This window comes from Miniopterus schreibersii, assembly GCF_964146895.1.
Source record: "Miniopterus schreibersii genome assembly, chromosome: Y".
Lineage (NCBI taxonomy): Eukaryota > Metazoa > Chordata > Mammalia > Chiroptera > Miniopteridae > Miniopterus > Miniopterus schreibersii.
This window is the reverse complement of record NC_138120.1, coordinates 7,076,039-7,220,217: the sequence shown is the minus strand read 5'-3', so window position 1 is coordinate 7,220,217 and position 144,179 is coordinate 7,076,039. Positions and strand designations below refer to the sequence as shown.

General features: G+C 39.7%; 1 protein-coding gene across 1 annotated transcript; it reads right to left on the bottom strand.

Annotated features, from left to right (window-relative positions):
- Positions 1-44,761: 44,761 nt before the first annotated feature.
- LOC308552000 (putative helicase senataxin) lies at positions 44,762-96,489 on the bottom strand (the record flags this gene model as incomplete). The annotated part of the gene is made up of 25 exons (XM_081126941.1): positions 44,762-45,505; positions 48,043-48,130; positions 49,053-49,151; positions 50,193-50,357; positions 51,848-51,940; positions 52,537-52,721; positions 54,836-54,943; positions 55,747-55,896; positions 57,586-57,657; positions 58,752-58,867; positions 59,058-59,159; positions 63,951-64,101; positions 64,606-64,773; positions 65,636-65,868; positions 67,733-67,906; positions 74,186-74,285; positions 76,753-80,877; positions 81,346-81,433; positions 81,548-81,719; positions 83,752-83,871; positions 84,886-85,105; positions 86,354-86,463; positions 88,785-88,998; positions 90,775-90,964; positions 96,440-96,489. The coding sequence occupies 25 exons, from the start codon at positions 96,487-96,489 to the stop codon at positions 44,762-44,764; spliced, it is 8,037 nt and encodes a 2,678-aa protein (XP_080983067.1).
- Positions 96,490-144,179: the final 47,690 nt, after the last annotated feature.

The window sequence follows — 144,179 nt, the reverse complement described above, 5'->3', positions numbered from 1 at the left end:
CTTAGGTATTGTCTGTTTATTACTCCCTTATCTACTTACATAAAGGATTTTTATTAAATAATCTGATGATAACATATTTTTCTTTCCTTTGTAAGTGTTTTAGTTGGAAGTCAGAGGATTTTTTTAAATTTCAGTAATTTTACTAAAACATTTCACTATTGAGAATTCTGAGTCTATTTGTGTTGTATTTATTTCTTCAAGTTGTAGTTTCAAGAATTCTTTACTTTAATCTCAGGAGAGTTTTCTTACATCATAACTTTTAGTATCCCTTTCTGCTCTCTAACTTAGGCTTTTCACATAATCACATAACATGTTTTGAATGATTTGATCTATCTGCTACATTTGTTGCCCATTATCATTTTTCACTATGTCCTTTTCATTTTTTTTATTTTTAAATCTTTTACTTGTTTTTTCTTTTCAAATTACCTTTTTCTAATTTTATGCTCTTGCATTTTTCCTAGTTTAGTCTTCATACTAAAATAATTTTTCTAATTCTTTCCTAAATTATTTTCTACAAATCTAATTTTTTTCAATTTTTCAAATTCTTGTTTAGGACTCTCTTTCAAATCATTTACTATTTTTAAAAAGTTTAGTTTATTTTGAAATATTGAATTATAAGCTCCTCTGATTTGCCCATGTATCTAACTTAGCCTATTCTAGATCAATGCTAATAATCTCAAAAAAGCCATTTCTTCAGGAAGCATGTGTTACAGTTTTCAGGATGTGAAACTGAGTATTGGATGAAACTTTCATGTAAGAAACATCCAAACCTGTGAAGAATTGTTTTGAGTTTAGTTTTGACAAAATGTCCACATGTACTGGGAAGAAGAATGTCAACAGATTGAGATAACACTCAAGAAAATGGCAAGTTGGAAACTTGTTTTAAAATGCAATGAAAAGCAGAGATGTAAGTGGGTTACATCTCTTGAAATCCAATGGTGATAGATTATGGAGGTGGGAGAAAGCAAAGGGTAGAAAACTCTGAGACTGGATAAAAAGTAAGATGAGAGACACACAGTTCTTCTACTCAGGTGGATGCCAGATATTTAACAGTCAACACTTAACTCAATTACAATGAAGGGATTTGTGGTTTCCTCAGAGTGGTGTCTGTGATTTGAGGGGTCCAGAAAAAGGAAAATTACTTTGACATTCCAATGATATGTTAGTATAGATACAAAAAAACAACAGGCAGGCTCAGTTAAGGTAAAGATTGACCTTTGTCAAGGAGATGAAGGCTTAAGACATGACTCCCCTCCATATGCTGCTTTTAGTTAGAAATTTCTAATTTCAGACCTTCTTTAGTAGGTACTTTAGATTTCTCAGTTTGCAAGATGATGTGCAGGCCTTCTCTGAGTTAGTCAGGTTAACATGTGACCCCTTTTCATCCACACATCCTCCCTCTTGGTCATAAATTTATCCAAAGGATACATAGATGACCAACTTTTCATTGGATAATGGGGTTACATTGCACTCATTCCCTGGATGTCTCAGTGTCAGCATTTGTCTTGCTGAACAGGGTGGACAATTGTGGAAGGGGCAATACCTAACTGTATATGGCATTCAAGGTTGAATTATTATTATTTAAAATACAAAGGCAGGTGAATGGGAGTCAGTCATGTCCTATATGTAATTTAAAAATATACTGGTTCACTTCTAACTTTTGAACTACCATGATCCTAGACTTTTTGATGCTTGTCTTAAGTTTTCTTTTCTTCTGCATTTAGTATAAAATTTATATACCAGGAACAAAAGCAATAATATTCAACATTATGTCAATTAAGAAGATAAAACATCTAATATTAGACAAGCAAGGGTTTGAGGGAAATAAGTATCCAAGGAAACCAAAAAATTTTACACATATTATCATACTTTTTATTTTCAAATTATGTTTTCCTGCTTTATTCAGTGTTGCTTTTACCATATGATGTTTGTCCTGATGAATTAAGACACTGTACTATTTCATTATCCAGAAGCTCTAATTTTTGTTCTGGACACTTAGTTTTGTCCATTCCTATAGTTAGACAATAATCTTCTAGATTAGATCCATATATAATTCTACCAGAGGAATTATTATGGAGGTGTCCTTGGAGATATTTGTCTAAAATGTGTTCTTTATAATAGATATAGCCAAAAAATTGCACCAAAGCTTATATTGAGAGTGGGAAAAGAGCAGTGTGTGGCCAAGAAAACATTAACTTTATTATCATAACTGATAATCAATATATAATTGTCTAGTAGAACTGAAATATTGGCAGGTACCCAAGTTAAACTTTTCATATATAATAAGGTAGGCAAGACAGATATTTCCTTTAGGAAATCATAATAACAATATAAAAATTATGTTATGTACAATCAATCAATAACAATTGGGTAATAAAAAACAAGGTTTGAGCAGCAGTAATCTATGAGCACACAGACGTTATTGACATTTTGGGATAGCTGTCTGCCTCCATGGTCAGCACTTATCATACTTGAAAAGTCTCTGACATCCTCTGTATATTGAGGAGTGTTAGAGACAGGAACAGATGTCTCTCTGGGGTTAGGTACCTGATAAGGCAAGGTCTCTTTCACACTATTGGAAAGAGTTTTTAATTACTGTCTTTCCCAATGGACAAAATCTCCTGGTTATAAGTTGTGGTCTTTTGAGTCTTCATCTCCTGGGAGTATACTGTGAAATGAATGTTAATGATTTATCAGTCCCTATAATCTTGTTAATGAGTAATTGATAACACAGAATATCTGCTTTTATTTTTTTATATTTTAGAAAACAAAATGATTTTCAAAATCAGCAGTATTTAAAACACAGTCATAAGATTAATAATTATTCTCATTTAATTTAGTCTCATAAACATTTTTTATCCTGATTATTTGACAGCGTTTTCATGAATTCAGTTATTCCTTAGAGTTCTATAAATCTTCATCCAATTAGAAGACATGATCTCCTTAGAAACCTATAATTTAGAGTAAGTCAGAATCCTTTTCATGGGTTATTTCTAAAGCTGTAACATATTTGCAAATGCATCATAGTAAAACAATGACAGTATAAATGACAACACATAAAATAGAATGGTTATTGATTTTATTATAATACAGTTATAAAAACTTTTCTTTTCTATAAGATATAACATTCCAAGACAACAATTTCTTGGTAAATAATAATTATTATAAAATGGCATAGAGAATTTTATAAAGTCCACATATATTTAGACTCAATACACAATTTTAACATATAGAGAGCAAATAATATGTAAGATTCTAAAACATTTTAAGTGGATTTTTGGAAGTATGTATTGAGAATAATTCACAAACCCCCAATGTGTCAACCTCAAATACCCATAGTACCACTGCCAGGTGCCCCCACTGGGAACTATCCCTCTTGGCTTGCCCAGTGTAAGTGGTTGGAGACCTGCTACACTTGAGAGTTTCTGTATGGACTTGGCTCTGAATCTGCAAGTTTCTTTCTAGAGCATACTGCCATTTCTAGAACATCCATTATAGTAAAATATATGTATACAAATATACATAGCCATTATTATTTTTTTATTTGACACAGCTTCGTATGTAATTTCAAGCATATTACATAGCCCTACTTTAAAAAATGTTTCCATTATAAGGAGAGAGAATAAATCCTTGAGGTATTCCAGAGCCCATTAGAATGACTCAAAGTCATCTCTCAGTTTAAAAGCCTCTTAAAATTTAAAATTTGGAAAGGTTGTCAAATACTTTTATCCAAAATATTATATATTATGTACTGTTCACAGAGATAGGTAAAACAAACCTATATTTTATCATAATAACTTAAAATGACATTAATAAAACCTAAAAAGAAAAATATAAAATATTTTGTCCAGACTCCAGAATTCTGCTTAATTTATATAAGTATTTAAACTTTTTCAGGCCAATAAAATATCATATGCTAATAATACCATCCAGAGGCTGAAGATTTACCACCAGTAATATTCAGATGAATACATGTCACATAAAGATCATACACATAAACATGATACACATAATTCAAAGTACTAATTTTTGTAGAGAAAATAAAAGGATTTTTTTAAAACATAAAACTTCCAGGGATTTTTATAATCTTCAAGATCTTGGTAACCTTCATTTTACAAACCTTTCTACAACTTTCACAAACCTTCTTATCCATTCAGAAATAACCTTAGAACAACTTACTTTCTTCCTTTTTCCTCAAAAATAAATTTTCATACCTCTTGTTTTCTATAATCATAACCATATAATTTCTTCTAACTTAAACTGTTCACTTTTAAAAGCATCTGTTTCCAATGATAACCAAAAAGTAAACCAGCATTTCTTAGATTGACAGTTTAAACACACTCTCAATTTCAAAAGAACTGACCTTCAACAAAGCACAGGATATTACAATATTTCCTAATATGTTTTACAGACTTTCTGTAATAAAAAGCCAAAAGTAGGCAAACTTAGTACTTGTCTAGCAATCAATGGTTCAGTATTTTGTTATTTAAAAATATCTAGATATTTAATAATTTTAATTAAAAGTCTCTGACTTAGAAAGGAATAGGTGAAATAAGTTAAAATGATTTGCTTAGGTGGCTAAGACATTTTCCCTCCTTTTTTGCTACATTAAAATGATTTACTTTTTAGGTATTTGTATTTTTTTTTAAATGGCCCAGACAATTGTTCTTTCTTTTCTCATTTCAATGGTCCTGGGACATTGACCTCATAAATCCTATTATCTATTTACCTCTTGAGATGAAGTGGGGATGTTTTGAGAAGATAAAAATGTTTGGTCTCTGAATTTTTTCTGGAGCCACATTTCTATTCCTTTACAGCCCGCATTGTAAAACAAAGACAATACTATCATTCATTCATTCATTCATTCATTCATTCATTCATTCAGTACCTCAACAAGGAACTGTCAAATCCATCCATCCATTTAAAAAAATATTTCTTTCCATCTGGCTATATTTTTCTAGTTTACAGAAAGCACATACCTTAGAGCTATACAGCCTTTTAGATATATGGAACACCTCTCCATTTCCCTTGAAAATGAAAAACAGGTCCTTGCTGCAAGATAGTTTTAAAACTAATGGTGCAATTAGCTAAAAAATACTCTCCATTGCCTATTTTATATTGTGACCAAGGCATGTTACAAAAGAAGATTAGTCTTTTTCTTGAGGGACCCAGGATCAAATTTTTCCAAGTTTGCAAGTATATACCCAAAAAAGAGGACTTGCAAGTCTCTGTGTGCTGGTCCCCCATATACAGAGAGGCATGTGAAGCAAGTGAAGAGTTAGAGGCATCTATGCAATTCCCTGACCTTCACTGGGTCATTCTGAGTAGAATAGGTATCCTGTTAAGTCATTTCTCAGTCTCTTGGAAGTTAATGAAGAAAAGATGGTTAACAGACATTCACATAAGGTCAAGGTAAGTTTTCTCTTGGAAGGTCTCTTTAAAATAATCATTTTCACAGTTGGTTCTGGATCTGGTTCATTAGTTCTAAATACATATTACTCCTCTGGAAAAGGCATATGTGGCATCATGTGTTTCAAGAAAATCTACCCATATCAGGTGAATTGGGCTATTTGGCCTGTACATATATATGTTGCCCCATAACATCCTGGTTGAAAGGTGACAGAACATTATTTTAAAACAGTCATTTATTGTTTAGATACCCCTACCATTTGCACAGGGCTTTGCTGTGAGGCAGAGGGCAACTTGGTTGGGTTGGATTGAGAATAGATAAAGTAGCCCCAGTATTGACTAGGACCTTATTAACTTCCCTTGTATGATAATTTTAATTTCTCCTAAAGTATTAGTAAGGAGTAGGGGAAATACCCTCTCATATTCCTTGGAGTAGCCCTACTCTTGCTTCTGTTTGTTTCTCTTTCTAAATCCCATTTCAGTTGCCCACAATTCTTCTTACGGTAATTGGGCTTTTACAGTAAAAACAGACCCCTTTTTCTCCTTTTCTAAGAGACTTCTGAGTAGAATTGTCTTGGTTGCTTAATTGTTAGATCTGTAAGTTCATAATCTTGGCAGCTTTATTTTCTTCTCCATTCTGGATAGTATTTGATAATTGATCAGCTGGAATAACCCACTCATCAGCATGGGTTTTCTGCCAGTTTAATGTATGCTTTTGATCAAAGTTACAAGCCATTAATCTAGTCCTTCCCAAAATGCAAAATTTAGTAGGGGATCATTTTCATGATCCTTAAAACTTTCTGGAAACAGACCTGTGTATTGTTTGATAGTTTTCATTGTTTTCAAACTGATAAAAGAAATCCAGCACTGGTTAGTCAGGCTTTCTTTTACATTGCTGGATCTTGGTCCAGTCCACCTTCCAAGGGAAAATCTCAGGTATGACTTGATAAAACTGGAGAGCTGAGCCCCTGCATTTTCCCCCCTCTGTCTTTTAAAAAATCCTCTAGAGAAACATACTAGAGAAACTTTTTCAGCCATTCTGTTGCCGTTCTCTTAGAAATAAGTAGGTGTATTAATTGAAATTGGTCAGAATATCCAGGATTAGATGTTCCAGCAGTTAAATTTATTTGTGAAACCATCAGGGTCCCAGATAAAAGGGAGACAATTCTGCTTCCTCTCTAACTGAGGCAAGGTTTTTTTTGTGTGTGTGTGTTTTCAAAAGGAGCTGTTAGAATCCCTATTCTCATTTTCCTTTGAGTGGGAATGGAAAGAGAAGGGGAAGAAATAAGGGAGGGTAAAGGGCAAGTCCAGACAAAGCAGCTCAGAAAGAAAAAGATATAGTGGAGGACCTATAGGGGAAGAGTGGGGTGTAGGCATGTAGTATTTTCAGAATAGTTCATAGTCTGTAAATATCTTTTAATTTCTTTAAAACAACAACAACAAACTTATCTATGCTTATCCTTAGAATTTCTTAATTTCCAAATCGAGTGGTTAGGAGGGGAGAAATTATCTAAAGAATTTATATGCATATATGCATAACCCATGAACACAGGCAATGATGTGGTGAAGGCCTGAGGTGACGGGTGGGTTGGGGTAAAAGAGGTCAATGGAGAAAAACAGGGTACATCTGTAATAATTTCAATAAAAAAGATAAATTAAAAAAAATAGTTCCAGAGACTTTGAAGGGGATGGGGGGAGGGAGTCGATACCCTTTCTGTTCATTCATTTAGTTTAATTATAGAGCTGGTATTTCTAATTTTTTTGCATGCCAAAAATTAATTTAGGTATTGAAAGACAGCTACATTTTGGACATTATAAGTTGGTATTCTGTAGTTAAATATTACAATTTCTGTAAAGCCATTGCAAGTAAAGGCTTCCTATCAGTGGTATTATTGAGAGCTGGGGTCTGGGAGTTTTGGGCCTTGAAGGAACAATTTCTCATGTTACTTTTAGTTTTCTTTGTTGTTGTTGTTTAGTTTTGATTTATATGTATTTGCAGAGTCTTAAAAATTTTTATAGAGATATTATTTAGTGAGTGGAATTGTGCTGCTTATGAGTTGAGCTCCATGAGGATCTCACCCCTCTATTCACATTCAACCCTCTTACATAACTCATTTTCTCTCCTGGCTAAAACAAGAGAAATGGCTTTGGGCACTGGGTAACAAAATCTCTCTGTCACTCCACCAGAAGAATCAGTTAGTTAGTTTATTTTTTTTTATTTATTTATTTATTTATTTATTTATTTATTTATTTATTTATTTATTAAATATATCTTTATTGATTTCAGAGAGAAGAGAGAGAGAAGTATCAATGATGAGAGAGTCATTGATCAGCTGCCTACTGCATGCCCTCTGCTGGGGATTGAACCCACAACCCAGGCATATGCTCTGACCAGGAATTGAACCGAGATCTCCTGGGTCCTAGGTCTATGCTCAACTGCTGAGACATGCCCAGCTGAGCATCAGTTAGTTTAATTACAGGTGAGTTGGAATTCCCTATGGGGTGCCTTCAGGCCATGAGGAATAACCTCTGACAGCTCCACAAATATTCTTAGTCACCTAAGAACACCTGAGATTTAAGCTGGAGGGAAGATGTGCACCCTTTATCTACAGAGCTGAAAGCTCTCATTTATATGACAAAGGTATTTTGCTCAGACTCTCAGAATGCAATTTTAATGGAAAAGCTAGAATAAAAAAAAACAGCCACCCCTTTTTCACCTTTCTCACCTTAGCCTGTGTTCTGTCAACACTTAACTTTAGTTCCATCTTAAGGACTTAAAAATACAGCTCAAATATATTCAGACACTATAACAAAAACAAGGGAAGGTTCCGAGTCTAAGAGAGAACTCACTCAAGTTCAGCAGATGTGTGGGGAACCAGTTGGCTCAATGAACTCTGCTGGATCCTAGCACTAGGTCCATGTTCACAGGGTGGTTCTCAGTGAGTGTGTTGGGAATCCTTCCAACTATGCCAAGTAAAGTTAATGGAAGAAACAGTCAAACCTGTGAAGAATTTTTTGTTTGTTTGAGACAAACTTTTGAAAAATTCCAGGAAGCAGAATGTGAAAAGATTGACAAAATGCTCCACAGCATGGCATTTTTCAACTTTGTTTTATACCTTACAATCTGGAGAGGAGATGTAAGTGGGTTACATAAAATTCATAGTGATAGATTAGGGAGGCAGGAGAAAGTAATGTGGGGAAAACTCTGAGACTGGATAAAAAGTAATATGATAGACATATTTCTTTTACTCAGATGTGTGAAGGATATTTAACAGTTAACAATAAATTCAATAACAAGGAGATTTATGGTATTTTCAGAGTGGAGCCTGTGCTTTCAGATGTTCAGAAAAAAGAAAAATTGTTTTGACATTATCAATGATACATTATCACAGAAGCAAAAAGACAATAGAAAGTCTCAGTTAAGGTAAAGATTGACCTTTGTAAGAAAAGATGCTATCCTAGGACATGACTACTCACCATAAACTGATTTTAGTTTAAAAAGTTTCATTTTGAGCTATGCTTTGTAATTATTTTAGGTCTTTGAGTTTGCAAGGCTGGTGAACAGGCCTCCCCTCAGCTTGTCAAGTTCAGTAAGTGGCCCCTGTTTATCTACACACACACACACACACACACACACACACACACACACAGAATTCTCCCCTTGGGTGAACTGGGGTTGACATCACAATCCATGTTGTTTTAAAAATCAAACCAAAGGAGTGGGCCACCCTAAGAGGAGGCTGTCAGTGTACTTAATGCCAGTAAACTGTGCTATTATAATGGTTCAAATGATAGATTGTAGTTGAAGTCTATGTTTAGCACCCTTTAAAGAAAACAAATCAAAACACCCCCTCTTGGATTGGGTGTAAAGGATTAGTTTCTGCCTCTGTCAAAGAGGGTCATCTGCAGTGTGACAAGCCAGGGACCAGGAAGCAGAAGCTACAGGTGATATTATCTTCCTCTGAGAAAGAATGAGAACCATCCAGTAGTTGTAACTGCTGTAATTTAAAAGGCAAGGCAGGCAGGGAGAGCTATGTCACTTGAAAGCGTACCCTACCTGCATTGCCTTTCACAGCATGTACATAATATGAATTAATTTTTAATTTTTCAGTCAGATTACTTCTTGTGTCATTTACTTATTCTTCTCCTCCTTCTCCCCACTTCTTCCTCCTCCTTAGGAGCTGGGCTGTTAACAATTCTTTAGTCAGTGCCCAGGTACCCAGGTATGTATGTATATATGCAGGTATATATGTATGTATGTATATGTAAACTCTGTCTGTTAACCCAAGAATGTATAGAATCTTGCAGTGGAGTCAAGTGGAGTGGGGTGGTGTAGTGTGTGTGAGGATGAGAGAGTGGAGTGATGTGGGGGAGATGAAGGAAGGGAGGGAAGAAAGCAAGGAAAGGGTGAATGCCAAAGGACCTAGTTATGTGGGCATGGGTATTAATCTGAGTGTTTTATTTGTTTTTGCTGAACACCACACTCACACAAAGTAACCTGTGTGGAGTTAAACAAAGTTCACCCACATGAGGACAATAACTTCAGGTTGACTGCAAGGCTCCCAAGTAGGCCACAGCACTCCTGTCTGTGCACTTGGCAGAGACTCAAATCCAAGGCAAGGGAAGCAGTAGGAAAAAACCTTTAGGGTGGCCAAATGGTATGGTGTGGGAAAGCTTGAAGAAGGCAGACCAAGTAGAAAAGCAGCATTTAATGTGTCCAGTGAGGTGGAGCATATTTGCTTTTCTCCTTTTAGATTCAACTTTGGTTTTGGAGTGGGTTGTTCTCAATTTGGGAAGAAAAAGAAGGCTATCCTTGATTCAGTCCTGATCATGACTTTCTGGGACATGATCTACCTGGTTCGTCTTGGCCAGAAGTGTGGTTTTTGGTTTCCAGCTGGGAACCCATCTGTTATCCCCTTCAGTCCAATAAATACATTTCCTGGCTGGGGCTCAGAATGGCCATTTCATGTATCTCCATTACTATACAACACAGATCTCTCCCTCAGTGCCCTCAGAACCATAGACTCTGCCCCTCAGGGACCCTCAGATGCCAGGTATTTACCCAAGTGCCTCACCTCTGTATATATTTCCTCTGAATAATTCAAAGAGACCAGGGGAAGAAGCAACCTCAAACTGCAACAGTACCATCTTAATGAAAAAAATAAGAAACAAAAAGACTGCCATTGCTGAGTGACATGGTTGGAGCATTGTCTAGTATCCCAAAAAGTTTTGTGTTCATTTCCCAGTCAGGGGCACTTACTGGGTACAACCCCATAAGTGAATGTGCCTCTTTCTTTCTCTCTCCCTTTTTCCCTCTCTCTATAAACATCAATGAACATGTCCTTAGGTGAGGAATAAAAATAAATAGCCTGGACTGTTGTCTCTCAGTAATTAGAGCATTGGACCACTCACAGGTTTGAGTCCTGGCTAATGGTACATACCTCAGTTACAGGCTTGATCTCCAGCCCCAGTCAGGGGCAAACAATCTGTCTCTCACATCAAGGCTTCTCTCTCTGTCTCTATCCTCTACTCTTCCTTAAAAAAAATAATAGAAAAAATATCTTCCAGGAGGATTAATAAATGAGAAAATAATATAAAATGAGGCTACAGTGCAGGCATTCCATGGGATAAGAAGAGAGAACAATGGATGGCCAATAGGGACTGGAGAAGAAGTGTGCCACTGGTTTCCAGGGAATGCCAATGAACATCCCAGGCAAACAGAATCAGAATACAGTCCTCAGTATGGCTTGAGGAAATATCTGGAACAGTATCCAGAAAATGCTGGTGATGTCACATCATGGTGAAACTGAATCACTCTTTGGTAGAGATGTAAAATGGTAGGGCTGCTCTGTGATACTTTCCAAAAACAAAGGCCAAGGAAAAGAACAGAAACTCAAAAGAAACTTGGGACCCAGAAACACAATTCTTCTGAGTGGGCAGGAGGGCCAATATGTGTCTGTGCCAGAGAAATTAAATGGATTGTACCTTAAAGTGTTGATTGAGCACAACTTGGATGTTCAGAACTTGTACAATAGAAACAAAGAGAGGTTCTACCAGCCTGTCTCCTGGAAGGAAAACTCTAAGCCCTTGGGATATCCCCACCCTATAAGAGTGCCTTAGTTTAGCTGGGTCCCTGGGTAGTAAGATGTTATTGGCACCAGAAGAGATGTCATCATACAGCAGAGTCAGAGGACAAGGGCTGTCCCCTCTATGTTTTCTGTCATGCTGGTTAGAAAAAATTCAAACAAGTGGACTAGAACAGCACTGTTTTAGTCAAGCAAGCAAAAATTTATTCAGGAAGCAAAGCATGCAAATTGATTAAGGAGCTCAATGAGGAAATTAAAACAACAACAACAAAACATTTGGTCCTGGCTGGCCTAGTTCAGTGGATAAGCTTTGATTCATTAACCAGGAGATCACGGTTCAATTGTGGTCAGGAAACATGCTCAGATATTAGGCTTTATTTCCCGTAGGGGCATGCAGGAGGCAGATGATCAATGGCTCTCATCATTTTTATTTACATCTCTCTTTCCCTCTACTTTCCTCTCTCTGAAATCAGTAAAAATATTTTTAAAAAATACACTTGACATAAAGCACAAATAGGCACCTCAAATGGTCTGAGCATGCCATCTGGGGCCCGAGGAGTTTTGTACCATTCTGTCTTTATGTTTGAAGGTTTCTCTGATGGATATCTTGGGCACATACTAGATTTCAGTGTCCCCATTTTATGTTGTTTGACTTCCCCAGAATTTATGAGACTGTCTGGAGACTTTCAAGATAGCTAACTTATTTGTTCAGTGAGTTAGGCAAAACTCTCCCTTTTTCTTCCCCTTTCTCCCTTTCTGCCTTAACAGTTATAGTGTAATTTAAGGAATGTATTCTTTGGTTAGGGGGCAGAGATTTTAGCAGCAAGTTGGCTGTCATCTGCTCAAACAGATTGGTCTTGTGTAATTTTATTGTCTTGGTTTCTGTATTCCACTTGCCAGGAATTTTCCTGCTTCTTGTTGTCCTGTTGCACTTGTAGGGAGTGAGGGCATCAAATGAAAGAGAACCCATTGAAAGTTCTGATAATTATTTTTCTCTCATGAATCTCTCTCTTGTAGCTTCAGTCATCAGGCTAGGTGAAAGAACTTAGAAGTCTAGAAAAAAAATGTCTTATTCCTGCTGCTGTGGTTATTAATAAAGGAACAAATAATGACAGGAAGAAACTGGGCAGCAATAATAAGCTGGGACTCCTCCATAAGTCCCAGGGTCCTCCCACAGCTATGGAGGCATTTCAAATTTAACCCATAGGCCACGGAGGAGCACTGGGGATGGTGGAAATGGAGAGGAAACTTCTGGTTGTCTGAAGCCAGAGGTGAGAGCACCCAGAGGAGCAAAGTGGAGCAAGTCACCCACCCAGATCTTCTCATAAAGAAACTAGAACATATCACCCCAAATAGGAGCCATATTGGCACATGGGTCATTTTGAACTCAAATGAATTAAAACACAGTGAGTTTGAGAATGGTGCTCTTAGCCTCTTCCTCTCCATCCCCAGCAACTCCCACCAGGGGGAGATGAAACTTCAGTGTAAAGGTGCCCTCCCCAGATCCAGGAGAAAGAAGAAATTTTTAATCTCTAGAGATAGAGAGGGGGATGAAGGGGTAGTGTGGCAGAGAGGCTGTGAACCATGGAGAATTGGGGGCTGCTGAGCCATTCATCCACCCATCACAAGAAACTTTGTCAAACTAGCCCCCATTTTCCCAGTATATTCTCTTTTTAAAAAAATTAAATATGCTTTTATTGATTTCAGAGATAAGAAGGGAGAGTGAGAGAAAGAATCATCAATGATGGCAGTCATTAATTGTCTGCCCCATGCATGCCCCCTACTGGGGATCAAAACTGCAAACCTCCCATGGGCCCTTATTGGAAATTGAACTGCAACCTCCTGGTTCATAGGTTTATGCTCAGCCCCTGAGCCATGATGGCTGGGCCTACTGGCTTCTTCACCATAGACTACCCTCCCCTAATCCCAACCAACCCCTCTGTCTCCATTCTTCACAAATGTATCAATTCTTTCTCTAAAATGTATACAAGCTTCCTGCTCTGGTCCATTCTTTGGGTATTCACTCTATGGAGAAGGCTCCCATGTACAGGTATACATTAGGGAATATCACAGCCACCTTGGCCAGGGTAGTTTAGTTGCACCAAGAGGTTGCTGGTTTCATCCCCAGTCAGTACACATGCCCAGTGTTGTGAGCTTGATCCCCAGTAGAGGAAGTTCAGGAGGCAGTCAATCAGTGTCTCATCAACATTTATCTACTTCAACCTCTCTCTAAAATCAATAAAAACATATTTAAAAGAAGAGCGGAGGAGAGAAAGAGAAAGTAGAACAAGAACATGAACAAGATGATGATAATTAACAACCTGCACGGTAGCTCAGTTGGTTCGTTTCTTCCTGATATGCCAAGGTTGTGTGTCCCATCTCAGGTTTGGGCACTTGCAAGAAGCAGCCAATTAATTAATAAAAAAGTGAAACAACAAAATCAATGTTTCTCTCCCCCCCTCCAATTAATAAAAATAAAACTTTTAAAGATTGGAATACTCTTGTTTTCCACAATACCAGTTACAACTGTACCATAAAGAATTCAATTTTTTCACATCTGGTTTACAAATATTCCTTTTCTGAAGGTCTTAAAGTTGAGTCTTGCATATTAATCAAGGAAACCACCTTTTCCTACTGCTGTGGAACACTGAAAAATATTTCAGAACATCTATGTCATCCCCATGGACATGGAAACTAGAAACCAGGACACCCATTGGATTTCCACAGTGATTCTCACTCCAGCTTATAATGATGCTGCAGACCAATATTTAAAACTTGCCTTGACTGGATTCTCAATTCAGCACTTGTTTTTTAACTGTTAATGATATATTTTTTCTCTCACACACACTATTCCTCATTAACTGTCAGATGGCTAAAGCCATGCAGCACACTAGCTACTACCTCATTTCAACAGATGGTTCACATGATCCATACTGAACAAAATATAAGTTAACAGGAAATATGATTGAATTATTCATAAACAGAAAAGTATCTAGTATTTTAGAGAAGAGTGGGAGTGAAAACGTTTCTTTGTAAAATTAATAAATATTTGGGCATATCACATTAATAACAATACACAAATTTTATATATGGAATTTTATAATACAATGTACCATACTCCATTATCTGTTCACAACCCAAGCTCTAGTCACTTTGTATTTGATCCCCTTTATACTCCTTATCCTCACTCATGCTTCTCCTCCTTTGGTAACTAACACATTTTCATTTACATATAAGAGAATTTCTTTGTATCTTTGTTTTGTTTGTGGCTTTTACGTTGCACATATGTGAGAAAAGACAGGATGTGCCTACTTGTCTGGTTGATTAATAAAATCTTCCACTTTGTACTTCAACTATGAAAAGCATCATAAGGGACAAATATTTTTGTATATTTGAGTATGAAAACTGTTTAAAACCTCTGCCCAAATTGTTAAGCATTTTACCTGCATGGTTGTTCAAACTCAACCCATTATGTTCATTTCCCTTATCCACTATCCTGGTTGACTATTTAGAGATGTCTACTTTCTAATTTATCATCAATGTGTTGAAAAATTATCTGTATAAAAGGCCAAGTCATTCCCTCATCTATCAACAGGTTATGGAGAGGTCTCCATGAGTCCACATGTCAAGGATGAAAGAGGGATCCAATGTAAAGTAGTAAGTTATAAGAACAATTTGGCCACTACTTATGTAACTGCTTTGATCTTCCAGACCCTCCCAGGTTTGACTATAGATGTACACTATAAATTGAGGTAGTCCTACTATGCGTAGCCTCTTTATGACTCCATGGGTGACATCACAAACAGATCATAATGGTAATCTCTTTATGCATGGTTACTTTGTTGTCTATGGTTAAATATTTCTTCTTGAAAGCAAGACAGTTTTTTGTGACAAATCTTAATCAATTTTTAGGGTGATGATGGGCCCTTTGCCTGAACTTTTGTCATTCCTACCAGGGCCTCTTCAGACTTTTAGAGGGGATGGACTCTGCTATGAATGTCTAAAAGTTCTCAGCCTGAGGAGAAAAAAAAATTGCCTCAACACAGGTCTCTGGGGAACCAGGGTCTCTTTGGAGCTTTGACTATATTGTTAGTTCTTGCAGAGCTCTCTACAACACAGTGAACCAGGATGTTCAGGCTTGCCTGACTTTAAGCATAGTTCCTGCTATTTCTTTGTGACTCATAAAATAAGCACAATGTTGATGTGCTTGCTGCCATGCGTTCTTGTCATCACATGCTTTCTCAGTCAGGACATTAATGTGACAGAAGAGGGAAACACTTAAATTATGGTTTTCTCGGTATAGATAATTTTGCATGTACAATAATGATCCATGTATGTGGCTCCATTTTTATGAAAGAACTTCTTCATCAGTTTTGACTTGGATAAAGGCCAGGTGCTCTCCCTCAAAGAAACAATAGGTGTTCATGGATGATATCAATACCTTGGTTGTATATCCTGAGTGTTTTTACTAGGATTCACCTTTAGTTGAGGGGCTCTCTATCTGTCATGTTAGACCATCCCTTCTGCCAGATTATAGTGCAGCTTGTATATCAGCATGGCCCTGTCACAGCGCTCTAACTTTTTCAAAGTCAAACTTTCAATAAGCAGATGTGCATGCAATAAACTTGCTGGTGACTCATCCTTCACTGAGAAATAGGCTGCCTCTAAATCCCATATGCTTTGTGGATGCTGTTACTTTCTCTTTGTTGCAAGTGTGATTGGATGCCACAAATTATTCTTCAAAACTGTTACCTCCCTGTTCAATATACCAGTGAGCCTCAAAATATTTCACTAAAATCAATTCTGAATTTTAGTGAGATTTATTCCTCAACTTATGAATCTAAAAGGGTACCAAGTTTAGAGTTCTACAATTCCCACTCAGTAGATCCAGTCAGCACAATTTCATCCTTGTGATGGAACAAAGAAAAGGATATTCTGGGGTTGGAAAAGGCACTCAAGAGCTCTGCAATAGGCACAAATACATAGGGCTGTAGAAGTGATGCATAATAGAGGTAAAATAATGCGGGTATATTGTGGACTGGCTGGCTGAGATAAGGTAACTTTGGTAGAATTTTTGATACAGTGAGGTAGGAATATGCCAGAATAGTAGGAGGGTAAAAGGTGATGTGTGCATTGAAGTACATTCCTCAAGCAAAGTAACCACATTTGTACATTAGTAGAAACTGGAATCACTATTATTTAAACTGTGTATTAATTTACTGTAATTTTCAACATTGTTTCTACTCATTTATTCCCTCCATCTTCATTCTCCTCATTACCCTGATGCACCTCCCCCTTTTGTTTTGTTTTTTTGTTTTGTTTGTATTTTGTTCATTTGTTTTTTTACTTCTCTCATGTCTACTCTTCTGCTTTCTCACTGGAATCCCCTTCTCCTACTTCTCATTTTTCTTCTGTCATTTTTCTTCCTCTTTTTCCTCCTTCTCACCACCCTCTTAGACAACTTTTTCCTTATTTTTTCTTTCTTTTCCAAAAGCAAATTCAAAAGTTTCTATGTGTGTGGTCAAATCAGCACTTATGCATCTTTAAAATATTGATTTCTGTACAGATCTCTACTGTTTATCCAGTTATGTGGTAATTTTTTTTTTTTTTAATTCTTACCTAGCTATTTGTGGTTCTATGGTCTTCTGTTTTGACTTTGACACAAAGTAGCACCCACTCTTCAATAATCTGGAGTGGGGATTTATTTCTCTCCTACAGTTATTTTAGTCATGCATACTAGAACCAGGAAAAACAACTGGGTGGATCTGCTGAAGTTTTTACACACTTCAAAATGGACATGAGCTAAAACTCCATTGTTCACTTGACCATCAAAAGCTCCTAGTTTTATTTGAGGGCCACAGAAACACTTTCATTTTGAAACCATTTTAGTTAAGGACCTGCTTTCTGGCCATAGATCACTTGACTGAGTGATTAGAGTATCCGCCCCCTAGACTGAAGAGTCCCAGGTTCTAATCCAACCAATTGTATGTACCTTGGTTGCAGGCTCAACTACTGGCCCAGGTCAACACCCCAGCAGGAGGCAACCAATCAATGTCTCTCTCTCATATCAATGTTTCTTTCTCCCCTTGTTCCCCTTCTAATCTCACTGAAAAAGCAATGGAAAAAATATCCTCTGGTGAGGAATTAAATTCAAACAAACAACCAAAAAAAAAACCCAGTGTTCTGTAAACTCTAACTATCCAATTTTGTGCTCACCCCCAAGTAGACAGTTACTGTGCTATAGAGCATGTTATCAGTCCCTTGGGGAAAAGCATAAAGTAAGATTAACAGTATATTTTTGTTGTTGTTCTACATTGGTGATTTTTTCCTCCAGGCTGCCCTCTTCCCTTCATTTAAGAATTCTGGTATGTAAACGGTCATGTTGGTAAAATTGTTAATGGGATGACTGAGTGTGTTTATGATTCCAGTGACAACTTTGTCCACTTCACTCAGAATGTAGTGGGTTTCCTGTGTTCACTTTTAGGAGCACCATTATTGATTAGCCTACAGTGCAGGTAAAGACCAGTCAAACTAAGTAGATTAAGTTTGAATTTGCTGTGTTTAGTGTGACCAAACATACCTTGAGTTTAGTGTTTGCATAAGGCCCATTTTCCCCTGCTACCCAAGGATCCAATGATTATGATCACATTTATATTTTCTGATTGAGAGGTTTCAGTTTCAAATGTCTGGCTCTAAGATAAGAGTTCTCACCCATCTCCTCACATATACTGTTTTGCTTCTTAAACATATTCCTCACTGTATTGGTGAAAACTACTTCCAGAGTGCAGAGTAGTACATACATAACAAGTGCATTCCAATATTTCCATCTTCCTAAGCATTTGAAGAGCTTCTTCTACATTAAAACAAGAGATAATGGGGATTTTCATGTCACACTAATTCCAACATTAGATGCATTTTTCAGCCAGTTAACCCAATACATTTTTAGATCCGTTAGTAATGCCTAAAGCTTCAGATATAAATGCAGAGTACCTGCCTGGTGGGACCGAGGTAATAATGATCAACTAATACAAGTTTATGTTGCTTTTAACATTGTAACCCACCAGTCATTTTGCACATATTTCATATTTTTCTGCTTGTGTAAGTTACAGAACTCATGTAATTCTCACAAAAATTAGCACACTTCCTCAATGGTTACACCTTGTCCCTCACCTTTGGTGTTGTGCTGGTATTTGAGTCTAATCAATGTGGCAACTGCCACAGTAGAGGTGACTACTGCTCTGAGCTTTGTGTGTTTCCTATTGCACATTCTCTAGTCTCTGAGAAATCCTAAATTATTATAGTTTCCTCCAATATTAGTTACAATTCTAACATGATCCTCTACAATTTTTCTCACTAAGTCTTGGGAAAATTTTATTCATGTCCTGAAGCTCTTCAAGCTAAATCTGGAGTCTTGGATATAAATCAAGGAATGTATCTATGTCTGTGGTTGTGTTCAATCATTCATTTTTTGGAACATCATTGTCTTCAACAAAAAATAGAAACTAGAACCCAAAAAAATCCTTTGGACTTCCACAGCATCCTGCACTCCTCCTTCTAGTGGTATTATAGCCCTGTATATAAAAATTAACTTGATTTGAAATAAGAAATTTACTTGATCAGAAATCAGAAATTTGTTTCTTAACTTTTAATATTTGGTTTTCTTTTACTGACTTAAACACTATTAGGAGCTAACTTTCTGATATGTAACTCAATATAGTACTCTTTATATTGTCCATTCTACACAAATATGTTCATAGAATTAAAAAAACAAAAAAGTACCTTCTACTATAAAAAAAGATGATGATTGACAAAGATTCCTCATAAAATCATTTCATTATTAAATATTAGTGCATGATTTGATTAACAATATTATGTTAATCTCACTTTCACAACTTTATAATACAACTTGGAATACTCCATTATGTGCTCACCACCGAAAGCATAGTCTCCTTTTAATGGATCTCTTTGCCCTCATTATCCTCACTTACACTGCTGTTTCCTCTTGTAACCACCATGATTTCATCGGCATGTAAAATACTTGTTTATTTCACCATTTTCTTTGTAGTGTTTATATTCCACAATTGAGAGGAAATACAGAATGTGCCAATATATATATCCTCTTGATAAAGGAAGTGTTCCAGCTTGAGGTAAACTGTGAGAAACATTATAAGAAAAACAAATATATTTGTAATTTTTCCCCATTCTGTTAAAACGAGTCTCAAACAATTCCAAAATGTTAATGCAAACAATTTCTCAATCATGATTCTTTCATATTCCAGTCTATTGTAAAATATGGCGAGAATCATGAATCAGCATGTGCTTAGATATCTGTTCCTTTCCCTTCATAGTTGGGACTGCCTTGGGCTTTAGGTAGGATTGAAGTCACCTCTAATGGCGCAAAGCTCCTTATCCAGGGTTAGAAACTCTCACCTTGCAATGTCTCTGCAAAATAAGGATACCTAAGGAGCTTAGTCTTTAGGGTTACTTGTTGCCCAGCTCTCTACAACACAGTGATTCACGTCTTCAATTTTTTCCATTTTATTTATTCAGTTTTAGCTGTTTAACTGTGACTCAGGAAGAAGTAACAGTGTTGAACGATGTGATGCCCTGTGTTCTAGACACGAAGGTGACAGAAAATGGGGGACTTAAATGCTTGTTTAAGTCTGTTCAGGATACTAACATGAAAAAAGAGTGTTATACTTAAATGTTTGTTTTATGGGTGGAGATACATTTGCAGTTGAGTGTTGATTCAACCGTGTCTTTCAATTTTTTGAAAAAAATATTTTTGCCAAATTTGACTCAAAAGGTGGCCAAAAGTTTTTTCTCAAAATGGCAAGAGTTATTTTCCTGAAGATATTGCCAGATATTACTGTTTTTAAACAGTGCCATTTATTGCTCAATAAGATTAGACACATGACATTTTCAAAACCCAGTGATTCATTATGATTAGTTTGGCCAGATTAAGAGTTCAGTTCCTGCTGTTTTTCTGGGACTCAGGATTTAGCAACACTGTGATGGAGCTTTGGTGCCCTGTGTTCTTGCCTCCATGCACTTTATCAACCTGGGCACTAAAGTGAAAAAGAGAGGCGCACTTAAATACTTATTTAATGCATCTAGATTATAATGCATGTTGACTGATCGTTCAATCATGTGGCTCCACTTTTATAAAATAACTCTATTTGCTGAAATACACTTTAAAAAGGCCAAGAGTTCTTCCTCAAAAGAACAATAGTAATGTATAAGTGACATCAAGAACCTAGTTGAAATTCCTGAGCACTATACTGTGATTTGTCTCCAGATCCTTGTCAGGTTCCAAACAGAATCTCTATCTAGCAGGGAAAATGTTGGGACCATCACATCTGCTTCAGTATATGGCTCAGATCACAGAGCAGCTTGCACATCAGCCTGGATCTAATAGAGCATCATTTTTGTCTGGGTCCAACTCAAAATGTGCAGATTTTCAGGTCACTCCATAAATTTCTGGGTGTCATAAGATCTGCCAAGTTATATGTTGCCTCTAAACAGAGAGACCCTGGATTGAGAGTCTCCATCTCAGTAGCCAACGGGGCCTGATGCCATAAATTATTGTTTACCTCAAAAGGGTTTTCTATCCTGTTGAATACCGCTAGACCCAAAAATAAATTACTCAGTGAGAAGAATTCTGAATTTTAGTCAAATTTATACCTCTATTTCTCTATCTAAATGTATAACAAGTATAAAGTCATACTTTTGGCACTCACTAGGTAGAGTCAGCATAACCTCACTTTTGTAATGGAACAGCAGGAATGTATCCTGGGATGGAAAAGGCAGGCAAGGCCTCTGCAATCTAAATGGAGATATAGGGGTGTAGAGGTGACACGCCCCAGAGGTAAGATAGCAAATGTATATGCCAGCCTTCCCAGCTGAAAGAAGGCAACTTTGACTGAACTTTGGAAACATATAGAGGAGGGATTTGTCAGAAATTTAGGGGTGTATGTGTATAAGTAATCTACACATTAAGGCTACCTAAACACAATTACATTGTTACAGCAGTAACACCTGGAGTCACATGTTTGTTTTAATTCACTGTATTTCCTAATTAGTTTCTGTTCTCCTTTTCCTTCTGATTCTCCTCATCCTGTTTCCTATTTTCCTTCTTCTATGTATCTCCTCTCATTTGATTCCCCCTCCTGCTTCTGCTCCTTGCCTGCCTCCTTCTTTTTTTCTTTTTCTCCTCCCTCAGTTATTCTTCCTTCGACTACTTTTTTCCTTCCTTCTCTTTTTCCCTCCTTTATCTCCCTATCCTGCTCTTTCTACTCTCTCTCCAGTCACCTTCCTCCTCATCTCCACTATTCACCCAGATATATGGTATGCCTTTGATTTACTACTTACCTAGGTATAAGCAGCTACAATGGCTTCTAAGTAGCCTTTCCCAGTACAGTAGCCTTCATTCCGCAGTAATCCAGTAATCTCATAAACCCAGTGTGGGGATTTAGCCCCCTGCAATGGCCATTTCAATTTTTCATTATAGAGCCAGGGAAACCACAGGAGAGTTCTGAAGACATAAAAACACTCTTAAAGAGTCAAGAGCTTAATTTAATTGGTCACCTCACCTCACAATATCCAAAACTTAGTAGAGGCTACAGTAACATTTATGTTGCTGAGACATATATTAGTTCAGAACCAGGATCCTGTATTTCCTGAATTATCTGGTTTTTGTTGTGTTTTGTTTTCTTCTGAATAGAATTTTACCCTGGTCAAAATGGATAAGGTTCCCTTGGTGAAAGCCAGGAAAAAAAGTTTTCAGTATAAGTGTTTTGCTGTCTTTTGATATTTTTGTCTCAAGAGGCTCTGGTCTTTTCTTCATTTATGAATTCTGGATGTGTAAACCAGCTCAGGTGAGGGAATGGTTAATGAGCTGACTGAATGTTTTTACAATGACAGTGACATCACCTAGGAGATTTCTGCTTCAATAGATGAAGGAAGAATGTAATAGGCTTTCTGGATTCACTTCTAGAAACACCATGGTTATTTAGCCAACACTTAGGTCAGTGCAAATAAGACTCATCATTTTCTGCACAGACTGGCTGCTTTTTTTGGTGCCTAGATCCACTGTGAGTTAAATGATTGGACAAGGTTCATTGGCCCCTGTGAACCAGAGGGGAAATGTATCCCATCACTTTTAGATGTTATGATTGACAGGCCTCCATTCACAATATCTGGGCTTCAGAGAAGACTAATTATGCAGATCTTGAAATATGCTGATTCACCTCTTCAATATACTTCTAAAAGTGTTAGTGGAAGATGCCATATGGGAACTCCCCTGAGTGCTCAAAATATCACCTCCCTAAGCTTTTGAATTGCATAGTCAACATTATAATAGGAGACCATTGGCATATCCATGTCACTTTTTTCAGGCCATCATTGAATATATTTCCCTTCCAACCATCCCAATAAACTTTTAGAGTATTTTCTAATAAACTGCACTGAAGATATAAATGCAGAATTTCTGTTGGTTAGACCCAGAATAATAAATTCTGTCTCATCCAAATTTATGTCCCTCTGAATTTTGACCTCCAAAATTAATTATTTCCACACATACTCTATGTTTTTCTCTTCTTGTCATTTTTCTCATGTCATTAAGGTCTTGAAACTGAATCTGGAATCTTAAATATAAATCAAGTAAACACTTCCTGTATGTTGCTGGGGTTCAGTAATAAACTTTTTAAAACATCTATATCATCACCACAGACACTGAAAGTAGAAACCAGGAAAATCTTTATAGTGCCACACTATTCTTCACTTCTCCATCTTGTGATACCATAGCCCAGTAATAAAAGTTCTCTTGTTGGGCTGTCCTCTGGAATCAGAAATTGATTTTTTAACTCTGTCATGAGCTAAGGTTATCAGTTTAAAACTGTTTTTGCCTGTTGGGAGTAATTTCTCAAAAGGTTCTGGTTTTTCCTTAATTAAAAATTATGTGTGTCAACTTGCTATTGTCAGGGATTGGTTAGTGGGCTGATGGAATATTTATATGATTCCACTGACAATTTTATTCACTTCACCTAGAATGTTTTCCCTACAAAGAACAATAATGAATGTGATGGGCTTTCTGTTTTAAGTTCTAGGAACACAATGATTGCTTACCAGCACTGTAGGTCAGTGCCAGTCAAACTCATGTGGACAGTCAGAGAATGTGAAATGAGTCATATAAACAATCCACATGAACATTCTGACCACCCTAAGTTTGAACTGGGCCTTCTACATGAAAAAAATAGGTTGTGGGAATTTCCATGACACAGTTATTGGCCCATAATGAGATGCAATTTTTCAGCGAACCACCACAATATTTCAATGCTTTTTGAAGTAACCCAAGCTCCAGATATAAATGCACAATATCTGTCTCATGGCCCAATATTGATAAAAATTTCCTCTCACCCAAGTTTTTGTTTATTTGTGCAACCATTATTTGTGCAACCATTATTAATTTCCATACATATCCCATACTGTTCTTACTTTGTAAATTGCAGAACTCACAAAATTCTTAAAAGAGTAGTACACTTCCTTAAGTGTCACACTATGTCCCTCACCTTTAGTGTTTGGCTGGAATATGAGTGAAGTAAAGGTGGCACCCACCACAGGAAATATCACTGCCATCATTAGACTTGTGTACTTCCTTGCACACATTTTTCCAGGCTGTTACAAATCCTAAGTTATTCTGGTTTTATTTGTTATCAGTTTCAACTCCACCATTAACCTTTCCAGTTTTTCTCACATCTGGCTTGGAATATTTTTTATGTATATATTTTATATATCTTAATTGATTTCAGAGAGAGGAAAGGAGAGGGAGACAGAGAGGTAGAAACATCAATGATAAGAGAGTCATTGATTGGCTGCCTAGCCAGAAATGTGGCTTGTGCCCGGACCAGGAATCAAACCCAGATCTCCTGGATCCTAGGTCAATGCTCAACCGCTGAGTCATGCCCAGCTGGGCTGGCTTGGAATATAAAAAAAGAAAAAAGAAAGAAAAAAGAAAAAGCAAAAAAAAAGGTATTGCTTTAGGTTCTGAAGCTCTTCGAGTGAATCTGGAGTCTTTTATGTAAATCAAGAAAATTATCCATGTCTGCTGTTGTTTACCATTTAGAAATTTATCAGAATGTATACATCATCACAAATATATGGAATCTAGAAACCAGGAAACTCAGTGGATTACCTCAGTGGTTTGTAATCTTTCATCCAGTGATACCGTAGTCCAATATTTAAAAGCTGTTGTTAGTGGACTATGGAATGAGAACGTGTCTTCATTTAAACCTAATGACTGCTTTTCCTTTCTATTAATAGACACTATTCCTTCTTATCTGCCTGATTGTTAACACCCTAAAGCTCACTTGCTTCTGCCCAACCTCAACCGATGAGTTTCCATAACCTTGCTGAAAAAATGTAAGTAATCAAAATATGTTCATATTATTTCCTTACGTCCATTGTATAGCGGTAGGAATGGAGGGCAACTGGGCAACTACCTATATAAATGTTTTGTGCCACCAGCATCCTCCTAGGATTTCACATGTATGTACCACTTTAAATTGAAGTTGTAGTATTTTCTTGCTTGGCCAAATTTATCACTTTACAGGTAATATCACACACAGGTTATTATGGAAAACTCAGGTTGCATGGTTATTTAGTGTATCATGGTTTAACATATTTTTGAAACCAAGGAGACAAATCTCAGTCCCTTTTGAGAGGTGATGACCGCCACTTTCCCTGAATATATGTTCCTCCTAAGACCACCTTGGGCTTTAGATGGATGCAGTTTCGCAGGGTTCTGCAGATGGACTTCAGCCCTAGACTGTAAACATTGTCTCACCACAGATCTCTGGGGAACAGGATACCTATGGAGTTTTGCATCTGTGATCACTACTTGCCCAGTGAAACATAATGATCAGGTTTTCCAGCATCTGGGTCCAGTTCCTGCTGTTTCTTGGTAACTGAGGGGTAAGAAACTTTGTGGAAGGGTTTTCTGAACTTTTATTCTGGTTTCCATGCACTTAGAATACTGCAATGAGAAAGGAAGAGAAATGCTCTTATACTAATATTCTTTGTGTAGATGATGTTTTATGATGAGTGATGATCCAAGCACTTGGCTCCATTTTTATCAAAGAACTTTCTTTGTCTAATTCAAAACAAAAGAATTCAGGAGGTGTTCCTCAAAAGAAAATCATTTTTGGTTGATGATATAAAGGCCATGGATTAAAACCACAATCTTCTATACTAGGATTGACCTCCATGTCTTCCTAAGGCTCCAAACAGATTCTCTATCAGCCAGGGAAACTTGTAGGACCATCATATCTGCAGTAATATATAGTCAAGGTTACAGCGCAGCTTGTACACCATCCTGAATATGTTTTGGTGTCTTCTTTTTTTAGGGTCAAACTCAAAAGTATCAACATTACAGGCCATTCCGTAAACTGCTGGAGTCACATGCCATCACTAACCCTGATGTCTCTAAATTCTAGAGACTTAGTGGCTGCTGTGCCTTTAACTTTTTTGATGTCAAGACCAGATGTCACAGATTGTTGTTTACCTTGAAATAGTTATAGCTCCTGCTCAGTACCACTGGACTCAAAATATTTAAATATTTCAGAAGAATTCTTCAATTTAGTCAGATGTATTCTGCAATGTTTGACTCTAAATCTGCATCAAGTCTAGAGTGGTAAGGCTTTCATTCAATTGGCCAAGTCAGTGTAGTGTCATCTTTGTAATGAAACATTGGATAGGATATCCTGGGTGTAGAAAAAGTAGTCAAGACCTCTGCAAACTAGATGGAGACCTACAGCTGTAGCCCTGATACACCCTGGTGGGAAGGTAACAGATTTATATGTGGGCCTTGAGTGGGGAGAGAAGGCAAATTTGATTTAACTTTTAATACATACAGAGCTTGCAATTGGCAGCAAACCATGTGCATATATGTACAATGTGATGTGCACATGAAGCTGTTCAACCTAAGCAATGACATTGGCACAGCAGCAGCAGCTGGAGCAGCCTATAGTTAAAGTTTGCATTAATTTTCTGTCATTCTCTAAGTTATTTGTTCTCCTCCTACATCTTTCTTTTCATCCTTCTTCTCAGTGTCCACATTCTACTCCTCTTCCTTGTTTTTCCCTTGCCCTTACTTCCTCCTCCCCTGTTCTTACTCCTTCTCCTCCTCCTCCTAGTCCTATGCTTTCTCCTACCCCTTTTCTTTCTCCTCTAGCTTCTGTCCTTTCTTTATCCTTCTCTGTGTCATACTTCTCCACCATCTTCTCCTTCACCTCTTCCTCCTCCCACTCCTCTTTTTATCATTCTCCTCTTTTGCCTCAAAATCCTCATTCTCCTCCTCTTGTTCTCCTCTGGCTGCTGCTCAGTCTTTTTTCTGTTTCTTTCTCTTTAATCTTCTCTTTTTTCTCCCCCAGTGTCTCTTTCTACTCCTCCTCCTGTTTCTTCCTGTATTCTTTGTTCTCTTCCTTCTTCTTTTTCTCTTCATTATGCACAAGCCAAATCAAAATATTATGCAGATTTTCCCAAATTAAACAGCCCTCTTGCATGTTGCCAAACCTTGTTGGTGACATGATTTCTTGTATACATTCAGGTATGGAATATGACTTTGATTTAAAACTTCTATAGCTCTAGGCAGTTCTATTGTATTCTGTTTAGACTTTAATACCATAGTTACCCTCTTGCCTCAATAATACAGAGTGGAAATTCATTCTTATTGTGGGTATTTCAGTCTTGCATTCTAGAACCAGAAGAAACCACAAAAGAGGAGCAATGACATTTTTTAAAAAATTTATTTTTGTTGTTGAAAGTATTACTGGTGTCCCATTTCCCCCCCCCCCCAATTCACACCCTCCACTTCACCCACATCCCCTCCCCAGGCCTTTACCCCATTATTGACTGTGTCCATGGGTTATGCATATGTGCATATAACTTCTTTGGTTAATCTCTTTCCACCCTCCATCCCCCTTCCCTCTTCCCTCTGAAATGTGATCATCTGTTAAATGCCTCAATGTCTCTGGCTCTATTTAGTTCATCAGATTCTGTTGTTCATTAGCTGCTTCTTAAAGATGACCCTTCAACATTTCCTGAAGTACTGGTTTGGTGGTGATTAACTCCTTTAGCTCTTTCTTATCTTAAAGCAGTTTATCTGTCCTTCAGTTCTAAATAATAGCTTTGCTAGGTAGGGCAATCTTGGTTGTAGTTCCATATTTTTCATCTCTTTGAATATTTCTTGCCACTCCCTTCTGGCCTGCAAATTTTCTGATGAGAAATCAACTGACAGTCGTATGAGTGCTCCCTTGTAGGTAACTAACCACTTTTATCTTGCTGCTTTTAAGATTCTCTGTTTGTCTTTAACCTTTGGCATTTTAATTATGATATGTCTTGCTGTGGGCCTCTTTGGGTTCCTCTTGTTTGGGACCCTCTGTGCTTCCTGTACTTGTAAGTCTATTTCTTTCTCTAGGTAGGGGAAGTTTTCTGTAATTATTTTTTCAAACAGATTTTCATGTTCTTGCTCTATTTCTCCTTCTGGCACCTCAACAATATGAATGTTGGGCCTTTTGAAGTTGTCCCAGAGGCTCCTTATACTATCTTCATATTTCTGGATTCTTTTTTCTTTTTTCTCTTCTGGTTGGGTGTTTTTTGTTTACTCATGATTCAAATTGTCGATTTAATTCCCAGAGTCCTCTACTCTACCTTTCATTCCCTGTAAATTATTCTTCATTTCAGTTCATGTAGCCTTCATTTCAAATTGGTACTTTATTATGTCATCAATTTTCTCAGATAGTTTCATAATAAGATGCTTGACCATCCTTATAAACAAAATTCTGAACTCTGTATCTGTTAGCTTGCTTGGATCTATTTCATTTAGTTTCTTTTCTAGAGATTTCTTCTGTTCTTTCCTTTTTTATATGTTTCTTTGCCTCTACATTTTGGCTGCTTCCAAGTGTTTGTTTCTATGTATTAGGTAGAGCTGCTATGTCTCCTGGAATTTGTACAGTGGATTTGTGTAGTAGGTGTCCTGCAGGGTCCAGTGGTTCAGCCTCCCCAGTCACCTGAGCTGGGCCTTCTAGATGCTCCCCTGTATGGGCTTTGTGCACTGTCCTGCTGCAGTTGAGCCTTGGTTGCTGTTGGCATCACTGAGAGGAATTGACTCCCAAGCCAATCAGCAGTGAGGACCAGCTCAACTACTGCCAAAAAGCTGCTGTGCTGGAGCAGGAGTTACTTCATTGGAGCTTTGGTGTTCACCACGCGCGCCCTTTGAGTATGTCACTCTTGGTTGTGGTGTGGTTGAGTCTGACCACCAAGTGCACTGTCTTTGGGGCCTCTCAGGAAGTGCAAAACCAGCCTCTGCCATTGCCTTGCCAAGGGCCACCCAGTGTGAGCTACACAGCAAACTGTAGTTGGCTGCTACTTGTTCTGGGTTTGGCATTGTCTAGGAAAGGCCAAGCTATGAACCAGTGCAGGCTGCCACTAGTGCCAGGCCTGGGGCCACTTAAGACATATGGAGCACATTGCTGCTTGTTTGAGAGATTTCAGGATTGTCCTAAGCATAAGGCTTGACGGGCCACTTGCACAGAAAAGCCACAGGAAATGGCTTGATGAGCCTGCAGTAGGGAGGGGCGAGGTCTTTGGGAATTACCAGGGCAAGGTCAAAGGTGCGAGTCAGATGTTGGAGATTCAAATATGGTGCCTGGCTGCTAGCTCTGTCAGGGGAGGGCTTGATAAAGGAGTAATGTCCTCTGCCCGCTCTTCTGTCTGTGAGAAAGCTGCCTCTACACCCCTCGCCCAAATTTCAGGCAGGTTAATTCCTCCCTGAATGTCCCAGGTTCCCTTCAAGCTTCTGCCTGGGTCTGAAGCTCAAAGAGAGTGTATCTGAGTGAATCTGTGTGCAGGGTCCTTTAAGAGGAGTTTTCTGAAACTCCAAAAGCCTCTGTGACCCTCAACAACAGTCCCAGGTGGTTTTCACAGCCCAAAGTTGTGGGGATTTCTTTTCATGGCCCTGGAGCCCTGGGCTGGGCACTGGATGTGGGGCTGGGACTCCTCCAGGAAACCTCCACCACCAAAATATCCCTCCCCAGTTTAAACCACCGCACCGGGTGGGGGCTGGCAGCCATGTCTCTGCAATTCAGCCCTGATTTGCCCCTGTCTCTGCACCTCCTATGGTTCTCATTAGTTCTTCAGTTCCTTGGTTGTAGGCTTCTGTTCAGCTAGATTTTAGGAGTTTCTGAGTGATGGTTGTTCTGTATTTTAGTTGCAATTTTGATGTGGTTATGGAAGGCTGCTGGTGCAGCTGTCACCTCCCCCACCATCTTATTTCCTTGGCCAATGACATTTCAACATGATCACTAAAATATCCTAGTCACATAGAGGGTCATGATACTTTTGGGTTGCCAATACAAATTTCAGGTTATAACCAGTGACCTGATGTCTCTGAATTACATGTTTGTTTGTTTTTTACCTCAAATAGACTATTTCCTTGGTAAAATAGGCTATGGGCCCATGAGGAAAGGCTAGCAGTATAAAATTTTTGTTGCTTCTTGGGGATCATTTCTCAAAAGGCTCTGGTATTTTCTTCATTTCAGAATTCTGGGTGTGTCAGCCAGGTATTTTCAGGTATTAATGTGCTGATGGAAGGTTTCTATGATTTTAGTGAAAATATTGTTCACTTAAATGAACATTTCTGCTACAAAGACTTACAATGAAAGTTATGGGCTTGATGTTTTCACTTCAAGGAAAACAATGATTGTTTAGCCAATGCTGTAGGTCAATGCCAGTCAGACTTATTAAATTCTGATGGATTTGCTGACACTTAGGGTGATCAGATATATCATTCATTTAATGACTGGAAAAGCCCATTGGATTCTTCCATTATGGAATCCAATATCTGGAATCACATAGAAATGTTATTATTGAGAGGCCTCAAGTCACAATGTCTGTCTTTCAGAGAAGTGTCATGACACAGACCTTCAAACATGCTCTTTCCACTCTTAAATATATTTCTTAGTGTATTGGTGAAAGATATGCCAAGTGGACAATCACAGAGTGTGCGTGACTAATACACTGCAACATTTCATGTTCTTTACCTTTGGAAAACCTCTTTCTACATTAAAACAAAAACAGGAAGCATTGCCAAATAACACTTATAAGTGATGAGTGGATGCATTTTTCAGCCTACAAGTCCAATAAACTTTTACAACCTTTTATAATGACCCACAGAACAGATATAAATTCAAAATTTCTGTCTGGTGGGTCCAAGTTAATAAATTCTGTCTCATCCAAATTTATGTTTTTTTAAAATTTCCTTATTATTTTCACACATATTCCACATTTTTCTGCTCACATAAAGTACAGGATGAGTGAAGAACTACATGGGGTAGCACACTTTTTTAGGTCACACTTTATCTAATATCTTAGGATCCTTTTGGACCTGTACACTACTCAAGGTGTCAACAGCCACAGAACAGGTCACTGCCAATATTACCCTTGTATTATGACATTTGCACATTTTTTCAGCCTGTGGCAAATCTGAAGTTATTCTGGTTTCATCCAATATTGATTATATCTCTACAATGAACTTTACAATTTTTATCATCTTGATTGGACCCATTGAGAAAATAAATAGCACATGTTCTCAATAATTTTACAAGCTGAATATGCACTATTATATATAAATTAAATAGGCAATCTCAAGTGATGATTTATTAGATATCCATGTCTAGGGACCAAACAGAAATTTTTATAGACTTCTATGTCACCACCATATACATGGAAACTAGAAACCAAGAAACCCATTGAATGGCCACAGTTGTACTCACCCCTTCATCTAGTGATGCTGCAGTCCACTATTTAGAAATTGTTTTGTTTGGCTGGAGGCTGGAATCAGAAGTTGTTTTTGTAACTCTTAAACATTGATTTATTTTTTCTTTTCATGGACAATATTCTTCACTAAGTGTCCAGCCACTAAGGTCATATGGTACACCATCTACTACTCTGTCTTAACAGATGATTTTTCTAACCTTTGTTGAATAAACTGTACTTAACAAAAACATGGTAATTTTATTCAAAAGTAAAAACAAAATGTCTGTTCTTTTCTTGAACAAAAGTTGGATTAACAAAGTTTCTTTCTAAAATTATTTTAGTATTAAATTTTGTGGGGTAAATTGGTTAATAATATTATATAAATTTTACTTGTAAAGCTTTATAGTACAACATATCATACTCTATTATGTACTAGCCACCAAATTAATAGTATCCTCTGTCTTCTTGTATTTGACCCTGTTTACTCTCCATATCATTCCTCATGTTTTTTCTTTTTTTGTAACCTGCATGATGTTGTTAGTATTTAGACAAATTTGTTTGTTTTGTTTATTCCCTTTGTGGTTTTAACTTTCATAGGTGAGGGAAACTATAGACTGTGCCATGTTGTCCTCTTTATTTATGAATAATTATGCTGTGGGAGCCCTGAATCACACTAGAACATAATGTGCTTCTGTAGATCTAGTACAAATGTTGTATTCTTGCTTTCATTAATTTTTAGAACACCATGATTGATTAGCCAACACTGTAGCACCCTATCAGACTCATTAGAATTTACTTAGATTTCCTGTCTTTTGGGTTGATCAGATCTTCCATGACTTCAGTAAAGTGACAAGGCCTCCTCGCCTCTGCCACCAGGGACTACAATGTCTCCTATCACATTTAGGTATTACTATTGAGAGGCTTAGTTAACAAGGCATGGAATTTAGAATAAAGTGACCATGCGGACCTTCAAATATTCTATTGCCAGGTTCCAATATATTTCTCTATGTATTGGTGGAAGATATGACACATATGCACTCCTAGAGTATGTAATAGAACTCAGATGACCAATCCACTCCTACATTCACACTACCCTAAACGTGAACTGCCTCTTCTAGTTAAAACTAGAGACTTTCAGCATTTCCAAGTCACCCTTGTTGGGCTTTTATTGGGGGTGCCTTTGTCAGCCAACCAGCCCAACTTTTAGAGTGTTTTCTAATGAACTAGCTGCAGATATAAATGCAGAATCTCTGTCTTGTGAGTCAAAATTAATAAATTATCTCTCATCCAAATTTATGTTTATTAATACATTTTCACCCACCATTAATTATTTCCATATATATTCCATATTTTTGCTTGAGTAAATTACAGAAAACAGAGTTTCAGAGGAACTAGTTGGGATCAAAGGCTGGTTTTCATGCTCACCTTGCTGTGTACATTTGGGCAATTCCTTTCCCTTCTCCTGACTTGTTTTTCTGTTTATAAAATCAGGAGGTGCACCAGAACACCTTTTTCTGTGGCTAAAGCCACAAAATTTTCAAATAAGATTTTTCAAATGCTTTATAAGCAGAGTCCAGCTTACAAAGCTGCCATCCACCCACAGTAGGCCCCTGGTCTTTCAAACTCTGCTCCAGAACTGCCTTTAGGACCCTCATCCTGGGCAGAGACAGGCCATCCCACAAGGCCAAAGCCATGGCCCCCAACCAACATCCAGTGGCGTGGAAGGACTGCCCACTACCCCTGCCCCTGTCTGTAGCAGAGGCCAAGTCTTAGCCCTGGTGCCTAACCCCCAGGCCAGCTCTGGATGGGTAGGGGAGGGGCTGGAATTGTCTGAATTACCACAAAGGCCTTCTGTTAATTCCATCAACTCTAAAGTTATCCAAACAGAACTGTGGTCCCTGCAAAGGCATGTCACATGGGCCAGCTGCAGGAACAGAACCAAGCCTCTCGATCTGATTAGAGGCACCCCTGTTCCTCCAGCACTCCCCTCACTCAGTGTCTGTCTGCCTTAACCCCAAGGTCCAGAACTGGGCTTCAAGTATTCCCAGAGTGGGAAAATTTGCCCCCTCCCACAGAGCAGAGGCCCCAGGGAACCAACTGGGAGAGAGCAGGGGGAGACTGGAGGCCTCTGGTGCTCCTCCACATGCCCTGGAAAGGAGCTACACACACACACACACACACACACACACACACACACACACCCATCACAGCTCCCCCACCTGTCCTCCATCCCCCTGACAGAGGCTCTATGGCACACCCATCACAGCTCCCCCACCTGTCCTCCATCCCCCTGACAGAGGCTCTATGGCCTCTAATGAGGCTCATCCCACCTATCAGTCACATCTCTTTGAATCTGGGAGGGATAAGCTGCTGTTCCAGTCATAGATGCAGAGACTGAGGCCCAGAGCAAGGAAGGGTCCCTCCCAAACTACACAGTGCCAGGGCCAGGGAAGGGGGAGGGGCAGGAACGCCAGGGAGATAAGGTGGTCTTCCCTTGAGATTTGGACACCCAGTCAGGTTCCACAGCTATCCAGCCTCAAGCCCCACCACCCTGCTCAGCTGCCTGCTGCTGCTGGGGCTGGCTGCAAGCCTAGGCTTCTGAGTCCCATCAGAGGACTTCTGGACTGCAAGGGCAGATCCCCATGCCATATGCCTGAGCTGCTCCCAGGTGCTACTCAGTAGAGTCCTCCCTCCTTCTCCCAACCTCCTCTGTAGCACCTGCCTCCGCCCTGGCACTGCAGCAGAAGGTGCTGTGGGAGCCTGTCCCCAGTATTCATGCGATATGGGTCTTAGTTTTTAGTTTTTCTATTTCTGGCTGCATGCACCTTTTCTTTCTTTTCTTTTCTTTTTCTTTCTTTTCTTTCTTCTTTCTTTCTTTCTTCTTTCTTTCTTTCTTTCTTTCTTCTTCTTCTTTCTTTCTTTCTTTTCTTTTCTTTCTTTCTTTCTTTCTTTCTTTCTTTCTTTCTTTCTTTCTTTCTTTCTTTCTTTCTTTCTTTCTTTCTTTCTTCTTTCTTTTTCTTTCTTCTTTCTTTCCTTCCTTTCTTTCTTTTTCTTTCTTTCTTTCTTTCTTTCTTTCTTTCTTTCTTTCTTTCTTTCTTTCTTTCTTTCTTTCTTTTCTTTCTTTCTTTCTTTCTTTCTTTCTTTCTTTCTTTCTTTCTTTCTCTTTCTTCTTTTTCTTTCTTCTTTCTTTCTTTCTTTTTCTTTCTTTCTTCTCTCTTTTCTTTCTTTTCTTTCTTTCTTCCTTTTTCTTTCTTCTTTCTTTCTTTCTCTTTTTCTTTTTTCTTTCTTTTTTTGCTGGTGGTGAGACAAGGGGTAGAGAGAAATGCTGCTCACCCAAAACCCCCAGGTATACTCTTGACTGTTGTGGACACCCGTCTCTGTCCCTGGCTTACCATCAGCCAGCTGACCCTGAACTCCAGTTGCCTACTCCAGTTGCTGACTTGATTCTCTTTTATATTTTTCTTGGCTTTCCTTTGCAACCCACCAGACCCCAGAGAGGCCTGGCGACTAAGGAGGAACCCACCTTCTCAGTGAGGGAGGAAGGAGGGTCGAGAAGGCTGAGAACTTTGTTTTGTAGAGAAATATTTTTGTTTGTATTTACCATCCCCTATATGAAGGGACATAAGTAGGCCATTGGTCATCATGAGGTGGTTGAAGGTATATAATTGGAGAGTAAAGAATCTGTGCACTGCTGCTTCCGGGGCCTATTTTCTTTCTGTGTTCATGTGGGATTTAAAGAGGAACCCACAAGATAGCCTTAAAGGAACTATCTTGTTTTCAGACCACATCCCCCAAGCCCTTCTGTGAATGAGAAAGGTAGCCCTATCCTCCACAACTGGTGAGCTCTCTCACCACTTGGCGAAGTATGGCCTGCCTATAACCCACATGTTCCCCAAACTTGGGAAATTGCCTCACTCCTTTCACTAGAAACAAAACAAAAAAACAGTTTATTGCACTTTTCCTCAGCTGTTCTCAAATTTAAAAGCACATGGTGGACCTTGATATTGCTACTGAGAAGTCCAAGGGAAGTGGCTGGCCTAGGCTTCTAATAGAGCCTGGCTCCAATTTAGAAATTGGGATGGTCCTGGGGTCTCAGACCAGCCAATGCTGTCCCCCAGCCTCAGGCTCAGTGTCTGCAGTTGCTGCCTCCTTCCAGAGCCCATTGGCCAAAGTCCCAAGAGAGTCACTGTGGGCACAGGAGGGATGGCCATGGGGACCCAGGGGCAGTTCAGGAGTTGTGAGAAGCAGCTCTGAATGATGGGGCCCATCAACAGAGGCCCTTCTCTAGCACTTGGGGGTTGCACCCAGATTTCTCTCCCCACCTATTTACTTTCTCACTCCTGGAAGTCTCCTAGGGCCAGGGATCCAGGTCTGACTCCTCCTTACTCCTACAGACCCTGCCTGCATCCTCTGGTACCTCCTTCTGCCAGTGCAGCCTGCAGAGACTCTTTCCTGGCTAGGAAGTTAAGACCTGCCACACTCCCTCAAGTCCACAAGGCCCTGCCTGTATCCTCTGGTACCTCCTTCTGCCAGTGCAGCCTGCAGAGACTCTTTCCTGGCTAGGAAGTTAAGACCTGCCACACTCCCTCAAGTCCACAAGGCAATAACTAAGACCAAGTTTAACAAAACCTGGCCTTGAGAATGGTAAGATTACAGCACAGCAAATGAGGGGGAGCTACAATTGATATTAAATATGACTAGCTACATTTCAATGGTGTCCCCCACCCCACCCAAGCTCCCATTTGCAACACCAGGTTGCCAGGTGGCAGGGGTCAGCTCCCAGCACCAAAGGAAGTGCCTTCTGTCAGGTCCCTGTGGCTTCACCTCCTTCCTATTGACTGAACCCACTCAACACATCTGAAATAAAACAGGTCTGGCTGGGGCTCTTTTTGCATAGGAATGGTCAGGGGACATAATTCTGGCCAATGAGATATAGACAAGAATGTTGGGGAGGCATCAAGGAAGTTCCTTAGAAACCTCCTCTCCCCCCATGCCACACCAAGCCTCAATTGGCCCAGTTTTGGGTCCTGACTTTTCTTCCCACCCCCACTGCTCAGGCAGCAGCGCTGTGTGGAAGGCCTACCCAGAAAGGGGAAGTATTTCTCTGAAGACCCAATAGAGCCATGACTAGCCCCGTTCACCGACCTCCACTTCATAGTATGTGAGAAAAATAATCCTTGATGCGACTCAAAACTGGAATTTGAGTTTTCTGTTACCTGCAGAATTCCTAAGTTCTAGGCCCCTCCACCCAGCATCCAGGGACTTGAGTCCACTGAGGCCAGACAGAATAAACTCTCTCTCCCTGGGCCTCAGCCCATGCTGTCCCTGCCATCAACAGAGAAGCCAGGGCCCAGCAGCATAGGGCCAAGGAATTGGGGCCTTGCTGCCTCCAGCCACCTCTTTCCAAAACAGCACCTGCTAGCACCCTCCACCTATAAATGTGCACAGGAGGAGGAGCTAACCCAAACCCACCTCAGACAACCAACACGGGATGTGATTTGTAAACAACACTCTCCTCTTCCCTAATCATCAGGGCACTAAAGCACAAAGGCAGGCCCTGGCCAAAGTTGCAGATTAAATCCTCCATCAGAGCACTTACGGGAATCAACCAGTGAGTGCATAAGTGGAACATCAAGGCAATGTTTCTCTCTCTACCTTCCTCTCTCTAAAATCAATCAGTAAATAAATAACTTTTTAAAATACAAAGGAATCACAATAATTCACACACACCCCCACTGCGCAGTCTTAGGTCCCTTTCCCTCACTAGAAGCAGGATTTAGGGATTGAGCTCGCACATTTGTTGACTTGAGGGGGAATGGCTCCCAAGCTGAGCTCTATAGCATTAATCATAAGTTGAAGCAAGGGAGCAGCCTCCTGTTAGCCAGTCTTTGGCTTCCTGCTGGTGTGGGGACCACAGTCTAAGCACCTGGTAGAGAAGGGATGTGATGTGAGCTGTTCACAGGCCAATGCAGCAGTGGGGAGGAGTCTCCCAGAGAGGAGCTCTGAGCTGAAACCAAGAGCTTCTACTGCGCCCGCGCGTGCATGCACACACACACACACACACATACACCCCTTTGTGTCACCCTGCTTGTGTCCCCAGAAATCTCTAGAGGGGTCTTGGAGGGGAGGGTCCTTGGTGGCTGAACTCTGTCTTCCCTGACCAGCCAGACCAGTGCTAGGCCAACTTCCTTGGGACTAGTCTGTGCAAGCAAGGGCCAGGGAGGTGGAGCATGTCATAAATCAGAACGGCAGCCCCCATCTCTGAAATCAAGGCTCAGCTCTGATGTCAGCGCAGGCTGGAGGGAAAGTTGCCAGTGGCCACTTGGACATCTTCCAGAAGCTGAGAAAAGGACAAAACAAGGTTAGCAGAGCCCAAAGTCATAGCCCAACCTCCACTTAGATGTTGTTCCCTTGTCCCCAGAGCTGTTTTGACTTCTAGTTCTTGAGAAGTAAAGAGAAGGCTCTGATTTCACAGCTTGGATTATACATCTACTGTCCCCAGCACTACACATGCATGGATACAGCTACCCTTCACCTTCACCCTAGGACAGCTTTCTCTCCTCCAATGCCATTGACATCTGGGTGGGGTCGGATAATGCTTGGGGGAGTGGCCTGTCTGCATTGTAGGATGTTTGCAGCATCCCTGGCTTCCAGCCACTAGCTGCCAGCTGTATTCCCAGTATGATAACCAAAAGTGCCCCCAGATTTTGCTAGCCAGGAGGAAGGGTCATACCCTCTTGCTAAGAAACAGGGGCAGGAGTTGACTCAGGACAGCCTGACACCAGAGCCCAGAGTTTAACCCAGACCAGTGCCCCAGGAAGGGGACATCTCCCCAGGGCTGCACCCCAACTTCCTGTCCCCTTTCCTACCCTGCTGCAGTGAGATACCATGGGGGGTCAGGTTTACTCACAGTGCCTTTGCTGCTAGGGGAAATGACTCCCTACCTACCTTCCAAGGCAGCCTAGACTCTGCTCCCTCCTCCCCCTCTAAATAAGTAGACTTCTGTGTGTGCAGTTTCTGCCCCTTCTGCCACTGTCCAGTTGTGACAGTTTACGGGCACCGAGGAACAGCTGATGACATCTCCCAGCAGGCCTGCTAGGCCAGGGTGGAGCAGGAAGGAATGAAGGGGGGCCCACCCCAGACTTCCACCCCTGTCCTGGTCCCAGCACTTTAGGCTGGGCCAATCTCCCTCATGCCATCCCTGCACAAACCCCAGCACATCCCAGCACAACTCAGGCCAGAAGACTTAAGGGAAAAGGCCAAGAACATAAAAGCTTTAATTGCTATTTTTTTCCTTTAGAAAACACAAATCACTGCCCTAGGGAAGTTAGAGATACAGAAAGTCAAGATGATGGTGATTTCTAAATTAAAATTACCCATAATCCTCCATTCAGAGCTAATTAACTGTTTTTTTTCTGATATATGTCTCTAGTACTTTCCCACAGAACATCCGTTACCAGGAAACCCCAGTGGTGCTCAGGGCTGATTGTTGCTGTATTCATACAAGGTGTTTATTGAGAAGGCTGGCCAACCAAGAAGACAGGGAGAATACAAGCATCCAAAAGCCTGTCTTCAGGAGTGCCCTGAGGGATTGGGTTATATGGGGCAAACTGAGGCTGGGAATGTAATGCAGCTACGTGCAGTCCTGGAAGTCATTCTTTTGATCTTGGTCACCTGGTGATGTCTTGATAAGGTGACATCTTAACCCACTGTTCACAGCTCTGCCACCTCCTTAATTGCTTCAGTCCGGGATGAATAGGAGTGTAGCTTGTAAAGAGAAAGAAGACTTAAGGGGAAAAAAACACACAACTTAAATCCCTGCTTACTAAGTATATGTGTTCTATAATTTTAAAAGTAATATATTTCAGATTAATTCAGGTGCTCAATCTTTGGAAATTTTAAGTGCCCCAATCACATCCAAACACAGTCACCCAGCACTTGCTGAGCCCCCTGCAAAGCTTTGTGCTGAGGGCTGACATCTCTGTTTCAAGAATGTGAGCTGAGAGCTGACAGCAGGCTCCAATTGAGCCATTGTCTGGCTCTGAACCCTGGGGCTCCCCAAGTGAACTGGTCATAGAGCTGAGGCAGCACACTGAAAGGCAACTCTGCATAACTTAGCTAGAAAGATTACCTGTAGGACCTCAGGACACCCAAATACATGCTGGGAAAGCTAGAGGCATGGGGAAGGCCCTAGGAAGTCACAGCATCACCCAGCATCCTGACCAGAGTTCCCTAAGAGCCCCCTGCTGTCCCTGTGGCCTAGATGCTGCTTCAGCACTGCCCTCCTCACCAGGCATGCCTCCAGCTGACAACCCTGCCTGCCCCCCAACCCCCTGTACCAGTGTGACCACCCTTCACGTCTAGCATTCCCTATTCTATCAAGGGAGGTGGGTTGTGTTTCCCCAACCAGAGGAAGGGCACAAAGAAATGACAACCCAGCAGAGAGGGTAGGGAAACTGCCCAAGGTCGCACAGCCCCAAAGAGGCAGAGTCCAGATGCAAATCCAGTCATAGCACAGAAGCCCAAGCTTGTAACACCGAGCTGCACAGCTGCCCCCTTTTCCCTCTATTTTATGTATCTATGTATTTTTTAAAGAATAGTTTATTGATTTTTATCAAAAGTGGGAGAGGGAGAAACATCAATGTGAGAGTGTATCATTGACTGGCTGCCTTCTGCATGCCCCTTACCAGGGATAGAGCCCACCACCTGGGCATGTGCCCCTACCCAACCAGGAATAGAACTTCCTGGTGCACAAGATGATGCCCAACCGAGTCACAGCAGCTAGGGCTTATTTTTTAATAATAATATACACCTTTGTCTTAAATACACCTTTCTTCAACCTACTTTACAACATTAAGCAATGTATCCTGCAAATTAAAGGAGATCTTTTAAAATAAGAGAGGCAGTACTCTGTCCTTGGGTTTTCTGCCTACTTCTAGTGCCCTCTCCCCCACTCTGCTGGGCACGGGAAATCTGGTTCCTGGCAGAGATTTCACACTGCCTGGCCCATGCACCCCTCGGGCATTATGGGGTCTGGCCAGGCTCTCTGGAGTCTCAGTGGCTGTGTTCCTGGTGGTACAGTTCACAGTTGACCCAGGGCTCACATTTTTCCCTGAAAGGGAAGGTGGAAACAAAAGCAGAGAAATGGTGGTGAAGGGATATATTCTGGTTCTGACCTCCTGGCTAACTACGGGCAAGTGACTCAGACTCTCTGTGCCTCAGTGGGGATGTTAAAACCACCACCTATATCCTAGGATGATGATAAGGAATAAACAAATTGTGTGTGGTGCTCATAACACTGCTGCTGCATACTGTCAATTGTTGTTCCTTTCCCCTCTCAAGTGGGTGCAGGAGCCTCGTGGTCTCTACAGGATTCAGAATGGTAGTTACAAGCAGCTGGAGGGGGCTTGTGGAGAGGCCCTTTCCTATTAATAATGTCCTATTCCTATGCTGGAAAGGAAGTTCAATGATGTTTACTCTATGATTGGCCTCTCACCTTCCATCAGTCTTACACACACTCTAAGATTTCTTTCACAAAAAGTGGTTAAAAGAGCTGCTGAGTTTGTGCGCTGATCAGTGAGCTGAGAATGACCAAACCACCATGGACATACAGTCCCCAGGTTCAAAGATTTAACCCCAGCTTGCTAACCTTAATTCACTGGGCCCCAGACTCCCTAAATCAGAAATTGTAGGCTACGTAGGGCCCAGGAGCTGGGGGGTTTCCAAAAGCTTCCTGGTGACTGCAAAGTGCACCCAAGGGTCGAAAACTCCATCTAATGATTGTTTCCAACCATGCTGCTTGGAAACACAGAGGTCTGGCTGTGAGGAACAGCTGCACACAGGGCCACCACCACAGCTCCCAGCAGCCCAGCCTCCACAGGCAGTCTTGTTTATGCCTTTGATTTGATGAGTGCCTTCTGCACAGAAATGGTGACAATACCTCAGGTCCTTCAGAGTGATGAAGTCCCAGGTGCACAGAAACTGCCTTCATGGTGCCATATAGTACTGTAAGTTCTATTTAAGCTGGAGCTAAATTTCAGTTTTCTCCCTGATTTATTCATTTTTCAGTGACTGGGGAACCCAGGAGGTGGCTGTGACTGTGCCTGAACTAGACAAGAATGACTTTAAAAATCACTGCTATAGCTGTAATGAATTCCTTAAACGTTATGGTCCTTGCAGGATGTGCACTCTCATCAGGCCATTTAGTGAATTTAGTATGCCTGTAACTCCCAAATATGTTCCTTTGCCCTCCTGAGAATTTGTGCACGAGGCAGGAATGAGCAAACAGCCAGAAAAGGTATCTGATCACTCACCCTGGGGACAGTGACACTGAGGCTAAGGGCACCTACCTTCCAACAGGCACTACCTAAAAAGGTTTGACTCCACTTCCTGAAGTTACTAAGCTTTTACAAAACATGTTCCACTTCTGTGTCCATCAGCAAGCAGCCCTCACAGATACATCTATACCTGCCCCTCCATTGGTAGTGCCCCTGGAAGCTCCTTTCATGGGTCACTGTTCATAAGTCCCTCCCTCCCAATCTCAGCCTAGGGGAGCACACATTTCTGCTGGACCAAACTTCATTCTGGCACACCACCAAGCTGCCCACACTGCACCTCATTACCTTATGGTCAAGATTCCAAAAAGGGCTGGGAAGCCAGAGAGTGGGGTGAGGGCTGGTAGTAAGCTTGAATAAACAAATACCCACCAGGCAATTTCAGCACAAAACAGATCAAATGGCAGCCCCAGTGGATCATCAGGGAAGTATGTTGTACCTTTTTCAGTAACAGAGAACTCAACCCATGTCAGTTGTGTTTCCACTTTTTAATTCTGCTATTTTCTCAACATGTAGGTTTTAACAAAGACAACGGACCTAATGTTTTCCAAATACAGTTAGGAATTTAGAGCATAGGCTAATTCAAAGCTTCAGCAAAATATTGTAATGTGCACAGCTAACTTTAGAAAATAGTTTAGGTACATTGTAGTTATAAAACTCAACAGATTATTCGCATGTACTTATCAAAATTCTCCTGATAATACATGAAAACATACAACTCAATAAACTGTGCACAATAAAACCCAAGGCAAATTACATAGGAAAAGCAAAGTTGGTAGAATATATTCGTGTTGTAACTGATACTGAAAGACAGGGCACTTTTGTATAATGCCTTGGCCAGGACAAAGCAAACAGCCCTTTTCACCTTGCAGTCAGATTAACTGCCCATTAACAACACTGCTGTGACAGCTACATCAAGAAAGGCCACAGAATGCATATGGAATGTTTCACGCAAATGCTTTTACCAAGTGAACAACAAATGGTTTCAAAGGCAAGGTTAGGTATACTGTGTTCTGCTGGGAGAGGCTGTCAGGACACAGGCTTGCTCCTTGGAAAGTATCATGCAGGTCTCCAACGAAATCAGGTTAGGCGAGCCAACAAATGAACACAATAGAATAAGAACTGGCATGGAACTTAACTGGAAAGAATGATGTTCGGGCACTGCAACAAAGCATGCTTCCTGGGGAACAACTGTTTCTTAATTCACCTACTATAGAAGCAGACCTGCTACAGAAGCAACCATACCCTAACAGTTTTGCCATGCCTCCTTTACAAAGCATACAGAATTGTTAGACACTAAATTATCACCACTCCAAGTATCTGCTAAATTTAGCACTTTACCAGGACAGTAGGAAAATAAACTTAAAGTAATGATGAGATTTCTTGCTTATGGAGCCCCTGTCCCTATCCCTGCACTTTCTTCTGTGCTACAGCCAAGGAAGGACTCTCCCCACACAAAGGGAAAACCTGCTTCAAAGAGACAAGGGTGCTATCCAGACACCAGTGAGAGGACACAGGCAATGAAAAACTAGAATGTTTAAATTTTGGCAATCAAACATTGCTATTTTAAGAACTCTTAGTAATGTACGTCAGTAGAATTTCTGACAAACACAAAGCCCTTTTCGCTTAAAAAACAGATGACAAAGAAAAGTTGACATGGTGCAAGCTTGTCTTCAGGGTTGTTTTCCTATCCCAGTTAGCTAGTGGAACTGCAGCACAGTCCTCCGAACCTGGTTCCAACAACTGTCAGCTGCCATGAATGTACATTCTCGTGTCTGTGACACCCCTAGTTCATTCTTGAAAAGTGGGCTTTGAGATCTCTACCCCTCCCTTCTCCAAGTCTCCTAAGCCTCCGCTCACTATGGCCACTTTCCCACCACAAAATTAGTCCACTCCTGCCAGCTGCTCTATAGCCCTAGTGTATTTTCATATATTAAGATGGTTTCCAAACATCACAGGAAACATAAACTCTCTTCCTGGTTCTTACACACCTCTTCTAGCCTTCTCTTTGAAAAGGGTGTTTCAATCCTGCATAAAATATAAGGTGTCCTCCAAAATTATATATACACTTTGAGTAATTGTTAATTCCAGTGGGTTAAATCTGAAAACAAAGAAACATCAATTGAGCTATCAGCTATTAAAGGGTGTATACGTTTGGGGGGACACTCTATAGTATACCTGGCCTGTTCTTATGATTCCAAGCTACCTGGTGACCAGAATACCCTCAGGGAAGATCTTTAACATGGAGTTTCCAGACTTTACCAAAAACGGACTCAGGTTTCCCTGGCAACCTGCAAGCTATCACAGCAAGCTGAGGTGGTCTACAGAGCCATCAGCACTAACCCAACCCTGGGTCACCTCTGGAGTAGGACCCACCTGTTACAGAAAGCTCAATATACTGGGGAATCTGAATGCTAACTCAAGAGTTATTTCATTTCTGTCTATTTCAGGAAGGATAAGAATTTTAACTGGAGGGCTACGTGCTTACTAAAATAGATAGCTAAACTCATACAGAAAAGTCATGTCCATGCCAAGGGGCCTCATTTGAAAATGTACAGCAGCAGAACTTGACCTTACAGAACTTAGCTTCCCAAGCTTCCTCCAGGAGGTTTCCAGTGCCTCTGTAAATATAACTAGAGACACTGACCAGCAGCAGTACCAGTGTCCCAGACTCTAAAGCCTGCCAGAAAGGTTGCTTTCCTTTCTTTTCTTAACATGAAGTTTGTTCTGGTGAAATTATTAACATTTTAAGCAGGAGGAAGAAAAGCTATCTACTGGATGAAATTTTAAAAGGATTTTGCTATTTGCTATACAAATATACATTTCAACTTCCACAATACTCACTCCAGTCTAACCTAACATTTTCTAGAAGAACAAGAGATCAACATTTCAAGCCCATCTTCAAGGGCATTATTACTAATACACAAAAACCCTCTGAGAGTTTCTGCAACTGAAAAAAAAGTAGTGAAGATAAGCAACAGATTAGGGTTCAGACACATTTTCCTTGTTCTCCAACAGCACACAAACTCCTTTAAGAAACAAAACATTTATCTAGATAGTCCTATTAGCTGGCCACCTAAGTTTGCCATAACACTGTGGCCAGCAGCACGTCACCTGGCTTTAGTATCGCTTTCTTCTCTTTGCACTGCTGTCTTCCTCCTCTGGTCTCCTGTTGTCCCAGCCATAGGTCCTCTTGGTGTGAAGGCTCACACAGCTAAGCATCTCCTGGTTCCTGTCACTGAACACCCTGGTTTTTCTCTGGTGGCTGTGCTCCCCTTCCTGGTCACAGGTCCTTTTATTTGTGGAGTCAGAACTGGCAGCAGGAGGTTCACAGGACACACGAGGTCTGTGGCTGCTCCCTGCGGCCCTGGACAGCTCCATAGTGCCACTTAGAGCCTGAGGATTTACAGGGAAGCTGCGCTCTCTTGAGGGAGGGGTTGCTCCAGGATGACAGGGTCTCCAGAGCTCTGGATCCCTTAGGCAGTTCCCTTTGGCTTCATGGCTCATGCCCATCCTCCTGAGCAGTCGTGGGTCCCGAAGTTGGTCCTTAACAGGAAGCTGGTCCTTTGTACCAGCAGCTTCCTTAGAATCTGAGGGTCTGTGATAAAGGGAAGCAGCAAGCAACATCCTGACCAGTTCACTGTCCAGCCTGCTGCTGGGCAAGCCACCCTGGGGGCTAGAGCCCTCTGAAGCAGCAGCAGCAGCAGCAGCAGCAGCAGCAGGAGGGTGGGTCAGGCTTCGCTGCAGTATGGGCTTGAGCTTCAGGATCTTCCTGGCTTCGTGTTTATAGTTATTGTCGCAGGTTTTAATGATGGCACCACGCCTCTGTGCATCCTGAATCAGGTGGTTCCAATGCTGATTGTCCTTGAAACCAAGAGAAGAGAGAAGCAGTTACACCCTGACAAACATAAGCCTAGGAAACAGGAGGACCCCACTTCATTTCTGAACAAATAAAGAAGTAGACTTTCACAAACTGATTCTCCAGAACCCGTTACTTCTTAGAGAAGACTGAGGAAAAGAAGTCCGCGTACAGACCAACAGCCCATTAGAAGTCATCAGTGTGAGCAAGAATGCCAGCCATTCACCCCGGTGGCTTCTACTGCATGGAGAGCAAGGTATGCTGGACAAGAGACGGAAGGAGCTATTTACATTTTGGATAATTAAAAAAAAATAGAGTGAAAACTTCAGGTTGTACCAGCCATGTTTTGATTTGTTTTTAAAAATGTATCTTGATTTCAGAGAGAGGAAGGGAAAGGAGGAGAGAAAAACATCAATGATGAGAGCTGTCATTGATCGGCTACCTCCTGTATGTCCCCGACTGAGGATTGGGCCCACAACCTGGGCATGTACCCTGACTGGGAATCAAACTGCTGAGCCACACTTGGCTGGGCTGTACTCAGCAGCTGCACATGACCAGCACTCAGTGAACTGGACAGTGTAGACAGAGCCTTTCTATCATCCCAGGAAGTGCCCTGACTGCTGATCTGGTCCTGCCTGCCTCTTGCAAGGCTAATGACACTTGCAGCAGGAAGGCTTGGCTTCAGATAGCCCTACCTAACTTCTGAGTGCTTGTGACTGTTCTAGAAAAAGCACCATAGCTTTCATCAAATTCCCAAAGGCCTCCAAAACTCCAAAGGGCTACACCATCTTAATCCAAGGATGGAAGTCATGCCACTTTCTGTCACTTTACCAGAGGAGACAAGGTTAGAAAAGCACATCTAATGCATGAAAGCCCACATAACTTCAAGTCTCTTTCCTCTCCTCCCTTTGGTATTTTCCTCAGCAGTAAACTGCTCCTGCATAACCTTCAGAACTTGGGCTCCTTACGAAGAAGAAAAAGTAGCATGAGGAGAAAAACAGACAAAGGCTGACGGAAGAGGAGGCATGGCTGCCCTGGGACCATGTGGACGTCAAGAATCCATGGCCAATGTGACTCAGAGTATAGTCTCATGTAGCAAAAGGTCACAGGTTTGATTGTCTGTCAGGGCACATACCCAGGTTTCAGGTTAGATCCCCAGTTGGGGAGCATATGGGAGGAAACAATTAGATATTTCTCTCTCACATCATTTTTTTCTATTTCTCCCTTTCTCTGTCTCTTTCCCTTCCTCTCTAAAATCAATAAAAACATAACGTCATGTGAGGATTTTAAAAAAGTGCCTTTTATTCTTAGGAAACATTAGATTCATAGGAATTTGCAAAATACAGCAGAGCAGTTCCACGTGCCCTTCAGTTTACCCAAATAGTTGTTGAAGACAAATCTTTAAATGTCCAATATATCTAAATTTATGTGGCAGAGAAGCAAAACAGTGAAATTAACAGAAAGGTTTCTAATTATAAGAACATATTACCCCACTCAATTTTATCCCAATGAACAGAAGTTCATTTTTTAAAAAAAATATATCTTTATTGATTGCAGAGAGAGGAAAGGAGAGGGAGAGAGAGAGACAGAAACATCAATGATGAGAGAGTCATTGATTGAGCCCACAACCTGGGCATGTGCCCTGACCAGGAATCGAACCCTGATCGCCTGGATCCTAGGTTGATGTTCAACTGCTGAGCCAGGCCCAGCCGGGCACAGAAGTTCAATTTTAAAGAGCAGAAGGAGTAACAGTGACCTCTATTCCACTGCATGCACTAAATGTCAATGTTTTATAATACATTACAAAGCCTTTAGCAGTACTTGAGGTACACAACTACAAAAATCCAAGAGGACACAAAACAGATGCTGAAGATACAGCTGGTAAGAGTACAATGAGAAAGACTATGTTTGAGTGCTCTCTGGTGGCACTAACCAAAATGGGGAAATCTCTCCTAAGATAACGCCATGACTTTGTTAAAGAAATGAGGAGAACTGAAAGTTGTCGCCCCTACAGCAAATAAGCTTTAGCTGGCTGTGCTAACACCAAGTGAAGACAGACATTTGTCTCCCAAATGAACCTGCTTGCTGGCCCTTTTGGAGCAGCACCTGCACTCCTGTCCTGCAACCCCACTGGTCTGATCTCAGAGCTTAGACAGAGGACAGCTGAGCACACTCTCTCACAAGCTCTCACTGTGGTGTTCAACTGGCCAACAACCACATTTAGTAGTTCCAATACTTCACAAGTACAATTCACACATCATCTAACAACCCTAGGATATAGATATAATTTTTTAAAGGTCATCTTGAGAGGACACTGGATACCTGGGCCTCGGGCTGAGGCAGAGAGTAGTCTCCGTGTATGACAGCAACAGGAAGAAGCTGCTGGGGGACACAGAACTTGGGCAAAAGCCTCATTCTCTCATGTCTCCATGTATCCTCCAAACCGTTTCCATGTTGATGGAAAATAAAAACTAATTCTCAACCCTCTATCAGTAATGAAGGGTAAACTTCTGAGTTCTCTAGTCACCAAGAATGTACCTACCACTAGGGTCCTCAGATGTCCAAGGATGAAGAGGCTGTATTTGGCTCGTGTAATGGTGATGTTCAAACTCTGCAAACTCGCCAGAGATCTAGGCAAAAAAAAAAAAAAAAAAATTTACTTTTCTCCAGAGGGACCTAGGTATCAGTGTGGATGAGATACAGGCCATATTTTAGATGATTTTTTGTGGGCTCTTACTTTTGAAAGCCACAGGGCACTTGGCAAAGAAGCAATTCACCTTGAAAACAGCAAAAAAAAATCCAGTGCTTTCTTTCAAAGGGATACATCTGTTAACAACTGTCTATTTTGACTTGAATGAGGTACTGGAAATTTCAACAGTTATGATTTCTAAAGACATTCTAAAACTATGACACTAGACAGATTATTCTTAAATCTGAGATTACTAAAATACTGTAGAACTAGTGCATAAATACACATACATCAGGTCAGAAAGAGCTCAGAAATAATGGAACTGCTACAAAGTAAAGCTGAAATTTCAGATAAGCTGCAAAAGAATAAGCTTTTTACAAAATGGTCCGGAGAGAACTGTCCTCCATTTGCATATGCAGACTATCTTTAGGCAGGGGCAGAGAGAACTTAAATTACTATTTTCTTTAAGAACAATTAAAACATTTTCGATTTGTAAATTTCATCTGCTACTCACGAGAAGAAAAAAATCTCAAGCCCTGAAACTCGGGGGTTTTCTGTCACCCACTCTATATACCCACTATAGTGCCCAGAACATCTCTGGTAAGTAAACTGACTGTAGTTATGGTTAATAAACTTGGCAAAAGCAGAAAACAGAGAGATGAGGAAAAACCAAGTATGACACTTCTGTGGGAGAGCAGCAGGCCCCTGCAAAATACACTTGACCCAATGACTTATTTCATACTTATTAAGTAAAAGAACAGATTCACACTGTGTCATGGATTAACATACAAGGTATCAAAAGAAGCAGACCCAACAGTGGGTCAATTTCACAATTTAAAAACTCAATATTGACAGTTACTCACCCGACTGAGCCTTTCATGGCATTTGCTCTGACACATGTGACAATAATAGTGTCTTTCTGACGACCCTGAAATGCATCCACAGTATCCACTTCTGCTGGCCTATTTTACAAAACAGAAGAGTTTACTGGAAAAAGATAACTATTAAACATACATATTCGTAGAGTAGTATTTTTCAGAAACTTCCATGGTGTCTGTACTTACAAAAATATAACTTTCATAACTTAAAAGTCTCCATTGTAAAGTATACCATTCAGTGGTTTTTAAGTACATTCACTATGTTGTGCAGCCATCGCCACTAATTTCACAGCATTTCCATCACCCAAGAGAGGAACTCTGTCACAATTTTCCCTCCTCCACAGACCCTGGCCACCATACATACATTTCCCATCTCTTCAGATTCTTCTACACTGCACATTCCACAGCAATGGAATCAGAACATACAACTTTTGCGTCTGGCTTCTCTCACTCAGTGTGTTTTCAAGGCTCATCTACACTACAGTGTGGGCCAGTGCTTGCTTTCTTTTATGACTACATATTTGATTGTACACATGGACGAAAATTTATCCATTTACAAAATCTGGTCCTGAGTTCTTTGTTGTAAAGTGTTTGATTACTAACTCCATCTTTTTACTTTTAATAGGTCTGTTAAAATTTTCTGTTTTCTAGAGTCGATTTTGGTAGTTTGTGTGTTTCTAGGTTAAGACACTTTTGAGTCACTGAATTTCCAATATTTAATCTTTAATTTTACTGTTAAGGGAAAAAAGAGACAAAAACACTATCCTTTCCCTATACATAAAGACACTAAAAGGGTTAAACCATTTATTCAGTGACAATGTGACTTCCTGTTTTCTCCCCAGAATTAGAATTCAGACTGACAGTCATGGAACCAAAGGGAAAGGCATGGGGGAGCTGCTCCATCAGCTTCACTGTAGGTCTCCCATGGTGATCAGCATCCAACAGCAGGAGGCTCTAACCACAGGGCTGCAAGCACGCCCACCCTGACCCAGAGAGTCCTCTGCAAGACTGACCATCATGGTCCAAAACCACTCACTACAAAGTTTCCTTTCCTCCTTTCTGTCTAGCCCCCTTCTTAATTCAACAGAGAAACTGGAAATATCTGTAAAAATACAGATGCCTCACCTTTTTCCTCCAAATTCTTTGTCCAATGCCTTCTGAATCATCATCTTCTGAGCCTTGTAATAGGTTATTATGCCAGTGTTTCGGAAAGTAATGTCTCTTCTTATGTCCTTAAGAAGTTTAATCAATTCTATGGCCACTTTTACTTCTTGAACATTTACATATGAGCTAAAAAAGATGGAAAAAAACACATCAAAACTAACAGCAGTCTGACTGCTGACTTAAGTTCCACTTTTTTTCCACTACAACAAAGGGAGATAGGTAAGTCTCATCACTGCTCAGTCAGCAGTGACTGAGAGGTTGTTCCACTGACCCTTAATATCGTACATGTGAATAAATCCAAAAATAACTGCCTAGTGAAACCAAGTTGTAAGACAGAAAAAGAGTTCAAAGTCAATTGAGGTTTAGGCACTAATTTCTTAAACATCTATTGAAACAGGAATAGTAAAAGAACAAAAGTATAATAAAGGAGATAACAAAGAGCCAATGTTAAAGATTTGCTATCTTACAGACACTGAGAAAATGCTTCAGGTATATTATCTAATTCCCCACCACTGGCCATGCCAATTAATCACAGAAACATAATCAAAGGGAGGGCATCACATGGATTTGTGGTGATGAGGCCCCTGAAGATGAACGACATGGGGTCCTACAGTGGCCCAGTCCTCAAGTGTCTTCCTCGCTGGACTCACCTTACACTCCCAACTCATCCCACAAACAGCACACACTCCCTCCATCCTACAACAGATGCAGTATTACAGTGGCACTAGGGGACACTGCATAAAACATCTATCCTTGAGGCTGCCTTTCTCTCTCACTTCAAGAACTTATAGACAACCCAGTTAGCTATCTCTTCCATCCTTGAAACCTTTATTCTGCTTGGTTACCTCAAACATTCCTCTTCTCTGCTTGTGACCTTCCATCACCATAATGCATATGGGGCTCAACCTTCAGTCCTCTGTTCCATTCCACAATCCCTCCAGCATTGCAAGCTCCAGCTGACTGCTTCTCTGTATCCCTAACTTCTCTGCTTATGACTAATACCCAGACCTGACCAAGGACACTGTCGCAAGACACAGGTGGGTGTGTATTTCCCCTAACTTCATGTACAGGTGGTGTCTGCATCTGTGCTAACAAAGGCAGCCCTCAGACTATGACTCCTCTACTCTCTCACAAGAAGCCATGGCCCCTCCAGGCATATTCTTATTAGTGACCACCACTGTTGTCACAGACTACCTGAATAATCTAATACACATAATGTACTGCCACCCTCTGTCTCACACCCATAAGTCAGCTGAATCTATAATGATCCTTCACAACACTTAACTGGCATAATTAATGACATCTGGTTGATGTCTGTCTTCCTTATTAGGCCACAATAACCTTGCTCAGACTGTGACCTTGGCATGGATCCACTCAAGTGCCTACCATGCTAAGTAATACAATCCCTGTTATACACTTAAGAATTAAAAGTCTGAAATATATAAAGATATTAGTAACTTATTTTTAAAAAGGAAAAGCTATCAACAACCTGGCTAAATAAAAATGATCATGCAGTGACATTAGAGAGATGTGTATGGACAGTGTTTTGAATATAAATATGAAGAAAACTACTCTAAAAATTCTGGGACCCCCTCTGGGGAGTAGAGAGAACGTACTCATTATCCCGTCTTTCTGAGCCGTCCCTGACATCAAACACGAGGTAGGGCTGAAATGGCCAGTCTGATGAACACCGAGTGGTCTCAGTCCCTCTACAAGAAAGCAGCCACCATTCAGGACACAAGTCAAGTTATATGAAGAACTTTAAATTAGTATTACCATTTTCCTTGTAGGGTAGGAAGCTGGGGCAAATAAGGGAACAAGAAGGACCTTCTTTTATTGAAATGTGCTTTAGTGAAAGGTACAAGACAAATTTTATTTCTATTCTAGTGCTAGGGGAATGAACTATGTAATTAAAGCATAACAATTGCAACTGGAAAATTACTCATAATGAAGTAAAAAAAAAAAAAAAGCAAACCATTTCATACTATTTACAGTATGACTTTTTAGTTTAAAAAAAATTTTTAAAAGATATGCATAGTACAAGGACCAAAAGAAGATGTATCAAAATACATCTTCTATACAGTAACTATTTCTGGGTGGTATAAATATTGGTGGTTCTCCTAGCTTTTTTTTCCTTATCCTCATTTGCTGCAATCAACATGACTTTTATAATTAGAGAAAGTTATTAAACCTTTGATTTATGCTTTCTATGACAAGATTGAAGAACACAGTAAACTAGCTCTTCATCATAAGCAGCTAACCCTACAAAAAAAAAAACAGCCACCAAGTTATGAGTGAAGCTCACCTGTTGTTCTTCAGGCTCTTGTTGTAAATGTAATTGGAAGGGAAGAGACAGATGTCGGGGTGCATCCTATACTGGACAGTCAGCTGCAACACAGGCAGCCTGCTGCTCACGTTCTGCTCCACATTCTCCTCCAGCAGTTTGCAGAAGCGGGCCATCATCGACTGCTCATAGCCATACTCCTGTGCCTTCAGGAAGGGGGAAAATAAAGCAGTAATCTTTGAAGAACCACCTGTACCTTCCCCACTGTTATAAAAAACCACTGCACCCTAATATGTACATGACAGGGTTTAGGGTCATTACCAACAAGCAGAGTCAGAAAAATATGTTTCTGAGCCTGGCCCTTGAAAATCCATGGAACTTAGGAATACAAGCTCAGGTCTCTGCTCCTCATTAACAAAATCCACATTCTGCTATGAAAGGATATGATCTTGTGCATGAGCACACTGAAGCTATTCTGATGCTAACAGAGGTCACCTGACTCAGTGATGAAAGAAAATAACACATTTTAACAATTATTTCTGGGTTATGCTCTCAGTAAACAGATATATCCAATGTCACTGTAAACAAGCCCTTTTAAAATCTAATTGTTTCACACATCCTTCCAATATGTACTTAGCAGTCTCAGTAGTCTCCGAGTTGAGGAGGAAACAGATAACTGACTTAACTAAAGTGATTTCATATACCCAACTAATGGATTACAACCTGCAGTCTGAAAAGCAGTCACCTAACTGACAAATGAAAATTACTGTTGAATATTTTATCATGGTTGTACCTTGGAAGATACTGTTCAATATTAGCATCATACCAATATTTGATAAGCATTTTATCGAATAGCCTAGAAGCAAAATATGCTTTGAAAAATGTATTAAGATGGGGAACTCTTCATGAGTAGTGGTGAGGATATGCGGCACTGAAGCTGTATGTGCAGTTTGAATATACCTGTTTCACAGACTGTGAGAGTGGAGAAAAAAGGCATTACTTCTAAATAACAGATTATTTGTATGTGTGAATTTAAATACGTTTGTGTAACTAAATATTAGTAGACATCTGACAATTTCATTTACATATAACCCTAAAGTTTATTCATTCAAATTAGATGAAACCTCATTTGGAATCTTCTCTCTCTGGGGAAAAAGAAAAAGGACTTATATAAGGTAACACACTTACTTACAGAAAAAAGCCACGTCCATCCTACAAAATGACAAAGATTTGTATACTCTGACAGAGAAGGATATTTCTCAACTATTTACTGACTGGAAAGAAACCAACTTGGCACAAAATGCTTCTGCCACCTTTAAGAGGCCAACCCTATGTACACATGTACACAAACCTGACAACCACCTGACACCCCTACTTCAGTAATTTTTGTGTCTGTCCCCACTCGGATGAGGGCAGGGCTTTTAATCTGTTTCCTTCACCGTCATAACCTACCACCTAAAACAGTGCCTGAATTAGTCTGACACTAGACTGAAAAAGTGTATCAATGAACATACAAATGACCAGAGATCTGTTAAAATACTGAACTGTGCTACAAAGAGGTTGAGGAACCAAATTGATTTTTCTCATTTTTGCTATTTTTAATCAATCACCAAACTGGGCAGTCAAGTTGAGGCCCATCAACACCCCCTTTCATTTCATACCGCAGCCCTCCAACAAATTCAACCAATACAACATTAAAACATTTAATTTACATTTCAAAACCATGGTCTAGAGCCATTCAGATGACCCCAAACATCTAATTGGGCCAGGCTTACACTTTCAGGAGCTAGCTTTAATGAGAAAAGAAGCAAAGCAGGGTCAATCAGAGCACAGGTGCCTATCTCCCACCAGCAGAGCTCACAGTCCCCTTCTGTCACCATCACCTTCCCTTCCTGTATGTGTGAGGGCCATAGGATACAGAATTTTAAAACTGGAAATGTCCTCTAACTAAATCAGTAGGTTGGGATTCTCTTTGTTTTTAAAGTTTTTCTTTTATTACTGTTCTAGTGTATCTACATTACTAAAATAAATCATATCTGGCACTTAAAACAGCTGAACACTGCCTATCCTAAAGAAAAAAACCCACTGCACATGGAGTAGGGTCTTTCTAGTCTCCGGTCTCTGATAGGGCTCCTGTCAAACACACAAGCACAATAACAAACAAAGGGACATTTTCAGATGCTTTGATAAAGACTCAAATGGTGATACTCTTTTCCCAGCCTTTCCAAATAAGAGATGATGATCCAACAAAGACCCCCACCCACCCCTGCCAAAATTCCAAAAAGCCCCTTCCATTTTAAATTGATGGGAGGAAACTCACCAAGGAGATGGTTGTGGGAGGGAGCTGCTTCGGGTCCCCTACAAGGATGAGCTTGTTGCAGCGGTGGATAAGGGGAGTCAGGGTGTCAACCTCACAAGCCTGCCCAGCCTGAGTAACAAAGTAAAGAGTGGAGAAATCAGCTTAATTATCTTTGGTTTTTATGTATCCATGTGCCCTTTACCTACCTCAGAAAAGCTCTAACCCTAACCATTCAGAAATGAGCCACACTTTCTCCTTCTGCACCAAATATCAAAAACAAGGATTTTCTTTAGAGAAACAAACAACAAAACAGTCACACAAAAAGTCACGTTTTGTAGTCAGTCACCACTCAGGTGTCACTGACACTTGGGAGCCAGCCATGCCTGTGTTCTTTGTTCCTGCCGGAACTACATGTTTGTGCGTCCCTGCCTCATCTCACTTTCTTCCATGTTCCTTAGCTGACCTTTCAGCTGTAAGACCTGGAAGCTTCTTCCACTGGATGCACTTCATCACACCCACCTCTGCATGTTCTCACTGGGGACTATGGACCTTGGACTTCCTACAATGATTCTCTGTATCTCATTTTCAACCCTTTTGTCTTCTAGCTCTACATCTGGCAAACAGTAGGTTTGCTCAATAAATCCGAATAAATGTATGCTCAATAAAATGAACTAAGAAAATGGTGTGGCTCAGAGCTGTCCCAAGTTATATTAAAAATGCTGCAAAAGGTAAATGGAGCTATTCCAAGCAGCTCAGACGGTCCTTGGGAGGGACTCTGTAACAACCAGGCATCCTTACAAGTAAAACCCCAGTGCTGGAAGAACAGTTTTGACTGTGAGGAGTCATTAGCAGTACATTTCAACATGAAAAAAGACACATGTAATGTCAGGTAAAATCAGATGAGAGGACTACAGGGCTGACTGCTCACTGACCTCGTCAATAATGACACAACTGAAGGGGACACCTCCTTGCCCCCGGAAAGCAGACTCCAGCAGCAAACCGCCACTGGTGCTCAGGGTGCAGCAGATTATGTGGGACTCCAAGATGATGATGCTCTGGGTCTTCTGTGGGCGTCCTTGAACCTGGGACAACAAACAAAGGTCCATTACCATTCAGATGTATATAAATCCTAGGCTATGGTAGGCCTAATTCTACTATAAAACACACACCTTTATTATGTGATAGAATAATATTTAGTAAATATAAGGGGAGAACCTCAATCTAGAACAACATCAGAAACATTCAAGATAATTAGAAACAACCAGGAAGAACACTGCTTTGCAGTACAGTCTAAGCTTAGAATCAGATTCAAGTATACAAAGAAAAAATTATCCAGGGTTTGATTTGGGGAAAGTAGATTGCAAGTCTTATATAGCCAGATGTAGGTGGGCAGGTCAGAATATGCAGAGATTAAATGATTCTACCAAGTTGTGAAGCAATTATCTGAGTAAAACGGAGGTCAGAACTAGGCTTGAATGTATGTTTTCCTGTTTGTTTTTAAGTACATAACACTATTCTTCCTTTTATAAAGGTTAGTACCAACAAAAACACCTGCTGCCAAAACTAACAAGCATTCTACTTTCAGTTAGAACACAATCATAGTCTCCCTCCGTAATGTAACATAAGCTCATTCTTGAACAATGCAGGGGTTCAGGGCACTGACCACTGCACAGCTGAAAATCCTAGTGTGACTTAAGTCTGCCCTCCACATACATGAATCCATAACCTCAGATCAAAGATGTAACTGTCCTGTGGTGGAACCAAGCAGTTTGAATGACACCTCTCACTGCACACCATGTAGGGTTTGAAGTCATAAACTAATATCTCATCAGTGTCAGTCAGCCTGGGCCTACTCTTAAAAAGAAGGGTGATTCATCCCTGAGCAATGGTGATTCATCCCTGAGTAGGACATATAGTCAACCTGGGCTCTGAGGCTCGAACATGAGCTTAGAACAAAAGGTGGCAAAAGTGGCTCTCCAGGGCTCACACGCTGACGCGCCATCGCCCATCTTCACTCAGGCAAGTGCAGCAGCTACAAAGCAATGTGACCAGTAGCCAAAACCATACTACTGGCAAACATGAACTTCATCCTTCAATTTCAGAAGACTGAGTTTGGCTCAGTTTAAAACTTTAATGAAAAGTTTCCACCTAATTTTTAATTTAAATAAATAAATTGCTAATGAAACATGCATTAAATTAAACTGTATTTATGTAGCCACGAAGGGAAGGCTAACAATACATTCAAGAGAAAGATCTCGTCAAAAATAGTGATAACACTATGGCTTGATATTTTTCCCCTCTCCTTGACCCCAAAAGAAATGCCGTGTTGTTTGAGGAAATGCAATACGGGGTTACTACTGTTATGTACTTGAATCCAGACATGTTATTTACTTCTTTTAATAGCAAAACACCCACAAACTTATTTTTATTAACATTTCATCTGGTTATAAATATCCCAGTTGATTTTGCAGTTAAAGGGAGGCAGAGTAGAGCACCTAACAAGAGGGTTTTTTTAATACCCACACCTAGAAAAGGAAAGATACGCTATAATCACTTATTTTTAGAAAACTCAGGTGGTGATTTCATTATCAGGCTAAAGGAACAAAAGTAAATATACATGTAATTACACCATCTCCATTTTTGTATTTGTTTGAAATTTCTCAAAAACATTTTTAAATGCAACTGATAAAAGCCCAGAGGTTGTCTGAACTATGTCATAATTAAAAAAAGAAAAAGAAAAACCAGGGAAATGATGTAAGTAAACTACTCACCTCTTTAATTATAGAAGCAAGTTCCTGCCTTTCTTTTGAAACTTGGGCAATTTTCTTATCTAATTCTTGCCTCTGGAAAAATTAGAATGCCATCATGAAAATTAAATAAGCATTTTAAAATGCTTTCCAATAGACTGCTTCACTTCAGAACTGAGCGCCTACACCTTATGACAACACTCAATCATCCCGTTTGTTTTCTATTTGACAGTGAAGTCCTGACACTCTACATCACTGCACTTCTGGAGTTTAGCTCAGCTACTCCAGGGTATTGCCGCCTCCTACCCATTCTGTTTGGCCAAGCAGACTGCATACCTTAAACTGACACTAGCCCCTTCACACAAGCACATACCCTAGGTAGTAGCCCAGTAACAGCAAATGTAAGATCCTGATAGGATTTTTCCAACAGCCACTGAGATCAAGTTTCCCCTGCCCTCCAGCACATTCCCATGAACTCCTTAAATCAGGTATTTTGGCTTGAACTGACCAACCCCGCCTTAGCCCAGGAACCCCAAAGCTCTCCACCCACAGGTCCTAATAAAGGCATGAGTCCCAGGTCCTGCATCTGTCTGCACTCTGTCCTGACATCCATATGGCCCCTCAGGGTGTGCCACGGTACTTCTTCTGGGACCTGTAATAAATTTCTCTATTGCAATTTCTCTGTCTACTGAGCTCACCACCTACAATCCTGCACTTCAAGTAGCAGCAACTGTTAATCTGATATAAATTCTTAACCCTATGTAATATTCTACTGGGTCTAGTACATGGCACTAATGCTACTTCTGAGCATCCCAACCCTTGGGTCACCATTCCTTCACTCATTTCCAGGTGGTTCAAATGAGGTGATCAGTCACACCTTCATCACTTCTAGTCAGTGAAGGGCATGTAATGCAGGCTAGTCAATTCTGGCACCACTCCCTTAAAAACAGGGACTAGACCTGCCTCCACACCCAGGAACTAATCTGAGTTCTTCCTTGGAACTGATGCACAGATAATGGCAGGGAGGCCTTTTCTACCTGTGGGTTTTCTAAGCTGGGGTGGAATACCACTTTTATATACATTCTTATCAACAAATTATGCTATTCCACAGTGAAAAATGGCATCAAATACTCATAACCTATTTTGTGCACCTATGATTTACTAAAAACAATCAAGAAATGTTCAGATACCTGTATTTCCCTCCCACCTCGGCATAAAGCACGCTGGCGGGAAAGTTCATCTAGTTGATGGTCTAGATATTCCTTTCTTCTATGCATCTCCTGAACATAAGAAGGTAAGTCTTTTTCTAAAAAAAATAAAAATAAGGAATTTTATGCCAATTCTCACACACACATATGCATAATGAGAAAAAAAAAAGCACTAGTTTCTCAAACCATACTATCTCTTGGGTCTCCCATTACCTTAAATGCTGAAGCCATTGTCTACTGTACAAAAAGAACCAGCTAACATTAGTATAAACCATATTCAGTACTTACTCATTCTGTGGTTAACTTGGTTATCCAAACTGAATTTTAGGACCTCATTATTAATAGACTTTTCTGGACCCAGACGTACTAAATTGATATCTCCACAGTTTCCTGTTGATAAAAACCACACTTAAGAGATTAAGGAGCTTTGTCCATTATATGTATTTCTAAGCAAATGCATTAACCGCCAGAGGACAGAGCTAATATGAACTATCAGTTAACTAGATAAATGGAACTCCACTAGAGCTTCATACACATTGTTTCACAGATTTTCCATAACACCCTATAAAACAGGCACTTAACCATTTCTACCCAATAAAAGCTAGTGAGGTTGTATATAAATACTACATTACAGAGCTGAGAATCTATTACATTAATATGTCAAATTATTTTTTTTTTAGAACATTTGATGATAAAACATATTTGGGAAATGATAAATTGAGATAAAACCAATTCTTAACCACACGGTGTTTCAAAAATATACAAGGATACATAGAGTTCAGTAATATACATTACTACATATGTGAATTTCTAAACAGAATCTTATTTTACCATCAACCCTTTTCTGTAGAACACTCAGAACAAAGCTTTGAAACTACTACACATCACATTCTACTCCACCAGAAACACCTAGAAGTGCCCCAAATATTATCGCACACATCCTTTAAACTCCAGGTGGGTTCATAAGAAGGTCAGGCAAGTTCTAGGGTCAAAAACAAAGAGAAAGCTGAAAACCAGAGTTAAAAGCTCCACACTGCTTTGACTCCTGAAGGGGAAGGCTGCTCACTGTCTCAGTGCTTAGGTGTTTTTAAATTTACATTTAATAAAATGCAAAGATTAAAAATCTTTAGTTCTACAGTTTGATAAGCGTCTACACTGGCAAAACTTACCATTCCAACCAAGATGCAGAAGTCTTACAATGCAGGCTTGGCTTTAAAGCCTGCTAAAATGCAAACAGGCCTGAAAGAGGTGGTGGTATGAAGTGAAAGTGCCCTGGTCCTGGCTCAGCTGGGAAAAATTATCTTCTGGGACTTGCCAGCCAGGCCCATGCCACATGTGAATTTGAGACTAAATGTACAATACAGGGAATGAAAACGGTGACCCTCAGAAATACAGTTGAGATTTTTTAAATTAGAATTTTGAAAGAAACATCTTTATACCAATATATTTGAAAAACTAAAATGAAGTAAAAATTTTTCTTGAAAACGTGAATTAGCAATACTCAAATCTAGAAAATTTGAATAGATCTGTAACAATTAAAGACATTTAGATTGTAGATAAAAACTTATCCCTCACTCAAAAATAGAAAAAAACAACACACACACACACACACAAAATCTACAAGGAAGAGATATTCCGTCTTAGGCAAAACATTCCAAACAATAAAAAAATCCTCTGACTTCAATACCAAAACCAGGAAAAAATATGACTAAGAAAAACTGCAGGCTGGCCTCGCTTATAGGTAGTAATTTAAAAAATCCTAAATAAAACATTACCAATCCAGGCATGTGTTAAAAAATAGTAATACATATTTGCCAAGGATGAATCTGATAAGGGGCTAATTTCCAAAGTGTACAAAGAACTCACAGCACTCAGCAAGAGGAAGACAACCCAATTAAGAAATGGGCAAAGGACTTAAATAGACACTTCTCCAAAGAGGACATACAGATGGCCAAGAGACACATGAGAAAATGCTCAACGTCGCTAATCATCAGAGATACAAATTAAAACCACAATGAGGTATCACATCACACCTGTCAGAATGGCTGCCATCAACAAATCAACAAACAGCATGTGCTGGCGAGGGTGTGGAGAAAGGGGAGCCCTAGTACACTGCAGGTGGGAATGCAGACTGGTGCAGCCACTATGGAGGTTCCTCAAAAAATTAAAAACGGAGCTGCCGTTCGACCCAGTGATTCCACTCCTAGGAATGTATCCTAAGAATTCTGAAACATTCATCAGAAAGGACATATGTACCCCGATGTTCATTGCAGCACAGTTTACCAATGGCTAAGATCTGGAAACAGCCCAAGTGCCCATCAGTAGATGAGTGGATAAAAAAGCTGTGGGACATTTACACCATGGAATACTACTCAGCTGTAAAGAAGAAGAATCTCGTACCCTTTGGGACAATATGGATGGACCCGGAGAATATTATGCTAAGTGAAATAAGCCAGGCAGGGAAAGACAAATATCACATGATCTCACTTATACGTGGAATCTAAAGAACTTAATAAACTGATGAACAGAATAGATTCAATGACATGGAAGCATAGATGAGACTGATGAATGTCAGAGGGATGGAGGAGGGCGGGTGGGTGGAGGGGGAGAGAGTAACCAAAGAATTTATGTGCATATATACACAACCCAAGGACATGGACAATGTTGGGGAGAGGGACTGGGGAGGGGGAAGGAACGGGGTGGAACGGGTCATTGGGGAGAAAAAGGGACATCTGTAATATTTTAAACAATAATAAAACTTAAAAAAAAATAGTCATACACAACCAAGTTGGCTTTATTCTAGGAATCAAAGCTAATTTATATTAGAAAAACATTGTTATTTACCACAGAAATAGATTAAAGCAGAAAAACTTCACTACCATTTCAATGAATGCCAAAAAACATTCCAAAAATGCACACAATCAAATTCAACACCCATTCATGACAAAAACGCTAATGAGAAGGAAAATTCATTAACCTGATAAAGGGTATATAAACCAAAACACAGCAATAAACTCATACTTAAGGGCATGGCATCATTTCCTTAAAGGATACCCGGGACCATGGGAAGTAGTGAAAAGAAGTGAGAATGAAATACTGAAAAAGCTATTTTCTAAGAAAAAATAGTATTGCATGGTCAGCACACACTAGGACAATGCTCACCTACCTGGCTGGAAAAAGCCAGCTAGAACTGTACCCAGCATGTTGCCTGGGTACAGCTCTGGGCCAGGTATACTGTTACAACCACTTTCAAGGAGAATCTGGCACTGTCTAGAAAACTGAAGATACACAAATCCTGCAACCAAGGATTTCTTCTTCTAGGTACACATGCAGTGGAAGAATGACCTTGAATATCTGACCTGTCAGCAATGAAAGAAGTTTACAAGATTATTTACCCCCCAACCTGTCCTCTGATCTTTTCTGTTTTTTTTTACCTGGATTAACAACACTGGTTCTGGTCTCCCTTAACTGTTTTCACAACCCACTCATGGTCACAAGTCACAGATGAAAAGCACTGCCATAGAAAGCTGTACCGGAGACACAAGTAAACACCCAGAGCTGTTTTTCAGTTCAGGGAATTCCCTCTAGCTGTATCTTCACTGGCTGTAAACATTCCTATACTGTAAGAAAGCATACAGGAATGTCCACTGCAATAAAGTTTGAAATAACAAAAAAAATGGAAGAAAACCTAAATGTCTATCAACCAATAATGAATGCCCTGTGCACCCTACAATAAAATAACTTGTAGCAGTTGATATGAGTGACTGTGCTGATAAATGGTAATATATATAAAATCATAAACCTCACAAACACATGGTGGCAGGGACAGTGGCAAATGAACAATGTAAGTTCTACAAGCCAATGAATTCTATTTGCAGGTAACACATATGTGGTAAAAGAAAAATGTGTGTGTTCCCTCAGGACAAAGATGGCACGCCCCAGCTTCTCTGATATCTGGATATAGCCATATGAGTAGGTTCTGGCCCAAAGGAAGTGAGCAGAGGTGCTCCTGGCAGTGTTTAGGAACTTTCATGAAAACAATGGTAGTGTGTTGCTTTTGTCCCTCCTTCATCTTTACCCCAGGGCACTTGATGCTGGAAGTGATTGCTGGAGTTGGAACAGCCATCTATGACCACGAGGCACACAAAGGAATGCAGCCATACAAAGCAGAGAAGGACAGAGGGAACCTGGTCTCTGAGACTCATACCAGTGCCAGTCCTGAGGTGCCAATCTCTGGCCTTCTGAATAAGAAAGGAAGAAACTTTTATCATACTTAAACTACTGTATTTGTAGTTGCTCTTATCTGTGGCCATATCTAATCCTACCTGATAAAAGGTACTGTCAGTTAACTCAAGAAAAACAAAACTTGGTCAGGAAAGACAAGACTATGAGTTTGAGAAAACAGCTGAACCATAACCACTCAAGGTGTACGAAAATGAGGGCCAAGCAGACAGGAGTTACCTGACATCTGCACTCAGGCATCCTTGATCATATGTGCTGAGTTCTTCACCAACATCAACTGTGCTGAACATTACCCTGGGGCACTCTACATACCTGCTCCTCAATTTCTCCTCCTTCAGCATGGAGACAGGTTTTAATACTCCACTCATCTGAGCGTGCACCAGGCATTGGGATGCCACAGGGATGGAATCACTCATCCTAGCCTTCTGGAAGTGTACTGTGTACCAGCCATCGTAACTCCATTCCAGCTGTCCTGAACGAACTGGCCTCTGGAATCTCTGGCTTCTGGCATCCCCTCCCCTCATACCTAACCTGGCTAACTTCTACAGGCTTCTCTGGTTTCATCTTAAACACTACTTCTAGAAGTCTTCCCCAGCCCTCACATGACTGAGCCAAAGGTCACTCAAAGGTGCCTAAGTACCACATTTAACTCCTCCTCCAGAGCTCACAGCTTGTCCTCTAACTGCCCATGCTTCCACCCACTTCTTCCTGAGACTGTCTTCTGGGGGTTTCACAGCTGAAACCTCACCACTCAGCACAGGGCCCAGCACAGAGAACATGCCGGTAATATTTGCTGAAACAGTCACTAAGGAAGCAGGGGCCACATCCCCATGGACAAGTCATCACCAAAATTGGCCTGCTCTTTGTCATTTGGAGTTGCCCACACTAAACACTGAAAACAAAACAAAAACAAATGAACAGTCCACATAAGTAACATACCCAAAGGATTCTTCTTGTCTTTACACTTTTCTTTAAATTCAATGATGATTTTTTTCATCAGCTCATCCACAGCTGAGTTGGAAGGTGCACACACAAGCACGCGGTTCTGCTTGATCTTGGCATTGGCGTTTTCATTGAAGAGCCCCCTCCTCTGGTTGCACAATTCACCAGATGTACCAGACAAACAAGCAAAAAATATTGATGAGCTCTATTATATTGTTTTATCCTTTTCTCTACTTCCATGAATGTTTGAAAGTTCCCCCAGAAAGTTAACAGTACATAAAAGCATCTGTATCTTACACTATTAGTAAAATTATTCTAGCATAGAATCTTATCCAAACCTCTTTATGCCTTCCATTAATATTCACTTATTTCACTCAGTATTCACTCCAGCCAAGATGTTGCCCAGGAAGACACTCAAGACAGTGCCCTGGCATATGTGACCTATAATAAAGCCAGAAGACGACCTCTGGGCTTTAGGATTAGTTTTATCCAAGACAGCACTTTCTGCCCTTTTGACTTCTTAGAACCTTTCTCCCTCCACTCTCCTGTCTCTCATAAAGCTTTACACAGTATCAAGAAAACACACAGAAGTGAAGAGGCGAACACTGGTTAACTCATGGTGAGAAGGCACCATGCCCTCAGCCATCTCTACCTCAGTCAGCAGGCGGTACAGGAGGCCAACAATGGTTTTTGATTTCCCTGTTCCAGGTGGCCCATGAATCAGACAGATCTTGGCAACTGCTGGGGAGTGTTTCACCATGGCATACGCAGTTTCTATCGCTTTCTTCTGGTCTTCATTGAAATCTCTTAAGTAGGAAGTCTACACAAAATGACAGGAGTGAGAATGATAGGACAAGATCCTAAAGCGACTCACCCTTAACCTAAAACCACTTTCACTACTGGAAAGAAAGATACTTAGTGTCTGCAGGCTTCAGCCCACTGACAAACACAAGTGTATTTTTATTTGTGATTCTGATATAAAGATGATGATAAACTGTTATGTACTTCATGGCTATTTCTTCTTTGGTTCTTCCCACTAATTTAGTCAATTCTCTCCTCAGACAGTAAAAACAAATGATACAGTGGAAAGAACATGAATTTGGGGCCATATCTGTGTCTAAACCTCATTTCACTCACAAACTAGGTCTCTTCAAACTCCTAACCTCTCTTGGCTCCAGCCTTTGTCATCAATTATGTCTGGGATTCCTTAAAGGTGAGAACTGAGATGACACACATGAAAGCCCTGGCACACATCAGGGGTTCAAAAATAGTACCTCCCTTTAGCCTTTCTCCGTGTTAATTTCCTGGAACTTATATGAAGCTCTTCCAGTGAGGTAAGTATTCACAAGAAATGACATCTTCATACTTGCAATACCACCACTCAACTCTCCTAAGCTTGAATCTTAATCACCTGACATTAGGTAGGATGCTCCCCCAGCACCTCAATGCTGCTCTTTAAGCACAATTCCCACTCTTTACAGCACTAAAACCTACTTCTGAGGCCAGCAACCACCCATATACTGTGAAACATTAACAACAACTATGCCCTGAATGGCACCCCTGTACACAGTGCACACACTACTGTCAACAAGCAGGAATGTGAAGATATATGTAACACGATGCTCTCACATCCTGATGCAAAACTTTCTGACTTTTGCTGTTACCATATAATCATCACTCACAATTTTCTCAGATGTTGTAGTCAGAAGATCTTTTGTACAGAAGTCCATGGGGTTTGGATTCAGAATAGCTCTGGCCAGCTGGTTTCGACTACTCAATAAAGACATGGCTTTCAAAGTCCTTTGTGTAGTTACTAGAGAACTGATTACAACACATTTCACCATTTCATTTAAGTTGACTGGCAAATTTCCTTGAGTCTGAATGGAAAGGGAACACTCATATTTCCCATTACGCACTAGTATCAAGAAAGAGAAAAAGCAATTTCAGTTAGCAGTGAAGAACAGTATCCAGTTTAAAAGGTTATTCAGAATTAGGTAATTTATAAGATATGTTTTTGTATGACATGTTATATAAATAATTCACTGAATAATATTTCTTGAATGCCTCCTAAGAAGCAGGCAATGTTTCTATCTTCAAGAGGCTTCTTTTTTAGCAGAGACAGGTAGACAACCAAACAAACGTGTCAGATGGTGATAAGTGCTCTGAAAAAAGGGAAAAGGGAATGAAAATGTGCCAACAAGTGAGAGGCAGGAATCACTGTAGACAGGAGTCAGGGAAGGTCTTCCTGAATAGGTAGTAACTGAGAAGGGGCTTTCCAAAAGGCCACTCAGGATGCCACTGCAGTCATGCAGGTAAAAGTTAATGCAGGATGGAGTAGCAGAGATGGGGCCTAGGTTTGGGATACACTGCAAAGGAAGAGTCAAAAGCATTTGCTGATAGACTAGATGAGGGTGGAAGAGAAAGAGATCAAGGATGACTCTGCCCTGCTTACTGAGATGAAAAAAATTAAAGGAAGAGCAGATGTCAGGAAGAAAATCAAGTGTTTCTTTTTGGATGAGGTTTGAAATGTGATGTCTGGGGGCAGGATACATGAATTTGGAGAGTGAGACCTACCTTAGAAATATAAACTTGTTGAATGTAATCATTTGCATGACTCAGAAGCACATATATGCCCCTGCTATTGCTCTTCTACATGCATTCTACACAAATACTTGAGCTCTGCTCACATTGACAGTAAGCACGGCACACCAGTCATACTGTAGCCTGATTGTGAAATTTAAGGAGACTAGTTGCCATTTTCAAAATATGATGCAAAAAGGCACAGGAATAATGAAATTATGTTCTCACATTACCAAGAAACATCAATGCCAAAATGCAGCTTGGCCTAGAATAAAGAACGGGCACTTTGTGGCTGAACAAAAGGAGGCTGCAATTCTGGACTTACATTTACTGCTGAGGATGACTTTAGCTGTGGTACCTAACATTGCCGAGCCCCGGCTTCCTGACAGGAAGGGATAAAAAATTCTTACTACTTTGCAGGGCTTTGGGGAGGATAATAAATGTGACAGGAAGGATAAGACACACAGTAGGTGCTCATTAAATTCAGCTAACATTATGTCTGTTATACTACCTTAGGGAGTGAGGTCCCTACGGCCCAATGGACAGGGTGATGGAAACAGGAAATCCCTCAAGTTGCCTCACAATTAGTTATATGTTTAGCCACAAAGCCAAGGCTGAAATGCAATTCAAAATATAACAAACAGATGGCATACATGTTGTTTATTTCATAACACACAAGGACGAATATACAACAAGGAGAGGATATTACAAAAGGAAGTTTTAAATTTTAAGTCTAGAGTAATAAATACTAGACCTTTTCCAGGTGAGTCTAGAAAAAACTAAGAGGCCTCTGAATGTGAAGTAATCAACCTAGAGGTCCAATAAATGTATAGGTGACCCTTAAACAACAAAGGGGTTAGGGGTAGCCAAACCCCTCCTCACAGTCAAAAATTCACATATAACTTTTGACTCCCCCAAAACTTTACTGTTGACCAGAAGCCTCACCAATAACACAGTACATTAGTACATATTTTTAGTGTTACATGAATTTATACTAGAGAAAAAATAACATTATGAAAATAATAAGGAAGAGTATTTTTGAACAAAATATGCATATAAGTGGACCAGCACAGTTCAAACCCATGTTGTTCAAGGATCAACTGTAGAGAAAACACACAGCTGGTAAAAGACAACTTAGAGGGAGACTAAGATGAGCTCACACCTGGTGAATGCTCTTCAATGTCTCATCAGGTACTTACTGACTGAGGTGCGGCAAAACTTATGGACATAAGCACAGTGATATTCATGGGGAGCTTGGATAGCATTCCCTTCTATATCTCTCTTCTCTCCATTCATTTTCTCAGGAACCAAAAACACCAAATCATTCTCCTTTGGATGAAGCTGTTTAGGTAGTTCACATTCCTCAAGAAAAACTACAGAATAAGAAGCAAGCATTTATCTTAACAGAATTATTTTATTTTTCAAATTATAAGAGAAAGTTTATTTTAAAAGTTATAAAGCAAGTAGAAGCTAGCCAGCTGGGCTGCAAAGGCACAAGAAACAAGTTACAGAAACAAAAGGACCCCTGCAGCTTAGGGGAGAAAAGCTGCCTGGGGGAGAAGGGGAGACCACAAACATGCAGGCATGCTCCCCAAAGGGAAACCGCACAGAATTCTTTTGAATAAGGTTAAGCTACAGGACCCTAAACTCTGTGCAGTCTCAGCACATGGAGAGCACCAGTGATTCACAGACGCTTTAAAAGGGTAGTCTATAAATGTTGATTACACAATATCGTCAAATGTTTCTTAAAAACTGCAAAAAAGTCAAGGCAGATGAAAACATATATTCAGAAGTTGCTGATACATTACTTTCCTTAAAGTTTATTTTAGTTTTCAATCAAGAAATTTTCTCTTTTGTCCCCCACTTTCAAAATCCCAGGGGAAAACTCAGAAACAGATCCACGTACATATATGAATTTTGAGCCTATTGGAGATGTTCAAACAAGGGTCAAAGGACAGTTGTATACTAAATGGGGCTGGGAAATCAGCAAGCACCAGAATAGAAATGTTTGTTCCCAACTGCCAAATCCGGCAACAAGACACTGAATTCAAGCACAACATGCTGCTATATGAATAGAATGAACCACTAACCCAAAAAGATTTTAAAATGTGGCACACAAATATCTATTTGAATGCATCAGAGAGCAAGTAGAACAGTGAAGAATTACTCTGTTGAGAGCCAGAAAGTCAGCCCAGTATTTCCCTTAAAACTTTGAACTATTCAGGGAGTGGCAACCAAGAGGTCAAGCAGTACCTGGGATGACCTTGTTGGACTAAAATGACAACAGCTAGCCCAGCTCTCTCTGGAGCACACTCACGCCTTTCTTCTCCAGGTGTGAATCTTTACCTTTTCTCCCAAAGTTCTAAGAGTCCCCATGAGACTGCAATCCTGGGGAGCAGTGGGCAACAGAAGCTTGTCCTGAGCTAACCCATGTCTCCAAGGCCTCTTTTTTCTCTGACTTTCCAGTGAGCTCACAGCAGCCCCACCGTGGCTCACTTCTTCCCTACAAAGTTTCTAGGGAGTCAAAGCAGCTCCACACAGGCTCTCCTGTAGCTTCTTCTACCCTAAGTCCTTCCTTTGTTTCACTGTCCCCAAATTTAATAAATTGACTTTTAAAAATAAAAATTTAAATTAAAAAAAAGAACAGCTGGATCCCAGGGACTTGCCTGCATAGAGTGGGGTGCTGGTAGCCCTCCTGCTTCAGGTTGGGACCATGAAGGGTTACACCCAAGGGTGAAGCAGAAGTAAACCAGCCTTTTCCTGGGCAGCTTCAAGTCACCTGGGTACTTCAGAAAGACTCCATCCCTTAGACATATTATGGTAGTGTCCCCAAGAGCCTAGAAGAGGCCAGGGACAATCCCCTCTTTAAGAAGACAGTACCACACTAGTCCTCAAATGATTTTTATAAACAACTTTCCAAAGACAAGACCAACATATATCTGAGATAAGCAAGTCTGAAGAGAGAAGAAACACACAAACTGAGAGAATTAGTTAAAAAAAAAAAAAAGACTGTACAAGGGGCAAAATATGTTGCAACAGCATACGACATGGGATGGGGACCAACAGGTGTAGTCTTTTAGAGATTTTGCCTTATCTATGGAGACATTTAAAATATCTATCAAAACCACAGACTTTGATAAATCAAGGGTTAACACTGTAAGTTTTAACTACCAAAATATTAAAAGAGGAATAATTTCTAAAATAGATAAAATGAAAACTTGTTTAAAAATAGAAAAAAATTATAAAGATGTATTCAAAATAAAAGAGGGTAGTAAGTAAGCTTAATATTATAATTAGGTTCATTTGTTTATACAATGTTTTACATTTTACAGTTGGCTTTTTTATTCGCCTCTGCTGATTTAATGACTCAAAAGTCTCATATGCAGAAAGAAAGCTCTCAAAAACTAGCAGGGTTCTGTCTAAGTAGCGCGAAAACTAACATGAAGGAGCTAATCAATGATACTGGATTGGAACACAGTGTGTTCAGTCAGGGTATTTATAAGAAAATGACCTCTGAAAAGCTCGTTAGTCAACACCAGTGCTTGCAGGAAATTAACTCATTATTTTGAAAACTGGTCAAGAGTCAAGTACTCATTCTACTTTTCTTTATAAAGTATAACACTGAGTAAACAAATAACATGCAGAAATTTCTTTATAGAACCAGTCTAGCTAATAAATAAATGATCCAATAAAAATATCACCATTTTAAAAAAATATATCTTTATTCATTTCAGAGAGAGGAAAGGAGAGGGAAAGAGAGAGACAGAAACATCAATGATGAGAGTCACTGATTGAGCCTGCAACCCGGGCATGTGCCCTGACTGGGAATCGAACCCTGCTAGCCTGGATCCTAGGTCGATACTCAACTGCTGAGCCACACCCGGCCAGGCAAAAATATCACCATTTTGTATCCCTGAATAAATCAATGCCTTAAGCATAACAGCTATAAATATGACAAAAAGAGCAGAAACTAGGCAGCAGGCATCTCCTGATAAAGGAAAATACCACTGATGAAAGTTTTGCAAAAAATAGTAAGTCAAACCCCTATGTCCAACCATCAATTTACAGGAAATGCAGAGGGTAGAAAAACATACTGAACGCTATCTGGGGGTTGCAATCAGCAAAATACAGACATGAGTAACTTTATAGGATCAATGACCCAATTTATTCAACAAGTGAATTACAGAGGGAATGAGATGATTACTGTTAAAAAAAAGAAAAAAGAAAATGTATCAAACCAATGTCAATGACTGAACATAATTTGGATTTTAATTCAAACTGGTTGAAAAAATTAATTATGAGGAAACTGGAAACATGAACAGTGATCAGCTATCTGATATTACGAAACTATTAATATTTCAGCAACAAAATATTATTTTATTATGATTTTTAAGGTCCATATCTCTTAGAGATATTTACTGAAATAGTTACAAATGACAGGAAAAAAAATCTAAGCAAAGATAATCTGCTAAATTTCTCCATAAGGAACTATAAAACATACTGAAAATAAGCCTACAGAACTGATGATATATGCCTTATGCATTAGAAAATAAGTATTAGAAAGTATTGTCAATTCTTAATAATTTTTCACACTTTTTTCTGTAAAATTCACATGGGAATGCAAAGGGACACTAATAGCGAACACATTCTGAAGGCAAAACAGACAGGACTTACTAAATGGACATTAAAACTTATTATAGCCCAGCTAGTATGGCTCAGTGGGTTGAGCATTTTCCCATGCACCAAGGTCACTGGTTCAATTCCACGTCAGGACACATGGCCAGGTGGCAGGCTCAGTCCCCAGTAGGGGGCATGCAGGAGGCAGTGGATAGGTATTTCTCTCTCATTGAAGTTTCTATCTGTCCCTTCCCCCTCCTCTCTCTCTGAAGTCAATAAAAACATATTTTAAAAAAACATATTTTAAAAAAACATGAATTATAAGGTAGGCTAAGGAATTAGACAATGTGATATGGGACCAAATGATCCAATAAAGAAGAAATGAGTGCATAAAAAGACCCATGCATTCAGTGGACATGAGATTTATGACAAACACAGCTTTGCAGAGCACAGAGAAAGGATGGTCTTTTCAATAAACAGTACCAGGATAACTCCATATCCACCAGGAAAAAAATGAAACATGACCCCACATTTCACTCACACACTAAAATCAATTCCAAGTTGGTGAGACAACAAATCCTCTTTACTTTTTCTGTAAAGAGCCAAACCTTTTCTTTGCAGGCCACAGTAGCATTGTTCATAATACACTGTGTGGGGAAGTTAACACCGCAAGCGTGAGGCTGTGACTGAGGAAGGCCTTCTTACATGGTTGGCCCTTGTCATCTGGTAACTTGTATTCAGGACAGTTCTCATCATTCACTGATGAGCACAACTCACTAGACCTAAAATGACTGCAGAAAGAACAGGGTTTTGCCAAGCATTCTCTTTCCTTCTGGAAGTCAGGAATTCAGATCAGGCAGAGGGGGTTGCAGACGCTGAGTCCTACCCTAACAAGCTTCCCAGGTAGGTGACATTTCACCTGTGTTGCTAGGACTCATGACTGGGAAAATTGTGTCGTGTGTGACTCCACTGGGAAAGGACTTGGGAAGATTTCTGGTTCCCTCCAGGCTTCACCCCATGTTGTTTTTTTTTTTTCCCCCTTTGCTGATTTTGCTTTGTATGCTTTTGCCATAATTAAGTCACAACCAGAAATATATGTTGAGTCCTCTCAGGGAATCACTGAACCTGGGGATGGTTTTGGAAAGCCCTGACACACAGGCCAAAACTGATGGGGACAAAGTCTACCAACAGTAAAACTGTGATCTGAGCTTACAATGACATACTAGCACAGCGACAAAGAAAAACAAACCCAATATGAATACAAAATTGATGAACTATACAGACATGTTAAATAAAAGAAGACAGACCCAAGAAAATGCTATGTGAGACTATATGGTCAACATAAATGCGATTGTAGGTAAGTGGTTGGAGCCTCAGGGTCATGGGTTTGATTCCCAATCAAGGGCGCAACCTGGGGTTGCAGGTTCGATCCCCAGCCCTGGTTGGGGTGAGGGAGGCAACCAATCAATGTCTCTCTCTCACATCCATGTCTCTCTCTGCCCCCTTCCACCTCTCTAAAAATCAATGGAAAAAAATCCTTGAGTGAAAATTAACAATAACAAAAAAAACACACCACACACAGAAAAAGACAAATGCCAGATAATTAGCAATATAAATATTTACAACAAAGCATCCAAATTAAAACGAAAACCTAATAGAAGAAAGGACAAAGGGCACTGACAGACAATTATCCCTATCCCCTCACCCCCAATAATACAAATGACCAGTGAATATCTGGGGACAAAAACCACAATCTCAAATGAGATATATTTTCATGTATAAAGTTAAAAAGTTTAAACCAGCAAATGATCCTGCATTAGATGTGAAAATGATACTCCTTTTGGTAAGCAGAGGAAACATGAATCAAAATCTCAGAATGTGCTGCGTCCTATATTACCAGCATGGAGATTCATTCAGTGTTTCTAATAGTGAAAAACCATAACCAATGTCCACGTCTAGCGATGATCAGTTATATGGAACTAAGGAATATGCTTACAGTGGCATAACTACAAATATTAAATGTACTGTCATTATTGAATAACTCTGAAAAGACATTTAAACAAAAATTAGTCAAAGCTCATGAAAGCAGGAATTTTATGTTTTCTTAACAGCTAAATACCCAGGATCTAGAATCATATATGACCAGATAGTATACACAAGGTGGGGCAAAGGTAGGTTTTCAGTTGATTGTATGAAAAATAACACAATAATTAACAAACAGTATTACACAAATAAACTTGTTTTGTGTATTCACAGTTGCAAACCTACTTTTTCTCCACTCTGTAGAAAGCAAGTAAATATCTGTTGAATAACTGGTCACAAAATAGGTAGAATGACCCAGCCGCCCCCCCCCCAAATAGGTAGAATGACTCATCCCCCTCCACACACACACACAATTTGCACAGGTGAGTAGAAAGTCTGGCAGAAAGACAAACACTGGTGTGTTCACAGAATTTCCTATGAATGATAAAAGTAGTGGGTGATGTCTATTTTATTGTTGGCTAACATTATCTGAATGTTCTATAATAAACATATAGTACCCGTTCCAAAACAGACACATTCATTTTTTTCTTAAGTGAATCTGCAGAAGAGGATGGATTATTTGATGGAGTGGGTAGGATGTACCCTTATTTTCAAGAGTTCTGAATATGTGACTTATTTATAACTAATACATAAATGTGACTATGTGTTTCACACTGATTATAAAATGAAAATACAGCAAGATAATTTACGAGGAATCTACACTTACTATAACCCACCCCTCATCCCATAACACACCCTTCGCTTACCCTCTCTCCCATGCACAGCTTCCCTTGGACACTTTGGCCTGTGGTATTTATTTATGGAATGATTAAAACCATAAGTTTTAGATGCACAACTGTCCCAGTAATTATGCTCATTAAGACTTTAAGCATATCCTTTGTAAGAGGTTATAAAATCAGTTTAAGAACCTGTGTCCCAGAAAACTCAATATTTCCTCAAATAGAAATGTCCAATTATTATATAAGTGCCAAGTTACATAAGAAATAACTTACCCACAAACTCCCAGTATTTTTTATATTCTGCAGGGAATTTTCGTAACTGCAATGCATAGAATTTTCCTTTATTTGGAGAGTTGATCCATTCCTGTGCTACCTATACAAAGCAAAAAAGCAAATTAAGCAAGCAAAAACATTCTGGAAAGCCAATGCTAAGCAGCAAAATTTCCCAAAGGAAGCCATAGTAAAATGTAGAACCCTCCAGAGCTTAGAATCCCAGTTGACAGAAAGACAAAGTTAATTGAGGATTTCCAGTTTCCTGTTCAGCATGTAAGGATCTTAGAATTCACCACTTCAATCTAACAAGTAAAAAGCTGAACAAGGTGAAAAATCAACAACTCTTCCTATATTCCACAAAGAAGTGAGGCTGCTGCCCCAAAAACTGGAGAGACAGGGAGGTGGATACAGAAAACCACAACATAGAGGTTAAGTAGAAACCAGTGTCAGGTAGGAAAACCTGAACTTTGACAAACTACTAGAGGTTCAGTATGAACAACTCTAATGTTAAAAACTCTAGGGGGCCCACACTTATGACTTTTACCTCTGAGAGCTTTACCAGGTCCTCCACAGTGAATACTGGAGAAAAATTCCTTTGCTTCCAGCAGGGGGAGGGGAAGAGGAATGATTTTGAAATATACCAGAGCACAAAAGACTTCTTAACAAGGCCTGCTCTGTGGGGAACTATTTTACCAGAGCCTAACCTGCTGGGGTTTTATCAAAACCTCATATACTTAGCGGAAGAAAAGTAAGCAAGTCCAAGTCCAGCCCATTCTAGCCTTTGTGTCCCACCTAAGGAAGTGAGGGACTGACAAACATTGAGTAAAGCTCACAGTCCAGAGGTACAGGGTATCACAGGACTGCAGGACATTTCCACCTCCCCGACAACACCCCACATTACTGAAGGCCTATTTACTGCTGTTTCTTTCACCCAGTATACCATGTTTACCTTTCCACAAAAATTACAAGACATCCTCAAAGACAAAAAACACAACTGATGCTGGCCAGTGTGGCTCAGTTGGTTGGGTATAGTCAGTTTGATTCTGGTCAGGGCACATGCCTGGGTGTTGGGCTCAATCCCTGGCAGGGAGCATGCAGGAAGCAGATGACCAATGTTACATTCACACATAGATGCTTCTCCCTTCCTCTCCGAAAAAAATCAATTAAAATATTTAAAACATACACACACACACAGCCCTAGCTAATCTTGCTCAGTGGTTAGTGTCAGTGAACCCATGGACTGAAGGGTCCTGGGTTCAATTCCAGCCAAAGGCATGTACCTTGGTTGCAGGCTCAATACCCAGCTCTGGGAGTCCTGGGGGAGGCAACCAAACCGTGCCTCTCTTGCATTGATGTATCTCTCTGTCCTTTGTACTCTCTCCTTTGGTGAAGATTAAACACACACACAATTTGGAAAACAAGTATCTGAACCAGAGTCAGATGAGGCAGGGTGTTGGAACTATCAAACCAGGGATTTAAAGAACTGTAGTTAATATGCTGAGGTACTGGAAAAAGAAGACCATGTAAGAATAGGTGAGTAATGTAAGCAGATATATATATGATAACAAGGAATCAAAAAGAAATGCTAGTGATCAAAAGCAGTGGAACAAAAATGAACAAGGCCTTTGATGGGCTCATTAGCTTGGATAAGGAAAGACTCTCTGACCTTGAGACTACAGCCACAGAAACTACCAAAGCTGAAAAGCAAAGAGGAAAAACTAGGAAAAAAAGAACAGGATATCCAAAAACTGTCAGACAAATGCAAAAGGTGCAATGGACATTTAATGGGACACCAGAGGTAAGGGGAAAGAACAGAGCAACATTTAAAGCTCTAAGGACTAAGAGTTCCCCCAAATTAATGTCAGACAACGAATCACAGATCCAGGAAGCTCACAGAACACCAAGCAGAATAAATGTCAAAACAACAAAAAACACACACCCAGGACTTACAACACTGCTGGGTGCTAACACTAGAGAATTATCAGCTGCTTTCCTGAGATTCAAACCTAACTGGGAATGGGGTATTTCATTTGGCAGTCCTCAGGCCGAGTGAGGCTGAGAAGAATCAGAACAGGCTGTGCTGGGGGATTAGAAGGGAGTTAGCTGACGGGAGAGCAGCTGCTATGGTGAGTAAGAAACTGGGAAGACAGAAAACAGAAATTTAGGATTTACTGTTTTTTGTTTCTCCATGTAATTTATCCTTAGCTATCTCTTCAAGGAAACTTGAGTGAAGGCCTACATTACTTTTCAAAAAAACAACAAAAAAAAGCAGATGGGAGACTATCTCCTCTGAGCAGCCTTCCCTTCGCACTGACACACATGTCCTACTGGGCTAGCTGAGGACATGGTGCATCAGCACTGAATTGTGCCTATAGCTCAAGGGCAGAGGTGAAGGAAATGTCCACCAGCATCTTGAGCAGCATATGGCAGATGTCAGCTCCACGTGAAGTCTAGAAGCTGCAGTACCACAAGCCCAGTTGTCTTAACTGCCATCCATCACTCAGCAGGGTCAAGAAAAGAAGCAACTTCAAAACCTGAATTATGGTATAATTAAAATCCATACTTACTGTTTCAAAAGTCCTCAGCATCACCAAAGGGAAAAATACATTGAAGTACTCTCCACAGTCTTGAAATCTGACAGGCATGGGTCTTGAGATGTTCTGATAAAGACTTGGTGGGGGCCCACACTGGTCAAACTTCACAAACATCTCATACTTCCATTTCAAGACCTCTTTGACGAAGGTTTCGAAGATGAACTGTGATGACAAAAGAATGTTGACGGGAGAAGATGAAAAAGCTTTACTTTCAGCAAATGGGAGTCTCAACCCTTGCCTGCTGGAGTTACCCGGAGTTGGAGAATGAAGAACACTATACAAACTCTCCACTTCTCCCATTGGTTTTGGAGACACCAAAGAGGCTGGCTGTGGTACTTTCGAAACAGACTTATTTTTTAGGCTTGGAAGTGCTGAGGCACTTTCCAAAGACTTAAAAAGATGAGCAATTCGTGAAGTACTGCTCGAGCTAAAAATCTTCGTAGTAGAAGGTCTCAAATGTTTAGATGCAGAAAGAGGCAAGGCAGGTTTACGGAAGACATCTTCATCAGCTGCTTTAGCTTCAGAGTGTTTTGAGCAGTAGTGGCCATCGTTTTTCACAGCCTCAATACAATCTTTGTACTTGCACCTTGCACTCCTTAAAGATTCCAATTGAGGCCAATACACAGAATCTTCTTCTGCCTGAACTCTGTCTTTCCAATGGACTACTTCAATGAGTCTATCATCATCTTTATGTTTCTCTGAAACCAAGCCCCTATCTTCTGGATCATGTTGTGTTAAAAATATATCATCTCCCTCCATATCACTGTCAGAGTCAGGCTGTCCCTTTTTCAAAGCTGCCACCTCTAAATGTTGTTCAGTCAGGCTGCCTCCACTGAGAAGGTCCTCTGAAGTAGAGACCATTAACACTGGGGAATTACTCAGGTTCAGAAGACCACTATTGCCAGCCAACGGAGAAGCGTATTTTGCTATCTCAAGTTCTCGTTCAGGAGACACACACTTTGCTGACTGATTTCTACTGCTGTGAGCCTTTGCCTCAGCTCCTTCGTTGTCACTGTCATCTGACCTATCTAACTCTGCTGTAACTATGTCAGAATTCCAGGCTGCACGTGGTTCTGTTCTTGTAGTGTCCACACTTTCATCAAGTCCCTGTCTGTTCTGCCAAGATTTGGGTTTCATCTGCCTTTGAAACTGAAGATCTTCACTAAGAAGCAGTTTATCTTTCACAGGACGAGTCTGAGGAGAAATTAGTTTAGTCTTTATTTGGGTATCAATTACTCCAACAGTTCTTCCATGGTCACGTAACTGGCCTATAATATCTAAAGATTGCTGAGACAACTCAAATGCCCTACGAGGAGCCTTTTTCAGGCCAAGTTTCTCAGCCATTGAAGCTGGTTCAGGACACTGGTGAAATTTTTTTGGTGGCACTATAGCAGGAGCTGTCCTACAACTTATATAATTTGAACTTTTATTCTGCCCTTTTTTAGTATTTGAATGTGTTTTCTTAGGCAATTCAGATACTGAGACACTCCTAATAGGTTTGGAATAAGTATGCTTTGGAGACGACTTCTTCAGGGAAACTGAAGGGGCTCTCTCAACACTTGAATCAGGAGATGTCCTTATGTCTATAATTTTTAAATCATTTTCAGTTAGGTATCTCTCATTAAGAGTATCAAATTGGTCCTCATTTCTAATAGAAGATGAAGACATTGAAGATTCTTCAGCCATCAGTTTATTAACTTGTTTTCTATTGGGCTTTTTTACTTGAATTTCACACAATTCCTCAACAGTACTACTTTCTACAAACTCAGTACCCTCTGATCCTTCACTGGTAACTTCTTCCAACATAAGATAGTCTGTATCATAACCCCAATCATTTGTGGTATCAACTATATCAGTCAAACAGGAATTTTCTTCATCCCCTTGAACTGAATTCCTGTTGTCTGGTTTCTGATTTTGCCAAACTGAAAAAGCTTTCGGTTGGCTTTCAAACACAAAAACCTGAGAATCAGAGTCCTCAAACTGCATGCGGGAATCTGTCTTTTCTTTCTTTGATAGCTTCTTGTCCATATTCTTATTAGTTACTGAAGTACAGTGCCCTGGAAATTCTTTCTCAATGCACATTTTATTTTGTTTCATGTGGTTCTCAAAATCCAAAATCTGTTCATCACCATCATCATCTGAATCTGAAATAATTTGTCCATGGCAGGTTTCCCTGACATTTTGGTTGGCTCTGCAACTTCTTTTATCTTTTAATTTTCTCTGTAGCTGGGATGAGCTTTTATGAGATGAATCTGAAGGAAACTTAATGACATTGGCTTGAACTATTAAAGATAATTTGTGGAGGTCTCTATCTACCTGAGAATCTGTTAAGGTGTCACACTGAAGACTGATGCTAGGGTCCTGTTCTCTAAGGTCAGAAAAAACCTGATCTGTGCTCTTGCTAATTCCCTTATCTCTTGAACCAAGTAAAGTCACAGGATCTTTAAAAGGAGTTGTTCTATGCATGAAAGTATTGATAATGTCTGTATATGATACCAAATCTTTATCAACCTGACACTCCTGTATTTGACAATCACTGCTACTGGAAGAAAGAACAGTTAACTCTTTGTTCTTCAATTGTTTCTTTTTCAGCAATAAATTGTTACGAGATTTTTGTCCTCCACTTTTATTATCCAGACTATCATCAGCATCTAAAGAGGGGATGTGTATGAAGCTATCCCTTTTCTGACCTGTGGTTTCTGTCCTTAAACAGAAATTTTCAGTGTTGGAGACAGTCAGGTCTCCTTCTAAGTCCATAGTATTATTGACCAAGGTACTTTTCCTTTGTTGCTTCTTTCTCACACAGGATAACTCAGCGCAGATTTCACTTTTCTGTGCCTTAGTATTTGCTTTTGAGGTCTTGCCAAGAACATCATACTTTAGAGAGAAGTCCTCTTTTGATGTGGACACTGTGTCCAGAGAATCAGTGTTACAATCAGTCAACAAATGTGTTGACATAATTACTCCTCTGTCAGATCCACTTTCTGCATCATTTCTTGAAGTACATTTCTGTGGTATACATGATGAATTATCTTTTACAGACTTCTGCTTCCTTGTGTGTATTTTAACTCGATCTTGGGCTCTTTCAGTGGTAAGGTTGTTACGACTATGCATTAGGTATGACCCAGCTGAGAGATGGTCACCTAGTTTCAAATCTTTTATATAATTTTGCTCATTACCTTCTTCTACAGTATTACTTGCTTTCCTTAACATACTGCTCTCTTGCACTTGATACACATTAGCTTTCACTGGCTCTTTAGAAAATGCTGGGCTGCATCTTTCCAGACAGTGCACATCTTTTTCACATGCCTTCCCTTTGTGTGCACTGACCTCTTTACTGTAAGAGGAAGGAGGGATTTTACACGGAGGGGCTGGCTCCGCCAAAGCAGTACATTGAGGCACTTTGACTCTTATGTTTCTAATAATTTGCTTTAAACAAATTTGTAACTCGTGGGTTTCCTGACTAGTCAACTGCCAACCTAGAGATAAATTTCCTCGCAGGAATAAATTGAGCTTATCCCAGAACTGCTTACAAAGAGTCTGCTGCCCAACCTGATAACCTTCTTTAAGGAGACTTCTAATCAGCTGCACACAAGCAAGTTGTACAGAGTTAGATGGCATTGAATGCAGTGACAGAGACGTTACCATTGCTGCTCCTCTGCAGCCACTGCCAGATGACATCTCAGAACTCCGTGCAAATGCAGTGGTAGGAAGCTTGGCACATTTCACAATGGCTTCTACCCACTGCTGGGAGCTAACCCACAACAAATGCAAACATTTTTTACTTCTATGCAGTTCAACAACTGACACCAAAATGAGGAAAAAAAACTCAGTGACTTTGTCACACACCACAGCTGTTTGGCTAAGAACATCTTTGACTTGGGAGTACAGATGGTGAATGACCTCTACTATATAAGCCACACCCAAATCCTTAAGATCCATGAGGGACTGAACAAAAGGGATAAACCACAGAAATGTGCTGTTGTGAACACGCATGTCTTGACCAATATCTGACTGAAGAACACTGGCTAGTGTTTCCATTTCTTCATACATGTTAGGACAATAATCTGGGCAAATGGCGGATCTCCACCCTGAATCCTAAAATGAAAGAAATACTGACATTCAGACAAGCAAGCATCATTCATGATAGGATTAGCACACAAGTTGTAAATAAGAAAATATATGACTCAACTTTCCTATTTTGGTTTACACATACTCCCAATAAATTGAAAATATAGTTCAATTTTGATGGGCAAGTTTCAAGTAATGATAAACTTACAACACCTCCATGTACTCTGCCTTGTTTCCATTAGCTGATTTTGATTTCTAGTCATGTCACTTACTTCCCCATCCCATAAACTTCCACCCTTCCTACCTGCACTTAAAATTTAGTTTCCCATTAGTCCCATGTGCACAATACATCTGGTTCAACCATAAAGCCTTTATGTAGCAGTCAATACAGAATAGCAACATATCATAAAATATGCAATCAACTTACCATGTAAAACATGTTCTTACAATATAAAAGCAATACAGTGTCACCTAAATGCTCAAACTGTTTCATACCTTTTTGTTCTTTTCAGGGTTATAACTGTACACAATCTGGCTGCAAGTCCCCATATTATGCAGACAAGACTCCAGTTCTGGCCTGGCCCTTAAATATTACAATAAATAGAGATTACAGAAATGAAGAAGAAAATTTCCCCATTGTTAAGATACAACAGAGTTCCTTACAGATAACTGAGATCCTGGCACATTACAAACTAACCTCACAGAGCTGTTCCGTATATTCTGGATCTCTCTATTATAGCTCACATTGTTGATAATGGTCTGAAAGGCCTCAATAGGATCAATAAGTTGGCCCCAGACCTTAGATCCCAGGCAATCCAGAACGACCATGAAACAGTGCAGTGCTGGCCAGAAAGGATCTTCACTATCATCTGAAATACAACGGAGTTATTGCCAAATTACAAAACAATCAAAAAAGACACTAAAATGTATTGAGAATTGAGCATTCTTTATCTGGGTAGCAATAAAACAAAGCAGCAAGTAATTGAAAGTAAAGCACTGCCAATCACAGGTTTTAAAAAGCTGGCAAAGTTTTAAATTGCTTTTGCATTTTTTCAAGCAATATTCTATGCCTATGTAAGAAATTTTTAAGTAAGAAACTAATTGAGGTAGTCCAGGTAAACACAACTTTCCACTGTTTGCCACACCTGAAAAGGTCTTTCCTACTTATAACTCAATTTCTCCCACAACTCCCTTCCTTCAATAAATCACAGAAGTAGAAAAAGGAAAGGGGGGGAAACCTTGGTATTTGTAGATTTAAACAAACCCCATGGTTTAGGGAAGCTAATGGGCAAGTGGAGGTGACCAGCCTTCATCTACCTATACTTTAGTGTGGCTTTGTCAGAATTCACTTTCCCCCAATGGTAGGAATTGCCATGACTGACAAGATCTAGCCCGCAATCCTTTCTTTCCCTCTTCTCCATCAGACGTGCAGTTGCAAGATACTGCCCCACTCAAAGAACTCCTAATGTTCCTTAATGTCTTCTAAGAAAATTCAAAGTCCTCAATCAAGCACTTACAAGGTCTTCCTCAACTGTTTCTCTGGGTTTTGTCACACTCCCTTAATCACTAGCATATCTGTAGCACAGACAGCTGCCTTTTCCCCAAACAAAAACCAGAATGCCTTCACTATCCACCACCTCTTAAAACCGTGCAGCCAAATCCAGCTCTGAAGCTTCTTCCCAAGTCACACATTCCCCAGCAGATGCTCTAACTCTCTGTGACTGGCATGTTATGAAGTCACCCTAGAATTGCACTGCCCTCAGGGCTCTTAGTCTCCACTTTTTTATCGGATAGTCATGCAGAGCTTGTCTGTACTTTCTTATTCTCTACTGCAGCTGATACACTGAAGTCTTATGCGTCATAAGCTGTCAAATTAAGAAAGAATATCACTTAGCTGAAAACAATAAAGGTTTCAAAGAGGAGTGACTTTCTGAAGGTTAGGGGAGTTAGATTAGAGAGAACAAAATTCTATGTGCAAGGCATACAGAAAGAAATGAACAATTGACATAATAAACACTGGTAAACAAATTAGTAATAGCCTTAATCAGGAATAATCTAACAAAAAAATGTGACTAAAAAAAAAAACATTCACATTATCTCAGAATCTCCCACAAATGAGTTTATATCCACATTGAAATTGCCTAAGGAGAGGTTAAAGTGGGAAAATTATATTCATTATGTTTTAATAGGATCCAGCATGATCTTTATTGTTTCATTCATTCATAAAGAATACGAGACTAGAAACACTTATTTAAACACAAATCCTCCCCAATCAATTTCATACAACCATGAGCAAATGAAAAATTGGATCTAATAACAAACATGACTACAAGTTTTAGATCTTGTTTTCTAGACTCTCTAAGCAGCACTGTCCCAGAGAGCTTTCTATGATTATGGAAATGTTTTACATCAGTACTGTTCGATACAGTAGGCACCAGGCATATTTGGCTACTGAGCACCTGAAATATAACTGGTAGACTTGTAACATCAAAATTTAAAGAGCCACAGTTGGCTAGCAGTTACCAGGCTGGTCAGTGAAACAACAAAGTACACCAAAATGAAACAAAAAACGGTGGGAAAAGAGAGACTTTCTCCACAATTTAAACTATGTTGTTATTAGAAATTTATCTCCTACAGATTCTAGTCTTAATTCTGCCACTAAATGGGTGTTTCAACACGAAAAATTAAGTTCACTCTGGGGAGCTCCATCTCTTCTACGATGAAAGTAAGTTACTGAATTAAACTCTAACAGTCCCTCTGATATAGAATTCTGAATGTGACCTAAACCATAAAAGTTTCCTTTTCTCCACACATACACCCATTCTTGCAGTGAAACCAGTATTTTAAAAGTACATCATCATTACAGCATTAAAAAGCATTTAGTAAATACAGTGCCATTACCCTCTGACTGTCTCTCCATGGTGTGAAGTATTGACTGCATGAAATCATACTGTCTGTCTGAGCCCAACAACAGTGACTCCATGGCTTGCTCTTCAACAACGGTCAGAAGCATGCAGATACCTGTAAAATCATTTATGGTTTCCTTGGATTGATTAAGTAACAAGACTCTAATGCTTCCTCTGGATTAGTTGGTAAAAGAATAACAAGGCAGGCCCTGGCTGGTGTTTCTCAGTGGTTAGAGCACTGGCTCACACACTGAACAGGTTTGATTCCCAGTCAAGAGCATGCATCAGGGTTGCAGGTTCCATCCCCAGCTCCAGTTGGGGCAACCAGTGCGTCTCTCTCACATCGATGTTTCTCTCTTTCTCTCTCTCCTTCCCTTCCTCCCACGCTCTCTAAAAACCAATGGAAAAACTATCCCTGAGTGAGGGTTAATGATGACAAAAAGTTATTAACAAGGCAGAAAGATGAAGGCAAAACAGAATCCTGTTCCTCAAATATTTAATTCTGACATTTTCTTATACAACCCCTTCTAAGTAACAGGACTTCAGACTGACTTAAGAATAAAAAGGGGACATGGTATGAACTTGGTTAGAAAACAACTTCTAAGATGACTATGGCACAAACTGAATTTCATCAAATCTAAGATGGACTCAATTTTAAGATCAGCATATTTCAAGTAACAACTACTGCCAAATACTACCCATGACTGTAAAACTTCAAATCAATGAAGTAGGGTGGAATTATTCTGAGTCAGTGCAGAACTTGTTGAAAACCAAAGCTACTATCTCTTTCTATGGGAAAAATATTTTACAGATGGGACAAGACGCATATAGCCTCCTTTTAAAATAGATCAAACCCTATTCAAGTCTGCTCTATCAATATTTATTTATACCTAGTATTACTTCAAGTAACAGACTTATTTGCTATACTTGAAAATGTACCTCTTACACGGATGGTTTGTTTAAAAACAAGATGTGTAATGGTTACACCAATGTAATGACAAAAGAATTGAAAACTATGAAATCCTGTATTTAGCAATTTTGATAAGATTACCAAGAGATCACTTCCTTTGCAGTATATCCGTAAGAACTACAGAAAAAATACTAATATTTGAGTAGTGACAATACTTACCTAACCAATAGTTTTTGTAGTTGGAAGTGTCATACATATGTGAGGGTAGGATGATCAGTTTACCCTTCTCAATGACAGAAGAAGTATAAATGTCTGGATTTTCTAAAAGCCCCAACTCAATGACTTTAAAAAGGCAAGTCAAAACCTCCTGTAAATCATAATAATCATCTCTTTCCACTTTTCCCAAGTTTTTTGCAGTCAGTATAGCCCAACGCCGAACCTAAAAGCATAACACATTCGTTACTTCATTCAACAAACAATTGTCTGCACACAGCAAAAACCTGGTTAAATAGGATTCCCTATAGATTTTAAAAGACACAAGACTGGTTAGAATGTTGTCTTGAAACATGAGATTTCGGTTCAATCCCTGCTCAGGACACATACAAGAATCAACCAATGAAACTTTTTTTCCTCTCTCCATTCCTTTCTATAAAATCAATTTTAAAAAACAAAATAACAAAAACAAAAAAGTTTTAAAAGACGAGATACTAATCAATGCAACGAGCAAATCTTATCTGATCCTGATTTGAATAAACTAACCCTAATAAAGCATTTATGAGATCATCATTTCCATTCATTTAAATGCTGGAAATGACATTTAAAAATTATGTTAGGTGTGAGTATTGTGCTGTTTTTCCCCAAAGTCCTTATGGACTTCTGGTCAAGATGTCAAAGTAGGTAAATGATGTGCTGCTTGCCTCCTCCCACAATCACATCTAAACTAAATTATAGAACTGCCACCCTTGAAAACCACCTGGAGACTAGCTAGCTGAACAGAACCCCTATGACTAAGGATGTAAGATGAACCATATTGAGAGTGCAAAAATAAATAGTCCTCACCTTTTAGAGAATTTCTGAAGTGTTTTATGGATTAAATGCTCTGGTGTCTTAAGGTTTGCTCTAACGAATCCCAAAGTGGAGTATACTATTGACCACATATAATTGATGCTCATTCATGAATGTAAAGGGCTTCACTAAAAACTTCTACTTTTGTATGTTTATAATTTTCCATGATAGAGGACATTTTTAAAAGGGAAGAAAAAATGAACAGAGGAACCTCAAAAAGAAAACCTATGCAGTAGGTTCGACAGGAGGGTTCCATACTCTTGTGTTGCTCCCTGTTGCTGTTCTTGCCTCAGTACTGTTCTCTCATATTCCTTTTCATTTCCAGTGCCCAGGAATTCCTTCCCTTCCCCCTCTACCCCACAAGCACTTTAAAAATCTCATCCATTAGCAAAACAATTTTTTCACACATTGTTAACAATGTGAAAAAATTTCCTTGTGTTGAAGCGGGTAGGCAGACGACAAAAGTGAGAACAGTCCACTGGTTCAGGTCAGCACACTGGGAAGAGCTCAAAGTGTTCCCTTCTCTGTCTTCTGAGCTGAATGCAACTGAAACCTCTAATACAGCTATCTACATGTGCAAAAAATAACATATGTCCTTCAGTGACCTAATACTCATACTCACCATTTCATTGGGATGGACCAAAAACAAATAGATCCCTGGCTGTTTCTCAAAAACCGGAAAGGAGCAATTCGCTTGTTCCATCCGACAGAGTGCTTCAACACATAACTCATCTAAATAGAAAAAATAAGGCAGTAAACATAAGACATACATTTTATCAACTTATCCAGTCTCTAAATCTGATGCCCTCAGTTGTTCTCTAAGTAAATGAAAACGTGTTCCTTGTAAATGCAGGAAAACTATGTACCTATTTGAAGTACGAACTAATCCCAATGTGGTTCCTATGAATCATTCTGACTTTACTAGCGTACACACCTTTTTATAAGTCCAATTTCATTAGCATTTTACATTTTGATACATGTGGACTTTATTTGGCACTGGAATGATAAAGTCACTCTTCCCCCCATCCCCAATAGCTATTTTATCCTGCTCTCATTTATTTAAGAATCCATTTTTCCTACTGGTTTGAAATGCTACCATCATTAAACAGTAAATTCCCCAAATATCCCTGCTTTATGTCTGGACACTACTCCGCTCCAATATGTGAGCCCTGTTCTAGCTCCTGTTCTTTATGGAAATTTTTTCATTACTCTTTCATTTCTGTTTTTTTTTTTCTTAATTTATATTTACTGTTTTAAGTATTATAGATATCTCCTTTGACCCCTTCTGCCCCACAACCACCCCTCCTCCCAGGCCTTCACCATACTATTGTCTGTGTCCAGGGGTTATGCATATATTCATCTAAATTCTTTGGTTAATATCTCCCTACCCCCCCACCCCTACCTTCCATCTGAGATTCCTCTATCTGTTCCATGCTTCTGTGTCACTAGATTTAATTACTCTTTCAAGTACCCTCACTTGTCCTTAATCCCTCAGCCATTCACTCTATCAGATGAATCAAGTCAAGTTTGTTAAGTTTCAAAGACTATTGTTGATGACAGTGGCTGGCATTGGGGAGGAGGAAATACTGACCTGGAAAGCATAAGGGGAGTTTTTTTTTTTTTATCCTCACCTGAGGATATTTTTTCCATTGCTTCTTCATAAAGAGTAGGGGGGAGAGGGAAAGGGGAGAGGGAAGGGAAGGGGGAGACGGGGGGAGGGGAGGGGGGAGAGAGACAGACAGAAAGATGGAGAGGAAGAAACATCAACCGGTTGCCTCCCACACTCTCCCAGCCAGGGCGAGGGACAGAGCCTGCAACCAAGGTATGTGCCCTTGGCTGGAATCAAACCCAGGACCCTTCAGTCTGAGGACCAACACTCTAACCACTGAGCAAAACCAGCTAGGGCTAGGGGGTTTATTTATCTGAGTGGTGGCCACGAAAGTTGTGTTTAGTTGTGAAAAAACATCAAGTTTATATGCTTTTCTAGACACAGTGTTAATAAATATTAAAAAAATGGCTTGTCAGAATTTTAAAATCCATTTTTAACATATTTGATCAAATCTTTAGATCAACTTTCCAGTTTACTGAAAATACAGAGGATAGGGACATAAATAGCATCCCCCAAAAGCAATGAGAAAAATCCAGAATGTGCATTATTCTATAGGGCAACTATATGGTTCAAGTCATCAATAAAAGAACAAAAAAAACCCCAAAAGACTACCAGAAGAACAAAAGGTCTGTGTAGAGGCATGAATGAATACACACTTTTAGACTAAAAGAGATAAGGGGAAACAAATGTAACAATGTATAATCCCTGACTGGACTCTAATTTAAACAAACCAGCCAAAAAAATTTAGTTACTGGGAAAATGTAAATATCAAATAGATATTAAATGCCTTAAAGGTGTCATTTTGTTAAGATCTGACAGATCAGGAAAATGTCTTTACTTCTGAGAGACTCATACTAAGAAATGAAGCATAAAAGGCCAAATCTAGGCAGCCATAACACAGTAATTAATGAAAACCACTGAAGCCCGGTGGTGTCCAGACAGAGACAAGTCTGCCTTTCCCAAGCTCTGCCCCCAATTTCCAAGGGGCAACTGCTACTTTCTGGAGACATTTTTTATTTTCACAACTGGGGTTGGGGGAGAGCAGGGTACTATAACGTCTAGTGGATAGAGGCCAAGGACACTGGTACACATCCTTACAGGGCACAGGACAGTCCCCACAACAAAGACTAATCCAGTCTAAAATGTCTATAGTGCCACGATTAAGAAAACACAAGAATGAAAATGAACTGGAAAGGTGAATAAAATATATAATAAAGCAAAAACTGTAAGATATTAGCAATTGTGGAATCTATGTGGTGTTTATGTGGCGTTCACTACATAATGTACTTTATGTTTGGAAACTTTGATGACAAAATACTGGGAAAAATATTAAGTATCATAATTACATGTTTAACAAACAGATTTTCATATAAACAAACCTAAATTCTTACAGTTTTTGAAATAATAAAACTGATGTAACTTGTAGAACACCCAAGATACTCACTAACACGCTCATGTAAAAGCAGATAAGGATATTTCAGGATTTCAAGAATAGGAACACGAAGTTTATTTTCAAAGTCCTGGCCAGTGAAGTCAAAATGTCGTGCCTCTCCACTGTTGTCTACTATATACAATTCATCATCATCATCTTCAATTTCTGCCCTCATGGATCTTTCAAAGTGATTTATGAGACGGAAGGTTTCTAATTCCCATAAAACCTACAGGAAAAGAAAAATGGGTAGTATGCTTTATACATTATAAACAAAATATACTGGATGTGATGATCTGCCTAAAATCCTTTTCCTAAGCATAAAGATTCAGAAATTTTAAGTACCAGACATCCCATATTAGATTTATTTGAAGAAAACAGTAATTAACTATGGCTACATTTATGATACGTACATGAATATGAGCCCTTGATTTTTCAGACCTTGACTTAACAGACATCAGATTTAACAGTTAAAATTTCCAGTCATGGCTAGTATTAGTCATTGGTTAGAACACTGGCCCTCAGACTGAGGGATTTCAGATTCTATTCCCAGTCAAGTGTATGTACCTCAGTTGAAGGATTGATCCCTGGCCCCAGTTGGGGAGCACATGGGAGGCAACCAATCAATGTGTCTCTCTCACATCGATGTTTCTATGTCATAGGTAAAAAATTAAATTTTAAAATGCTTTAACCAAGGTTTGCTTACAATTAAATTAGCAGGTTATTTTTCGTTATTAATTCACTTGTTTTTGATAAATGCTAGCGAACAGGCTGTATGTTGGAAAAAATACTGTAGTAATTTTGCATTACATATCTACAATTATAGTCTACCTACATATTTAAATCCAAGAGTCACAGCTCATAAACAATGTTCAATAGATAATTAGCACATGATCACACCACATGAGGTAATTGGTTCTGTTGTCCCTCAGCATGACTTTCTGCAGAGGTTTTAACTCATGCAGGTGACCTAAGCCATACCCCAACCTTGTGCATTTGTTTATTTGCTATGACTGGCGAATGCACACATTTACTAGACCTATATAGTATCAATTTAAAATTACAGTAATACATATAGAAAACTTTCCTGTAACATTAAACTTTTCATATACACTTTAGTTTAATTACACAAAGGTGTCTACCTAAGTAAATACAGGTAAACTAACTTGTCAATTTTTTAACATACCCATTTAGAAAACCTACAGTATTATATAACAGACTTTCAGCTTTAATGGACATACCCCTACACCCAAATTAGTCTGTTATTCTGAGGTTTTACTGTACACAGAGCACAAGAGGTTTAAACACTGCCTGTGGAGAGTTTCACTACCAGTATCTCAATATCCCAATCAACCCACTAAAAATGAAATAAGGAGTTGGGGCATCTTTGTCAAAGGCAAGAACTCAAGCCTTCAAACATGTAACTACTTTAAAACATCAGCTTTAGCATAAATGATTAGCACATGAATGCTTTGTAAATGCAAAAGTTTTCTCAACAGATTCATAACTAATCCATTCCCTCCTCCTCTCCATATATCTTTATAGTGTGCATTAAAACAAATACTCCAAGCTACATATTTAAAATTGTATGTTATACTTTGGTTTACTATGACTAGAAAACGTGCTTGCCCTTAAAGGTTTATAACACCCATTTAAAAATGAAAAGAGAAAAGTCACTCAAGCCGTTCAGACACATTGATTTACAACACTGTCAAATATACTGACATAAAAAAATGAACCAAACCACCCCACACTTCATAACATTGTTTTATTTCAAAATGACTAGAAGTGAGGGGTCATAAAATTCTGTTTTGGGTTCTGATTGAACTCCATTAGTCAGTGATCACTAACAGCATCTATTATATAGCAGGCAATGAATTAGGTACTAGAGGTACATATCAACCTTCAAAATTTAAATTATCAGTTCCCCGAATGCTTCCAAAAGAGTCCAAATTTATTCTTTTCCTTTTAATCAAGCTCCAAAAAACATTCCCCCTTAACTTACCTCATGCAAGAATGGCAGCCGGTCCCTTACTCTGTGGTACTCAGTCACACACTCGAAGCAGTAGCAGAGGTCTTCATCTGCTGTGTGGAATTCACTGGGCAGGGTCCTGGATGCATAACGCTGTAGGAAGTGAATGGTGCAAACGCCACGTGGCGTACACCAACAACATGTGCTCATTCTGTACCTGTACCTAGAAAACAAAACAAAGACTAAAGAAAAACAAAAAAAAAACTTCAGGCCTGTTCTATGTCAAGAATGGGTACACTTCCTCTAATGACCATCAACCTTAACTGGGAATGTACCTCCACCACATCCAGAGCCACCTGCTGGCCAGCTGTCAGTGGACTAAACTCAAATCTGAGCCCACTCCTCAAAACCTTGTCTTCGGCACGTGAAAAATGTAATGAAATGAAAGCACTCAGTTATTAACATCATAAGGCAATACAGATGTGCTCAAAAGTACGTAATACTGATGGAAAATATGTTCAGACAAAGAACTCTGTGTTTCCAAAGTACAGACTTTGGATAGTCTACTTAAGTAACGTACTGAAGCTGAGTTAAAAGCTCAGAAACCTATACATCCCCAAAAGCACACTCCAGAAATCCATGGAAACTTGAAAATCCGTAAGTACCAATAACAAAAACTCATATAGAGAAGAATTTTTCTCTTGTTTACGAAGTCTATATGCATATGAATTTGCACAGTGAATTGCACTATCTAGACTCACCGCTCATCAATACAGTGTAACAGCTACAAACAACCTACTGCTACTGATTCTGATACTCAGGGCCTCTACCATCCAAGATCAAGTGAAAAGGTTAAGATTAAATACTTTTCCAACTCCTAGCAGTCTCAAGGAGAGCAAAGTAGTAAGACCATACCAGGAAATCCCAAGAATCAAACGCACCAAAGATTTGAGTAAAGTCCTATGAGGCAGATGATATGGAAAAAGGATGGGGGCATGGCAAAGGAAATAGGAGCCAACCTAAAGGACCTATCAATTGCCAGAGAGCAAATATTTTGAACAAAAAAAATACAATATTGGATTAAAACCTACAGTATGAAGTAAATATACATGAATATCTGTACTAGTATAAATAAACGAGTGAAAGGATAAACAAATGTGGGAGGAGAGAGAAAATTTCCTTACAGAAGAATTCCAAATAATATATTGATACTCCCCATTCCATGAGGCGCAACTTAACTCTACCCCATCTCAAGTGTGAGCTGGACTTGGTGAACTGCCTCCAAAGAAGAGAGTATGTCTCTTCTTTGTCTAAAATATTTACAGTGGAGACACCCAGCAAACAACTCTAACCAACAGTTGAAGTTAAATCACCTGTGTAAGCCTCATTTTTAATTCCTGACATAATGTTAGGAGGAAGCAACTTCAACTCTGCAATTTGCTTCTCCAAAACCCATGATGCCCTAATCTATGCATGAGAAAAACATCACACACACCCCAAGTACCATCTCAACAGCTATCAGCCAGTCTAAAACAAGAATAAAACCACACTCAAGGGAATTAAAGCAAGGGCTCTTTTATACGAAATTAATGATTGATCGGGAATTGGGCTTGGAAATTATCCAACAAATCTCATCCTGAGAAACTTGATCTTCAGTATCCAGTTAATGTAAACTATCAGTCAAATGGGAAAGAAAAGTTGTGAAGCCAACTAAGTTCACTTCATAAACCAGATGGGCCTAACCCATGCATTCCCATCTCATAACAGGTAATGTTATGCTCAGAGAGATAAAACTGGTTAGTCCTATTATTTTTATGTATAAAGCACCTATATACATGCAGTGCACAGATATATATAATACATTATTAGTATTAAAATTCATGGAAAATTCATAGGAAAGATATGTCTAAAATATTTCCTTTTCAGGAAGTAGGAGAAGGGACAAAAAAGGTTAAGAAACATGAATTGAATACTTGGGTACAGAAACTTGGCAGTGTGAAGGCTTTGAATTCATATCACCCTAAAATTCAGATGACATCTTTTTGTTGTTGTTACTCACCCGAAGATATTTGTTCTCATTGATTTTTAAAGAATGGAAGGGAGGTATGGAGGGGAAGAGAGGAAGACAGGGAGAGAGAAAGGGCAGAAAAGAGAAAGAAATCGGTTGTGCCCTGTGCCGACAGGGCTGGGGATCAAACCTGCAATCCAGGTACTTGACCTGAGCAGGAGTCAAATCCAGACTCTCTGGTCCACAGGCCGATTCTCTACCAATGAGAAAAACTGTCCAGGGCCAGATGACATCTTGACAGAAATTATATTTTACTGCTGAGACTTTTGTAGCATAATTCCAGTTCTTTAAATACACTAAGTTTTCAAAATATTCCACTTTCTTCTTATACCCATGATTAGACTTATACACAAATGCATACATATAATCACATACATGTCTGTTTTATAAATTGACTTTTTATATTTATTAAATATTGTGCACTTTCTTCATGCTATTAGAAAAGAATTTAGGGTAGCTTTCAACATTTAAGCACTACATACAGAAAACAACACTTAAAAACGATATTTAAAAAGACAAAGCAATCCAAACTTCTTTAAAAGAAATTTAATTTCACTAAGTCCTAAATGAGGAGCTTCCTGAAGAGCAAAGCAAAAAAGATAACATAATGAGGTACACAGTCCTCACTTGAAGAACAAAAAGGGTATGTAATTTAGCTGGAGAGTCCTGCCCTTTCTTGATACTGGTTCTAACTGAAGTTCATTTTACTAATGTCTACCTTGCACAAGCGTGCTGCAAACTAGGGATTGCCAAGCAACATACTGAATGAATATCATTAGTTTTTGCAGGATATAAAACTATTTTATTCAAAGCAGATTTTCTTGTATCTCAAAGGCCAATCACACCACCAGAGTTAACGTCTGCAGAAGCTATTTTTTGGTGATCTAATTCAATGTGTGGAATAAACTCAGATTTAAGAACAGAAAATGAAACTTGGAAATTTCACAAACATCAATTATTTTGAGCATGATATGGCAGGAAAAAGACTGCAGTAAATTGAAACTTTGAAAAAAATTAGGGACTGAAGTAAAACAATAACTTTAATAGTTACATGTTAACAGAGCAGTTAACAAAACAAGCTTTCCATTAAGAAAATTTCTGTGTCTTTTTATTTCACTCAGAGCACTAAGCTACTTCACACTCAAAAGCAGGACTAAATTTTCTCAAAGTAAATGGGAGAATTGTGCTATAGTGTACATCACAAAAAGATACTTATGTGATTCTGCTCATTGGCCATATGTATAATTATATCCCCAAATCTAAATCATCACTGGCCTGATAGCTAAGCCCAGCAAATTCTGGATAGGACATACTGGTATATTACCATGAATCCCATTAAGTTTTTGCCCAACTCAGTTCTGGAGGTCAGTTTTGTTAATTTCGTCAGATTTTAATTGGAACCATTATGGAACCACAAATGAGGGTGTCCAGGGAATCCTCAAGCTGTAGGACAGAAAAAAGAACCATCCCAAGCATCAAAAAGAGCTCATTTTATATTGTCTACTTTGGACAATGATGTGTCAATAACATAGGATGCTTTATCAGAGGTGTAGCTATAACTTTCCATACACTCAATCTGGGGCTGATCAGCTAGCCAGAAACTTCATGTAACAATCACTTTCTTCCATCTTTCCCAGCTAAACTTCTTGAAAAAAATCATCTAGATTCACTTCTTCAGCTTCTCTGCACTCTGGTTTCTACCCTTACATTTCACTTAAAGTTTTCACAGAAGTCTTTCATTATCTCTGTATTACCAAATCCAGTAGGTTCTTGACTTGATGCCTCTAAAGCACACAAAAATGCTAACCATGGGGTAGGGGAGATGGAAGAAGACAAGGCGGGAAAAATGGGGAGGGAGAGAGACTTTACTCTGGGTGGTTTACATGTACAGATGTACAGATGTGTTACTGATTTCTACAAGTGAAACCTGCGTGGTTTTAACATGTCACCCCAATAAATTCAATTTTAAAAAATTTCAATAAGAGAAGGAAAAGATGTGATGGATAAAATGTTACTAATGGATGTAGATGTTATTTTTTTTAATCCTCACCTGAGGATATTTTTCTATTGCTTTTCAGATATAGTAAAAGGGAGGGACAGAGGGGGACACAGAGGGAAAGACAGAAGAGGGAGACACATCCAACTGGTGGCCTCCCATGAGCCCTGACCTGGCTGGGAGCAAGCCTGCAACAAAGGTACCTGCTCTTGAATGGAATCAAACTGGAGACCCTTCCATCTGCTAGCCGAAACTCTCACCACTGAGCCAAACTGGATGAGGCCAGATCAAATTTTTAAATGTGGGGAAAAAAATGCTGGCCATGCATTCCTTAGCTAACTCAACATCATTCTCCTTTCAGTTCTCCTTCTCAATCTCCTTCATAATCTCTTCCTCTTCCTTTTGCCTGTGTAAATATTAGTCTGCTAAGGCTGTCTTTAAGACTCTAACCTCAATAATCTCTTTGAGTGAATTAATTCAAACCACTGTTTCAACTACTACCTATTTTCAAGGTTTCCAAAGACTAAGAACGTATATACAACTTTTAATGCAATGCTTAACTATATTTCAGCTATCCAATAAATGATAGCCTAGTCTCAAAGACAAATATAATCAATATCCAATGGCACAGTGAATCTCTATTCACCCAACAGGCACCTCAAAGTATACAGGACCAGAGCAGAACAAAGTCTGTCCCTTAAATACATCCCTTTAGTTTTCAAACCAGTAACCTGGAAATTACCCTACATTCTATTCTCCCTAAGCCCCACCTCTCCGAGTTCCAAAAAGGCCACCTTCTCAATTACACCTGTACTTTACTCTCAGTGAGATTGCCATGGCCTTAGTTTAACACATTCTAATAATTTGTCTGGATTATAGAAGAAGCCTACATAAGATTCTCCTGCCTCCTTTTTTGATCCATCAGTGATTCTTCCTCCAGGCACTTCAAAGGGCTGCCAAAGGGCAAAGAAAAAAGCTAGACTTTGAAAGCACAAATGGCTGCTCCACATTCTTGGGATCAACTTCAAGTTTTTAACCTCAGCACACAAGGCCCTGCCTGATGTGGCTTCAGCATCATCTCTTGCCACTCCGAACCCTCACCTGCTTTCCCAAAAATGCTTCATATGCTATTTGGCCTTGCCTTTATGGAAGCTCATCCATCTGTCTTGAGCACCCACCCTTCATACCTCTTCCTGATTCTTAACCCTGAAAGTGCATCAAACTCACTAAAGAAACTTAAAGATAATAAGAAAAGGCAGAAAATAAGATACTGATTAGAGTCTACTGTTTGAACAAATTCCACCTGTGATTGTGATAAAAAAACAGATCTGAGAACTACCCACGTATAACCAACCAACCCATATCTGAGTGCTAGCACGTCTGTGGCTTGTCTGACCCACGCTCTCCCTTCCTGTCTGTCTCTGATGACCTTCTTATCCATTACTTCAAGGCTTTGTATGTTTCTATTATTGCACTTCCATGCCAGGATGAGCTGTTATTCTCAACAATTCTGAATCTGTAAGCAAGAATCTGTTCTGTATAATCATTTTTATTCCAGCTTGACACATATTAGATGACTGAAAAAATGTCTTAAATGTTTGCCTAATAAATAAGTACCTGTGTTAATGACTTACAGAGATGTGAGCCTCTCAATCAAGATTCCTGGATGAGAATTTGCACTCATACATACCCAGACTCTTGCCCAAAACAACGTTTCTGAAATAATAAAGAAAAATGACAAAACAATTTTTATATTCTCTTAGTTTCACATCAATCCTATTACATAGAGCCAGATGTTACCCTTTGATGAAAAAATTCGTGCTCAGAGAGATTAAACAACTTGCCTGTGGGACAGAAGTAATGAAATGGTACAACTGCGATTCTGACTGTACAGGGGGCATTCTGGAACTGCCCCTCAGAATAACTACAAACTTCGTCAAAAATGCCCCAAATCAGCAAATTCAGGTATGATCAGTCCTAAGATCATCAGACACTAATTCATATCTTTCACTTTAAAGTCAAACTCCCTTCTAACTGCAAGGTTCTTTTCCATTCGAGCCTCGTCTCTGGGTTCCCTCTAGGCCATGACAGCCTTCCACACATCGAATGGGGGGGGTCAGGCAGACAAAGCTCCTCTGGCTGGCTGTTAGAGCTCAATCATTTTCAGGTGGGGGAGGGAGGGCTCAGGTGGCTGCTCGAGAAAGCACTCTCACCAAAGAGAGAGACTACTGAGCTAGAGAGGGACAAGAACTTAGAGGGAACCAATACTTTCTTCAGCGAGACCTCTCACCGACCCGAGAAAACTACGTGACCCCCAGACCAAAAACAGCTCCCACAACTCCACACCTTAAACACCGCGAAGGGAGAAAGCGCTCCCAGCGCTCAGGACCCCGGGGTGCAGGAAGCGGCAGGGAACGACCGACCGGACAACATGGCGGTGCTCCTGCGCAGAGCCTCGACGCTCAACAGCGACACCCACCTCGCCCCCCCATCCCCACCAACCCGTCAGCCAGCCACCCAGGCCAGGCCCCAAGCGCCTCCACCATTACTCCTTGTGGCCCCGCGTGAACCAGCCGCGCAAACAGCCATCTGTCCCACCTCGACCCGCCGCTCTCCTCACCCAGTCAGGCCTCACGTCAGCCGCCAGCCCGCCTCAGCGCCTCCGCTCGACGGCCCGCCAACGGCGTAAGTGTGGGTCCTCACCGTCTGCCCAACCCACTGACTCCCCAGTCAAGGCCCCGCCCCCGCGTGTCCAAGTCCTGCCCTCAGGCCCCACCTGTGCAGCAACAGTTTTGGCGAGCCAGGGGCGGGGCATGGAGAGATGTTCTAGAACTACACCAGGAGGCCCAGGCGCCTATCGCTTGCACTACTTCCCGGCTGATACGTCGACCAATCAGGAGCGCCCACGAGGTGGGGACAGAGTTTACCGCCAAAGCGCGAACGCGGCCCAGCCCAGAACTCACTTTTAAGGGGACACACCCCGACTTCCCTGTTCCCCGTTTGTTTTAGTAGCCTGCCTTTTTGCTCTGTCCTTTCCTGTTTTCCCCGCCTAGGATGTTTCAGGAGAATGATACAGGACTGCGGCAGTATTTTTTTTTCCTTTAAAGACCTAATACATAATCAACATGTAATTGGAGGAACATATATATTTTGTACTAAAGACACAGGATATATTAAGTACTGAAACTGGGGGAATACACATACTTTGTATTTCAGAAGAGGTATACATTAAAATATGGTAAAGACAAACAGCACAGTAAAACCCCACTGGAAAGCCTCCCCATTTTTTTAACACCTACTACCGACTTTGATGCTGAGGAACCGCCACTAGTTTTTATTCTAATAGAGAAGACAGAAAAACCAAATAATTACGCTGATCAATGCTGCAAACGAAAGAAGACACTGAGGAAAGCCCGATCCTGCACGTCAGTCAGCAACGGTCTTCTCAAAGCGAACCTCAACCGAAGAATGAGAAGAACCAAGCCAATAACGCGAGATCTTTTCCGAACGAAGGTTCCAGTAAGGGGGCGTGGCTTATGGGAAAGCCCTCCCCCCAGACGCCTATCGCTTGCGCTACTTCCGGGCTGATACGTCGACCAATCAGGAGCGCCCACGAGGTGGGGACAGAGTTTACCGCCAAAGCGCGAACGCGGCCCAGCCCAGAACTCACTTTTAAGGGGACACACCCCGACTTCCCTGTTCCCCGTTTGTTTTAGTAGCCTGCCTTTTTGCTCTGTCCTTTCCTGTTTTCCCCGCCTAGGATGTTTCAGGAGAATGATACAGGACTGCGGCAGTATTTTTTTTTCCTTTAAAGACCTAATACATAATCAACATGTAATTGGAGGAACATATATATTTTGTACTAAAGACACAGGATATATTAAGTACTGAAACTGGGGGAATACACATACTTTGTATTTCAGAAGAGGTATACATTAAAATATGGTAAAGACAAACAGCACAGTAAAACCCCACTGGAAAGCCTCCCCATTTTTTTAACACCTACTACCGACTTTGATGCTGAGGAACCGCCACTAGTTTTTATTCTAATAGAGAAGACAGAAAAACCAAATAATTACGCTGATCAATGCTGCAAACGAAAGAAGACACTGAGGAAAGCCCGATCCTGCACGTCAGTCAGCAACGGTCTTCTCAAAGCGAACCTCAACCGAAGAATGAGAAGAACCAAGCCAATAACGCGAGATCTTTTCCGAACGAAGGTTCCAGTAAGGGGGCGTGGCTTATGGGAAAGCCCTCCCCCCAGACGCCTATCGCTTGCGCTACTTCCGGGCTGATACGTCGACCAATCAGGAGCGCCCACGAGGTGGGGACAGAGTTTACCGCCAAAGCGCGAACGCGGCCCAGCCCAGAACTCACTTTTAAGGGGACACACCCCGACTTCCCTGTTCCCCGTTTGTTTTAGTAGCCTGCCTTTTTGCTCTGTCCTTTCCTGTTTTCCCCGCCTAGGATGTTTCAGGAGAATGATACAGGACTGCGGCAGTATTTTTTTTTTCCTTTAAAAACCTAATACGTAATCAACATGTAATTGGAGGAACATATATATTTTGTACTAAAGACACAGGATATATTAAGTATTGAAACTGGGGGAATACACATACTTTGTATTTCAGAAGAGGTATACATTAAAATATGGTAAAGACAAACAGCACAGTAAAACCCCACTGGAAAGCCTCCCCATTTTTTTAACACCTACTACCGACTTTGATGCTGAGGAACCGCCACTAGTTTTTATTCTAATAGAGAAGACAGAAAAACCAAATAATTACGCTGATCAATGCTGCAAACGAAAGAAGACACTGAGGAAAGCCCGATCCTGCACGTCAGTCAGCAACGGTCTTCTCAAAGCGAACCTCAACCGAAGAATGAGAAGAACCAAGCCAATAACGCGAGATCTTTTCCGAACGAAGGTTCCAGTAAGGGGGCGTGGCTTATGGGAAACCCCTCCCCCCAGACGCCTATCGCTTGCGCTACTTCCGGGCTGATACGTCGACCAATCAGGAGCGCCCACGAGGTGGGGACAGAGTTTACCGCCAAAGCGCGAACGCGGCCCAGCCCAGAACTCACTTTTAAGGGGACACACCCCGACTTCCCTGTTCCCCGTTTGTTTTAGTAGCCTGCCTTTTTGCTCTGTCCTTTCCTGTTTTCCCCGCCTAGGATGTTTCAGGAGAATGATACAGGACTGCGGCAGTATTTTTTTTTTCCTTTAAAAACCTAATACGTAATCAACATGTAATTGGAGGAACATATATATTTTGTACTAAAGACACAGGATATATTAAGTATTGAAACTGGGGGAATACACATACTTTGTATTTCAGAAGAGGTATACATTAAAATATGGTAAAGACAAACAGCACAGTAAAACCCCACTGGAAAGCCTCCCAATTTTTTTAACACCTACTACTGACTTTGATGCTGAGGAACCGCCACTAGTTTTTATTCTAATAGAGAAGACAGAAAAACCAAATAATTACTAACGCTGATCAATGCTGCAAACGAAAGAGGACACTGAGGAAGGCCCGATCCTGCACGTCAGTCAGCGAGGAAGGCCCGACCCTGCACGTCAGTCAGCAACGGTCTTCTCAAAGCAAACCTCAACCGAAGAATGAGAAGAACCGAGCCAATAACGCGAGATCTTTTCCGAACGAAGGTTCCAGTAAGGGGGCGTGGTTTATGGGAAACCCCTCCCCCCAGGACCGTTATGCTAATTTGCCAGTTTGGCGTTTGACGTGAGAGCGCCAGGGGAAACCATTCTCTTCACTTCTGGATTTTTCTACGCTGTGAAGTAGTTTGGCCATATTCAGTTGGTGTTCAAATAAGGGAATTACAAAACTATACTGCATTATAAATTGTATATGCATCGCTTAAGTAACCTTTTTATGTAATACTTCAAAAAATGCAGACCTGGATGTTTATGAAAAATAAACCTAAAAAAATACAACACATGACAAGGAGGCAAAAAAATCACCTGAATTTCTGTTTCCCCTGAGACAATCATTTTGATGCATATCCATGCAGACTTTATTACATACGTTATTAAAGTACATAGGAAACAATACTATAAAATGTCATGGTGCTCGCCACTGGAAAAAACAGTATTACCCTGAATGCTGAATAGAAAGGCTTCATTAGACACGGTAGCTCGGGCCAGAGACACATGAAATTATTTTAACTTCCTATAAAATCAGAAAAAAAGTGAAATTTTAGGTTGGAAAATCTTTTAATATTTAACAATATATTTGTGTTTATAACAATCTGGCCATAAAATGTGCTTTGTGATATTTTTAATGAGGAAAGTACCATGAAGGCAAAAAGTGCCTAGGTCCCAGTAAAGTCATAATTTCATATTGCTTCTAAGCCCCCTGTGGGCCTTATAATTTTGCCACTTTTGTTTATAATCTGTAAGCAATATATTAAGTTTTGCATGCCTTTTAAATTTATAAAATTATATTGAATGTATTTTTCTGCAAATTGCTTTTTACATGCAACATTATGTCCTAAGATTGATCAAAGGTACAATCTGGAGTTGTAGAAACCAAAGCTTAAACAATTTGAGGATGTTCTTAAAAATACTACAATAAAATTTATGAATGCAAAAATGGGGATAAAATAATATTTATTTGGAATGAATGGCACAAATTACTACTTTTAAATGAAAAAACCCCACAAGTATAAAAAAAATCCAGAAAAAAATACACAAAATATAATCTACAAACATAACTCTATAAGACTTACATGTTTTGGCTGCATACAATTTACCTCAACAGTAAGGTTGAAGATTTTTTTTTTTTCCTTCAGAGAAAACAAGGATAATTCAGTCTTCTCTGTAGCAAGGTTGATGAAATTTGAGCTTATAAAAGTTTCTTTCAAATTAATGATTTTGTTTGAGCATGTCATGTACATTTTTAGGATTGACAAATTAAAGAAAAATTCTTTCAAGCCTTTTTTCACATATGAGCTGTAAGATGTCAGAGCCTGTAAAGTTTCCAGTGTTGTGACAGAACCTCAATGATTAGAATTGATGACACTATGTTACCAAGTGGTCATAGAAATGTTGCCACTTTTAGTCCCATATTGTGGGTTTTATATTGTGAGTCAGTATTTTATGTCAAAATTTCAGTTCTTTTCCCAATTTGATCACTCCTCATTGTTATTTGAATGATCAATAATCCAAAAGCCGATTACTCATTACTCCTATTTGAAAGGGATCTTTTCTAATGTGTACTGAATTTTTTGTCATAATTTCTATAGATTTCATCTTCATTCATCCTCATGTTTGCTTCATGTTCTATTAATTTTTCACAACTTTAATTACATACAATTATACAAAATAAAATACACAGATTTTAAGTGTATGGTTTGAGGAATTTTAGCAACTCCACAATTTTGTGTAACCATCTCCAGTCAAGATCTGAAACATTTTCTTCACCCAGAAAGTAGACCACTTTGCACCAAATCCCATTCTCCACCATCACTGGTCTGAATTCCATCACAGTATCTGTCACCATAGAGCCATTCAGACTGTTCTACAACCTAGATCACTGGAATTATGCATTACGTACTCTTTTATCTGTCTCCTTTTGTTCAACATGAAGTGTGTGAGGTTCATAGATGTTGCATGTATCGACAATGCATCTTTACTGTAGAGTGGGGTACCATTAAATGAGAGTACCACAATTTGGGTTTTTTTCACTCACCTGCTGGATATTGAGTGGTTTCAAGTTTTCTGCTATTAAGAATAAAGTTGTGAGAAGCATTACAGTACAAATCTTTTAATAGATGTATGTTTTCATTTAACTTGGGTACACATCCAGGAGTGGAATTTCTGGGTTAGAGTAGGTGTGCATTTAACATTATGAGGACTTACAATCCATTTCCCATAGTGATTTTGCTGTCTTAATTCCTATAAGCAACACAAAAGGGTTTCACTTCCTCCACAACCCTGTCAACACTTCCCATTGTGAATCTTTTAAATTTCAGTCATTCCAGTGGATTTAAAGTGTACCTCATTTTTATTTCCTTTATATCTAATGATGTAGAACATCTAGTTATGTGCTGATTGAGAATTAGTATATCTTATTTATGAATTGTCTGCATAAGTCCCTTGGCCATTTTTTTAAAAGATTTTACAGGATTCCTGACCTACAAGGACTGCAAAATAATAGTTGTGTGTTATTTTAATCCACTAAATTTGTGATAATTTGTCATACTGGTGTAGAAATTTAATTTGGTTTACTTAAAAATTTTTATTCTGGCCCTGGCCAGTGATTCAGTTGTTTGGAGCATCACCCCATATACCAAAAGCTTAGGGGTTCAATTTCCAGGGCATATACATACGTTGCAGGTTTAGTCCCTGGATGGCCTTTGTACAGGAGGCAACCGATCGATGTTTTTCTCTTGCATTGATTCTCTCTCGCTCTCTTTCTCTCTCTTTCTAAACACCAATGAATACATATTGTTGGCTGAGGATTTAAAATTTTTTCTTTAAATTGTTTGCCACTCATATAGACTTGGAATCAATTTTTTATATATTGATCTTATCTTTAGCAACTTTGCATAACTGATATATTAACTGTAATACATGCTCTATAGGTCCTATTGAATTCCCTACATTCACAACCTAACCATCTGTGGATAAGGGCAGGTTCAGATATTCATTTCTGATCCATTCAGGTTTACTTATTTTTGTTGTTGACTGCACTGACTGGATAATGCAGAGAGATGTTGCAAGTAGTCATCCTTCTCTTCAGTCTCATAGGGGAGATATTTCAGTTTCACTTTTTAAAAATATAATGTTTGCAGGTTTTTGTGGATACCCTTTATCAGGTTGAGGAAGTTGTCCTCTATTTTTAGGGGATGGATGTGGAAATAATCAAAAGCAAATAGTTTTTACTCTTTATTAACATAATTGTACTGATGGGTTTCCTTTCTGTTTCCTTAATTTTTGTGTGTACTGAAACAGATTCATAGATATAGATATATTGCTTATGGCTGTCATAGGGGAGGAGGTTTGGAGAACTGGGTGAAAAAGTGAAGGGATTAAGAAGTACAGATTGGCAGTTACAAATAGTCACAGGAAAGTAATTAAAGCATAGGGAATATAGTCAATACTCTCATAACTGTGTTAGTGCCAGGTGGGTACCAGAAATATGGGGTGAGCACTTTGTAAAGTGAATGATTGTCTAACTGATATACTGTACAAATGAAATCAATATGAATAAAATTGAAATAAAAAATTTTTTGTGATGTGAAGGGAGCAGTGTCCTAAGATAGAGTTGGAAAGATAAACAATGGAAGATTGTGCAGAATCCTTGTAGACACTATGACATAAATTGAACATTACCCAAAATGCAGTGAGAAACCACTTCAAAGTTTTCAAACAGCGTGGTCCTGGGAGCAATTTTGTAGCTATGGAGCATGTAGATGGGAGAAGGGCCAATGTGTAATCAATGATACTAGCCTAGTTTAGAAATTGGATGATGTCTGAGATCACAGTAGATGCTGGTGGAGGCAGGTAAAGTCCAGGGGAGAGTTTAAAGCCAGAACTGACAGGTTTGCTCAGGGACTGGCTGTGGCTGAACCAGGAGAGAAGATGGCAGCAAGGACAGGTGACTTCAACTAAGCGAAAGCACTGGCACTGACAGAGATGAGGAAGCCCAGGGGTGGGTAACAGACTTTAAGCAGTGTGGGCAACTAAAATGTTGTTTGTAATAAGTTAAACTATACATGTAAGACACTGAAATGGAGATGGCAAGTAGGCAGCTGACTTCCTTGCCTGGAGTTTGGGGATAATCAGGACTTAACCACACACCTGGGAGCCATTGGCAGGTATAGGTTTCAAGGCTTCCGGATCGCAGGAGCCCAAACAGCCCTAAGGAAAAAGAATATTTCCCAGTTGAGAGAAGTGGAGCAGAAGGTGCTAATGGACTCTGTATAAATATTTAAAGATGGTAATGCCACCTTGGTTTACATGATGATAACAATTCAGAGCAAGAGAGACCAACAATTTAGGAGATGAATCAGCAAAGGATCAAAATCTCTGACCTGACTTAAGGGCACAGGCTGCAGGGCCCAGGTGCAGGGAATCAGCTTGTAGAGTGAGGAAGAATGTAACTGGAGGTAGATTTTCTTGGTTGGTGGAGGAAGGAAAGAATTCATGCCTGGGGTTTCAGTTTTCTCAGTGAATAGAGAGAGCTTAAGGGCAGAAGAGGGGGGATGGGAAGGTTGAATGTTTCAAACAGCTGATGCAGGGAAAAGAAAAGCAAACCTCTAGAAGGCTTAAAGCAGGCTCCCTTGGAAATATCTTGTGTCCATTTGAGGTTTATAGTCATTCACGTGATGCCAGCCAGCTGAGTTCTATGACTTCCTTCTAGGAATATTTAGCTCTCCAAGGGCAGGTAGGAGGCAGATAAAAGGGCTCACCCAGGTTTGGGGTCTTGAATAGAGAAGTACCACAGGGAGACAGATGGAAGACCTTAGGGTATTCAGAATAGAGGGGTTGAAATTACCAACTCTTGTAGCTTGAATAGGCTAAGCATGGGCTGATGGATGGTTTGGTGAGGCTGAAGAATTATGACTGTGGTGTGGATTTCAGGAAATGGCCTGGAGATGGAGCTCAGGAAGTGTTCTCTTGTGTTCCTTTGAGAAAACAAGCACCAAATCTGCACTGTTCACGGCTGCATCTTTAGCTCATTAAGTGTGGTCAACATGCCTGTTCATTGTGGTCACAACTGATGTCTTGGTCTGATTATGAAACTTTTTTTCTGAGAGTGAAACAAAGAAAGGCTTAGGGTAGAAGAACAACATGAGCCTAGCCAGGGCTGCTGTCAGTTCTCTAGAAAGAGAAAAGGGGGCCTTGGAAATAGGTTCAGGGGTAGCCTAGGATGAGCTGCTGCTGCCCACTGCCCCCTGGCTGCAACTTTAATGGGGACCCTTAGGGTTTAAGAGATGCATGCCTATGGGGGAAGAAGGGGAAGGGAAAGGCACAGGTCTGCTCCCAGGATGGAGAGTTCACTACTTTTTTTAACGCCCTTTCTGCTGCACAGTCCTGGGCCTCTGTTGCATAATGAAATCTGTGAGCAAAGATAAATAGCTAAAAAACATGCTTATTACAAATGTAAAATGACCAATAACTGGGCCAAGAACTCAAATGCTGACCCTTATCCATTCAGGGTATGTTGCGCTAAATCCCAGCTCCAGAAGCAGTGCTGTTTCCCTGGCTACATAGAGAGTTGAGTTGGCACAAGCTTTAGTCTGGGCATTAAGAACAAAACACAGGACTTGAGCAAGAACAAGAGGAATAGACACTTATCCTCCACCGAGTGGGTATCAGGTGCTTAAACAGGGGGATATAGGAAGGGACCCCTGGGCCAAGAGGCCCATGTGGACTAAAGATGAAATAGACCTGGGGGAAACCACATCCTGGTGACTGAGCCACTGGGATTGGCCTTTAAAAGAAAACTTGGCCCATTCTGGATGTTCAGCCTTCAATCCCAGATCACATAGATCTGTCTGATTTTCTGGCCTTTGCAGATTGAGAGTTCTAACCTATAAACTCCCACTCCCACTATCCAAAGAAAAACCATTCACATTTTGAGTTTAATTCTTTCCACAGATTTTAATGTATCTATATATATAAAGGTCCTTTAATGTTTTTTACTTTTACAACATTGAGAAGATACGTGAGTTCATATCTTAACCAAATTTTGTCAGCATTCAAAATTATTGCATAATATTCCATTTTAGGAATAAACAGTCATTTACCAAGTTTCATATTAAGGAACATTTATGTTTTCTATTTTTATATGATAAATGTGCCATTCCTATATACTAGTTCTATCATCTCTTCAGGTCCTGGAGATGAAATTGCAGGACAGTAGAACATGCACATTCTTAAGGATAAGCTGTGTTTTACCAGATTGTCCTCTACAAAGAACATGCAACTTATATTCCTGTCAACATGGAGATTGTATGCTTGAGAGAAAAGCAGGTGACTGAAGGCAAAATGCTTTCTAAAAAGAAAATATCCATTTGTTTACTGAATACCTATTGAGTGTGTATTGTCTACACAACACTGTTTGGGAGATAGGGATACAAGGGTGACCCAGGATCTTGAACTGGCTTATTCACGTTGTTCCTTCTCTGGTGATGACAGGTTTGGGAAACATCTAACTCTGCAGATTAATGAACCACATGGCATCACAATGTAACACAAGTGACATCAGAGAACACTCAGAGCACAAACAGTGACACTACTGTGATGGGACACTGTTCACCCTCACACTCCTCCCTGGGTGCTGCTTGTATAGATGTAGTCAGAAGCCCAGAGACTTTACTTCCACTTCCAGTTAGGTCCTGTTCAGAGCTGCCCATGGGGACCCTTTTGGGTCTAGAAAGCAGGGGGAGGCAGAAGCCTTGTGTTCCAGGGAGACACACATTCCTGCTGAGACCTTGTGGCAGAGAGGGATGGAGCTGCATAAGTTCCAAACCACACTAGGTCACAAGAGCTGCTTGGTGGCTTCACTTCAGGTCCCCTTTGCTGGGTAATTAGGCCTCTCTGTGTTCCCTCCATCCTGCTTAACTATTTTGCAGCCTAAACTCCAACATTAAATCCTTCTATCTGAAATATCTGGGGTGCTTTTGCTTCCTGACTTCTGTACTAGCCCCTGAAATTCTGGCAGATTTGAGTGTGCCTGACACCCATGTGGCACCTTCCCATGTCCAGTGAAGCTAGTGGAAGTGAGTGCTGGGGTTTTCCCCACAGACGGACACCAGATGAATCCACTGGCTGTGATGGGACATCTTATATGAAAAATACACATCTTTAAACATTAGAACACACTCAGGAAGACGAACTGTCAATGTTGTCACGCAGGCATGGAAACTGAAACCAGTCTAAGGGAATGGCACAACCACGACTTCCCTCTGACATATCTATATTTATACCTATTGAGAACACAGACATATAAACTAGTGAGGATCAGAAAGCAAACTGCATGTACACTGAGCTGTGGATGCTCCAGTTTTGCTGGTGCAATCCAAGCAGTGAAATGTTTACAGGGCATGACCACCCTCTGCATGAAGGTTCTACAAAAACTGTCAGTTGCAATTATTTTCAATATGACAGAAACGTTAAATCACTTCGCAGGCTCCTCCTCCTCTTCACATGCAGACAAACTTGAATCTGTCTGATCATGTCAATCAGTCTTCAATGCTCCACAACACAGATCATCACTTTCACACCCTCCCTTTGGCCACTGCAAAATAGCTTTATTGACACATGTATATAAATACAACCAAACCCAGGAAAGGAACACGAAACATCTCATCCCTTTAACTCTGTCTATTTCCATCTTCTTCCTCACTGTCGTGGGCACAATAGAAGATATTCCTGAACAGGAAGATGAGCCTGGGTGCTACGGGAGTCTAGAGCTTTGTGCCCCTTTTCTCCATTTTCTTCTCCAGTGTTTCTTTGAGAAAAAGTAGACTTACCTAATAAAGGTAGTCAATAATCTCTAAAGAGAAAGATTTAATTTTAAAGTTACTTATGGAAAGCCTCTCCCCAAGGTTAAGGGATGGAGGGCTTGCTGATGTTCCCACAGTGTTGTTATTCATGTCCTGTTTTCACTAGTTTGCTTATATTCACTCACTCAGTCATCCCAAAAATCCTATGCAGCAGGCACTGCTGTTTGTTTTCTCAAATGAGGAAATAAAGGCATCCTGAAACATAAGAAACTTGCCTAAAGTCATGTGCTTATTCAAGGAGAGGCCAGGATTCAAACCCAGGGAGTGATGTCCCCAAACACTGGTGCTGGGCAGACCACTTGAGGTGCTCCTGTAAACTTGTAAGAGAAAATCTATCCTCTGAAACAGGCTGGAGACTAGCATTCTGGGTCTGGAATGAGGCCCTGCTATGTACATTTTTAATAAGTTCCCACATGACTCTGATGAGCCAAGTGTGGAAATCACACATCTAAACCACCCACAAATGGCTTCAAAATAAATGGGCGTCACGTTTTTTGTTTTATTTTTTCTGGAAGTGTGTGTGCACAGGCATGGTGTGAGTGTATACATGTATGCAAAGGACAGCAACCCAGGAGCACCCTCAAGGCATTCACTGAATTCTCCCTAAACCCAGAGCACCCTGCTGACCACATAAATATATATTTGGATGACATAGAATTTATGTATTTGGGCTACCTGACAGATATTCTGCACTTATATCTGTAGTATGGGTCATAAGAAAAGGCTCTAAATGTTTATTTGGATGGTTGGCTGACAAATGCATCCAATTATGGACTAATAAGATATGGAAATGCCAATGTCTTTTGTTTTAATCTGGAATAGGAAATTCAAAACTTACTGAAGTAGGATGTCGAAGTAGATTGCTCATGTAAGTCCTATTGAGTACTCTGAGAGTTTCCATAAAGCATAATTTTCACCACTACATTTAGAAATATATTTAAAAGGGAAAAAAAAAACATGTGAAGAGCTGCATAACTCTTGTCTGAAGGCCAGACATTGGGAACTGAGACCTGCCAACCATAATATCTAAATGTGATGGTGGCACGGACCATTGGGCCTTGTCCAATCATTGAACTCACCTAAAAAACAGCAAATTCAATCAGAAATTAATGAATCTGACTGACATTGACCTACAGTGTTAGATAAATAATGATAGTGTTGCTAGAAGTGAAGACAGCAAACCCACTCCATTCCTCCTGGATCTATTGAAGCAAAAATTTTCTAGGTGAAATAAATAAAGATGTCATTTGAATTATGAAAGGATTCAGTCAGCCCATTAACAAATCCCTGAGCAAGTTGACACACCCAGAATTCTTAAGTGATGAAAAGACCAAAGAGTCTAGAGAAAATGCCCCAAAGGGACAAGAAAAATTTATACTGTTAATCTTCCTTCATGGCCTTTCCCCAGGGAACATTAGGGGGTGTGTGTGTGTGTGTGTGTGTGTGTGTGTGTGTGTGTGTGTGTGTTTAACCAGGATAACTATCTATTAGGTTGGAAACAACAACAACAACAACAACATAATTCAGGGACTACATGACACTGGTTTTGAACTGAAGTTTTTCTCAGCAACCAAAATGTTACTGTTGCCCTCCATTAGGATTAGGAGCTTTTGAGGGAGAGGTGACCAATGGAGTTTTAGCTCAGATCCATTTTGAAGTGGGTTCTTATGTTGCCAGACCCATTCTGTGGTTTCCCTTGTTCTAGGATGCATAACTGAATTAGCCACAGCAATGGAATAAACCCCCCACACTGGATTAATAAAGAATGAGGGCTGTTATGCTGGAAAAGGCTAAACAGAAGCCATTAGAGCTGCCTATACTCAGGTAAGTAGGAAATGAAAGCTCATACCACATAGCTATATAAATAATAGAGATTTGTGCCACCATGCAGGATTATAAATTGCAGGACTGCTGATTCAATCACAATCTCATTAATCTTTTGATAGGGCTTGTGCAAAAGGAGGAAAAAGAGAACAAATAAAAGGAGGAAGAGGATGGGGAGAGGAAGTACAAAGAGCAGGACTAGAAGAAAGAGAAGAGGAAGAGGAGGAGACAGAGGAGGAGGAGAAGAAGGAAGAGGAGGAAGATAAGAGGAAGAAGTAGTAGGAGGAGGAGTATGGTGAGGAGAAATATGAGATGGAGAAGAAAAGGAGGAGGTAGAGAAGAAGAAAGAAAAGGAGAAGAATTATTATAAACTACTTAGAAAATTCAGTGTATTAACACAAACCTTAAATGTAGGTGATACCAGCTGCTGCTGCTAAACCAATGTGGTTACTTTGCTGGAGTAACTTCAATGTACACAACACCTTGTACTTACCTACTGTTATGGCAAATGCCTTCCCTATATGTATCCAAGTTGAATCAAAGTTGCTTTTTCTCAGCCAGAAAGTCCAGCATATAAATACATTATCTTACCACTGGAGTGTGTCACCTCTGAGCTCTATGTGTCCATTTAGGTTTCAGTGGTCTTGAATGCCTTTTCCCTCCCCAGGATACCTTCCTGCTTTTCCATTGCAAGGATGAGGTTATGCTGTCTGGACCCAGTGAGTGGGAATAGTACTAATCTATACTTGAAACATATTTAGAGACAGAAGTGGAGGAATTGAATCTGACTAAAATATAGAATTATTCTCACTGAGTAAATAGTTTTGTGTCCAATGGTATTGAGCAGGAGAAAACAGTATGTACTCTATCAGGCCACACCTGCATCCAAGTTAGAGGCACAGCTTCCTTTTTTCTTCTGTGTTTTGGAAGCAGGATATTCCTCAGGAGAGCATGCTACTCCAGAAAATTTACAGAGTAACCTGAAAATCTTCTCCTTTGGAAATGGACCCTAACAAAGGGAGGACATTCTGATATGTGCAAGCTGATGCACAGGTTGTTCTGTGACCCAGGTCACGTATTGCTGCAGACTTGAGTTAAATTTGTCCCAAATTAGATTGAACTGAGATATGTCCTTCAAGTTTCATCAGCAGATATAGATTTAGTTTGGAGCCTTATGAAGACCTGGAGGTGAATCCCAGTGCAGATGCTCAGGATTTTCAACCAATTTCTTGAAATAATTCACAAATAACTATTGCTCTTTTAAGGAAAATTTTTGGCTTTTCTTGCTCTCCTCTTTCTAGATCTTTTGGCTGTTGTGTTAGATGGTTCATTAGAGCTTTTTTTTGTCTCTTGAGATGGGCCTGTAATGATATAAACTTTCCTCTCAGGGCTGCTTTCTCTGTGTTCCAAAGATTTGGGGTTGTTGACTATTCATTTTCATTTTTTTCATCAAGTGTTTGATTTTTTCCTTGATCTCATTGGTAACCCATTCATTGTTTAGCAGTATGCTACTTAGCCTCCATGTGTTTGAATATTTTTCAGTTTTTTTATAGTGGTTGATTTTTAGTTTCATGGCATTGTGATTTTAGAAGATGCTTGATATGATTTAAATTTACTTGAATTTGTAGAAACTTGCTGTGTGCCCTAACATGTGGTCTATTTATGAGGATGTCCCCTGTGTACTAGAGAAAAACGTGTATTCTGCTGCTTTGGAATGAAATGTTTTGTAAATGTCAATGAAATGCATTAGATATAGTGTGTCACTTAAGATGTATGTCCATGTTGATTTTTGTCTTAATGATCTATCCAATGCTGACAGTGAGGTGCCAAAGTTCCCCACTATGATTGCGTCGTTGTCAATCTCCCCTTTAAAGTCCCCCAAGAATTTTTTTATATATTTAGGTGCTCCTATATTGGGTTCATAAATGTTTATAAGGGTTATTTCCTCCTATTGGATTGATCTCTTTAGTATTATGTAATGACCATCTCTGTCTCTTGTTATGGTCTTTATTGTCAGAAGTCTATATTGTCAGAAATAAGTATTGCTACTCCAGCCTTTTTTTCCCTTTCCATTTGTATGGAATATTTTATTCCACACCTTCATTTTTAGCCTGTATGAATCTTTTGTTCTCAGGTGGGACTCTTGTAGATGGCATATATTTGGGTCCTGCTTTCATACCCATTCAGCTACTCTTTGTCTCTTGATTGGACCGTTTATTCCATTTACAATTAAGGTTACTATTGATATATACTTATTTAATGCCATTTTTCTTCTTTATGCTGATGTACCTTTCTCTCACTATCCTTTCTTTTTCTTATAATAGTTATTTTAGCATTTTTTGCAATGCTGGTTTGGTAGTACTGAACTCTTTTAGCCTTTTTTTTCACCTTCAATTTTAAATGTTAGCCTTGCTGGATAAAGCAATCTTGGTTGCATGTTCTTGCTTTTCATTACTTTGAGAACTTCATGCCACTCCCTTCTGGCCTGAAGAGTTTCTGTTGAGAAATCAGCTGTTAGCCTTATGGGAGTTCCCTTGTAGGTCACTGCATGTCTCTCTCTTGCAGCCCTTAATGTTTTCTCTCTGTTTTTGACTCTTGCCATTTTAATTATGGTGTATCTTGGAGTGGGTCTCTTGGTGTTTTTCTTGTTTGGAATCCTCTGTGCTTCCTGAATGTGTGTGGCTTTCTCCTTCACCATTATAGGGAAGTTTTCTGTCATTATTTTTTTCACCAAGTTCTCTATCCCTTGCTCTCTTTCCTCCCCCTCTGGCACTCCTATAATGTGAATGTTGTTTTGCTCCATGTTGTCCCAAATGTCCCTTAGGCTGTCCTCATGCTTTTTAAGTGTTTTATCTTTTTGCTGCTCTGATTGATTTTTTCTACCTTGTCTTCTAAGTCACTTATTCTATCCTCTGCTTCATTTAGCCTGCTTTTCATTCCTTCCAGTGTATTCTTGATATCAGATACAGCCTTTTAAATTTCTGTCTGGTTTTTGTTTATGTATGTATTCCTTTTTTCATGTTTTTCTATGTTCCTCTATCTTACCATCTAGTGCCTTGTTTTTCTCATTAATTTCCTTGAGTGTCTTTATAATCATTACGCTGAACTCTGTTTCTGATAACTTGCTTAACTCCAACTCATCAAAGTTTTTTTATGGCAATTTTTCCTTTTCTTTAATTTGGAGGTTGTTTCTTTGACTCCCCATTCTGGCGGCTCTTAGTCTTTGTATCTATATATTAGGTATATTTGCTATCTCCCAGTATTGTGGGGTGGGATTTTATATAGTGAGTTCAGTAGAGCCCAGAGGTGTGTTTTCCTTATACTGCTGAGCTCTTTGCTCTAAGCATGTCCCTTTTGTCGGTGTCATTTTGTGCATTCTTTGGGCTCTCCTGTTGTGGTTGGGTCTAGATTGTTGTTGACCAGTCCTTGGGAGGACTCTCCTCTCATGTTGGCTAACTGTATATCTCAGCTCCATCCTCATCATGTAAGCTGTTGTATGGGTGCTGGCAAGGCAGAACAATACACAACTAAACTTTTAGGAAACAAGGGGTATTTTACAAAATATTTTGACAGTCACAATTAAAACAACCCAAGTGAAAATGGAACGGGGAGAGTGAAGGGAGAACACAAATTCTACAGAAAAAAAGTTTAAAAAAAGAGAAAAAGAAAAGCTTAGAGAGAGAACGGTATAGTGTTGTTAATAGTGATGTAAATTTAAATAATAATAATAAACTACAATGTAAAAAAATAGAGAACCTACTGGGAGATAATAGAGGCAGAGGAAAGACTCTGAAAGGCCAGCAAACAATTAAAGGAGAGAATAATAATAGGGTAATAGTTGAAAATGAAAAAATAAAAATACAATAAAGACAATAAGAGAAACTAACAATCAAACAAAAAGACAGGAAGCAGAAGGGAGGAAAACAAAAAAGGAAAGAAAGAAAATAAGAAGAAAAAAATTATGCCAATGTATTGAGAGGAGAGAGAGACATAAAGCCAGCACAGGGAGGGGTCCAATAAGATATTTTGGGAAACTATAGAGAAAAGCAGTAAACTTGTTTGTTATGTTGATAAAACCCCAGCATTTAAGCAGGGATATCAAGGAAGTCTTGAAAGTAGAAGAAGGATAAAACAAAACAAATAAACAAAACAAAGCAAAGAAATCAAACTAAAATAAACCTAAGCAAAACAAGATTATTTTTAAAATAAGAAAAAAATTAATTAAAAATTTTTAAACTTAAAAAAAATTATAAAATTTTAAAAGAACAAAAACAATTCCCACCCCCCCTTTCTTTTCTTCCTAAGGGAAAAAGAGAGAAAACAAAAATAAAAACAAAAACAAAAAAGAAAAAAAAGTTAATTAGGTGAGTTTCTTTTGGACAGCTTGTGTTGTTTGAGGCTCACTGTTTTGTATGCTGATTTCAGTTCTTCTGGGAGGTACTTGTGTATCAGTCAATGGGAGGAGCTGTCTAGGTTTAACTCTGGTGTCCTTAGGTAGATGGTTGATCTGAAGCTCTCTGTGGACCACCTACACTTGTCAGCTATTTTTTCAAACTTGTAGTTGCCTGGTATTACTCCAGAGTCTTCTGTAGAGTCTTTAGGGTGCAGGGTGCATAGTGTAGCTCAGGGTTTCACTGCCCTTACTGAGGGAGTTAGTCTCTGCTCCACAGCCAGCTCCTTATTCTCTGATTCTAGTTCCCCATGCACTGGCCTACTGCAGCTTCAGATTGATTTCAGCCTGTTGCCTTTTCTGTATGTGCAGTTTCAGCAGCCTGGCCTTAGTGGGTTCAATTAAAAAACATTCTGGTGAGCCCTTTGCCTGCCCAGTCCCCAGCAGGTGTTTTCAGCTTTTCCTCCAGTTCCCAAACAAACAACAGTCCTTTAGTGTCCTATTTTTGTAATGTCCTCCTGTGTACTATTCTTCCTTCCCCCTCAGGACTGTGCCCTGTGGGGTGTATCTGGGGCTTCAGTAAGCAGGATCAGCCCCTTTCCTCTTGGGGTGGTGCTCCTAGGCTGCAGGAGAGGCAGGCATGCTCCACCCCTCTCTTCTCAGATCTGGTTGGCTGGTCCCACCAGGTGCACCCCTCAAACAGCCTACTATGCAGACCCAAACCCCACCTTCTGTTGGTCTGTCCACCCAATGCACACCAGGAAGGTGGGAGCCAGTTCAGTGATTGAAAACTCAAAAATGCACAAAGGAACACACAAGCAGAGAATCTTCCCTGCAAGGTCCCACCTCCCACTCACCAAGGAACCCTCCAGAAGGAAACCCAAAGTCAGCTGCATGTGACTCCCCTCACAGCTAACCTCAGTAAAGCTGGGGCGGCTCCATGTGCCACCATGGCGCCCCTCAGCCTGGTCCAAAATCCCAGACTCTCCCTACTGGGAGTTCAGGGCAGTAGGGCTGTTCTCCCTTTACCTTTGCCACACAGATTCAATGCTTTCTGGGCCTCAACACATTGCCTTACAGGAAAGCAGAGGATCCCTGTGTGCGGCTGCTCAGTGCAAATCTCTGGTCCCTTACTACTAAGTACCACACATGTTGGGACAGCCTTTCTTATGACCAGTACCCTTAGCATTAGAAGCTTTGCTTCACTAGGAAGGTGCCATCTCCTCCTCAGGGGCACACTGTTCTCCTAGGTCCCTCTGCCCTCTGCATGGGGCACTTCTCCCCTCTCCTCCACTCCAGGTTTGAGATCCTCACTTTTGGATGCTGGTCTGCACTTCCATGGGGAGGGAACTTAGCAGCCTCCAAGCCTCAGGGCTCAGAGACCAGCACAGGCTTCAGAGGGGACTCCCCCTTTCTATGGCCCCCCCTCTCTTATCAGACTCTATGATGTTTCTTCAGTGCTCCCTACACACAATATGTCCACCTGGGTATGTTTTTCTGGTTTTTCCAAGCTGGATATGTAGTATTTTAGGAGTAAGTCAAGTCTGTGGCTGGGAGCAGGGAACTCTGCTTCACAGTGCTGCCACGTTTCCTCCCTCTGTTTGATTGGTTTCTAAGAAGAAATGATTAACCATGGCCCACATAATTACCATGCAACCTGGGCTGTCCATTATAACCTGGGTGTGAAGTTACCCATGGGATCATAAAGAATGCATGCACAGAAAGATTACAACACCAATTTAAAATGCTACATGTGATAAGACCTGGGAAGACCCTGGTGGACCAAACAGTTATATTAGTAGTGGCCCAGTTGCTTCCAGTCCCTACTGTTATACAGTGGATCCCTCTTTAAGCCTAGACCTGTGGACTGATGTAGATCTTATGATCTATTGACAGAGGAAGGAAGGATTTGACCTGGCTTAAAGATAATTTAGCATGATATTAATGAACAAAAAAGGAATGAACAGCTGCAGCAAAACAGATCATCTACAAACATTTGTGAAGAATAGTCGGTAAGGAAACCATCACAATGTTTAGAGTTTCGACTAGCTCACCTCCTCATTCACTTTTCCTGGGTAATAAATGACCAGATATCCAAATGCATGCTGATTCATGATTCTGGCCAATATTTTACAATAGCCTGGGACCTTAAACAATCATGATTGAAAAACCCAGTGATTTAAAAAAACCCAGTCAGCCTATTAACAATATCTCTGACAGGAGAAAGTCTTAACACCAAGAATTGTTTAATTATGGAAAGACCAGAACCTCTTGAGGAAAGAGCCCCTACAGAAAACAAAATATTTATACTGTTAATCTTACTTCATGTCTTTCCCCAAGGGATCAATGGCATTTTTTACAAGATAATTGTATATTTTGGAGAAAAGTAAGACCCAAATAATTCAGAGAATAGAAGACACTGGTTCTGAACCAAAATTGGTGTCAGAAACTCCGCTAAACTAGGAGCTGTGAGAGTCAGGTGAAAATGGAATTTTAGTTCAGGACTATTTTGATGTGGCACCAAATGTCCTCAGTCTCATCCTATGGTTGGCCTTGGTTTTAGAATGCATGACTGAAATAGCCATAGCAGTAGAATGAATTCTATTCTGAATTAGTGAAGAGTGAGGGCTACTATGGTCTTAAGGTCTCAGCAGAAGGCATTAGAACTTCCTATACCTAGGTAAGTTTTAAGTCAAAAGCTATATACCTGGATGGATACTACAGATTTGAATCACCATCAAGTATTTGCAGCATAGAAGAGTGTTGGCTGATTTGACCACATCCACATGGTATTTTGATTTGGCTTGTACAAAAGCAGGAGAAGGAGAATGTGGAGGAGGAGGAATAGGGCAGAGAGAGGCAGGAGAAAGAGGGAAAGGAAGAAGAAGAGAAGGAGGAATAAAAGACAGAGAAATAGAAGGAGAAAGAATTTGAGTGGGAAGAGGAGAAGAAAAAATCAGGGGAGGAAGAGGAGGAGCTGGAAGTGCAGGAGAGAAGGAAGAAGAGAAGAGGGAAAGGAACAGGAGAAAGAGGAAACTGAGAACAAAGATAGGGAAAAGAAAGAGGAGAATGAGGAGAAGTTGTAAAAGGGAGAGAAGGAAGAGGATAAGAAGGAGCAGAAAGAGAAGAAATAGGATCAGGAAGAGAACAAAAGGAGAAAATGGTGGAGTAGTAGGAGAAAAATAAGAAGGAGGAGCTGTAGTAGGAGGAGAACATGAAGAAGAAAGAGAAGATGGGCATGCAGGAGAAGAAAAAACTTTGAAAATGGCAGTGAGTTCACGCAAACATTAACTCTAGGTGACAACAGCAGCTGCTGTTGTTCCAATGTGGTAACTTCAGTGTACACAACCCCTGCACCCACAGGCACTTATTTTTCTGACAAATGCCTCTTTCATTTGTATCCAAAGTTAAATCAAAGTTGCCTTCTCTCAGCCAGCAGGGGCAGCATATACAATTGGTAGCCTACCTCTGGGCTGTATCTCCTCTACAGCCTTAGGTTTCTATTTAGTTTAAAGAGATCTTGACCAGCTTTACCATCCACAGAATACCCTTCCTACAGTTACAAAAATGATATTATGCTGACTGGACCTAGTGAGTGGGAACAGTATACTCTAGACTTGGTACATTTTTAGAGTAAGAAGTTGTGTAATAAACCTGACTAAAATTCAGAATTCTCCTCAGTGAAATATTCTGGTATGAGTGGTACTGACCAGGAGCTGTAACTATTTCAAGGTAAACAATATTTTGTGGCATACAGTCCAACAAACAATCAAGATAAGTGCATCGAGGCTAGTGTAGGTCTGGATTTAAGAGGCAGCATATTCCTCAGTGGAGTATGTGTCTCCAGCACATTTATGGAGTGACTTGAAAATCTTATCTTTTTGATGTGGACCCTAATAAAGAGAGGGCACTGAAATACAGCCAGGCTTCTGTTTGGTTCCTTAGGTACACCTGGAGGAGTATAAGAGTAAATGCTCAGAATTTTCAACCAAATCTTGATATCATTCACAAATAAATATTGTTGGCCTTGTGTCAAATTTGGTAAAAAAATTTCTTTTATAAAAATGGAGCCACGTCTTTGGACCATCACTCAACATGCAAAATCATCTTCACCAAGAAAACAACCGTATACGTGTCCCCCTCTTCTGTCTCTTTAGTGCCCTGATTGAGAAAGTGCATGGAGACAAGGACAAAGGGCAGCAACTTCCCTATGAATTTGCCTCCTGATAAGGAAATAGTAGGAACTGGAGCCAGCAGCTTGAAAATGTGATTATTATGGTTCACTACATTGTAGAGAGCTGGACAAGCAGAAATCCTAAAGGCCATGCTCCATAGGGATCCTAGTTCCCCAGAGACCTGTGGGAAGTTGAGGGTTCCAGTCTGTGGCTAAGCTCCATCTGGGCATGACAAATGGCTTCCTAGCCCTCTAAAGCCCAAGACAGCCCTAGATAAGAAGGGCCAACATTGAGGAGAGAAAGCTGTCATCACCCCTCAAAATGGACTGAGATTTTTCCAAAATGGTGTTCTTCATTTCAAAGAAGGAATGCTTAACCATGTGCCCCCAACTTACTGTGCAACCTGTACAGTGCATTATGACCTGTGTGATACCATCCATGGAGTCATAAAGATGACATTCACAGGAGGACTGCAACATCAATTTAAACTGGTACATATATGATCAAACTGGGAGGACCGTGGAGGACAAAGCACTTATATATGTGGTGGACCAATTTTTTTCAGTCTCTACTTCTATACAGTGGATCCCTCTTTCAGCTGAGACCCATGGCCTCATTTCATCTGTTAACAGAAAAAAAGACATGGCCTGGCTTACAGATAATTTTGTTGATATCCATGACCATCCAGAAAATGGACACTTTCAGCATGACACTCTCCATATTCTTGCAGTACAGTGGGTAAGGAAAATGGTCACAATGGGCTGTTTGGGGCAGCCTATTTCTCATTCACATTGCTGTAATGTCAAATGACCAGATATGAAAGTATATACTAATTCATAGCTGTGGTCAATACAATAGCAAAGGTCATAAAAGAAACTTGATGGAAAATTCTTTATCTTGACATTTTGTCAGCAAAGGTTTGTAGACAGTTTTCACTCAAAGGTCAAAAATATTTGTGTCTCTCATGATACTTTTCAGAGTGTAGTGTCAAAGTGGAGGATTTCATAAGTAAAGAGGATAATTTGGTATTGTCTCTCATCTGTGGAATGTAAATGCCATAAACAAAACAAAGGTACAGATAAAATTTCTGACATACAGATGAAATCATTATGTTTACCAGAGGAGAAAAAGATAAGTGAAGATAAGGATGACAAAGCGGCTCAAATACAGTAAGACTAGACTTTGGGTGATGACTGTAATTTAGAGTAAGTTAGAGTCCTTTTCATGAACCTTTTCAAAGACTTAATATATTTGTAAATGCATTAGAGTAAACCAATGACTGTGTATGAATGAAAATTCTTAAGATGATGTAGTTATAGACTTGATTATAATGCAACTGACAGCCTTGCTTTTCTGTAAGATATAACATTCCAAGATAATAATTATTTGGCAGATAAGAAATGACATAAAAGAACAATATATAGTATATAGTCTTAGATTCAATGTAGAGTTTTAATGTATATAAAAAATTACATGCAAGATTTTAAAATGCTGCATGTGACTCATTGGGAGTATGTATTGAGTACTGGAAATAATTTATAAACACTTCAATATGTGTGTCATAAACATCTGTAGTACTACTGCCAGATGCCTTCCATAGGGAACTATTACTGTAGGCTTGACTGGTGTCATTGACAGGATACCTGTTGCTCCGGAAAATGTCCTGTTTGAACTTGGCTGTAAATTTTTGCAAGTTCCTTCCTACAGCAGACTAAAGTTTCCAGAACCAGAACACTCATTTTAATAAAAACATCTGTATATAAATAAAATATAGTTATCATTATTAACTCTTATTTGGCAAAGCTTCCTATGAAATTGTCAAGAATATTAAATGGGCATAATTAGTTTAAAAACTTAGGAGAGAAAATAAATCCTTAAGGTATTTTAGAACCTGCTGTAATAAGTCAAAGTCATTTCTCTGTTAAAAAAGTCTTTCAAAATTTAAGCTCAGGGAAGGTTGTCAAATATACTTAACCAAAATATTATATTATAAAGCTTTTGTTAATCTAAGTAAAATAAATATACAGTTTTATGGTAATAACATTAAGGAATATTAATTACACTTAAATTGGTTTTAATATTAAATACTTTTTTATACCATAGGATCTTGTTTAATTCTTTGTAGCCCAACAAAATATTATACCTTAATAGTGCCATCTGGAGGAAGAAAGTACACCATATATAATGTATAGACAAACATATAAAGACCAAACACGTAATTTAAATTATTAATTTTTATAAAGACACGAGATTTTTTATTTGCTTTTGATGACTTTTAAGAAGGATTAAAGGTTAGCAAAATTCCCAAATGCCAAGCAGGATGACCTGTTGAAAGTTTTAATGAAAGTGTGAAGGGCTGTGAGTAAATAGTAGAAATAAAGAAGGCCTAGGCTCCAATCTAGGGAGTTACTTAACAAGAGAGAACCTGGGTGGGGCTGCTTTGGCTCACTGAAAAGTTGGAAAATCTGGTGAAATATTTGGAGATAAGGAGTCCCTTAGGAAGTGAGGCAGAGGTGATCAGCTCCTGACTCACTGGACACCATCACTCAGACATGGCCTAGGGAAGGTCTTGTGGGCAGGTGACTCGGTGTCCAGAGGGTAGGTTTACCTTTCATCTCAGCATTGACCAGATGCATCCTGGTAAAGGACTTACTCTACAGTTGGACAGGTAGATATCCCCTGTACCGACAAAAGGCAAGATAAAGTATAAGGAAAGCAATTCTAGGTCCACTAGAGAGAAATTAGGTAAGTGGAAGATGGAAACTGGAGCCTGACTTAGGTATTTCTATAAGCTTAAAACTTTCACAAACTTTTACTCATTCAGAAATAACCATCATTAGAATAATTCAATTTTAATCCTTGTCCTGCAAAAATGTGCCTCCATATTTTACGTTTTCTATTACAACCATATAGTGTTTTTATAACTTAATTTTAATTTTTAACTCAGAAATCTTAATTTCCAATAATAACCAAAAAAGCAAACAACTAGCATTTCCCAGATTGACATTTATTCTTATTTTCAAGAAATATACTTACAATAAAGAACAAGACATTATATTAACAGTTTTAAATCCACCCTATTGTAGAATACAAGCTTAAAAGCAGGCACACTTAAGACTTGTATCTAGTAATCAATGTTTCAGAATTTTATGTTATTTTAAATACTTAGATGTTTAATAACTTTTATTATTTAACTGAGTAATGCTTCAAAGTTTTGTTACTAAAGACTTTGAAAAGCTGTGTATAGGTATATATAATTATTTCTATAAAGCTTTATAAAAAATCCTTTATTTTAGTTATATTTATTTATTGTTTTAACAACTATCAGATTTTAAAGCCTATTATTACTCAAGCCACTTTCTGATAAATTTTATAGCAGGGATAATATGACCCTGACAGCTTTTAGGAGGCAGGAGAAAGGGGGAAGGCGCAAGTACTGAAGAAATCTCCAGGGCCACTAGAATTGGCAGGTATAATTGACAGGTATTAGACTGCAAGGTATCCCTCAAACTGCCTGATAGAGAGAGGCCAAGACCTAGACTGCCAGTGTCAGGGACCTTGCTAGGACACTTGGAGAGAGAGGTCCAGGTCACAAACAGGTGGTAGTCTGGGCCTTGCTCGGACATTCCAAAAGAGACGCCTAGGGATTAGGATGCTATGGCCCTGGGCCTTGCTTGAACTCTCAAAGAGAGAGGCCCAGGGACTATGTTGTCGGGCCCCTGGGCCTCACTGGGACCCTTGAAAAGATAGGCTCAGCTCTTTGGTGTGAGGCTTGACTATTTTGAGCTAGGCTAAGCTCTTGGAGGGTAGACTCAACTTTACGATGCTCCTAGGCACAGCTGGCAGGATCCAAGCTGAGGCTAGACTCTGAGACTAGCATCAGACTTTAGTGGTGTCATAGTGCACATTAAAAAGTCACACACTGTTATTTTCTTGGCAAGGGCGACTTACAATGAGTCTAAAGTGGCTGAGCAGCATGGACTTAGGGAACAGATACAAACATCCCCATTCCTTATGAGTTCCACCACAGGCCTGTAGAGAGAGGAGCAGCTGCCATGGACTGGTTTCAGTTGAGTGTACACCAAATTTACAAGGAAATTTAAAAACATATTTACAGACATTCCATAATGTTCCTATGAAACGGAATGGATAACATATGTCTAATTAGCGTGTATAAGATTGTCTATAGTGAAACATGCCTCTCCAATGTTCTAATACAGCTATGCAAAGATTATAAAGTGAATTCAGAGGTCAGCAAGCTTTTTTGTACCAGACAGAGAGTAAAAGGCTTAAGGTCTCTGTTGAAATTCCAAGTCTCTCCTCATGGTTTGACAGCAGTTATAGATAATATATAAACAGGTAGGTGTGGCTATATTCAAAATTAATTTTAATTGTGGACATTAAGTGTAAATTTTATATCATTGCCATGTATTATTCTTCAAGGCATCCCTCAAACTCTATGAGAAAGATGCCCAGGCCCAGGCTTCAAGGGCCCTGGGTCTCCTTGAGACTGTCCAAGAGAAAGCCTAAGTTGAAGGCTGTGGGAGCCCTGGGACTCACTAGAGAATATCTGCTTTCCTCATTTCTTGATTAACCAACACTGTAGGTCAGTGCCAGTCAGACTCATTAGAATCTGCTTGGATGTGCTGTCTCTTAGGGTGATCAGATCTTCTGTAACTTTAGTAATTTGACAGACCACCTGGCCCCTGCTACCAGGAAAAACAATGTCTCCTATGACATTTAGATATTATGATTAGTTAAGAAGGTATGGCATTTAGAGGACAGTCATCATGCAGATCTTCAAATATGCTGAAGATATGCCACATAGACACTCCCAGAGTGCACAATAGGACTCACATGACCAATCCACTCCAACATTCCCATACTCTAAAATTTTGAATGATTTCTTTTATATTAAAAGGAGACATAGTGGGCATTTTCATGACACACTTATTGGGTGCATTTGTCATCCAACAATCTCAATAACCTTTTAGGGCCTTTTCTAATGACCCACACTTCAGATATAAATGGAGAATCTGTTTTGTGACCCCAAATTAATAAATTCCCTCTCATACAAACTTATGTTTATTATAACATTGTCATACACCATTTATTATTTCCACATATTTTTCTGCTTGTGTAAATTACAGAACTCACATAGTCTTCCCAAAGAGTAGCATACTTTCTCAAGTGCCGCACTTTGTCCCTCACTGTTAGTATCTTGCTGGGATTTTGTGTAGTCAAGGTGACAACTGCTGCAGAAGGTGTCACTGATGTTATTACCATTGTGTGTTCCTTCTTGCACAATTGTCTGGTGTGTGACAAATTTTTATTTATACTAGTTTCCTCCAATATTGTTTCCAAATCTACTATTACCTTTCTAATTTTTCCCAAACGTGGCTTGGAACCATTGGGGAGGAAATTTATTCATGCCCTGAAGCTCTTCAATCTGAAACTGGTGTTTTGGGTATAAATCAAGGAAATCATCTATGTATGCTGTTGTAAGCCATTCAGAAATTTTTAAGAACATTTATGGGGTTAATGGGCATTTGCAACACAGACATGGAAACTAATATGAGGAAACCCATTGGATTTCCATAGCAGTCCTCACCCCTCCATCTAGTGATGCTGTAGCCCAATATTCTTAAGTTACCTTGAGTGGACTCTAGAATCAGAAAGAGGTTTTTAACTGTAAATGACTGATTTTTTTTTTCATAGAAACTATTCTTCATTAACTGCCTGATTGCTAACCCCTTACAATGCCTGCTACTATTCAGTCTCAACAGATGATTCACCTGATTTCTAGGGAACAAAAGGTAAGTAAATAAAAATATGTTCACATTATTTATAAACAAAAAAATGACATTTCTTTTATTGAACAAGAGAGGGAGAGAAAGTTTTTTGTAAAATTATTTCATTATAATTATTGGGTTATAACATTGTTGATAACATACAAATGTTACCTAAACAAACACATAGTACAATATAGCATACTTTATTATGTGCTCACTGAAGGGTAAGTCAATTAGGTTTTTTTTGTTTTTTTTTTTATTAGACCAGGGGACCACTTATTCTACTCTGACTCACTCACCAAGGACTCTTTTTCCCAAAGTCTGCTTAATAACTGGAGTGAGTGGTGATTTGCAACACTACCATTTTACTCTATTCCTGTTTCAGCCTGGGGAATCTCACTTTTGTTCATGCCTTTCTACTTCTGGGTAATATAATTAAAGAAAATGCTCCAACTATCCTAGAGAGCCTGTTTTGGTGCAAGCTGCAAAAACTGCAGGAGGAAGTACTTTGCCTCTCCTCTTGCAAAGGGAAAAAAGTGACATTTTAAAATTCAAGGCCTGGTATTGGTACAACAGGCATGTAGATCAGTGGAACAGAACAGAGACCCCAGAAAGAGACCCAAGCCATTATGGTCAGTTAATATTTGACAAAGGAGGCAAGAGTACCCAATGGAGTAAGGACAGTCTCTTCAATAAGTGGTGCTGGGAAAATTGGACAGATACATGCAAAAGAATGAAACTAGACCACCAACTTTCACCATACACAAAAATAAACTCAAAATGGATAAAGGACTTAAATGTAAGTCACGAAACCATAAAACTCCTGAAAGAAAACATAGGCAGCAAAGTCACAGACATCCCGCGTAGTGGACTTTTCACTGATACATCTCCTAGGGCAAGAGAAACAAAGGAAAAAATAAACATATGGGACTATATCAAACTAAAAAGTTTCTGCACAGCAAAAGAAAACAGCCTCAAAATACAAAGGAACCCCAAGGTCTGGGAAAACATATTTGCCAAGGATGAATCTGATAAGGGGTTAATTTCCAAAGTGTACAAAGAACTCATAGCACTCAGCAAGAGGAAGACAAACAACCCAATTAAGAAATGGGCAAAGGACTTAAATAGACACTTCTCCAAAGAGGACATAAAGATGGCCAAGAGACACATGAGAAAATGCTCAACGTCGCTAATCATCAGAGAGATGCAAATTAAAACCACAATGAGGTAATCACTTCACACCTGTCAGAATGGCTGCCATCAACAAATCAACAAACAGATGTGCTGGTGAGGGTGTGGAGAAAGGGAAATCCTAGTACACTGCTGGTGGGAATGCAGACTGGTGCAACCACTATGGAAAACAGTATGGAGGTTCCTCAAGAAATTAAAAATGGAGCTGCTATTTGACCCAGTGATTCCACTCCTAGGAATGTATCCTAAGAATCCTGAAACATTCATCAGAAAGGATATATGTACCCCGATGTTTATAGCAGCACATAGTTTACAATAGCTAAGATCTGGAAACAGCCCAAGTGCCCATCAGTAGATGAGTGGATTAAAAAGCTGTGGGACATTTACACCATGGAATACTACTCAGCTGTAAAGAAGAAGAATCTCGTACCCTTTGGGACAGTATGGATGGACCCGGAGAATATTATGCTAAGTGAAATAAGCCAGGCAGAGAAAGACAAATATCACATGATCTCGCTTATACGTGGAATCTAAAGAACTTAATAAACTGATGAGCAGAATAGACTCAATGACATGGAAGCATAGATGAGACTGATGAATGTTAGAGGGATGGAGGGAGGCGGGAGGGTGGAGGGGGAGAGAGTAACCAAAGAATTTATATGCATATATGCACAACCCAAGGACATGGACAATGGTGGGGAGATGGACTGGGGAGGGGAAGGGACGGGGTGGAGCCGGTCATTGGGGAGAAAAAGGGACATCTGTAATACTTTAAACAAAAATAAAAATCACAATAAATAAATAAATAAACACTGCCTTTATAATGAAAAAAATAAAGTAAAATTCAAGGGGTGGGGATTAGGAAGAGATTAATCAAAGAACTTATGTGCATATATTCATAGTCCGGATACAAAGCACAGCATGGGTATGCTTGGAGAAGAAGGGGGTGGCAGGGGCCAATGGGAAAAAAAGGAGGACATCTGTAATACTTTCAACAATAAAGATTAAACCTGTCAATTATATGAAATGCACACCCTAATGTCCACAAATAAAAGTTTATTGGAATACAGCAACACCTTTTGGTTTATATTGCTTAGAACTGCTGTCAAACTGAGAGAACAGACTTGAAGTTTCAACGGAGACCATAATCCACTTATTCTCTGGCCATTGCATAAAAATCTTGCTGACCTCTGATCTAGGATATGAATTACCGTTACAATTTTGTATAGCTGTTTAAAAACTTTAGAGAGGTCTGTTTTGGTAAAGACAATCATTTCCATGCTAATTAGCCATTCTTTAGCCACTCCTGATGAAAGGAACACTATGAAATATCTGTAAATATGTTTTTGTAAGTCCTTGTAAGGTTGATGTACAGTCAAATGAAACTGCTGCTGCAGAAGCTGCTGCACTATGTACAACCCCATGATGGAATTAAAAGGAATAAGGAGTTGGAATGATTGTCAGTACCCTGCAGGCCTATCTGATGTCAGACACTTTAGACTCATTTTAAATTGCCACTGCCAACACAAGAATATAGATTGTGACTTGCCAATGTGCATTGTGACATTATTAAAGACTGATGTTAGCCTTGAAGTCTATTCTAGCCTCAGAGTTTAGTCATCCTCATAGCCAGCCAGCCAAAGGCCAGAGACTTGGACAATCAATCTTAGCCCAAAGAAGCCAAGCCTAGCCATGAAGAACTGAGCTTAGCACCAAAGACCCTATCCTATCCCCAAAAAAGTGAATCTATCTCAGAGTGTTCAAGCAAGGCCCAGAGTCCCAGCAACCTGGGTCAACAGCCCATCTCTCAAAGAGTCTGAGTGAGGCCCAGGTCTCTGGTAATCTTCACCTGGGTCTCTCTTTGCAGTATCCAAGGGATGCCTTACAGCCTAATATATGTCAATTATATAAAATTCACACTCTAGTGTCCATGAATGAATTTTCATTTGATTACAGCAACAGTTATTGGTTTGCATATTGTCTATGACTACTGTCAAATTGTGAGGAGAGACTTGGATTTTCAACAGAGACCATAAGCTACTATTTCTGGTGGCTACAGAAAAAGCTTGCCTACCTCTAATCTATGGTTTTGAATTCCCTTTATAATCTTTGCATGACTGTTTAAGAACTTTGGAGAGCTCTTTTTCACTAAAGACAATCTTTTCCATGATACTTAGCCATTCTTTAGCCATTCCTAATTATAGGAACGCTATAGAATGTCTGCAATTATGTTTTTATGATTTCGTGTAAGGTTGGGGTACACTCAAATGCAAGCAGTCCCTGGCACCTCCTGATCTCTGTATAGGCCCAGGCTGGAACTCAGAATAAATACGAGGGATTGGAATGAGTGTCTGTTCCATGCAGGCTAGTCTGGTGCATAGATTCTTTAGACTTATTTTAAGTTGCCACTGCCAACACAAGAAAAAAGTGTACGATGTGGCAATGTGCAGTGTGACATCATTAAAGACTGATGCTAACCTCAGAGTCTAGCCTAGCCTGGGAGTCTAGCCTAGATTCAGAGACTCTGAGTGGAGCCTCTAATCCTCAAAAATGGATTCCAGCACTGAAGAACAGCCTAGCCCCAAAGATCCCGGCCTCTCTCCAAGAGAATTGGAGCTAGGTAAGAAGTGACCCTAGAGGCCAACTCCATAGGGATTTTGGCTCCTAAGGCAACTGTATAGAGGAAAGTGTTGCATGTTCTGGCTGAGGTCCATTTGGGCATCACTCATAGGTTTGTCCCCTTTTTATCCCAAAGCAGTCCTAGCTTGGTTGAGGGGCAAACATTCAGGGCAAAGGACTATCATCCCCCCTCAAGATGGACTGATATTTGTGCCAAAGAGTTATCTGGGTTTCAAAGACAAAATGCTTAACCATGGGTCACCAAGTTTCTGTGGAGCCTGAGCTGTCTATTATGACTTGGGCATGATGTCACCCACAAAGTCATAAAGAGGCCATGAATAAAAAGGCTACATTCATTTTAAGTGGTACATGTATTATAAAACCTAGGACAAAAGCAGTAATATAACAATTTGAGGGTAATAATGGTAGTGACCTGTTCTGTGGTCATTGCCACATTGAGTAGACTCCAGGCCTAAGGTGTGAAGCAAAGTGTGACTCTTGAGAAAGTGTGCTACACTATGTAAGTTCTACAATAGTCCTATACTTTACATGGACAGAAAAATATGGAATATGTGTGAAAATAATGGTGAGGAAGAAGGTTAAAAAATATATAAATTTGTATTAGACAAAATTTATTAATTTGGGCCCACCAGACAGAGATTCTGCATTTATATCTATAGCGTGGGTCATTATAAAGGGTCTAAAAGTTTATTGAGATGATTGGTTGAAAAATGCACCCAATTGTTCGCCCAGTCATTGTGGCATGGCAATGCTTAGTGTATCTTGTTTTAATGTAGAAAAGCTATTCAAAAGATTAGGAAGGTGGAATGTTGGAGTGGATTGGTCATGCACACTCTGGGACTGTCCAAATAGCATATCTTTCACCAATACATTGAGAAATATATTTTAAAGTGGAACGAGCTTATTTGAAGAGCTGTGTCATGATGCTTCTCTGAAGGCCAAACATTGGGAACTGATGCTCCTCATTCATAAATGTAAAGCAAAATATTGGATCCAATAATGGCAGGGGCCAATGAGCTTGTCCAATCATTAAACTAATGGTAGATCTGCTCACTCTAAAAGACAGCAAATTCAAGAAGAATCTAATGATTGGCACTGGCACCGATCTACACTGTTGCCTAAAAACACATTGTGGCCCAGCTTGCCTGGCTCAGTGGTTGAGCATTGGCCTCTGAACCAGGAGGTCAAGGTTCTATTCCATCAGGAAACATGCCTGGGTTGAGAACTCAATCCCCAGTAGGGGTAGTGCAGGACACAGCTCACCCATGACCTCTCATCACTGATGTTTCTATCTCTCTCCCTCTCCCTTCCTCTATCTGAAATCAACAAAAATTTTTAAAAGATTAAAAACAACAACAAAACACACAAAAAACCCAAATTGTGTTCCAAAAACCAAAGACAGCAACCCTAACATACTCGTTCTTGATCTAATCAAGCAGACTTGCTCTAGGTGAAGTGAACAATATTGTCACTGGAATCACAGGAACATTCCATCAGCCTATTAACCAACTGTAACATAAGACAGTTTATATACCCAGAATTCTTAAAAAAGGGAAAGACCAGAGCCTCTTGAAAAAAGTCCACCAGGAGGCAACTTCATGCCTTTCCCCAACAGAGTTATAGCCTTTTTTTTACCATGAAAAAAAGTCTATTTGGAAGAAAGCAAAATTCAGGGATTACAGGATGCTGGTTCTTAAGAGAAATTGGTCTGGAAACCAAAATGTTACTGTCACTGTCCACTAATACTAGGATCTTTTGAGGGTCAGGTGACCAATGGAATTTTATGTCAGGCCATTTTTGAAGTGGATCCAAATGTCACACCCATCCTATAGTTGCCCCTGGTTCTAGGATGCATAACTAAAATAGCCATAGCACTTGAATAAACCCCTACAATGGATTGCTGAAGAATAAGAACGTCTGTGTTGGGAAAATTTAAACAGAACCCATTAACTGCCTATAGCTAGGAAAGTAACAAATCAAAGCTATACCACATATATGGTTGAACAGGAGAGATTTGTGCCATCATGAAGGATTTGAAACATGAGGCAAGCTGCTTTGACTACAACAACATTCAATTTTTGATATGGCTTATGCAAAAGGAGGTGAAAGATGAGGAGGAATAGGAGGGGATTTGGAGGATAAAGAGAATAAGAAGGAGAAAAATAAGATGAAGAAGTAGAAAAAGAAAAAGGATGAGAAGGAGAAAATTAGGAAGAGGAAGAGGAGGAGCAGAAGGAGCAGGAACAGGAGGAGAAGCTGAGGGGGAAGAGGAGAAAAATTAGTAGGAAGAAATGGAGAAGGAGAAGAATGAGAATGAGTAGGAATAACTTGGCAGTAAATTACTGCAAACTTTAACTGCATTATCAACGTTGTTATTTTTCTTGAATAACTTCAATGTGCACATTACCCTGGAACCATACACACCTATTCTTGCAAGTGTCTTCACATTATGTGTCAATAACCCAATAAATGTTACCTTTACTTAGCCATCAATGCCAGTATATAGATTTATTATCTTACTTCTGGGGTGAATTACGTATACAGCACTGTCTCCTTCTAGTTTGCAGAGGTTTTCACTGTCATTTCCAGCCCCCAGATATCCTTCCTTTCATACCATTATGAGGATAATGTTATGCTGACTGGATGCAGTGAGTGGGAACATTACTACCTTAGACTTGACACATGTTTAGAGTCAGAAATTGAGGAATAAATCTGAATAAAATTAATAATTCTGAATTTTATTCTCACTCACTGAAGCATTTTTGGTTCCAGTGTTATTCACCAGGAGAGGTAACTGTTTTGAGGTAAACAATAATTTCTGGCATCAGGTCCCACATGCAATCAAGATGGAGGCACCATGCCCAGTGGGCTTCTGGTTTTTGTAGGCAGCATATAACTCAATGGGGCATATTATCCCAGGGAATTTATGGAAGGAGCTAAAAATATGCTCATTTTGAATTGGACCCAGGAAGACAGGTCACTCTATCAGGTCCAGGCTTCTGTACAAGCTGTCACAGCTATGTACTGCTCCAGATGGGATGGTCCTACATGTTGCCCTGGTAGATTCTGTTTGGAGACTTAGGATGACCTGTAGGTGAATTTCAGTGTGTATGTTCAGGATTTTCAGCCAATGTCTTGATATCATTTACAACTAACTATTGTTCTTTTGAGGAACAATTGACATTCTTTTGAGTGAGATTTGGCAAAGAACTGTCTTAAAAATGGAATCATGCAAAATCATCTCCACTCAAAACAAGCATTTTAGTATCCCATTCTGCCTTCACTTTAGTGCCTAGACTGAGGAAGTACATGGAGACCAGAATACAGGGCGACAAAGCCCCTTCATAATGTTCCTACCACCTGAGTCACAAAGAAACAGCAGAAACTGGACACACAAGTTGGCCAACCTGCTCTTCATCTTACTTTGGGTGGCAGAGAGCTTGGAAATAAATAACCATAGAGGCCAAGCATCATAAAAAACTTGAATCTTCAGGGACTTGTGTGGGGCAAAGAATCCAGTATCTGGCTGAAGTCTATCTGTATATCACAACTGGCTTCCAGCCTTGCTTAAGCCCAAAGTGTACCAGATAGAATAGAATGCCTTTAGGGTAAGCATCTATCATCATGTCTCAAAACAGGGTAAGATTTGTCCTAAAGGATTTCCTTCATTTCAAAGAAGAAATTCTTAAGCATGTGCCACCAGGTTACCATGCAACCTCAGTTGTCAATTATGACCTGGGTGTGATGAAGCCCATGGAGTCATAATGTTGGCTATGTATATGAAAACTCCAATATCAATTTAAGGTGGAACACTACACAATCAAACCTGGGAGAGCTTGGGAGGCACAAAACTGTTACATGAATAGTGGCCCAATTACCTTCATTCACTGCTGTTATACAGTGGATCCCTCTTACAGCCTAGCCCTTTGCTCCCATAGGAAATTCCTGATGACCTGTTGACAGAGTAAGGAAAGACATGGATTGGATTACAGATAATTTAGCATGAAATCAATGAACATCTGGAGACTGGGCAGCTGAATCACAACAATACACCTATAAATATTTGTGAAGGACAGTGGGTAAGGGAACTATGACATTGGGCAGAGTTTGGGACAGTTCAACTCATCACTGACTTTGTTTGGATGATAAATGATCATATATGCAAGCATATGCTGATTCAGGGCTCTGGCCAATATTTTCCATTAATAGAGAGAGACATAAAAGAAACATGATTGGAAAGTTCTTCACATTGAAATTTTGAGATGTTAGTGGACAGCTTTCACTCGATGGGCAAAGCCAAATATATTTGTGTCCCTTACAATGCTTGTCACAGTGTAGTCTTATTTCAGTAATGAAGAGAGTACTATGACACACTCTGTACTTTCTCTCTTATGTAGAATATAAAAGCTACAGACAAAAATGAGACAAAATCTCTTACATACAGATAAAATCTGGTTGGTTGACACAGACTAAAAGCATTAGTGAAGATCAGGAGGACTAAGGAGGTCAAATACAAGGTGACTAGACTTTGGGTGGTGAGCACATAATGGAGTATGCTATGTTGTATAAAAAGTTGTATAAGTGTAATATATATAATATTAATGTTATGACCCAACATTTAATAATAAAATAACTTTACAAAGAAACTTTGTCCATCTCCTTCTTCTTTAAGAAGAGACTTTTTTAAAAACAGAAATGTAATATAAACATATTTTTGTTTACTTACCTTTTCTTCACTAAGGATCAGGTGAATCATCTGTTGAGACTGTGCAGTAGAAGGCTTGCTATGAGGCATTAACCATCAGACATATAATAATGAATAGAGACTATTAAAATAAAATTAATCATTAAGTACTAAAAAGCCAATTTCTGCTTCCAGACTCCAGCAAAACAAGACAATTTCTCAATATGGTGGTGCAGGGCCAATCCAATGGGCTTTCTGGTTTCTAATTTCCATGTCTTTGGTGAAGTCATAGACATTCTAATAAATTTCTCAGTGGACCACAATCACAATAGCAGACATGGATGTGTAGGTGTCTCAATGCTTCCAAGTAATATGTGAGAAAAATAGGAATGGTTCATGGTATAAAGCTGGCCAACCTGATCATCATGGTTTACTTGGCTGTAGAGAACTGGGCAAGAAGTAATTATAGAGGCCAAGCTCCATAGGGATTTTGGTGCCACACAGCCCTGTGGTGAAGCAAGAGTTCCAGCCTCTGGTAATGTCCACCTGGGCATCATAGGTAGCTTTAGTTTCCTCTAGCCCAAAGCAGTCCAAGTTACCAGGGGAAAATATTCAGAGCAAGGGACTGCCATTGTTTCTCAAAATAGACTGAGATTTGTCCCAAAGGTTTTTTTTATTTCAACAAAATATGCTTAACCATAGGACACCAAGTTACCATGCTACCTGAACTGTCCATTCTGGCCTGAGAGTTATGTCACCCACAGAGTCATAAAGAGGCCATGAACCAGAAGACTGCAACATAAACTTAACACTTTAAATTGATTGAACATACATAATGGAATCTGGGAGTACCTAAGGAGTAATATAAGTTGTGGTCAAATTACTCCCAGTCCCTACTGCTATAGGATAGATACCACTTTCAACCTATACATAGGGACTTATTGAAAGATCCCTATGACCTGTTGACAGAGGAATGAATGGGGTAGCCTGGCTTACCAATGATTTTGCATGATATTGATTAACAACCAGAAAGTGGACAGCTGCTGTAAAACACACCATCTCAGGATATTCATGAGGGACAGTGGGTGACAAGACCATCAGAATGGGCAGAGGTTGGAGTTATTCTCCTCATCATTTGCTTTACTTAATTACAAATGACCAGATATCCAAGTCAATATTGATTTATGGCTCTGGAATTATCATGCAACAAAGTCAGGGACATGAAAGATGTATGAGTGGAAGATCCTTCACAGTGATATTTGGGCAGAAGTTTTTGGAGAGTTCTCACTCAGTGGGGAAAAAATGCACAAGGCTATTTGTGTCTTATATGTGGCTTATCACAGTGAAATCTCAAGTTGAAATTTTCATTAAGAGGATAAAGTGGCACATTCTATATTTTCCTTATCTATGGAATGTAAAACCACAAACAAAACAAAAAAAATGACATAGAGGTGAAATCATGATGGTTACAAGAAAGGGAAAAATACATGATGAAAGATGAGGTGGGTAAAAGGGGTCAAATGCAAGAAGACAGAGGAGATTAGATTTTTGTGCTCGCAACATAAGGGCGTATACTATGTTGTACTATAAAATTGTACAATTAACATTGATATAATTTTATTAACCACATTACCCCCAAAATTTAATAATGAAATAACTTTAAAGGGAAACTTTTTTAGTCCCACTCTCCTTCAAGAAAAAGGAGACATTTTTCTGTTTTTTAATAATATAGCATATTTTTGTTTATCTACCATTTGTTCACTAAGGATCTGTTGACTTATTGATTGAAACGGCATTATTAGATATGCTGTACAGTGTTAGCTTTGGACAGTTATTAAGTAATAGTGTCTATGAAAACAAAATAAAATCAATGACTAAGAGTTACAAAACCAAGTTCTGATTCCAGAGTCCAGCCAAGTAAAAAAAAAAAAAAAATCTAAATATTGGGCTATAGGATCACTAGAAGGAGGAGTGAGGACTCCTGTGGCAACCCAATGGGTTTCCTGGGTTCTGTTTTCATGTCTCCAGTGATCACACAGGCATTCTGAAAAATATCTGAGTGGTCCCAGCACAAGGCATGGATATACAGTATATCATAACTTGAGATGCCCCATCTAATTCATATGCAAGAATTCACATTCATCTTGAAGTGCTTCAAGATATGAGTATTTTTTTCTTTTGATTCCAAGCCAGATGTGAGAGAAATTGTAAATGTTCATGAGGGAGTTATAACCAATATTGAAGGAAATTAGAATTATTCAGAATTTGTCATGGACTGGAAAATTGTACAAGAGGAATCACATGGGGTAATAATGGCAGTGACCTCTCCTGTGTCAGTTGCCAACTTGACTAGACTCAAATCACAGCAGGGCTCTAAAGGTGAGGAATAAATTGTGACCCCTTTGGGAAAAACTATGACAGTCCTGTACATTACACAAACAGACTAATATGGAATATGTGTGGAAATAATTAATGGTGGGGAACAATGTTAAAAGAATCATAAATTTGGATGAGATGGAATAATTTGGGCCTGCCAGACAGAGATTCTGCATTTATAGCTACAGTTTGAGTAATTAGCAAAGGCTCTAAAAATTTACTGGGATAGTTGGCTCACAAATGCATCCAATCATGGACCAATAATTGTGACATGGTAATGATTACTATCTCTAGATTTAATGTAGAATAAGCAGTTCAAAAATTTGGAGATGCAGATGTGTTCAAGTGGATTTGTCATGAGCTCTATACAGGACTCTGTGAGTGCCAGATGGCATACCTTTAACCAATACATTGAGTAATTTATTTAAGAGGAAAAACAGCATATTTGAAGAGCTCCATAATTACTCTTTTTGGATGACTAGTATTTGGGCACCGAAGCTTCTCAATCACAAACTTTATATGTGATTGGAGACATTGGATCCCCAGTTGGCAGGGGCCAATAGGCTTTGTGAAACTACCAAACTTACAATAGATCTGATCACAGTAAAGGGCTGCAAGTCAAGGCAGCATCAACAAGTCTGAGTGGCACTGACTTACGTGTTGGATAAGCAATTGTGGTGTTTCTAGAAGTGCAGACAGCAAACTCATTACATTCTTTCTTGATCTATTGAAGAAGAAATGTTCTAGGTGAAGTGAACAGTGTTGTCAGTGGAATCATAAAAGAATTCAGTCAGCCCATTAATCATAAACTGGACACGAGTCAGTTTACACACTCAGGATTCTTAAATGAAGTAACGACCTGAACCTCTTGAGAAAAGCCCACCAGAAGACAAAATTATCAACACTGTTAACCTTACTACATGTCTTTCCCCAAGGGGGCAATGGCATTTTTTTTTTTTACCACGGTAACTGTTAGGGAGAAAGCAAAGAACCATATAAGTCAGGTACTAACTACAGTACCCTGTCTCTGAACTGAAATTGGTCTTGGAAACTAAAACATGACTGTGTTCCTACACTAAGATTATGAGATTTTGAGGATCGGGTGACCAACCAGTAGAGTTTTAGATAAGATCCATTTTAAAGTGGGCCCAAATTTAATTGAACCCATCCTGTGGGGACCTCTGAACACAGAAGGCATAACTGAGGAAGCTGGAACAGGGATATAAATCCCCATAATGGATTACTGGGGAATGAGTCATATTATGTTGGGAAGATCTAATCAGAAGCCACTAAAACTGCCTATACCTTGGTAAGTAGTAAATCAAAATCTATATCACATAACTGGATGAGTAGGAGGGATTTGTGCCACCATCATTTATTTCAAAGATGCAGAAAAGCTGATTCAATCACATCCACACTGAATTTTGAGGTAGCTTGTGGAAAAGGAGGAGAAAAAGAAAGAGAAGGAAGAAGTGGAAAAGGGGTGGTGGGAAACAGGAGGATGCAATGATAAAATAGGAGAGGGAGGAGAATAGGAGGAATAGTAGGATGATGATGATAAGGAGGAACAGAAGCAGGAAGAGGAGAACAAGTAGGAGGAGATGGAGAAGGAGAATACAAAAAGGAGGTGGAGGAGAATAACATTAAAGAGCAGGGGGGAAAGAGGTGAAGGATAAAGAATAGAAACTTAGAAAATGGCACTGAGTGCAAAATTTAACTGAAAGTGTTTTCAGCTGATGCTTCTGCTTTACCAATGTGTTTACCTTGCTTGAGCAACTTCAATATACACATCACCTTCTACCCACCTGCTGTCCTTACAAATAGCTTCCCCATGTATATAGAAAGTTCAATCAAAGTTGCCTTCTCTCAGTGAAAAGGCCACCATACACATTCATTATCTTACCACTATGATATACCACCCTATGTCTCCATCCAGTTTGCAGAGGATTTGACTGCCTTATCCATCTCCAGGATATCCTCTTGACTTCCATTATAAGAATGATAGCATTATGCTGACTCTAGACTTGATACACTTTTAGAGTCAAAAGTTGAGGACTAAATCTGACTAAAATTCAAAATTCTTCTCACTCAGTGAAATACTTGGGGTTCAATAAATTGAGCAGGAGGGGTAAGTGTTTCAAAATGATAATCTGTGGCATCAGGCCCCACCTGAAACCAATATGGAGGCATTGTGCCCAGTGGACCTTTGGATTTTAGAGGCAGCATATTCTTTAGTGGAGCATATTTTTCAGTGGAGCATTTTCATGGAGTGACATGAACATATGCTCTTTTGACTTGGACCATGACAAAAAGTGGGCACTCTGACAGCTCGAGTCTATTGTACAAGCTGTTCCATGAACTGCAGGCCTGATGGTCCTACAAGTTTCCCTGGAAGATAGAGATTCTGTTTGGAGGCTTAGGAAAACCTTTAAGCAAATCACAATGTAGATGCTCTGGATTTTCAACCGAGGTATTATCATCCACAAAAAACTATTGTTTTTACTTGGACTTTTGAGTCAAATTGGGCATAGAAAATTCTTTCATAAAAAATGGAGCAACTGGTTAAACCAAAATGAACAATGCTAAATCATCTCTACCCAGAAAACAAGCATTTAAGGAAACCCCTTATCTGTCTCACTAGTGTGCTTACTGAGAAGACCAGTAACACAGGATAGCTGTTCTTTCCTCCTGAATCATTAATCAACAGAAGAAATTAAATCCAGGCGCTGACAAACCTAAGCATTAAGGTTCACTGGGTTGCACAGAGCTAGGCAAGAAATAACCCTAGAAGCTGTTACATAAAAACCCTGGTTTCCCTGAGACATTTGAGAAGGCAAGTTTTCCAGTAACAGCTGAGGTCCATTGAGGCATCACAAATGGCTTTCATCTTGTCTAGAGTCCAAGGAAATGCTACTTGGAGGGACAAATGTACAGAAAAGGATGCTGTATTCACACCATAAAATCGACTAGGATTTGTCCAAAAGGGTTTCCTTGGTGTCAAAAAGAAATGCTTAACCATGAGCCACAAAGTTTCTATGCAACCTAACTTTCCATTATGACCTGGGAATGATGTCACCCATGGAGTCACACAGAGGCCATGCACAGGAGGACTATAACATCAACTTAAAGTGTTACATATATGATCAAACTGGGAGGGACCCTGGAGGACAAAAACAGGTATATAAGTAGTGGCCCAATTGCCCTCCAACCACACTGCTATAGAGAGAATTTCTCTTTCAGCCTAGAATTGTGGACTCATGGGTGCTCACTATGATCTGTTGACAGAGGAAGAAAAGATATGGCCTGGCTTATAGATAACTTTGCCTGATATGACCAACAAGAATGTGGACTGCTGCAGCACAATGCACCATCTCTGGTTATTTGTTCAGGGCAGTGGGTAAGGAGAACCATAATGATGGATTGAGTTTTGGGTATAACATGTCTTCATTCACTTTGCTAGGATGACAAATGACAAGGTATGCTGATTTATAGCTCTGGCCAATATTTTACATCAATAGCCATGGATATGAAAGAAACATGATTGAAAATTCTTCACATTGATTTTGAACAGAGGTTTGTGGAAAGTTTTCAATAAATGGGCAACAATATTTAAAGATATTTGTGTCTCTTTTGATTCTCATCACAAGTAGTGTCTGGAGGATTTCATTAATCAAGAGGATAAGGTGGTGCAATTTATATTTTCTCTCACATGCCAATACAAACAAAGAGACACAAAATATCCTGTATAGAGTCAAAATCATGGTGATAGCCAGTGGGGAAAAATCATGAGTAAGAATAAGTAGGTTAAAGGGGGTTAAATACAAGGAGACTAGACTTTGAGTGATGAGCACATATAAAGTATTCTATGTTGCATTACAAAGTTGTACCAGTAAAATTTACATCAGGTTCTTAAACATGTTATCCCATAATGTTTAATAATAAAATAATTTTTAAAAGAAATTTTGCCAGTAACCCCTACTTTTTTAGGGGAAAAAAAGGACTTTTTATTGTTTTTAATATGAACATATTTTGTTTATTTACCTTTTGTCACTAAGGATCCTGTGAATTTTCTGTGGATATTGGGAAGTAGCAGGTAAGTTGTAGGGCATTCGCAATCAGTCAGTTAATGAGAAACAGTGTCTATAAAAAGAAAAGAACATCAATCATTAAAAGTTAAAAAATAAGTTTTGATTCCAGAATCCACTGAAGACAATTTCTAAGTTTTGGGCTAAAACATCACCAGATAGAAGAGTAAGAGATGATGTTGGAATCCAATGGGTATCGTGGTATATAATATAGATGGTCTGTGGTGATAATATAAATGTTCTGAAAATTTTCTGAGTGATCCAAAGTAGCAGACATGGATGGTTTTCTGATTTATATCGAAGACTCTAGATTTAGTTTGAAGAGCTTCAGGACATTAATAGATTTTTTTTCTCAATGGTTTCAAACCATATATTATAAAAAAGGAGAGATTCATTGTAGAGTTCTAAACACTAATGAAGAAACTGGAATAATTCAGGATTTGTCACAGACAAGGAAAATGGGGAAGGGGAAACATGTAAGTGTAATCATTGCAGTTACCTTGTCTGTGGAAGTTGCCACCATGTTTAAACCCAAATACCAGGACACAAAAGGTGAGGGACAATGTATGATCCTTGAGAAAGTGTGCTACTCTTTGTAAGAGCTATGTAAGTTTTGTAATTTACAAAAGGAGAAAAACATAGAATAGGTGTGGAAATAATTGAATGTGGAGGAAAATTTCCAAAAACATACATTTGGATGAGAGGAAATGTATTAATTAGGTGTTTTTTTCATTTGTATCTGCAGCTTGTGTCATTAGAAAAGGCTCTAAAAGTTCATTGCAATATATGGCAGACAAATGCATCTGATGATCAACAAATAAGCATTACATGGAAATGCTCACTGTCTCTTGTTTTAACATAGAAAGAGTTAAAAATTTAGGGAGGCAGAAAAGTGCAAGTGGATTGATCATGTGTCCTATCTAGCATTCTGTGAGTGTCCACAGGGCATACATTTCACCAATACAATGAGAAATATATTGAAGAGTGGAAACAGCATATTTGAAAAATGCGTGATTACAAGTTTCTGAAGGCAAGACATTGAGAACTGAATGGTATGATGGGAGACATTGGATCTCCTGATGGCATGGATCAATGGACCTTGTGCAACCACCAAACTCATGGTAGATCTTATAACAATAAAAGACTGCATGCCAAAACAGCATCAATGAGTACGACTGACACAGACCTACCATGTTTGCTAATTAATCATTTTTTTTTCTAGAAATGAAGACAGCAAGCACATTACACTCTCCCTTGATTTAGTGAATCATAAATGTTCTAGGTGAAGTGAACAATGTTGTTACTGAAAACAAAAATATTTAGTCAGCCCATTAACCATATCCCAGACACTAACCTGTTTGCACAGGCAAAATTCTTTTTAAAAAAATATTTTTATTGATTTCAAAGAGAGAAAGGAGAGAGAGAAATAGACACATCAATGATGAGAGAGTGATTGATCACCTGCCTCCTGTGTGCTCCTCTGTGGGGATTGAGCCTGCAACCTGAGCAAGTGCCCTCACCAGGAACTGAACCTCGATCTCCTGGATCATAGGTCAATGCTCAACCTTTAAGCCATGCCAACTGTGCACACCCAGAGTCCTTAAATGTAGGAAAGGCAATAACCTCTTGATAAAAGACCTTCAAAAGACAACAAAAAATGTATACTATGTACCTTATCGCATGCCTCTCCCCAAGTGACTGATAGGCTGTCCCTGCTAGGGTCTATGTGGGAGAAAGCAAAGAACCAGATAATTCAGGGTCAACAGGACAAAGGTTCTGAACTGAAACTTGTCTCAGAAACCAAAATATTCCTTCACTAGATTAGGAGCTTTTGAGGGTCAGGTGACCAATGAGTTTTAGCTCAGGTCTATTTTGAAGTAGGCCCAAAGTTAGACGGAACTATCTTTCAGTTGTCCCTGATTCTAGAATTCATAAATGAATTAGCCACAGCAGTGGAATGAATCCCTGCACGGGATTACTGAGGACTGAGGGCTACTATAGTACAAACATATAAAGATAAGCCATTATAACTGCCTTACTTAGGTAGGTAGTAAATCAAAAGCTATACCACGTTCATGGATGAATAGTTCAGATTTGTGCCACCACTTTAAAAAATGTGGGAGTGCTAATTCTACCACATCCACATTTTGATTTAAGGGGGAAAAAAAAGTGGGAGGAGGAGCAAAAGGAGAGGGAGAAAGAGGAGAAAGATAAAGAGGAGAAAAAGGAGGAAAAGGAGGAGGGGAAGGAATAGAAAGTAGCAGAAGAAAAATGAGCTGGGGAGGATAAAGAGATGGAGAACATGGAGGAGAAGAAGAAGAAGAAAATTGCAGTTAATTTATCTAGACTTTAACTACAGGTCACACCAGTTGCTGATGTTGTAGTAGTGTAGTTAGTTTGCTTGAGTAATTTCAATGTGCACATCACCTTGTGCGCATATGCATCTACATCAGAGAAATGCCTCCTTTTCCTGTTTCCGTATTTCATATAAGTCGCCTTCCTTCAGCTGAGAAGGCCAGCATATATATTCATTATCTTACCTCTACAGATTTTTGTTTTTCTTTGCTGAGGCCTTGACAGACTTTTCCATTCACAGGATATCCTTTCTGCTGTTCCAATACATGAAGTTATGCTGATTAAGTCTATTGAGAGGGAACAGTACTACTTTTGATACACTTTGATATTCAAAAGTTGAGAAATAAATATGACTAAAATCAGAATTCTTCTGACTCAGAGAAATATTTTTGGGTCCAGTGGTCATAAGCATGAGAGGTTAGTGTTCAAAACAATAATTTGTGGCATCAGGGCAGCCTGCAACAAAAATGGAGGCAGAGCACCCAGGGTTCATCTGGATTTCAGAGGTGGGATATTTCTCGGTGGAGCATATAATTCCAAACAATTTATGGAGTCACCTGAAAATCTGCTCCTTTTGAGTTTGACCCTGACACAGAGGGTTCTGTGTAAGATTAAGGCTTATGTACATGCTTATCAGAGACACAGGCCATATGTTGCAACAGACTTGATAATCCTGCAAATTTCAATGCTGTATAGATACTTTGTTTGGAGCCTTATGAAAACCTGTTGGTGAGTCACAGTGAAAATATTTCGGATTTTCAACCAAAACCTTAATATTATTTACAAATGATGTTCTTTTGAGAAAAAACACTTGACCTTCCTTTGGGTAAAATTTATCAGGTAGAGTTCTTTCATAGAAATGCAGCCACATTGTTGGAGCATCACTCAACATTCAAATTCATCTCCACACAGTAAAGAAGCATTCTGATGCTTTAGTATACAGACTGAGAAGGTGCATGGAGACCAGGACACAGTAAAGCAGTGCTCTTTCATGAAGTTCCTACATCCTGAGTCACAGAAAACAGCACAAACTGGACCATTAAGCTGGAAACCTGACCATGATGATTCATTGAGCTGTAGAGCACTGGGCATGGAATAACCTAGAGGTTAAGTGCCATAGGAAGGCTAAGGCCCTCTAGGGGCTTTTGTGGTGCATGGAATCCAGCCTCTGGCTAATGATCATCACAGGTGGCTTCCATAATCTCTTAAGCGCATAGCATTACCAGGAAGAAGATGGAAACATTCAAGAGAAGGGTCTGATATTTTGCTCAAAATTAACAGATTTGTCCTAAAGGGTTTCCTTGGTTTTAAGGAAGAAATGCTTAACCATGGGCTACCAACTTACCCTGAAACCTGAGCTATAAATTATGACTTGGCTGTGATTAAACTCCTGGAGTCATAAAGTTAACCATGCACAGGAAGACTATAATATCTATTTAAAGTTGAGCATATAAAAATCAATCATTAAAGGACTCTGGATGCACAAAGTAATTATATGAGCAGTGGAAAATTTCTCTTAGCCCCTAATACTACCTGGTGGATCTCTCTTTCAGCCTATATTTGTGGACTCATGGGGAGCTCCATATGACTGGTTGACAGAAGAAGAAAAAATGTTGCCTGGCTTACAGATTACACTTCATGATATCAACAACCAACCAGGTAATGGACAGTTGCAGCACAGGAGACCATCTCTGGACATTTGTCCTGAAGAGGGCATAAATAAAACCATCACAATAGGATGGCTTTGGGGCAGTTCACCCCCTCACTTATTTTGCTTGGATGACAAATACCAGATTTGCAGTCATATGGCTGCTTCATGGCCCTGGCCAATATTTAACATCAATAGCAAGGGGCATGAAAAAAAACATGATTGGAAATTTTATTGCATTTGAAATTTTGGCAGAGATTTGTTTTCACTTAACTGGCAAAAATATACAAAGGTATTTGTTTTCTGTCTCATAATGGTTATCACATTGTAATGTCAAAATGGAGGATTTCATTAATTGAGATGAGAACTTGATACATGCTGTGTTTTCTCACACATGTGGAATGTAAAGCTACAAGAAAAACAAAGAGACAAAAAAATTTTCTACATACAGATTAAATTATTATGGTTAGCAGGGTGGGGGTAAAGGCACGAGTGAGGATAAAGTGATAAAGTGGTGCAAATACAAGGAGACTCTACTTTCAGTGGTGAGGAGATAATAAATTATGCTATGTTGTACTATAAAGTTGTAAAAATGAATATAAGGGTTTTAACAAAGTTATAACCCAATAATAATAAAATAATTTTTCAAGAACTTTGTCACTTTTGCTC